Source organism: Hyla sarda, chromosome 5 (genome assembly GCF_029499605.1).
Source record: "Hyla sarda isolate aHylSar1 chromosome 5, aHylSar1.hap1, whole genome shotgun sequence".
Classification (NCBI taxonomy): Eukaryota; Metazoa; Chordata; class Amphibia; order Anura; family Hylidae; genus Hyla; species Hyla sarda.
In genome coordinates, this window is record NC_079193.1 from 182,539,725 (window position 1) to 182,646,870 (window position 107,146).

Here is a 107,146-nt window from a genome sequence, read left to right on the forward strand (position 1 = left end):
AAACTATATATCATGCTCATCTCCTTCTGCTCTATAACATGATGCAACAAACAAGTGATTGATCCAGTTCACCTTCCCTGATGTACGGTTCTCGGACCGGTGCCCGGCAAGGCATCCAATATTGAAGAAAGAAAGTACGGAGGGTCCAGCACTTCGTTGCAAGCAGCTTTATAGTAGATATATCACACCATAAAAATGACAGTCAGTCAGACCTGTTTCGAGCGCTTGCGCTCGAAACATGTCCGACTGACTGTCGTTTTTATGGTGTGATGTATCTACAATAAAGCTGCTTGCAACGAAGTTCTTCGCATGATGCCTGCAGATTGGACTGTATTTTCAATATGACAGGTTTCTTTTGAGTACAAAGCTTCAGGTAGTACTTTTCTACAGAATTTGGTATCCCATGGTTGTTTTAAATTTCTATTAAAGTGTGCAATAAACAGCTGTGTTACAAAGAATCCATATTATTAAATCACATTAAAGTTTCATTTTAGAAATACACAAATAGGCTTTTTGCAGCAATATTTAGGTTAAGTTAAAAAAAAAAAAAAAAGAATTTAAATTAAGGCAAGAAACTATCGGTCTACCTGGACCTACATAAGTAAACACAACTCAGTCCTTGGTGTGCCCTTCATAACATGTCACATTACCCTGATCCATGCAAGGACAGGTGATAGATAAAAAAGTGGCTTGACCAGAAAACCAAGGAGATTTGTTTTTTTTTTTTAGGATTTTAAAACAGATGGACATATAAATAATCAGGTTTGATTTCCCACTCTACATATACAAAGGAATATACACACACTTTCTTTTTTTCAACACCACTGTCTGGAATATCCATTTTTTTACAGTATAACCTGTATTTCATCACCCATAATCATATCAAAAATAGAAGAATAAAAACAGCCACAAAAGATCCCGGCAGAGCTCCTGATTCGTAGATCTGTGATATGTATTTGCCAGAAATATTAACTGTTTAAAACTGACAGAGAAATAATGTTCTTGCTCCTGAGACAGGGCAATCAGTAGTAACTGCACCAGTCTAATTGGGTTGGATTAGCTTCTCTCCTGGAAAAACCATTTTTGTAGATTAGAGTTTGAGCATGGTCTTAATAAAGGGGCAGGATTCCCCATGCTGGTAGTCCTCTCGGCTTGAACACACTTCTTTGTTTGCTCATGAAACAGAGTACCGTCCTGTAAATTACAATAAGTGGCATTAGTTAAAATAACAAAATTATGTTATAAATCATACTAGGTATACATAAGATGTATTGTTTACTAGTTATTAAAAGGAAACTGTCACGCGTGCTGTCTCATCTGCAGGCATAATGTTATAGAGCAGGATTAGCTGAGCAGACTGATATATAATTTATGAGAAAAGATTTATTATAACTTGTATTTTATTCATTTCTATTTCTGTTTATTCTTGGCTTAAGAGTCCAATGGGTAGGCCTACCCAGTGATTGACAGCTGTGACCATATACAGTACATCCGAATACAGGGCAGGTTGCCATCATTGGATGAGACCACTCACTGAACAGGGAATTCAATCAACAAGTTACACTGACTCTTTTCCCTCAAAACTACATAATGCCTGCAGATTAAACAGCATTTCCATAGTGACAGGTTCTATTTAAGAAAAGATAAATCCACTAATAATATTACTATACTCAAGAAGGCATCATGTCCCCTTTTATATCACAGGTATGACCATTCACTTAGATATAAAATATTGTTTACAATGTCATAACACAGAAAAATCATATTCAACAGCATAACGTAGAACATTAAAGGCAAATGCACACTACAGAATTTCTGCATGGACCTATTCCAAGCTGAGATTCCATGTGCAGCAGGCTTGAGCGGAATCGACACTAATGTTTGCGTAAACATTTAACATAGTTCCCACTAACAGCAAAGCAGTTCTAGGGTAGGGTCTAACGGACGGATACGCTGCAGATCCGCCGATGATGGACCCTACAGTGTACCCACAGCTGTATCTGAGCTCGCACATCTCAGTGTTTCTGCTCGTAGCAATGTGAGAGTTGCTGCGCGCATGTGCAATATACTTGCACACATCGCAGCTGCTCTCGACCTAGCTCAGTGAGCAGGGGGAATGGCCGTGATGTGTGCGAGTACACTGCGCGTGCTGGATAGGCCATAATTGTCTAATCAAGATGGGTTTACCAAAAAGCAGCAATACTTTCTTTGATTAATGCCAACTATGTTTATTTTTAAATAAAAATTTCACAGTTTTCCTTTATATCATAAATAAAATTGGATTTGGCAAGTCTAAACTATAAAAATTTTCCAATATTTATCTTGCATCTTGAACGCCGTAAAAAAACAAAGGCTGAACTGGAAGGTATCTTCTGACACATGTACTGTAAACCCCTTACTAAAGGAAACCTACAACAATTGACCTAATATAATAATGACACTGCTTTACAGGCTCCTGATGCTAGAGTTAAGAATGTTTCCTCATACCTCTCTGAAAATAAACTTTTGGTTCTCAGGCACACTTTGTCCATTTTCTCGACATAAAAACATTGTTAACTGGTCAGAGTCTTGCTCTACAGCTGTACAACCTTCAGGTTGTCGTGTGTTGTACCGGATCTCATTGTAAGATGTATATTCAAAGAACTAAAAAAATACAGGAGAACAATAATATATCATTTATTACACAAGTAGAAAGAGAAAAGTGCAAGTCGACACTGCAAAGGGTTAAATTAAGTAATTCCAATCTGAAGTTTAAGGAAAGACCAACAAGTACGTGAAATGGTTGTGCTGACTTTCCGTGAGCAACACAATAATAATTCATGTGAAAAAAAAAGAGGAATTCAAAAAGCACTCACTGGTACTTGAGAAGATTCAAAATTCATTTATAAGTTCAGTCCAATAAAAGCTTGTGCAGGTTGGATAGACACAAGGAGATGAGCTGTTTAACCCCTTCAGGACGGAGCCCATTTTGGCCTTAAGGACCGGAGCGTTTTTTGCACATCTGACCACTGTCACTTTAAACATTAATAACTCTGGAATGCTTTTACTTATCAATCTGATTCCGAGATTGTTTTTTCGTGACATATTCTACTTTAACATAGTGGTAAATTTTTGTCGATACTTGCATCCTTTCTTGGTGAAAAATCCGTAAATTTGATGAAAAATTTGAAAATTTAGCATTTTTCTAACTTTGAAGCTTTCTGCTTGTAAGGAAAATGGATATTACGAATACATTTTTTTTTGGTTCACATATACAATATGTCTACTTTATGTTTACATCATAAAATTGACGTGTTTTTACTTTTGGAAGACACCAGAGGGCTTCAAAGTTCAGCAGCAATTTTCCGATTTTTCACAAAATTTTCAAACTCAGTATTTTTCAGGGACCAGTTCAGGTTTGAAGTGGATTTGAAGGGTCTTCATATTAGAAATACCCCATAAATGACCCCATTATAAAAACTACACCCCCCAAAGTATTCAAAATGACATTCAGTAAGTGTTTTAACCCTTTAGGTGTTTCACACGAATAGCAGCAAAGTGAAGGAGAAAATTCACAATCTTCATTTTTTACACTCACATGTTCTTGTAGACCCAATTTTTGAATTTTTACAAGGGGTAAAAGGACAAAATTTTTACTTGTATTTGTAGCCCAATTTCTCTCGAGTAAGCACATACCTAATATGTCTATGTAAAGTGTTCGGCGGGCGCAGTAGAGGGCTCAGAAGGGAAGGAGCGACAAGGGGATTTTGGAGAGTACGTTTTTCTGAAATGGTTTTTGGGGGGCATGTTACCTTTAGGAAGCCCTTATGGTGCCAGAACAGCAAAAAAAAACCACATGGCATACCATTTTGGAAACTAGACCCCTCGGGGAATGTAACATGGGATAAAGTGAACCTTAATACCCCACAGGTGTTTCACGACTTTTGCAAATGTAAAAAAAAAAAAAAAATTTTTACCTAAAATGCTTGTTTTCCCAAAAAAATTTTATTTTTAAAAAGGGTAATAGCAGAAAATACCCCTAAAAATTTGAAGCCCAATTTCTCCCGATTCAGAAAACACCCCATATGGGGGTGAAAAGTGCTCTGCTGGCGCACTACAGGTCTCAGAAGAGAAGGAGTCACATTTGGCTTTTTGAACGCAAATTTTGCTCTGGGGGCATGCCGCATTTAGGAAGCCCCTATGGTGCCAGGATAGCAAAAAAAAACCACATGGCATACTATTTTGGAAACTAGACCCCTCGGGGAACGTAACAAGGGGTTAAGTGAACCTTTATACCCCACAGGTGTTTCACGACTTTTGCATATGTAAAAAATTTTTTTTTTTTTTACCTAAAATGCTTGTTTTCCCAAAAATTTTACATTTTTAAAAAGGGTAAAAGCAGAAAATACCCCCCAAAATTTGTAACACAATTTCTCCCGAGTACGGCGATACCCCATATGTGACCCTAAACTGTTGCCTTGAAATACGACAGGGCTCCAAAGTGAGAGCGCCATGCGCATTTGAGGCCTAAATTAGGGATTGCATAGGGGTGGACATAGGGGTATTCTACGCCAGTGATTCCCAAACAGGGTGCCTCCAGCTGTTGCAAAACTCCCAGCATGCCTGGACAGTCAACGGCTGTCCGACAATACTGGGAGTTGTTTTGCAACAGCTGGAGGCTCCGTTCTGGAAACAGTGGCGTACCAGACGTTTTTCATTTTTATTGGGGAGGGGAGGGGGGCTGTATAGGGGTATGTGTATATGTAGTGTTTTTTACTTTTTATTTTATTTTTTGTGTTAGTGTAGTGTAGTGTTTTTAGGGTACAGTCGCACGGACGGGGGGTTCACAGTAGTTTCTCGCTGGCAATTTGAGCTGCAGCAGAAAGTTTGCGGCAGCTCAAATTTGCAGCCAGATACTTACTGTAATCCTCCGCCCATGTGAGTGTACCCTGTACGTTCACATTGGGGGGGGGACATCCAGCTGTTGCAAAACTACAACTCCCAGCATGCCCGTTGGCTGTCGGTGACTGCTGAGAGTTGCAGTTTTGCAACAACTGTAGGCACACTGGTTATGTATCACTGAGTTTGTGACCTAACTCAGTGTTTCACAACCAGTGTGCCTCCAGCTGTTGCAAAACTACAACTCCCAGCATGTACGGTGCATGGTGTACGGTGACTGCTGAGAGTTGTAGTTTGCAACAGCTGGAGGCACACCGGTCGTGAAACACTGAGTTAGGTAAAAAAAAACTCTGAGTTTCACAACCAGTGTGCCTTCAGCTGTTGCAAAACTACAACTCTCAGCAGTCACCGACAGCCAACGGGCATGCTGGGAGTTGTAGTTATGCAACCAGCAGATGCACCACTACAACTCCCAGCATGCACTTTAGCTGTTTGTGCAAGCTGGGAGTTATAGTTATACAACAGCTGAAGGTACACTTTTCCATAGAAAGAATGTGCCTCCAGCTGTTGCAAAACCATAAGTCCCAGCATGCCCATAAGGGAATGCTGGGAGTTGTGGTGGTCTGCCTCCTGCTGTTGCATAACTACAGCTCCCAGCATGCCCTTTTTGCATGCTGGGAGCTGTTGCTAAGCAACAGCAGGAGGCTGTCACTCACCTCCAACGATCCAGCCGCACAGGTCAGTCCCTCGTCGTCTCCGCCGCCGCAGCTGCTCCTGGGGCCCCGATCCCAACAGGGGCGCCGGGGATCGGGGTCCCCAGCACCCGGGGTCGTCTTCCCGCACCCGCTCACGCCCTCCAGAAGAGGGGCGGAGCGGGTGCGGGAGTGACACCCGCAGCAGGCGCCCTGATTGGTCGGCCGGTAATCCGGCCGACGAATCAGGGCGATCGTGAGGTGGCACCAGTGCTACCTCACCCCTGCAGGCTCTGGCTGTTCGGGGCCGTCAGAGACGGCCCCGAACAGCCAGTAATTCCGGGTCACCGGGTCACCGGAGACCCGATTGACCCGGAATCGCCGCAGATCGCTGGACTGAATTGTCCAGCGATCTGCGGCGATCGCCGACATGGGGGGGGGGGGGGGGCATAATGACCCCCCTGGGCGATATGCCGGGATGCCTGCTGAACAATTTCAGCAGGCATCCGGCTCCGGTCCCCAACCGGCTAGCGGTGGGGGCCGGAATTCCCACGGGCGTATGGATACGCCCTCGGTCCTTAAGGACTCGGGATTCAGGGCGTATCCATACGCCCTATGTCCTGAAGAGGTTAAAGGGGTACTCCGGTGAAAACCTTTTTTATTTTTTTTATTTTAATCAACTGGTGCCAGAAAGTTAAACAGATTTGTAAATTACTTCTATTAAAAAATCTTAATCCTTCCTGTACTTATTAGCTGCTGAATACTACAGCGGAAATTCTTTTCTTTTTGAAACACAGTGCTCTCTGCTGACATCATGAGCACAGTGCTCTCTGCTGACATCTCTGTCCATTTTAGGAACTGTCCAGAACAGCATATGTTTGCTATGGGGATTTCCTTTTACTCTGGACAGTTCCTAAAATGGACAGAGATGTCAGCAGAGAGCACTGTGCTCATGATGTCAGCAAACAGCTCTGTGTTTCAAACGGAAAAGAATTTCCACTGTAATATTCAGCAGCTAATAAGCACAGGAAGGATTAAGATTTTTTGATAGAAGTAATTTACAAATCTGTTTAACTTGATTTAAAGTTGATTTAAAGTTGATTTAAAGAAATAAAAAATAAAAAAAAAGTTTTTCACCGGAGTACCCCTTTAAGTGACAACCCTTTCGCACCACTCCTTGGATTAAATAAATAATTTACTTTTAAACTTTTCATATATCACCTTTTGTAGTAATAAAACTATCATAGAACAGAATAAAACAAAATGACACAAACAAATATTACTACTTATAAATGTGTACAGTACAGTGATGCCCCCGACTTATGATGGCCCCGACATATGATCATTTCAACATATGATGGCCTCTCAGAGCCCATCGTATGTTGAAGGCAGCCTCGACATATGATGCTGCTGTGTGTCGGGGCCATTATACAAACAGCTATCTGACAGCGCTGACAACTTCAGCAACTGACAGATAGTTGTTTAATGTGCCCTGTGTGCCCCGTTCTGCCTCCTGTTACTCACATGTTGTCCTGCTAACTCACGCAGGCTTCCACTGTGAGCTCAGTGTAAGCCCCGCCCCCCCAGTGCAGCCATAGCCAATAGCCTGCAGCATCTTGCTGCAGGCATCCAATGAGCTGCTCCTCTTCCTTTCCTATAGAGCTGTAGTCGGCAGGATCGTAATGGAGGACATTCTGTCTCCCCTGAAGGTATTTAAAGAACTGTACAGTACTGTATGCGATGTCACACATCACATACAATACATAGACACACTATACACCCCATACATCAATGTTTCCCTATCAGTGTGCCTCCAGCTGTTGCAAAACTATAACTCCCAGCATGCCCAGACAGTCTATGGCTGTACATGCATGCTGGGAGTTGTAGTTGTGCAACAGCTGGAGGCACCCTGGTTTGTTAAACACTCCCCATATACTCCACATACAATGGTCATCCCAGAACCAATTAGCAGTTTCCCATAGAGATATGTATTCAACATACAATGGTTCCGAGGCCCAGAACCAATTACCATTTTTACATAGACATATGTACTCGACATATGATGGTTTCAACATATGATGGTTCTCCTGGAACCAATTAATATCATATGTTGAGGGACCACTGTATATACAAACCAAACAGCATATTGTAATAAATGTATAACCCATACCTGATTCTGCCCCATTCCATGACAGGGATAAAGAATAATCTTTTGTCCAGTGACATCATTCTCATTCGGAGGATTATAATCAAAGCAATAGTTATCCATTCCCTTATTTTTGAGCTGTAGAAAATACATTAAGAATTGTTATAACACAATTTGAAGAAGAATATAATATTAACTTAAAGAACCATTTTAACTTGGATGATACTGTCTCTTTAATAATCCAAATGGAAGTTAAGGTGTTTATACATGAATTTCTTATACTCTGTTACATAGGTTATGTTAAAAAGTTGCCACTGGGAATAAAGTGAACATGAATCTTTTCAAGTAGCTGCAATATATAGGAGCAAAATAAATCTGATCATCAGGTCTGACTTTAAATTGACATGTTATATAGAAAAGTACAAGACTTCCCAGACCCACTGTGGTGATCACTCTACCAGGATGTCTACAGGAAAGTTGTGTCTGCTCAGGGAACACGCCGTCCTCATTTTGGTCTTTACTCTGAAATTACTACCAAAGGGAGTGCTATAGGCCACTAGGAAAAAACAATAGAGCAGTGATATCACAGCAGCAAGTGGAAATATGAAAGCCACAAGAGGTCTGATGGTCATACATCAGGAGAGTGTAGACCGCAACATTCTTCTTACATCTACTACTTCACTACTACTATTAGTTTCCAATGTTTACACTTATACCTCACTACTACTGTACTACTGCTTCAGCGTCCCTTAACTGTATCACTAATGAAGGTTTAGTGATGCCCATGTATATGTCAACACAGAGCTACATCTAAGTAATTGTTAAAGAGTACCTGTCATTTGGGAAAACTTTTCACATGTTGTAGCAACATATCAAAAATTTTGATCGGCAAAGGAGTGTTTAGGCCTCCTCCAATTAGGAGTACAAGGTGGGAGAAGTCGGCCCTGCCACACTCTTCTCTCCCTGCTCTGTATCATGTGATCGAGACATGCTCCATAGACTTACATTGCGGGTATGTCTTGATCACGTGACACGGAGCCAGGAGAAGTCCGCGCTCAGCGACTCGTTCTCCTGAACCATGGAGGTCTGAACACTCAAACCCCTGCTGATCCAAACTTTTTACCTATCGCTAGGACAACAGTAACCATTTAAATTACTCAGTAATTAATGAGAAATGGTTGGAAGTAGATGGATTTATACCTCTTTTTAACTGTTACTACTATTTATCTACTCCTTCATTATAATTTATATACCACCACTCAAATGTTTAAAGGGGTACTCCGGTGTTAAACTTTTTTTTTTTTTTTTATCAACTGGTGCCAGAAAGTTAAACAGATTTGTAAATTACTTCTATTAAAAAATATTAATCCTTCCAGTACTTATTAGCTGCTGAATACTACAGAGGAAATTCTTTTCTTTTTGGAACACATTGCTCTCTGCTGACATCATGACCACAGTGCTCTCTGTTGACATCTCTGTCCATTTTAGGAACTGTCCATAGCAGCATATTTTTTCTATGGGGTTTTTCTTCTACTCTGGACAGTTCTTAAAATGGACAGAGATGTCAGCAGAGAGCACTGTGGTGATGATGTCAGACGAGAGCCCTGTGTTCCAAAAAGAAAATAATTTCCTATGTAGTATTCAGCAGCTAATAAGTACTGGAAGGGTTAATATTTTTAAGTACTGGAAGGGTTAAGATCCTATTCCTGCTATTGGTCATCCAGAAGCAAAAACCAATAGCAGATCAGGGGCGGGGGGTGTTAACTTTCGGTTTCCCTGTTCTGTCCACCCACAATAGGCGGGGCAGAATGGGGAAACCGAAGGGGACCAGCGCCAAAGGTCACTTACCCGTTGGCAGCGGCGACGATCAGGGGGGGGGGGGGGGGGGATCGGTGGCAGCAAAGGACGGCGATGCGGCTCCCTTGATCCTATGGAAGCCGGGGGGTTGCCTAGCAACATCTGGAGGGCTACAGTTTGAGATCACTATACAGTGGTCTCTAAACTGTAGCCCTCCAGATGTTGCAAAACTACAACTCACAGCATGCCCAGACAGCTGTTTGGGCATGCTGGGAGTTGTAGTTTTGCACCAGCTGGAGGGCTACAATTTGGAGCTCACTGTGCAGTGATCTCTAAACTGTGGCCCTCTAGATTTTGCAAAACTACAACTCCTAGCATGCCCACACAGCAGTTTCCTGTCTGGGCATGCTGGGATTTGTAGTTTTGCATCATCTGGAGGGCCCTAGTCTGGAGATCACTGTGCAGTGGTCTCTAAACTGTAGCTCTCCAGATGTTGCAAAACTGCAAATCCGAGCATGCCCAAACAGCTGTCTCAGCATGCTGGGAGTTGCAGTTGTGTACCTCCAGCTGTTGCATAACTACATCTCCCAGCATGCCCTTCGGCGATCAGTACATGCTGGGAGTTGTAGTTTTGCAACAGCTGGAGGCACACTCGTTGGAAAATACTGAGTTAGGTAACAGAACCTAACTGAAGGTTTTCCAACCAGTGTGCCTCCAGCTGTTGCAAAAGTACAACTCCCAGCATGCACGGTCTGTCAGTACATGCTGGGAGTTGTAGTTTTGAAACAGCTGGAGGATGCCCCCCCCCATGTGAATGTACAGGATACATTCACACGGGCGAGTTTACTGGTTCAAGTTTGAGCAAACTCCTAGCGGGAAACTCACTGCCAGTGCGAATGTACCCTAAAAACACTACACTACACTAACACATAATAAAGGGTATAACACTACATATACACCCCCTTACACTGTCCCCCCCAATAAAATTGAAAAACGTATCGTACGGCAGTGTTTCCAAAACGGAGCCTCCAGCTGTTGCAAAACAACAACTCCATGAATTTCCGGACAGCCACTGACTGTCCAGGCATGCTGGGAGTTTAGCAACAACTGGAGGCACCCTGTTTGGGAATCAATGGCGTAGAATACCTCTATGTCCACCCCTATGCAATCCCTAATTTAGTCCTCAAATGTGCATGGTGCTCTCTCACTTCGGAGCCCTGTCGTATTTCAAGGAAACAGTTTAGGGTCACATATGGGGTATTTCCGTACTCGGGAGAAATTGCATTACAAATTTTGAGAGTTTTTTTCTCCCTTTACCCCTTACGAAAAGGAAAACTTGGGGCTACACCAGCCTGTTACTGTGAAAAAATAAAAATGTTTACACTAGCATGCTGGTGTTGCCCCATACTTTTTATTTTCACAAGCGGTAAAAGGAAAAAAAGACCCCCAAAATTTGTAACGCAATTTCTCCTGAGTACGGAAATATCCCATATGTGGGCATAAAATGCTCTGCGGACGCACAACAAGGCTCAGGAGTGAGAGAGCACCATGTACATTTGACGCCTAAATTGGTGATTTGCACAGGGGTGGCTGATTTTACAGCGGTTCTGACATAAACGCAAAAAAATAAATACCCACATGTGACCCCATTTTGGAAACTACACCCCTCACGGAACGTAACAAGGGGTGTAGTGAGCCTTAACACCCCACAGGTGTTTGACAAATTTTTGTTAAAGTTGGATGGGAAAATGAAAAAAAAAAAATAATAATTTCACTAAAATTTTGGGGTTACCCTAAATTTTTCATTTTCACAAGGGAAAATAGGAAAAAAAAGCCCCCCAAATTTTGTAACCCCATTTCTTCTGAGTAAGAACATACCCCATATGTGGATGTAAAGTGTTCTGCGGGCAAACTACAATGCTCAGAAGAGAAGGAGCGACATTGGGCTTTTGGAGAGAAAATTTGTCCGGAATTGAAGGCCACGTGTGTTTACAAAGCCCCCATAGTGCCAGAACAATGGACCCCCCCACATGTGACCCCATTTTGGAAACGACACTTCTCATGTAATGTAATAAGGGGTACAGTGAGCATTTACACCCCCCAGGTGTCTGACAGATTTTTGGAAGTGGTCCGTGAAAATGAAAAATTTTATTTTTCATTTGCACAGCCCTCTGTTCCAAAGATCTGTCAAACGTCAGTGGGGTATAAATACTCACTGCACCCCTTATTAAATTCTGTGAGGGGTGTAGTCATGTGGCACTGTTCTGGCACCACGGGGGCTTTGTAAACGCACATGGCCCCAGACTTCCATTCCAAACAAATTCACTCTCCAAAAGCTCAATGGCACTCCTTCTCTTCTGAGCATTGTAGTTCGCCAGTAGAGCACTTGACGTCCACACATGGGGTATTTCCATACTCAGATGAAATGGGGTTACAAATTTTAGGGGTCATTTTCTCCTATTACCCCTTGTAAAAATGTAAAATGTGGGGGGAAAAACAGCATTTTAGTGAAAAAAATTATTTTTTTCATTTACACATCCAACTTTAACAAAAAGTCGTGAAACACCTGTGAGGTGTTAAAGCTCGCTGTACCCCTTGTTACATTCCTTGAGGGGTGTATTTTCCAAAATAGTATGCCATGTGGATTTTTTTTCTGTTATGGCACCATAGGGGCTTCCTAAATGCGACATGCCCCCCCCCCCAAAAAAAAAACCATTTCAGCAAAATTTGCTTTCCAAAAGCCAAATGTGACTCCTTCTCTTCTGTGCATTGTAGTTCGCCCACAGAGCATTGGGGGGCATTTTCTCCATTACCTTTAGTAAAAATTGTAAATTTGGGAAAAAAACAGCACTCATTTACACATCAGACTTTAACAAAAAGTCGTCAAACACCTGTGGGGTGTTAAGGCTCACTGGACCCCTTGTTACATGCCTTGAGTGGTGTAGTTTTCAAAAATAGTATGCCATGTGGGGGGATTTCTGCTGTTCTGGCACCATAGGGGCTTCCTAAATGTGACATGCCCCCCAAAAACCATTTCAGCAAAATTCACTCTCCAAAATCCCAATTTTTCTCCCTCCCTTCTGAGCCCTCTACTGCGCCCGTCGAACACTTGACATAAACATATGAGGTATTTCCTTTCTCGAGAGAAACTGCGTTACAAATTTTGGGGGACCTTTTTCTCCTATTACCCCTTGCAAAAAATTTTCTCCTTCACTTTGCTGCTATTCCTGTGAAACACCTAAAGGGTTAACACACTTACTGAATGTCATTTTGAATACGTTGAGGGGTGCAGTTTTTATAATATGGTCATTTATGGGGTATTTCTAATATGACGGCCCTTCAAATCCACTTCAAAACTGAACTGGTCAGTGAAAAATTCTGATTTTGAAAATGTTGTGGAAAATTGCTGCTGAACTTTGAAGCCCTCTGATGTCTTCCAAAAGTGAAAACATGTCAACTTTATGATGCAAACATAAAGTAGATATATTTTATATGTGAATCAATATATAATTTATTTGGAAAGTCTATTTTCCTTACAAGCAGAGAGCTTCAAAGTTAGAAAAATGCCAAATTTTAAATTTTTTCATAAAATTTGGGAATTTTTCACGAAGAAATGATGCAAGTGTCGACAAAAATTTACCACTAACATAAAGTAGAATATGTCATGAAAAAACAATCTTGGATTTAGAATGAAAGGTAAAAGCATACCAGAGTTATTAATGCTTAAAGTGACAGTGGTCAGATGGGCAAAAAATGGCCGGGTCCTACAATGAAAATTGGCTGTGTCCTTAAGGGGTTAATGGGTCGGTTGCTTGCGTGGCACTAATATATTCTTCAATGTTGTACAGATCTTGACATTCAATTTGAAAGTGACCAACATGATCTTTGCCATTATTAACGTAAGGTGTACAAACAGATTTATCTAGGATAGTGCAGATAGTCAGGTAATCTCTTTCCTCTTTAAAATAAATAATGTGTGCCAATACAAAGACTAACAGGGTACTTGAGGTTATAAATTTATTGACAATGACTATCTGAGAGCAGATAAGAGACATTAGTGCTTGGTTGAATAAACGCATACTTTCCTCTATATATTATTGGAATATTAAAACTAGAAACTAGTAGAGGATACTTGTAGTGTCTTTAGGATCTTACCATCCCAAAGTAGCCTGGCCTATCTTCAGGGACATGAAGTTCTGGGTAAATGTTTTCCAAAAACCACTTGAAAGATTTGCACTGCAGTTTCTCTCTTAGTTGTCTTCTCTCTGTGACATCTCCATACGGCTCCTGTAAAAGAAATGTAAAAACAATGAGTTAGTAAAATGGATACAAGCATTTGAAGAGGTTATCTGATCAAAGGCAAAAACTTACAAAATGGTGCCCACTTCCGACACATTAAGCAAACAACCGATTTTGATTGGACAGCCGTTTCCCCTATCCAGATAGTATATGGACAAGTCAAGTCTAACTCAATGGAACTTAAGCTGGCCCATTGGGGGGGGGGATGTCCAATCAAATAACCTAACGGGACATATGGAGATAGGTTTCTTTATGAGACAACCCCTTTAATGTCCAGCCACCATCATGGAAATTTGCTACAAATTTGTCTTTAACAGCCTGTGTTTGTTATATGTTGATAGTGGCACTTCGCTGTTCGAAAGTTGGCTTGAAATGTGATATTTTGATACCTAATAATAATAAAAATAATAACTTTATTTATAGTGCATACAGATTCTGCAGAGCTGAATCACTGTCAGGGATGTGGAAATCCTATCGCCCGACGCCCGGGACAATTCGTTCCGGGCAGGTGAATTGTTCATAGATTTAGCCCTGTATCGGGCTAGCAGGGACAGACCGACTTCCCCCTTATTTTTCTTTAATGCCGGTGTGAGGCGCAGGAGCGGATTCAAGTCTGCACCTCACACCGGCGCTCAGGGTGTATGGAGGGGGCGGCGGCGGCCCCCAGCTGATTTCAGTAGCCGGGGGCCGCTGCTCAGAGCCCCCCCCCCCCACCTCCAGCATTTCTGTGATACAGGTTGTTGCTGGGAGCAGATTTGCAGACGTGCGCTGCGCAGGCACGCACGAGTCTGCTCTTAGCCCCTGAGGTGCTGGCCGGCCGGATCTTTATGGGGGTGAAAAGAGTTTATGTGGCCTAGCTGCAAGCAGCTGAGCGCCACCCCCGACACTGTTGCACCGGGACTAAAGTTCACTGTCCACTCGTGGCCAGCTCAGGTGAGAAGGCAGAGCATGCAGGCGGCGGGAAGGGTGGTTGTATATGTATGTACTGTATGATTAGGGGAGTATCAGCGGCGGGTGTATGTATGATGTGTGCATATGTATGGTGTGTATGATGTCTGTGTATATATGATGTGTTTATGATGTCTGTGTATGTGTGTATGTGTATGATGTCTGTGTATATATGATGTGTGTATGATGTCTGTGTATATATGATGTGTGTATGATGTCTGTGTATGATGTCTGTGTATATATGATGTGTTTATGATGTCTGTGTATGTGTGTATGTGTATGATGTCTGTGTATATATGATGTGTGTATGTGTATGATGTCTGTGTATATATGATGTGTGTATGTGTATGATGTCTGTGTATGATGTCTGTGTATATATGATGTGTTTATGATGTCTGTGTATGTGTGTATGTGTATGATGTCTGTGTATTTATGATGTGTGTATGATGTCTGTGTATGTGTATGTCTGTGTATATATGATGTGTGTATGTGTATGATGTCTGTGTATGATGTCTGTGTATATATGATGTGTGTATGTGTATGATGTCTGTGTATGATGTCTGTGTATATATGATGTGTGTATGATGTCTGTGTATGTGTATGATGTCTGTGTATATATGATGTGTGTATGTGTATGATGTATGTGTGATGTGTGTATGTAATGTATGATGTAGGGGGGGGGCAGCGGCAGGTGTATGTATGATGTGTGCATATGTATGGTGTGATGTGTGTGTGGATGTATGTAATGTATGATGAGGGGGCAGCGGCGGGTGTATGTATGGTGTGTATGGAATGTATGATGTAGGGGGGCAGCGGCAGGTGTATGTATGGTGTGTGTGTGTGTATGATGTGTGTGTATGATGTCTGTGTATATATGATGTGTGTATGATGTCTGTGTATGTGTGATGTGTGTATGTAATGTATGATGAGGGGGGCAGCGGTGGGTGTATGTATGATGTGTGCATATGTATGGTGTGAGTGTATGTGTGTATGGTGTCTGTGTATGTGTGATGTGTATATATGATGTGTGATGTGTATGTGTGATGTGTATATATGATGTGTGTATGGTGTATGTGTGATGTGTGTATGGTGTATGTGTGATGTGGTGGGGCAGCGGCGGGTGTATGTATGATATGTGTATGCATGAATGTTTTGTACAGGGGGGGACTGACACGCCCCAAGGGCCCGTGTCTCATGGGGGGGGGGGGGGCGCTGCTGCCTGTTGTGCAAATTTTTTTTTTTTTTTTTTTTTAGTTGTTTCTGGCCACCCGCACTAAATTGCACCACCAGAATCCTGCCCCCTTCATACTCCAAGACCAAGAGCCCCACGGATGCACGCAAACACGCCCGAACCAAAACTACAACTTCCAGCATGTTGCACCGTAACCTAAACTGTGAAACTATAAAGTGCAACATGCTGGGAGTTGTAGTTTTGGTTCGGGTCTGCTGCAGAGCCATAGGCTGTATCAGGGCATGCTGGGTGTTGTAGTTACTAACTGCAATTCCCAGTATTCCTTGACACAGCCTATGGCTGTGCAGCTGACCCACACCAAAACTACAACTCCCAGCATGTTACACAATAACCTTAACTATACTACTATACAGTGTAACATGCTGCAACACCCACAGAACCATAGGCTGTATCAGAGCATGCTGGGAGTTGTAGTTATCTAATAATAATAATAATAATACATGTGATTGTAACAGATCACAAGAAAACCAGATAACGGCCCCTCAGACTCTCAATACTGAAAAACATATATATCAAGGCGAAAATATGATATGTGGGGCGTCTCTAAAATATAACATCTATTGAAATTTTTTATAAAAGCCACCAGATACGAATTAGTGCAACCCAAATAGTACAAAAGTTATCATGAAACCCAATGGCCCATCATAGTTGGCCAACTGGTTTCACAAAAGAGCTACTCACTGCTTAATAACAAGTAGTGATAGTATAAAGAAACCACGCGTATAATAATCATGCTGTTATTCCCAACGCGTTTCTATCCACATGCAGTTGGTAATGCATGGGGACGTCCTCAGGGGAATCTTAACAATGTAGCTCCAAAAGATATATATAAAATTGATATCACTAATGAACCATCATGTGTATCGCAAGTTTAGCATAATAGATAGGCGGCCATTATCCCCACAGGTATTCCTCAAGTAACATCAGAAGACCTGTGTATGTAAGAGGGATCCAGCCTACAGCGCCCGAATGTAAAACAAATCGCCAACCTACAATGGCAGGGAGCCGGGGAAGTAGCCCCGTGCGTAGTGTTGCTCGTGGTGGAGCCGGCGCTGGCTCCACCACGAGCAACACTGCGCACGGGGCTACTTCCCCGGCTCCCTGCCATTGTAGGTTGGCGATTTGTTTTACATTCGGGCGCTGTAGGCCGGATCCCTCTTACATACACAGGTCTTCTGATGTTACTTGAGGAATACCTGTGGGGATGATGTCCGCCTATCTATTATGCTAAACTTGCGATACACATGATTGTAGTTATCTAGTAACTAAATGCAACTTCCAGCATTTTCTGACACATAAATTAGAGTAAACAAAATGCACCACAAACTGGAGAAGCAGAACCCCCCCCCCCCCCCCCCCCCCCAGTAACACAGCGGTGTTCAGTGTTTTCCAACCAAAAGACTCCATATATAAGTCCCTATGAAGACTAAAAAATAGTGATTAAAATATTTTAAGAAGTGCGTATATATGTGAATAAGCCCCTTTCCTAATAAAAGTTCAGATAATAAATTGTTCCAATAAAAACTACAAATCACGGCACATAAGATTGCCCTCATACATCCCTGTATATGGAAAAATTGGAGTTATAGGGGTCAGATGGGGGGGGGGGGGGGGGCTTGCCTCGGGTGTAAAAGGAGCTACAGCTCTCCCGCCGCTAATAGCCTGGCATGCTGCGATCGCCGTGGCCGGCTATTAAACCATTAGATCACCGCTGTCTAAGTTGACAGCAGTGTCTAAAGGGATCTTATATCCATCCCTGGTGGTCTAGTGGGGTGGATCGTACTATTTTGGTTGAAATTAATTTATCTACCAGGACAAGTGGATTTTCTTGAGGGACAAGTAGATTGTGTTCCGCTTTAGTCCCTTGGACAAGTAGTTTTTTTTTCAAATTTCCTCACCCCTGACTGTACACTCAAATTGGTCCCTGTACCCATTGGGACTTACAATCTAAACCTATCGGTATGTTTTGAAGTGTGGGAGGAAACCTGAACCCGGAGGAAACCTACGCAAACACAGAGAGAACATACAAACTCTTTGCAGATGTTGTCCTTGGTGGTATTTCAACCCAGGACCCCAGCGCTGCAAGGCAACAGTGCTAACCACTGAGCCACCGTGCTGCATAAATATGCAGCATATTTTAGGGCGGGTGGATTTAAGTGAGGTAAATGAAGGCCTAAATATGTATATTTGCTAATCATTTAACACCATCCTAACATCAGGCATCTTACCAGACGGGCATGTGGATTTCTGTGGTAGTAAAGCTCTTTATATTCATCCATCCAAACTTCTGCTGCCCGCACACTGTTGGCCAGTGCTTTACTACGAGAGTATGGGGCTTGTTTTGGAAATACATGTCCCACATGAGAACATGGGTGTACTTCAAGTGTCCCACCACATTGCCAGATCTATAAAGAAAAAATAAAAGTATTTTATTTCCTCAAAATCAGATTCTACCATAAAGTCTAGGTTTCAGAAAAAATTTAATTCCTTACTCTGAATGAAAATTCAAGATTTTCTCCTCCCCACACTTCCATTCCGGTATCATAAGATCCTAAGTATTCAAAATACTTCTTACTGACAGAGAACAGTCCACCTGCCATAGTTGGGGAACTTAAAAAAAAAAAGGTTCATACAGATCATAAAAGGAAAACATTTGGAAAAACGATACTTTGCTTTAGTACATAAATTTGGCAAATAAATACAAGAATCTATCCATTTCAATCTTTTACCGTAACCTTTAAGCAAACTATATATCATTTACCCCTTGAGTAAATGATATATAAGAGTGTATGAAGAGGGCTCAGTATTCTTGCCCGCTCCATTGCGGATGGCCCCCGGCTGCTTTCAGCAGCAGAGGCCCCCTGTTAATAGCCTGCACTGAGTGATGTTCGCTGCCTGCTATTAACTGTTTTAATGCCACACTTAAAAGGGTATTCCGGCTTTATACATTTTATTCCCTATTCTGTGCCTGGCACCCTGCACAGAATGACGGGGGCTGCACTGAGATAGCAGGGGTTCCCAGCAGCGGGACCCCTGCGATCATACATCTTATTGTTTAAATGCCACTGTCGGAATACCCCTTTAAAACCGACAGTGGCATTTAAACAATTTTAGGGCCAAAGGCTGGATTGGCTCCCCACGATGTCATCATGGGGAGCCGATCTGTTGTCATGGTAGTCTGAGGCCTGTGCAAGGTCTCTGTGACTGCCATGAAGAATTTATTGCTACAGCCTGGCAACCTGTATCAATAAAATGCCAATCTAATGAATCAATATATTACTTTAGTATTACATTAATCTGCATTAGCAATCAAAGATTGTTCATACAAGTCCCCTAGGGAGACAAAAAAAAAAAAGTGTTGAAAAAGGTTTTTAAAAAAGATAAAGAAATCATCCCCGAAGATAAAAATGCTATAAATAAATGTAATAAAAACAAACAACATACCGTGTTTGGTATTGCTGCGTACAGAATTGGCCAAGCTATTAAAGTAAAATATCAGAATTGGAACCAATAAAAACTACAGAGCACTACGCAAGAAATTAGTTCCAACACAGCTCCACAAAGAAAAACCGTATCAAATAAAACAAGCTGAAGTAAAAAAAATAGGTAGAAAAAATGGCTAGAAATCTGTTATTCATTATAGTCTTGTCTATAATGTACACACCTGATGACATCAATGGGAGAACGTCTTTGTTTTTGTTCCCTCTCTGGCACTACATGCCAAGTAAAGACAAGTCTCCAGTCCAACCCTCCAATCTGAGGCTCTCCAGCATTGCCCAGATACTCAAAGGTATTCCAGTCAATCACATCTATTACAGGACAAACCACGGCAGTTTCCTTTTCTCGGATCCTGATGGAAGATGTTGAGATATAGAATCACAATCAGAATGCATAATAAACTATTTCCAGAACATAACCCAGTCCCACAGTGGAAAACCCCAACCCCATGTTATTAATACGTAATATGTAGCTCCTTTTATTTACTTTCCTAAACTACTTTTCTTACTTACCTCCACACAAAAAAAAAGCTGCAAATAATTTTACTTTACTTTTCCACAGTCTCTATTTCATTCAGAAATATGTATCAACACAGTAATGTTTGCATGTTTCACAACATATTCCAGATAGAACATAGAAACATAGAATGTGTCGGCAGATAAGGGCCATTTGGTTCATCTAGTCTGCCTAATATAGTACTTGTCCCTACCTTATATGAAGGATAGCCTTATGCCTATCTGATGCATGCTTAAACTACACTGTACTTGCAGCGACCACTTCTGCAGGAAGGCTATTCCATGTATCCACTACTCTCTCAGTAAAGTAATACTTCCTGATATTACTGTAGAAACCTTTTCCTCTAATTTATAACTATGTCCTCTTGTGGTAGTTTTTCTTCTTTTAAATATGCTCTCCTCCTTTATCGTGTTGATTCCCTTTATGTATTTAAAAGTCTTTATCATATCACCCCTGTCTCTTCTTTCTTCCAAGCTATACATGTTAAGGTCTTTTTAACGTTTCCTGATAAGTTTTATCCTTCAACCCATGTACTAGTTTAGTAGCTCTTATCTGAACTGACTCCAAAATATCTATATCCTTCTGGAGATATGTCCTCCAGTACTGCGCACAATATTCCATGTGAGGTCTCACCAGTGTTCTGTTTAAGGGTATGAGCACTTCTCTCTTTCTACTGCTTATACCTCTCCCTATACATCCAAGCATTCTGCTAGCGTCTCCTGCTGCTCTATTACATTTTCTTCCTACCTTTAAAGGGGTTCTCCGGTGCTTACACATGTTATCCCCTATCCAAAGGATAGGGGATAAGATGCCTGATCGCGGGAGTCCCGCAGCTGGAGATGCCCGGGATCATGCACGCGGCACCGCGTTTGTAATCAGTCCCCGGAGCGTGTTCGCTCAGGGTCTGATTATGGTCGGCCGCACGGTCGATAAGATGTGTAAGATAAAGATGTGTAAGCACCGGAGTACCCCTTTAAGTCTTCGAAAATAATTACTCCTAAATCCCTTTCCTAAGATACTGAGGTCAGGACTGTATCACATAGTCTATACTTTGCCGATGGGTTTTTATGCCCTAGGTGAATTATCTTGCACTTATCCACATTAAACTTTAGTTGCGAGAGTTCTGATCATTCCTCTAGTTTACACAAATCCTTTTCCATTTGGCCTATTCCTCCAGGAACATCAACCCTGTTACATATCTCTGTGTCATCAGTAAAAAGACGCACCTTACCATCGGGACCATCTGCAATATCACTAATGAAAATATTAAATATAATTGGTCCCAGAACAGATCCCTGAGGTCCCCACTGGTAACAAGACCTTGCTCTGAATATACTCCATTGACTACAACCCTTTGTTGTCTGTCACTCATCCACTGCCTAATCCATTCAATGATATGGGAGTCCAAGCTCAATGACTGCAGTGTATTGATAAGTCTTCTATGTGGGACAGTGTCAAAAGCCTTACTAAAATCTAGATAAGCGATGTCTACTGCCCCTCCGCCATCTATTATTTTAGTCACCCAACTCCTTTTACCAATGATTGGTTAAATAAATCTGTTAATGGCTTTGCTAGTACACCGCTAAGATTTTAACATACCTCTCCATTAATGGTTCCAACCATCCTATGTGACACTCACAGTGGCAGTCAAGAAAGGTCAGCACTTCTCCTTTTGCAATGGAAGCTCCAAGGAGACGGGCACGCACTAGACCTTCTCTCTTGTTAGCACGGATTAGTCGCACCTTCTTTAGCACTGAGATATGCCTTTCCAATGGTTCCTTTAGGTGATCTAGAAGCACGTTTGATTACTATTAATGATATTAAAGATGAAAAACAAAATACAATTTTTTACCACTGTCTCAAAATATTTGCATCCCGATACACATTTTTGCTTGTGTGTCTCTGAATTTTGGAAAGACACATTGCTGTGGCCAAATCAAAGCTAATGTTCTCAGACAGGAATGAGCAGAATCAATTAATGGATTGTATAAGAAAACAGTGTTTAATACTTAGAAGATTGCAGGTGTAGACCTGGTATCTATCCACTACATGGTATGGTGGAAATATTACCGTAGTTATAATGATCGTAAAAATATGTGCATCTGTTCCTGACTGTGTGATTGGGTTCATCATGCATTGTGTGTAGATAACTTCAAATGTGAACACAGCCTTACTTGATGGTTTTAGGGGGTTGCTTTTCTGATTTTTTTCCCTGTCAGCATAGTCCACTAAACATGTAAAAAATGCTCACATGTTTGTTATTTTCTTTTATGGCTAATGACATGTCATGGTATTACTTACTACTTACCTTTGTCACTGTAGTCATCAACAAGAATAATTTCTTCAAGAAGGATGTCTGGAGACGTTTCCAGGACACTGTGGACTGTCCGTAGAAGTGTTGACCAGGCCTCATTGTAAAAGGCAATGACAACAGATGTTCTGGGTAGTTTATAGTAGTCATATTTTACAGTTTTACACCTGTAAAAAACAAAAACAAATACAAAATCAAATAGTGATTTCTTTTTTGTGATTATATAGTCTGAGGAGTATAGTGCAAGATTCTTACTGTATTACAGGACCATACCAATAGATATTTGTATCTCAAATAACAAGAAGCTTTCATTTAAACCTTGACACTATTTGACACAATAAGCAGGAAACTGAATCACACTTGCGTAATACTATGTTTCTCTACAGACAACAGCAGCTTTTGGGTCTTTCTTGTCAGTCAAGTACAACACAGACAACATTGCAAAAGGGCAAATTCATATTCAGTTGTGGAGGACACAATGTTATCTCAGGATAAGCACTCCATGTTACCGTATGTAGAAACACTTTAACCAACCACTAACATTTATCACATCCACTATTTTGGTTATAATTTAATATTACTGTACTATCACTCCCATAGAAACTAAATGGAGTGCCAACGGGGGTCCCAAATATAAATGAAATATACAATCAGATGCTGCCCTTTCCCCACAAGCAGTGCTATTTTAACTTTATTCCTAGAGATTTACCAATATTTTACAACAACAGCAAACAATAAACACCAATGTCACTGAACTATGTTAAACTTGTGAATCATACTTTTTACATCAGTCAACATCTTCTCTATGAACTGAAGTCTTAGGGAAGGTTCAAACTCATACCACACACATTCATTTGTGGTATACTACAAATGGATGTACCAAAACAACACCAATTTGGCTTAATGTTACGTATGTTTTTGTGGTGTAACGAGTGTATCCGTTTGCATACGTTTTCAAAGTAAAAAATTTTTATGTTAAACTATGTAAAAACTGTAAAACAAGATGCACACCATTCTACACAACACATCACTAATTTTATGGGGGAAAAAGCATATACCACAGCATACAATTGTTTGTGATACAGAAAGGTAGAGCATGCAGAGCTTCTTTTCCACAAAAAAAGTGTACACAAATGTACAGGGGACAAAAACAAGTCCAAATTGACATACTTTTGACAACTTTTACATAATGGAGGTCTATGGGTATTCCACAGCCTACGCTTAGATACAGTTTAGCGTAGCATACTGCTGTGAATAGATGTAAGCAAACATTTAAGACATTTCATTTACCATATAAAGACACCAGAATTAAAATACTCTACACTATTATATACACTGCTCAAAAAAAATATTAAGGAAACACTTAAACAACACAATGTAACTCCAAGTCAATCACACTTCTGTGACATCACACTGTCCACTCAGGAAGCAACACTGATTGACAATCAATTTCACATGCTGTTGTGCAAATGGAACAGACAACAGGTGGAAATTGTAGGGAATTAGTAAGACACCCCCAATAAAGGATTGGTTCTGCAGTTGGTGACCACAGACCATGTCTCAGTTCTTATGCTTCCTGGCTGATGTTTTGGTCCCTTTTGAATGCTGGCGGTGCTTTCACTCTAGTGGTAGCATGAGACGGAGTCTACAACCCACACAAGTGGCTCAGGTAGTGCCGCTTATCCAGGATGGCACATCAATGCGAGCTGTGGCAAGAAGGTATGCTGTGTCCGTCAGAGTAGTGTCCAGAGCATGGAGGCGCTACCAGGAGACAGGCCAGAACATCAGGAGACGTGTAGGAGCCCACAGGAGGGCAAAAACCCAGTAGCAGGACCGCTACCTTGGCCTTTGTGCAAGGAGGAGCAGGAGGAGCAGGAGGAGCACTGCCAGAGCCTTGCAAAATGACCTCCAGCAGGCCACAAATGTGCATGTGTCCACTCAAACGGTCAGAAACAGACTCCATGAGGGTTGTATGAGGGCCCGACGTCCACAGGTGGGGGTTGTGCTTACAGCCCAACACCGTGATGGTTGGCATTTGCCAGAGAACACCAAGATTGGCAAATTCACCACTGGTGCCCAGTGCTCTTCACAGATGAAAGCAGGTTCAAACTGAGCACATGTGACAGATGTGACAGAGTCTGGAGACACCGTGGAGAACGTTCTGCACCTGCAACATCCTCCAGCATGACCGGTTTGGAGGTGGGTCAGTAATAGGGTGGGGTGGCATTTCTTTGGGGGGGCTGCACAGCCCTCCATGTGCTTGCCAGAGGTAGCCTGACTGCCATTAAGTACTGAGATCCTCAGACCCCTTGTGAGACCATATGCTGGTGCGGTTGGCCCTGGGTTCCTCCTAATGCAAGACAATGCTAGACCTCATGTGGCTGGAGTGTGTCAGCAGTTCCTGCAAGAGGAAGGCATTTATGCTATGGACTGGTCCCCCTTTCCCCAGACCTGTATCCGATTGAGCACATCTGGGACATCATGTCTCGCTCCATGCACCATCGCCACCTCATCAGGAACATGCCCAGGTGTTGTAGGGAGGTCATACCGACACATGGAGACCACAAACACTACTGAGCCTCATTTTGACTTGTTTTACGGACATTAGATTAAAGTTGGATCAACCTGCTTTAATTTTGAGTGTGACTCCATATCCAGACCTCCATGGATTGATAAATTTGATTTCCATTGATGATTTTTGTGTGATTTTGTTGTCAGCACATTCAACTATGTAAAGACGAAAGTATTTCATGCGATTAGTTCATTCATTCAGATCTAGGATGTGTTGTCTTAGCTTTCCCTTCATTTTTTTGATCAGTGTAGTATTAGGGCATATTCAAACACAGGAGACTTTATATATAAATTTCTGCAACTGTCCCATCCACCCATCCATCTGAATGAGGCATGCAGGTATCTTCATGCTTGCCTCCCAACACTATTCAGATTACTGGAAATGATTTTCAGTTGCAGAAATCCCTACAAAAAATCTGTCACATGTGAATATGAATATAGACTTTAGGTTAAAGGGGTACTCCGGTGCTTACACATCTTATCCATTATCCAAAGGATAGGGGATAAGATGCCTGATCGCGGGAGTCCCGCAGCTGGGGAAGCCTGTGATCATGCACGCGGCACCCCGTTTGTAATCAGCCCCCGGAGCGTGTTCTCTCCGGGTCTGATTACGGTCGACCGCAATGCCGGCGGCGTGTGACGCCACGCCTCCATCCCCGTGTGACGTCACGCTCCGCCCCTCAATGCAAGCCTCCCGTAGGCTTGCATTGAGGGGCGGAGCGTGACGTCACACGCCGCCGGCCCTGCGGTCGACCGTAATCAGACCTGGAGCGAACACGCTCCAGGGGCTGATTACAAATGGGGTGCTGCGTGCATGATCACGGGCGTCCCCAGCTGCGGAACTCCCACGATCAGGCATCTTATGATGTGTAAGCACCGGAGTACCCCTTTAAGTGCACACACAGATTTTGAGCCACATTTCACGTGTTACATTTTTTCAATTTTTCAGGATAAAAAAGCTTATTGAGGGACATTTATATCCTGAAATTAGTCCCAAATTATTTTATATATGCCCCAACAATAGCCTTCAATAAAAAAGATCCAGTAACAAAAAATGATCTATTCAATATTTCTAAACAGACTCTTAAAGTAAAGTAAAATCTAGATTTATCACAATGTTGGTAACTCCTATTAGTAAATAGTCTTGATCGTGTGCTTTAGCTGTGCAATACCTTGTTACTAAGTGCACAGGATTCCCCTGCAAACAGATTATCAGTGAAATCCTGTCCCACAACCCAGAGTAAGGAGGTTTACTGCACTAAAGTAGATTGTTGAAAGTCCTTCCACTCAAGAGCAATTAAGAGATTGGCATGTAGAGAAGTACGTCAAGTCAGAGAAACAAGGGCAGGGTGTATCCATGACGCTGTACAACAGGTGCAGCTTTAAAGACAAAAGGCAACCTAGTATTACACAAGGAATTTCTATGAGACAGTGACTGGTATAAATTATTGGATAACAAATAACTAAACAACAAAATTACAAAAGTCTTTGTGAGAATCAGTTTCTATGTTTTTCAATGAACTACCAGATCTTATACTTTCAATATACTGTAAATAATTTTTTTTTTTTTAAACAAATAGTTTAATACCTATGATTTCACATTAATATTCAGTAATGAGATATAATCTCTAATGTTTGTCTTGAATTATGCAGCATTAAAGGCTAATCTAGACGGTTATGTCAAAACTGATCAAGAAACTAAGCCAGAGTGAGTATTCATGGCAAACTCTAGATTACACACTGTCCAATCATATCATATATACTAATTCTTCAAAAATGGAAAATAAGTTATTTTCCAGACAGAAGGCCTTCCTTTATGCTCAGTCCCACTGTCAAGGAAGTTGGAATAACATTCACAGTTCATTATGGAAGGGGTTTAACCCCTTTAGGACTCAGCCCTTTTGGGCCTTTGTTTTTTCCTCCTCGCCTTCAAAAAATCATAACTCTTTTATATTTTCACACACAGACTAGTATGAGGGCTTGTTTTTTGCGCGACCAGTTGTCCGTTGTAATGCCATCACTCAGTTTACCATAAAATGTATGGCGCAACCAAAAAAAATACTATTTGTGTGGGGAAATTAAAAAGAAAACCGCAATTTTGCAAATTTTGGAAGGTTTCGTTTTCACACTTACAATTTATGGTAAAAATGACATGTTCTTTATTCTTTGGGTCAATACAATTAAAATGATACCCATGATAACATACTTTTCTATTACTGTTGCGCTTAAAAAAAATCGCAAACTGTTTAACCAAATTAGTATGTTTAAAATGCCCCTATTTTGAAGACCTATAACTTTTTCATTTTTCCGTATAAGCGGCAGTATGAGGGCTAATTTTTTGCGCCGCGATCTGTACTTTTTATTGATACCATATGAGCTTATATAAAACTTTTAATACATTTTTTATTAATTTTTTTGGGGAATAAAATGTTATAAAAAAAACCCAGCTATTTTGGACGTTTTTTTTTTTTTTTTTACTGGCGGGTCTCAGGCTGCTATCAGTAGCTGGGACCTGCGGCGCATGACGCGATCATCGCTCTGATGCTTGCGGTTATGTATAGGACGTAAATGTACGTCCTGGTTCGTTAAATACCAGCTCACCAGTGCGTACATTTACGTGCTACGTCGTTAAGGAGTTAAAGGGGTACTCCAGTGGAAAACATTTTTTTAAATCAACTGGTGCCAGAAAGTTAAACAGATTTGTAAATAACTTCTATTAAAAAATCTTAATCTTTTCAGTACTTTTCAGCTGCTGTTGTGATCCACAGGAAGTTCTTTTATTTTTGAAGTTCCTTTCTGCCTGACCACAGTGCTCTCTACTGACACCTCTGTCCATTTTAGGAACAGTTCAGAGCAGGATAGTTTTTTTTTATGGGGATTTGCTCCTAGTATGGACAGTTCCTAAAATGGACAGAGGTTTAAGCAGAGAGCACTGTGGTCAGCCAGAAAGGAAATTCAAAAATAAAATAACTTCCTGTGGATCATAACATCACCAGATACTTACTGGAAGGATTAATATTTTTTAATAGAAGTTATTTACAAATCTGTTTAACTTTCTGGCACCAGTTGATTTAAAAAATTTTTTTTCCAGTGGAGTACCCCTTTAAAGGGGTACTCTGGCGCTTAGGCATCTTATCCCCTATCCAAAGGACAGGGGATAAGATGCCTGATCGCGGGGGTCCTGCCGCTGGGGACCCCCTTGATCTTGCACGCCGCACCCCGTTAAAATCAGTCCCCGGGGCATGTTCGCTCCGGGTCTGATTACTGTCGATCACGGGGCCGGAGCGTTGTGACATCAAGGCTCCGCCCCGTGTGATGTCACGCTCCGTCCCCCTCAATGGAAGCCCATGGGAGGGGGCTCCGGAGACTGATTTTAACAGGGTGCGGCGTGCAAGATCACGGGGGTCCCCAGCGGCGGGACACCCTCGTTCAGGCATCTTATCCCTTATCCTTTGGATAGGGGATAAGATGTCTAAGCGCAGGAGTACCCCATTAAACTTATATCACCTAGGGAAAATTATGTCTCCAAAGAAATCTCAGGTACATATTAAAGGAGTTTAAAAATTAGCAGAATTCTTAGAATCTTGTAAATTAGCCACCAACTGGAATTTTACTCAGTAGCTGAGTAAACAGAGTTACAAAATTAAGTCTTAAATCTGTCTCTCATTTCAGCTTTCTGTACAAGGTAAATGACAATCATCAAATAAAAAACCATGACAACTATCAAAATAAAGGCTATATATATATATATATATATATATATATATGTAAAGGCAGAATATAATCTGATGTGCGCAGATCAGAAGTAATAATGGTAAACATGTCAGGACATGGGGAAGGGTCCTACTCAATACAGCTGGAGTCACTCCTGACTGTCATGCAGTAACACCAAACAGGTTTGTGCTGCTGATAGACATTTGATGGTTGTGCTTAGATCCCAGTTAGTTAGAAGAAGCATAGACTGCATGAGACTGGATGACTACAAATAAATCATCCGAAAAGGGGAAAGAAATGGGGTTGAAGGCATACAATTAAAATTTTTTATAGCTTGTTACTCAATTTACAGTACTATTGGAAATCTGGTCAATAAAAAGGACTTCCAACATGTCAACGTGGAAACAGGACATTAGATGAGATTACTTGTACAGGAAAGTAACCTGAATGTGACGTGTCTGAGGCAATATTTACTTTACACGAAGTCACTGAAGTAATTGTAACCATTGTAGGGTGCATTGTTTATAGAAAACTATTTCAAAAGCTTTTCTTTATACATGTCTGATCATAGAAGAAACTATTGGATCCCAAGTAGAATTTATATACTAAAAAAATGTGCAAGTATAATAAAACAATATATAGACAAGTTATCTGTATTCTTCAGATCAGAACAACTACATTGATAACTTATGTAAATGTTATCGTGCTACTTTAAAAAAAATGTAACTTAGAAATCTTATGTGCTTTTGAGCACCCTATTCTGACTTTTATACAATTTTTTCATTTTCAGTCTCCAGGGCTGTTTTAAGTGTTGGTTTTTTTTTGGCCATGATCTGTAATTTGGTTTAAATGTTATTTTTTAATTGTTTAAAGAAAAAAAAATTAGACATATGAATTCCCTATTTAAATTTTGCCATTTAGTATTTTTTTCAATTTACTCCATGAAATTATATTTTAATAGATTGGACAATTCTGCATAATTTTTTTTCCCCAGGGGAGCTATTAGTAATGTTTAAATGCTAATAGAAACAACCTGTTAAAATAGCCAGCAATGAAGATTGCTTTATGGCGCCTATTGGGGACAGCCCCCGGCTGCTGAAAAGATGACCTCATGACCTAACTGTACATCACCCAACCCCCTTGCCTTTGTAAAGAGGTTGTGCAACTTTTGTGAGTACTGTGGCCCTTTAGTTTTAAGTTTTGCAAACTTAAAGTTTTGCATTAGTGGTAGTGTAAGGTACTAAAGTATTGTCCCATTCAAGAGAATGTTTATTACAAATGCAAATTGTTTAATGCTGCAATATTTGTAGCAATGCTAAAAATTAGTACTAATAATAATAATAGTATTGCAGCCTTGCCCCATTCACCCGTATCGCATGGCCTCTTCATACAGTAGATCACCAAGGGTGTCGAACTCCATTGGCCAAACCAAAGGATAATGTAGGTGGTCAGTTTTTAAAGTTTGGATAACCCATTTATGCCACTGTTACTTTATTTAAGCAAACACTGCCCCGAGGATTCTATATGAAACTAGCATATAGTAGAATACAATGTTTGGTGCAGTTTTGTAATTGTTAATGGAAATGCAGTTTTACTAATAAGATTGCTGTTTACCTGCAAAATCTGGAGGTGAACAGCAGGATTCGCAAAACCTTTAAACCGTTAAAGGGGTACTCCACCCCTAGACATCTTATCCCCTATCCAAAGGATAGGGGATAAGATGTCTGATCATGGGGGTCGCTGCTGGAACCCCCTGCGATCCCTGGCATGGCACCCCAGTCATCCAGTGCACAGAGCAATCTCTGCTCCGTGCCGGATGACGGGCGACCACAGCCATCACACCTCTCAATTAATGTCTATGGAAGGAGGCGTGACCGTTATATGCTAGCCATCACACCCCCTCCCATAGACATGAATGGAGGGGGCGTGGCATTACATCACAAACACGGAAGCTCCATGCTCACGGAGCAGGCACGGAGAGGGCAGATGGTCTGGACGATTTGGATAGGGGATAAGATATCTAGGGGCAGAGTTCCCACTTAACAATAAATTAAAAAACACACTGAACAGCATGTCTTTGTGCTTTTGAGCAGCACTGCAAGTGTGTAGCAGCTTCTTGGCTGTTAATGAAACACAAGTGCTCTTTTGGCGGGTCTGATCACAAGTGCCCACTCTCTTCTCCTATGCCCTAGCCCCATGTCTCCCCCTTTTCAGTTTGAGCACTAACAAGTGTGTTGTTGCACTGCAAAGCAATCAGGTCAAAGAAATAGGTGCTTAGCTAGGATTGTGGAGAAGAGGATGGACACTGCACTAGAGCCTGCCCAATGAGCACCTACAGGTAATTTGCATATTGTACAAAAAAACACAAAAAGGTGCCAGACATCTTTTATAAGTTTCCCACATAGTTTTCCTTTATTACTGCACTAATTCTTTCCCCACAGTCTACTTCTCCTACCACCAATATTATTTTCCCCTATATGTTCTGCTTTCGTTATCATCCCTAGTAAGAACACTTTGCCACCCCTGTTAGATCTTTTCCCCCAAGCACAACAGATCTCCTTCCATTCAGGTTCAAATCGCATGCAAAATATAATTTGTGACCCAATGAAAAGCCAACCCCTACCTCCTTACACCAAGACTTAAAGGGGTATTTCAGGATTTTTGCCTATACTACAGGGGCTGTAAAGTCAGTGTAGTTCATAATATAGTGTCTGTACCTGGTGGTCTCACAATTCTTCTGTGATTTGTGCCCCAAGGATTATTTTTAACAGCATACAAAATATGTGTCGTCTCAGGTTTTTCCAGGTTGCAGTGCGGCTTGAGACATTATATCACTAGTCAGGACTGGAAGTCATCATGTCCATTCCTCTGTCACTGCATTGCAGCCACAGCAATTGTTGATTACAGTTTATTTTCAGCTTCTTGGTGGCATTGCAGAGCTGGGAAGAACAGCACTGGAATATTCTTCTCCTGACCATTATATACTGTAAATTCAGATGTTCAGTCCCATTACACAGGATGCGTTTCGGGCGCATGCGCACCCTTGATCACCAGCGGTGATCAAGGGTGCGCATGCACCGGAAACGCGTCCATGTTTGCAGTGTAACTTTGGCTAGGTGGTGAGTCGTGTGTGCTATGTTTGTTGCTACCTTTTAACTTTGGATACAAATAATAGCCTTTGTTTTATGGAATTGCTGGATCAGAATTTCTCTTCTTTATACTACATATCAAGCTGGGCCAAGGCTGAAGATCCGTGCAAGACCAGTGGAAGGTGAGCTGAAAATTTCCTTTTGTGTCTCATTAACTATTAAGCATTTTTCTACACCTTTGTTTTGTGTGCTGGTAATGTGTAGGAGCACCAAATGTATTCAATTTCTAAAATTTCACACTTCACATACACCAAAAAGCTAAGCTAAGTCTGGGCTGGTGTAGTTTTAGAGACTTTTTGGTGGCTTATTTGCACTTTTTCACAAAAAAGGCACAGTTCATAAATCCCTTCCATATCATGTGTATTGGCAAAATCAGTGGATTGCAACTCAAATTCTGCAGAAATGTGTAAACCAAAAAGGCGCAATTAAACCCTGCTTGCGCCTTTTTTTTTTGCGCCTTTTCTAGACACAAAAAAAAACTGTCTAAAGACAATGATAAATGTCGGCCATAATGTCAAGATTTGGACAAAATGGTGTAAAGAACACCACCACTGAACACTGTAAAAACATGTTCTGTGGAGTGACGGATTATGCTTCTCTACCCTGCACTCTGATCTATGGGTTTGAGTATAGCAAATGTGAGAAGAACGTTACCTGCCTGACTGCATTGTTATAACTTTAAAAGCAATATGTCAGCAGCATAATCCGCACCAACCCCCTGGTACTGCCTGTTAGTGTGAGTCACACTGGTCAAAATGGTGGTTAACTTTACATATTTGGATTTTTAACAATGTTTTAAGAATAGCAGCACATAGGAAGATAAGGTAACCACCATTTTGATCAGCACCACCCACATTAAGAGGCAGTAGCAGTATGTTAGTGAAGTTATTGTTAGTGATGCTGCTGACAGATTCCCTTAACCCCTTAAGGACCAAGTCCATTTTGACCTTAAGGACCAGGCCAATTTTAAAGGGGTATTCCAGAAATTAGTATTATTTGACTATGCTACAGGGGCTGTAAAGTTAGTGTAGTTCATAATATAGTATCTGTACCTGTGTGTGACGGTTTTCTCACAACTCTACTGTGTTTTTCACCCTAATAATTATTTTTACCAGCATACAAAATGACTGTTGTCTCCGATTTTTCCCAGGTTGCAATGCGGCCGAGACCTGGCTCACTAGTCAGCTGATGACAGGGAGCCTGTCTGCTTCAATGGGTGGAGCAATCGCTAAGTGGTAGAGAGATTAATCTGCAACTAATGCAACAGCTGTAGGCACCCTGAATGAAAACCACAGGTCTTTTGAATGGATGCAGCTCATTTATGTTTCAATGGGTGGGGTGGCTGATGTGTGGGAGGAAAATGGAATTAGGGGATTTGTAGTCAAAAAAAGAAAAATCAAACAGGAAATACCAGTTCACAAAGAGCTAGCCACTGTGTTATGTAATCTCACAACATAGCCATTTAGCACCAAGACAAGCGCAGACCCTTCCTAAGCATGTCCATCACTGTCTGCCAGGTACGTACTAAAATCACCTTATGGTGGAAAACCCCTTTAATATAGCATTTTTGTTTTTTCCTCCTTGCCTTCTAAAATCCATAACTCTTTTATATTTCCATCCCCATATGAGGGCTTGATTTTTGCATCATTAATTGTACTTTGTAATAGGGATCGACCGATTATCGGTATGGCCGATATTATCGGCCGATAATCACGATTTTGGGCATTATCGGTATCGGCAATTATCTTGCCGATAAGCCGATAATGCCCCGCCCCCGCACCGCCCCCACCGCACCACGACCGCCACCCCCTCGACCCGCCGCACCGCACCTCCGACCCACCGCACCACGTCGCACCCCCCACCGTGATGCTAGGCGGTATACCGGTATGGATTTTTTCCCATACCGCTATACCGGTCGGGCCCCTCCCCCACCCTCCGAGTGAATAAAAAAAATTAAACTGGGGGTGGTCCAGGCCATCCTTCCTTCATGTAGTGTCCGGGGGCGTTCCGGTTAGAGGGTGGTCCGGTCCGGTCCGGGCTGTCCTTCTTCTCCGGCGGGCCTCTTCTCCACTCCGGGCAGGCTCCGGCCTAGTATGCTGCATAGACGCCGCTACGCCGTGACGTCAGGTGCGTCGCTGCGCACGGGCGTCACTGCGCAGCGATGTCTATGCAGCGTACTAGGCCGGAGCCTGCCCGGAGTGGAGAAGAGGCCCGCCGGAGAAGAAGGACAGCCCGGACCGGACCACACTCCACCCGGAACGCCCCCGGACACTACAGGAACGATGGATGGATGGCCCGGAGCACCCTGGCAGGTAGGGGAGAGAAGCGGGTGGTGGCGGCGGCGGCCTATGGCCCCGCAAAAGCCACTGCAGATCATTGATTTAAAGCGCCCGCTTTAAATCAATGATCTGCAGCGGTGTCGCAGGGGGTTAAATAGCCGATAACTTATACCGAAATATCGGTATAAGTTATCGGCTATCGGCCCTAACCTGCACCGATTATCGGTATCGGTCTCGGCCCTAAAAAAACGATATCGGTCGATCCCTACTTTGTAATCAATCCTCTCATTTTACCATAAAATGTACCGTGAATCCCCCCCCAAAAAAACTTTGTGAGGAATTTTTAATGAGAAGCACAATTTTGCAAATTTTGGAGGGTTTCGTTTTCACACTGTACACATTATGGTAAAAATGACATGTTTTCTTTATTCTGTGGGTCAATACAATTAAAATGATACCCATTTTTCTATTATTGTACTGCTATTAAAAAATATTCAAGTTTATGTACCAAATCAGTTTGTTTAAAATCGCCCTATGTCACCACCTATAACTTTTTCACTTTTCTGTATATGGGGCAGTATGAGCGCTAATTTTTTGCGCCGTGATCTGTACTTTTTATCAATACCACATTTGCGTATTTGAAACTTTAAAATAACTTTTATAAAAAAAAAAATTATAAAATGTGCCAAAAAGCAATTTTTTTTAACTTTTTTTTATTATTGACGTTTATGCCATTCACCGTTTTTGTTTTTACCTTTTATTTTTTTCTTACATTTGTTTCCTTTTTTTTTTTTTTGTCCCCCCCCCCCCATAGGGGACTATTTATAGCAATCATTTGATTGCTAATACTGTTCAGTGCTATGTATAGGACACAGCACTGATCAGTATTATTGGCTATCTCCTGCTCTGGTCTGCTCGATCTCAGACCAGAGCAGAAGACCCCTGGAGACATCCGGAGGCAGGTGAGGGAACCTTCGGCCGCCATGCTGGATGATCGGATCCCCGCGGCAGTGCTGCAGGCGATCCGATCATCCATTTAAAATACTGCAGTGCCGCACATGCCATGATCTGTATTGATCACGGCATCTGAGGGGTTAATGGCTGACATCAGCGCGATCGCGGATGTCTGCCATTACCGGCAGGCCCCTGCTGCTATCAGCAGCCATGGACCTGCCGGTAATGGCAGACATCTGCAATCGAGGTCCGGTGCTCGCGGTCATGACGGAGCGTAAATATACGTCAAGGTGCATTAAGTACCAATGCACCATGACGTACATTTACATCAACTGCCATTAAGGGGTTAAATGTTCTGTTAGGGGAAGGATAATGGGGAGATTTATCAAAACCAGTCCAGAGGAAAAGTTGCCCATAGCAACCAATGAGAGAGCTTCTTTAATTTTTAAACAAGGCCTCTGCAAAATGAAAGAAGCGATCTGATTGGTTGCTATGGGCAACTGGGCAACTTTTCCTTTGCAAAGGTTTTCGATAAATCTTCCCCAATGTTCTGAGGTTGTTTTAAGTGAAAGAAAATCAATCAGATTGCTTCTTCCAATTTAACAAGGCCTCTGCAAAATGAAAGAAGCAACTTTTCCTTTGCACAGGTTTTGAGAAGCAGAGAGCACTGTGGACAAGACAAAAAATAAATTCAAAAAGAAAAGTATTTCCTCTGTAGCATACAGCTGCTAAAAAGTACTGGAAGGGTAAAGATTTTTTAATAGAAGTCATTTACAAATTTGTTTAACCCCTTAAGGACGCAGGACGTAAATGTACGTCCTGGTGAGGTGGTACTTAACGCACCAGGACGTACATTTACGTCCTAAGCATAACCGCGGGCATCGGAGCGATGCCCGTGTCATGCGCGGCTGATCCCGGCTGCTGATCGCAGCCAGGGACCCGCCGGCAATGGCCGACGCCCGCGATCTCGCGGGCGTCCGCCATTAACCCCTCAGGTGCCGGGATCAATACAGATCCCGGCATCTGCGGGAGTTCGCGATTAAAATGAACGATCGGATCGCCCGCAGCGCTGCTGCGGGGATCCGATCATTCATAACGCCGCACGGAGGTCCCCTCACCTTCCTCCGTGCGGCTCCCGGCGTCTCCTGCTCTGGTCTGTGATCGAGCAGACCAGAGCAGGAGATGACCGATAATACTGATCTGTTCTATGTCCTATACATAGAACAGATCAGTATTAGCAATCATGGTATTGCTATGAATAGTCCCCTATGGGGACTATTCAAGTGTAAAAAAAAATGTAAAAAAATGTAAAAGTAAAAGTAAAAAAAAAGTGAAAAATCCCCTCCCCCAATAAAAAAGTAAAACGTCCGTTTTTTCCTATTTTACCCCCAAAAAGCGTAAAAAAAATTTTTTATAGACATATTTGGTATCCCCGCGTGCGTAAATGTCCGAACTATTAAAATAAAATGTTAATGATCCCGTACGGTGAACGGCGTGAACGAAAAAAAATTAAAAAAGTCCAAAATTCCTACTTTTTTAATACATTTTATTAAAAAAAAATTATAAAAAATGTATTAAAAGTTTTTTATATACAAATGTGGTATCAAAAAAAAGTACAGATCATGGCGCAAAAAATGAGCCCCCATACCGCCGCTTATACGGAAAAATAAAAAAGTTATAGGTCATCAAAATAAAGGGATTATAAACGTACTAATTTGGTTAAAAAGTTTGTGATTTTTTTTAAGCGCAACAAGAATATAAAAGTATGTAATAATGGGTATCATTTTAATCGTATTGACCCTCAGAATAAAGAACACATGTCATTTTTACCAGAAATTGTACGGCGTGAAAACAAAACCTTCCAAAATTAGCAAAATTGCGTTTTTCGTTTTAATTTCCCCACAAAAATAGTGTTTTTTGGTTGCGCCATACATTTTATGATATAATGAGTGATGTCATTACAAAGGACAACTGGTCGCGCAAAAAACAAGCCCTCATACTAGTCTGTGGATGAAAATATAAAAGAGTTATGATTTTTAGAAGGCGAGGAGGAAAAAATGAAAACGTAAAAATTAAATTGTCTGAGTCCTTAAGGCCAAAATGGGCTGAGTCCTTAAGGGGTTAAAGGGGTACTCCGGTGGAAAACTTTTTTATTTATTTTTTTAAATCAACTGGTGCCAAAAAGTTAAATAGATTTGTAAATTACTTCTATTTAAAAATCTTAATCCTTCCAGTACTTATTAGCTGCTGAATACTACAGAGGAAATTATTTTCTTTTTGGAACACAGTGCTCTCTGCTGACATAAATACCACAGTGCTCTCTGCTGACATCTCTGTTCATTTTAGGAACTGTCCAGAGCAACATATGTTTGCTATGGGGATTTTCTCCTACTCTAGGCAATTCTTAAAATGGAAAGAGATGTCAGCAGAGAGCACTGTGCTCGTGATGTCAGCAAAGAGTTCTGTGTTCTAAAAAGAAAATAATTTACAAATCTTTTAACTTTCTGGCACCAGTTGATTTGAAAAAAAAAATGTTTTCCACCGCTTTAACTCACCTTCCGAGGCACCCCCGGTGTGCCAATATCACTCTCCTGTCTTCTGGGCCCCAGACTTCTTCCCTATTCTGGTGCCTGACACTTCACACTGCGCTGAGCTTATTGATGGCCGCAGCAATTTCCCACCTTGGCCCGTGATATGCTGAACAGCAGTATGATCAGGACAGAGCACCAGGAAGAAGGCTGAACCCGGGCCCGTTACATGACACGGCTGCTCAGCGTATCACCAGCTGAAGTGGGACATAGTTGCGGGTGGCGATAAGCTCAGTGCAGTATGATGTGTCGGGCCGCGGAATGTGGAAGAAGACTGGGGCCAAGAAGAATGGAGAGCCATGTTAGCACATTAGGAGAGTGTCGACAGTTGAGTTAAAGTTTTTTTCCTTTTTTTTGCAGCCAGGGCAAAACGGAGGGATACGAAAAAATAATTATTAGAGTACCCCTTTAAATAATAACTCCAAATAATGCCTATGGATTCAGAATAAGGTTTCATAAACGCTCCTGCAAGTGTAAATGTGTAATTGTCCTAATACTGTTGTCCATATAGTGTAACTTTAGAAATCTAAGATATGTGGAAATGATTTGGTCATTTATTCACCACAATAGCTTTAAACCACATTATTTTGTCCTGTAAATCCTTACTTTGCTAGTCAGGGAAAGAAAATGGGTGACACCAATTCTACTGGGCAAGAAAGGTTGGTTTGTGCAAAACCAAAATAGGTCTTTTGAAGAGGTGCATGAGCCCTCTACTGTAACTCTTCATTTCCTAGACCTAGAGTTTTTTTTTTACTAATAGATCCCATACAAATTGAGGCATAAGTTCTTTATGTTAGGCTGCTTTCAAACTATAAAGTTCATCCGTTAAAAGAACCGTAATAAACGTCAGAAAAGCTTTAAAAACGGATGTTAAACATCTGTTACAAAATCCCATTCAAGTCTATGGGATTTTTTGATTATCCGTTATGACCCGTTATAGCCCGTCATGAATAACGGATGTTATTTGTGACAGAAGAAAAGACGGCACATGCACAAATTTTTCTTCCGTCACAAGAAACATGTAAATTAACGGCCGTTATTTTTAACATTGAAGTCTATGGCAAACGGATGAGCTTTTATGTCATCTGTTTGCACCTGGTTTATAATATCTGTTATTACTTCTGAGCATGCTCAGAAGAGGTGACATCAGCAGACTCCTGCAGTGCTGAGGGACTACTACTACTCCCATCATGGAACAGACTGCGGGAGTCTGCGGGTGGCTGGGGAGGCTACATTAGTGTTTGTACTATTACCCCCATCATGGAACTGACTCTGTTCCATGATGGGGGTTGTAGTACAGGGGCTGAGGGATTGATCTCACCGATTAAACAGGGGAGCGGGCGGCATGCTCCGCTCCCCTGCAATGTACCATGTATGTACTTTCATTTTTAAATTCCCCGTCGGGAGCCCTGAATGGCCGGTACTGAGGAGCCATTCAGGGCTCCGGGCGGGGTTTTCAAATGGAAGCGCTGTGGTGAGGAAAGATATATAGAATTGCTGGGGGGGTATATGTCTGGTATATGTCTGGCCCCCTGCAGCGCATTTATATATGTTCCCCCGCAGCGCATTTATATATGTTCCCCCTGCAGCGCATATAATTGTTCCCCCCCGCAGCGCATATATATATTCCCCCCTTAGCGCTATCATATAGACCCCGGCAGCGCTATGAATGCAAAGTATTCTACAGCAGGCATCGCCGGCGCGATGTGCTGCTGAAAGAATACTTGTCATTAGTATTTGCGCTGTGGCGGTATTTATTTATAAAAGCACTGTGGGGGCCAGACATATGGATATATGTCTGACCCCTGCAGGGCATTTATATACAGATGCCACTACAGCGCAAATGACAAGTATTCTTTCAGCAGCACATTGTGCCGGCCAGATGCACTGCAGAAGAATACTTTTCATTCATAGCGCTGTCGGGGGCTTATGATAGTGCTGCGGGGAGAACATATATATGCGTTTCGGGGGGAACATATATATGCGCTGTGTGGGGAATATATAAATGCGTTGCGGAGGGGAACATATATAAATGCGCTGCGGGGGGGAAAGATATATAGAACCGCTGTGGGGGCAAGATTTATACCCCCTCCGTACATCGTAGGGGAGTGGACCATGCCGCCCGCTCCCCTGATTAATAACTTCTAATCGCATCTGGTCTCAGAAGTGAGATCCAGTGCGATCAATCCCTCTGCCCCTGTACTACAACCCCCACCATGGAACAAAGTCTGTTCCATGATGGGGGTTGTAGTACAAACACTAATGTAGCCTCCCCAGCCACGGGCAGACTCCCGCAGCCAGGGAACTACTACTCTCATCATGAAAAGAAGTCTGTTCCATGATGGGAGTAGTAGTAGTCCTGGCTGTTGAAGTCTGTAGGCAGAGGTGTTAAAATGGACGTACATGAGGGATGTTATAACGGGTCTTAACGGATGAATATTTATTAGCACCCGTTATTTAATCCGTTATTATACATCCATTTTTACACATAAAACAGATGCTTAATAACAGATGAATGCTCATAGTGTGAAAGCAGCCTTAGACAGAACAAATGGAGAAGTGAAATGATTTTAGTCAATGTCAGGAGTCGCTTCTTCGCCACCCAGCTTCCCCTAAATGAGACCCTAGACTTCATCTTTTATCCCTAACAATTGGGACATGTCGCTTGGATAACCAGATAATTTAAAGCAGTGATATGTTACTAACAGAGAAATTATTTTCTGAATATATCAAGCATGTTCCAGAATATGGTAAAAGGTGTATTTACACATAGAAATCTTTGCTACAATCTGACAGATTAATATGGAGAACATTTTGGATGTGTAAATGTACATGCTGACAAATGGAAAAAATGTCTGCATTCATTGTATTATTTATCTGAACTGTTTAAAAACCATCCAGTGATTATATATATATTATACTCTATTCACGAGGTAGCAGCGTTTTATGGTTTGCATTGTTAAAAAATCTTGCAAAAAAAAAAAAAAAAGAAATTGTATGTATAAATGCAGAAAACTGAAAATAAAGGTTAAAATGAGCCCTACAGTCCATACGCAAGGATCCTACATCACCGCGAATAGGGAAATTATTATTGGCATGTAAGTAGGCCTCACCAGCAACATTTCGAAGGTTAATTCGGACTTACATTGGGTTCCATCTCTCTTCTAGATAGCGATGTAGTGAGATCTTCTCACTGAGGTAGATGTTGATCTGATGTTTGTTGATACTTTCCTCTTCCAGCTTTTTTTCTTCCCCTTGAAGATCGAGTCTCACCGGACGACCGAACTCTCCCAACGAGTGCAAGTCCAATGGTGGTTTTTCGTAGACTGGCCTCTTCAGCTCCTCATATTCTAGTTCCTTTTGGTTAACAGGTACTTCTCTACCTACATGATGCTCCTCAGCTTTCAGACCCTCCACATTTTGCCTATCATTGTCTTCTGCATCTTTACTGAACAACAGAAAACTAAAGAACAATATGCAGGCAACAGCGGCCAACAAACAAAGACCCTTCCTTCTTCTCAGTGGTTGCCAAGCAGTTGCCAGTCGTCTCCTCTTATTCATGGTATAATTCCAGTCACTCCCTGGTCTGGCAGGAAATTATCTAGTATTATCTATGTGTGCCAACTACTCCCTATGGCGAGTCTAGTATGTGTTAGAAGTAGAAGCGAATACATACAAATGAAACCTACAGAGGAACCAGCCTCTTGTGAGACCTACAGATAATACAAAAAGTAATCTGTACTAAGACATGTAGCCCAAGTGCAAATCTCACTTAACCCACTACTGACCAGGTTTCTAACGATTTTAGGACCTTTCTATATAACAGCTAGTATGACACTGCACCAGTCAATGCCATGCAATCTCTAAAGTGCCAGTTCAGTGCCAACACAAATGCTGCTGCAGATTGAAAGTTTTTCTAAGCAGTGTACCCACTCCATAGGCACGCACGAATGTTACATCAAGTTACTAACTATGAGCTGAACTACTGGATCCTACAGAAGCGCTGCACTCAGTGCCACCTCTCTGCCAGGCTCTCCAGCACAGTGGCGGGCACGGTCCCTCACAAGTCACCAGCGTCTTGTCTTGGGCTCAGACGTAACTCTCCTGCCCGGGATAGTAGAGGTGCCAGCACTCCCCTCCCTCGAACTCTGAGGCAGCACCTCTCCACGTCTTCCTGTTCCTTGTGTCACCTAACTCTTCTCCTCCAGCAGGCCCCACCCACACCCTGCCCGCCCCCACAAGACTGTCCTCTGCCCTCCTGAACTTCTGCGTACAACTTCTTGGGACAGGCGACAAGTGAGGACTTCATTTCAGTCAGTAATGCCGGTCAGAAGACTGTGTTATTTAATACACAGTGCCTATGTATATGTTATATATATATATATATACAGATTAGTGGCTTTACCTCAGAAACTTCATAGTCTGCCTAACACATAAGGTAGTGTTCCCCAAACAGTGTATCTCCAGCTGTTACAAAGCTGCAACTCCCTGCATGCCCAGACAGCCATAATACATAGTGCCTACATATATGTTAGTGGCTTTACCTCAGAAACTTCATAGTCTGCCTAACACATAAAGTATAGTTTCCCAAACAGTGTATCTCCAGCTGTTGCAAAACTACAACTCCCAGCATACCTGGACAGCCATAATACTTGGTGTCTACATATATGTTAGTGGCTTTACCTTAGTAACTGCATAGTCTGCCTAAGGGTGCATTCACACTGCGGAATCTCCGCTCGCTGCATACCGCGAGCATAGATTCCGCCTGACGGCCGCCGCCATGGTTTCTTCGGCGCTAGGTCCGCGGGGCACTGAGCCGTCACCATTGACGGCTATGCAGTGCTCGCGGAATCCGGGTAAAGAATGAACATGTTCTTTCTTTGCGCGGAACAATTTCAGCGGCGAAATTCCGCAGTGTGAACAGGTCTCGCGGAGACCCATTCACACTAATGTTAAGTTCACACCGCGGAATTCCACTCGCGGAGTTCCGCTCGTGGAATTCAGCGGGAATTCCGTAGTGTGAACGCACCCTAACACATAAGGTAGTGTTTCCCAAACAGTGTATCTCCAGCTGTTGCAAAACTATAACTCCCAGCATGCTGGGAGTTGTAGTTTTGCAACAGCTGCAGACACACTGTTTGGAAAACACTGACATAAGGACTTTGGCTGTCCGGGCATGCTGGGAGTTGTTCTAATCCTTGTTGGGGAGGAAAATAAACAAAGGAGGAAGCTTTTGACTTCATATCCCGTCCTCATATATTGTTGTCATGTCCCGACCTCCTATTCTGACCTCCTATCCCGTCCTATCCCCACCTCCTATTCTGTCCTCCAATCTAGAGCTCCTATCCCAACCTCCTATCCCGTTCTCCTATCCCGTCCTCCTTTCCCATCCTCCTTTCCCATCCTCCTATCTCGACCTCCTGTCCCGACCTTCTATCCCGTCCTCCTATCTTGACCTCCTGTCCCGACCTCCTATCCCCACCTCCTATCCTGTCTTCCAATCTCGAGCTCCTATGCCGACCTCCAATCCCGTCCTCCTTTCTCGACCTCCTATCTCGACCTCTTATCCCAACCTCCTATCCCGTCCTCCTATCCAGTCCTCCTATCCCGTCCTCCTATCCCATCCTCCTATCCCGTCCTCCTATCCCGTCCTCCTATCCCGTCCTCCTATCCCGTCCTCCTATCCCGACCTCCTATCCCGACCTCCTATCCCGTCCTCATATCCCGACCCGTAATATGTGTAAAAAGCATTGAAATAGCTACAGCCGTACGGAAATTATATGGGAAAATACATTTCCCATTGATTTGCATGGGACTTTAAACAAAGACCCTGACCCTCACAAATGGGGGTAGTTAAGGGTTAAATTAACTATCTTATATTTTAAGTGGACATATAAGTAACATGTGACCAAGTATTATGGAAATATCTCCAGCTGTTTGGAAGTTATGCTGTAAGATATATTTCCCATTGACTTGCATGGGACTTTAAACATAAGCCCCCCCCCCTGGCAAATGGAGGTGAGTAAGGGTTAAATCACCTTTCCTATGTTTGTTGTTGACATATAAGTAACATATGTACCAAGTTTCATGTTAATATATATACAGGGGTCAAGTTCTGGGGGAAAAAAGTGCAGGAACTCACCCAAGATTTCCACTGAAGGGCCGGTCCTGCAGAACTACTGCTAATGGGAATGGTGTTCCTGCTGTGGAAAAAGAGCAGGAACTTAGTTCCCACGCGTTCTTGCAGGACTTAAGCCCTGTGTGTGTGTGTGTATATATATATATATATATCACAGTATTGGGCAAATCCGTTCTGAAATGTCAGTTTTTGTCACCTAAAATGTCATTCTAAGGCTCCTTTCACACTTCCGTTGTGACACAGCAGTGTGACGCACATCAGGGGAGCTGAGGAGAATAGCTGGAGAAAAAAAAATACTGCTTACGCTGTCTTTTGCTCCCGCTATTCCTGTCAAAAAACAACAGTACCCGACGGACTCCATAATAGTAAATGGGAGCCGTCATTAGAACGGCCGTTAAAGGCACAAAAAAAAAAAAAAAAAAGACTTTAACGGCCATTCTTGACGGAGCGCAACGGCAGTGTGTAAGGGGCCTGAAACTGATGTTAACGAAAGTCAATGGTCCGTTATATTTTACAAATAAGATTTTTGTGAAATTTAAATAGAAAATATCAAGCCGTTATTATCCATCATTACCTCCGTTTATGTCCGTAATTTTTTAACCATTTCCATTACGTTTTATGTCCAGTATTGACACACAAAGGAGGTCACTCTTAATGGATATGAAACTGATGTTAACAGAATTACAACGGTAAAATATTTTGTAAAAAATTGCATATAAAATGACGGACCGTTAATATCCGTTATTTTCTGTTAAAACATCCGTTAATGTTATTTTATAACCATTTAAATTTTTTTTCTTCTGAGCATGCTAGCAGCAATAACAGATGAAATAACAGTATAACAGAGTTACTTGCGTCACCATAGACTTCAGTGTTAAATGACTACGTCCGTTATTACATCCGTTATTTATGAAGGGAAAAAATATCCTGCATGCTCGTCTTTTCTCTGTTAAAAAAATAAAGCAAATTCAACGCAATGGACAATAACAGAGTGCAGCAGAGAGTACAGAGTACACCCTATTAACATGAATGGAATCCGTTACCTTCTTTTTTTATTTTTTTATTATGTTGCTCATTTCTATAGCATTGATGAGCAATGGAGATGAAAAACACTTGTGTGAACTCAGCCTAATGTCAGTAATTTTTTTTTTTTAACCATTTTCATACAGTTTTTTTTCTGAGCATGCTCAGTACCAACAACAGAGGCTAACGAAGATTACTTCCGTCACCATAGACATCAGTTACGTACAGCGGAGATTTTAAAAAGCCCATAGAAATAAATGGGATCCCATACCTTCATTTACATTTCCGTTTCTCAAATCTATATATATATATATATATATATATATACATATATATATATATATATATATATATATATATATATATATATACACTAGCTGAGTACCTGGCGTTGCCTGGTTTTTCCTTCCTAATCCTTGTTGGGGAGGAAAATAAAAAAAGGAGGAAGCTTTTGACTTCATATCCCATTCTCATATATTGTTGTCATATCCCAACCCCATATCCCGTCCTCATATCCCGACCTTCTATCCCGACCTCCTATCCCGTCATCATATCTCAACCTCATATCCCGTCCTCCTATCCCGTCCTCCTATCCCGAACTATCCCGTCCTCCTATTCCGTCCTCCTATCCAGTCCATCTAACCCAACCTCCTATCCCGTCCTCCTATCACGACCTCCTATCCTGACCTCCTATCCCGTCCTCATATCCCGTCCTCCTATCTCGACCTCCTATCCCGACCTCCTATCCCGTCCTCCTATCCCGTCCTCCTATCCCGTCCTCCTATCTCGACCTCCTATCCCGACCTCCTATCCCGAACTCCTATCCTGTCCTCCTAGCCTGTCCTCCTATCTCGACCTCCTATCCCGACCTCCTATCCCGTCCTCCTATCAAGTCCTCCTATCCAGTCCATCTAACCCAACCTCCTATCCCGTACTCCTATCACAACCTCCTATCCTGACCTCCTATCCCGTCCTCATATCCCGTCCTCCTATCTCGACATCCTATCCTGTCCTCCTATCCTGTCCTCCTATCCCGTCCTCCTATTCCGTCCTCCTATCTCGACCTCCTATCTCGACCTCCTATCCCGACCTCCTATCCCGACCTCCTATCCCGTCCTCCTATCCCGTCCATCTATCCTGACCTCCTATCCCGTCCCCCTTTTGCGTCCTCCTATCCCATCCTCCTATCCCGTCCTCCTATCCGACCTCTTATCCCGACCTCCTATTCCGTCCTCCTATCCCCACCTCCTATGTCGACCACCTATGTCGACCTCCTATCCCAACCCGTAATATGTGTACCAGGTATTGAAATATCTCCAGCCGTACAGAAGTTATGTGAACACATACATTTCCCATTGATTTGCATGGGACTTTAAACAAAAACTCCGACCCTCACAAATGGGGGTAGTTAAGGGTTAAATTAACTATCCTATATTTTAAGTGGACATATAAGTAACATGTGACCAAGCATTATCAAAATATCTCCAGCCGTTTGGAAGTTATGCAGCAACATATATTTCCCATTGACTTGTAAGGGACTTTAAACATAAACCCCACCCCTGGCAAATAGGGGTGAGTAAGGGTTAAATCACCAAGCCTATGTTTGTTGTTGACATATAAGTAACATGTGTGCCAAGTTTCATGTTAATATCTTTAGCCGTTTGGACGTGATGCTGGAACATACACACACACATATATACATACACACACACACACGTTGAGTTTTACATACATATATATATATATATATATATATATATATATATATATATATATATAGATAGATAGATAAAACTCAATAGCCCTGATTTACTAAGAGTGTTATTTTTTTCCCCCGATATTTTTTCTCACACGTATTTATCAATGTTTCGCACATGTTGGGAAAATTCTGTCGCATGATATAACATTCTGTCGCACGGAGAAAGAAAAGTGTCTCACAGGAAAAATAAAGCATAAAGCAAATAAATAGAGAAAATTAACTCTGCACCAGGACGTAACTTTACATTCATGGTAGTTAATGAGTAAACAAACAAAAAGTAAAAAAAAAAAATAATAATTATTAAAAAATGAAAAATGTAATATAAAAAAAAAGTTACAGGATTTTCAAAAAATACACACTTTTGAACAGATTCCCTACACCTCAATGCAGTTGGGTTTTCAAGTTCCGAAATGCACTATTTTTCTGGTGGGTCTTTAAATACAACTGTCGGGTTTTCAGGAAAATGTCGGGAACACACCTTAATTATGCAAACCACGCCCCTTTAGTTGGGTTAAAAAAATACTCAGAGTAATTGGAAAACCGTTGGATTTTTACCAGTAAAATTTTTACCGATAAAAAGACTCGGGATCACGTTAGTAAATCAGGGCTAATGTGTGTATATGTGTGTATGTTCCAGCATCAACTCCAAACGGCTAAAGATATTAACATGAAACTTGGCACACATGTTACTTATATGTCATCAACAAACATAGGATAGGTGATTTAACCCTTATCAACTCCATTTGCCAGGGTCGGGGTTTTGTTTAAAGTCCCATGCAAATCTATGGGAAATGTATGTTCCCACATAACTTCCGAACGGCTGGAGATATTTCAATAATACCTGGTACACATGTTACTTATATGTCAAATAAAAACATATAATAGTTAAATTAACCCCTTGAGGACACAGCTCATTTTCACCTTAAGGACGCAGCCCTTTTTTGCAAATCTGACCACTGTCACTTTAAGCATTAGCCTCTTAAGGACACAGGGCGTACCTGTACGCCCTGCGCCCGGTCCCGGTATTTATCGCCGCGTCCAAAACTAAAGTAAAAGCTTCCCGGCAGCTCAGTCGGGCTGACCGGGACTATCGCGATAAAATCGCGATGTCCTGATTAGCTAGGACGCGAGCGGAGGCCCCCTTACCTTGCTCCACCGTGTCCGATTGGCGTTTGATTGCTCCAAGCCTGAGCTACAGGCTTGAGCAATCGAGCCTCTAGAACGCTGATCCATGCAAAGCTATGGCTTTACAGGGATCATGGTAAAAGATCAGTGTGTGCAGTGTTATAGCCCCCTATGGGAGCTATAACACTGCAAAAAATAAAGTGAAAAAAAAGTTAATAAAAGTCCCTAATAAAAGTCACCCCCCTTTTCAAAAAAAAAAAAAAAAAACTATGTAAATAAAAAAAAATAAACATATGTGGTATCGCTGCGTGCATAAATGTCCAAACTACAAAAATATATTGTTAATTAAACTGCACGGTCAATGGCGTACGCGCAAAAAAAATTCCAAAGTCCAAAATAGCGTATTTTTGTTCACTTTTTATATAATGAAAAAATGAATAAAAAGCGATCAAAAAGTCAGATCAATACAAAAATGGTACCGATAAAAACTTCAGATAACGGTGAAAAAAATGAGCCCTCATACCGGCCCATACATGAATAAATTAAAAAAGTTATAGGGGTCAGAAAATGAGAATTTTATGTTATGATTTTATGATCATAGTTATGATTTTTTTTTCAGAAGTACGATTAAATCCAACCTATATAAATAGGATATCATTTTAACCGTATGGACGTACAGAATAAAGGTAAGGTGTCATTTTTACTGAAAAATGCACTGCGTAGAAACGGAAGCCCCCAAAATTACAAAATTACATTTTTTCTTCAATTTTGTTGCGCAATGAATTTCTTTCCATTTCGCCATGGATTTTTTTGTAAAATGACTAATGTCACTGCAAAGTAGAATTGGTGGCACAAACAATAAGCCATAATATGGAATTTTAGGTGCAAAATTGAAAGCATTATGATTTTTAGAAGGTGATGAGGAAAAAATGAAAATGCAAAAACGGAAAAACGGAAACGGAAAAACGGAGTCCTTAAGAGGTTAATAACTCTGGGATGCTTTTACCTTTCATTCTGATTCCGAGATTATTTTTTCGTGACATATTCTACTTTAATATAGTGGTAAATTTTCTGTCGTTATTTGCTTCCTTTTTTGGTGAAAAATCCGCAAATTTCATGAAAATTTAGCATTTTTCTAACTTTGAAACTCTCTGCTTGTAAGGAAAATGGATATTCCAAATAAATTATATATTGATTCACAAATACAATATGTCTACTTTATGTTGACATCGTAAAGTTCACATGTTTTTACTTTTTAAAGACATTAGAGGGCTTCAAAGTATAGCAGCAGTTTTCAAAATTTTCACAAATATTTCAAAATCTGAATTTTATATGGACCAGTTAAGTTTGAAGTGGATTTGAGGGGCCTTTCTGTGAGAAATACCCCATAAATGACCCCATTATAGAAACTGCACCCCTCAAAGTATTCAAAATGACATTCAGAAAGTTTGTTAACCCTTTTAGGTATTTCACAAGAATAGCAGCAATCTAAATCTGCATTTTTTAAACTAACATGTTCTTGTAGACTCATTTTTTTCTTTTTACAAGGGGTAAAAGGAGAGAAATCCCCCGAAATTTGTAACCCAATTTCTCTCGAGTAAGGAAATACCTCATATGTGGATGTAAAGTGTTTTGTGGGCGCACTAGAGTGCTCAGAAGAGAAGGAGCGACAATGGGATTTTAAATGGAGTTGAGCGCGAATATTCGCATTTCGAATTTCTCTATCGGCTCCATTGGGGGACACAGACCGTGTATCTTGCTGTCTCTAGGAGGTGTGACACTATGGTAATAAAAAAAAAGTCAGCTCCTCCCAGCAGGATATACCTGCCTTCAGGCTCCGAGCTAGTCAGTTTAAGCTTAGTGTCTGAAGGAGGTGGACATGGGCTGGATTCTCCAGTCCAGGTCTTCTGTTTTTTATTTTCCTAGTATAGGGACGTGTTAGTTTTTTATTCCCTTTCTTTTCCGTTTTCAGGTGGGGACTCAGGAACTGCGGTTCACTATTTCCCCATTGCGAGTAAGGGGGCACAGACATTGCGTATATGCGCTGTTAACCCCCCCTCGCCAACGGTCAGCGCCTGGGTGGTACCTCATGGGTCCGGGTCCCCCTATTTTTCCTGCTAGCCTCGCTCGCGCATAGCAGCCAGGCGTGATGCAGGTAACTAAAGCTGACTGAAGACTTCACTGAAGACTTCTTTAGGTATGTTCTTCTGACTGAGGTAAGTACTTTCCCTCTTTCTCCTCAGGTAAGCGGACTTGCAACTGCTGGAGACCCCCCCTGTTTTTGGCCCACCTTTTCAGGTTGGGCTGGCTTACTGGGCTTTTATTGGGGACTTTATTCTGGGGGAGCAGTGGCACTTTGAGGAGGCATGTATGGTATGTTTGGCACTGTGTGTGTGTGGTGTGTTACGTTGAACAGCGCCTTATATGCGGCGCTAGTACGGGCCTGGCTTACTTTCGTTTTTGCCGGCAGCGCCTTATATGCGGCCTTACAGCCGCGGCGCTGGTTCGAGCCGGGCGCTCTCAGCGCCGGCTTACTTTCGTTTTCTCCGGCAGTCTCTGCCGGCGTATTTATCGCCCACTCTGTTCCCCCGAGCGCATATGCGAATGACATGTGCGCTCGGGACAAGGAGCGGGCACCATTACAGCTTCTTCTCAGCCTGGTTTTAGCTCCGCCCACAGGGCTGTCGGAGCTCTTCTGAGGCGCGCATCAGCCTCCAATCAGCGCCGTGGGAGCAAATTTCAGTCAGAGGGGGGCCAACTAGTTAGTGCCTCTGCTGCAGGCACGCCCCCCTCTACCATTGGCCGTCCCTTTCTCACTCTAGCTGCATGGAGCTGTTTTCCTCTCTGCAGCTGCCAGGATACATAGTCTTATTTGGTCTGTAAACACTGTAGTACCAAAATGCCTGACTCTGCCGAGCCCACTTGCCCTGCCTGCTCCACTGCTCCCCCCAGACCCCCTGGTACCCCCTGATACCCTTTCGGTCCCGGTGGGTTCAGCCGCTCCACCACCCTGGGTTTCTTCCTGACCCAGTGTATGGCTGACTTGACCCAAGTCTCCCGTTCTGTGGCTGAGGCCTCCCGGGTAGTGGTGTCCGCCCTGAAGGGGTCTTCCCTGTGCAGGACCTCTGAGAGGGCCCGCTCCTCGTCTCCTCATGCTTCATGCTCTCAGCAAGAATACTAGGGGTTTCTCGTCTGACTCTTCCATTGAGTCTTCAGATAGACGTGGGCGTTCCCCTCATGGGTCCCGCCCCCTGTCATCTGGGCACAAACGTTGCTCCTCCAGAGGATGTTCTCGGAATCGCCGCTCTGCCACGCCAGAGCTGCGTACCCGGTCAGGGTCGCCCCCCTCCAGGACTGCCTCTACTCTTCACTTTCCCTGGTGAACTAGTGGACGAGACTTCCGAGCCGGCATCTGACTCAGAGGACCGCTCAGACTCAATTGCAACGGTGAACTCATTGGCGATAGCCATAAGAGACACCTTTCACCTAGAGGACCCAGGATCTTCGGATGTCTATCCAGAAGTATCCTTTCATCGTGCTAAGCCAGCACCTCAAACGTTCAGCTCTCACGCTGACTTTGACGACATTCTGGAATCTGCATAGAAACATCCAGACAAGAGGTTCATGGGAATCAAGACAATCCAAGAACCTTATCCATTTGTCAAGGACTTTGTCACTAAGGTGGTTTCCCCTCCCTCAGTGGATACACCAATCTCCTGGATCTCTAGGGTGACTACACTGCCTCTGGCAGTTGCCGCTGCCTTCAAGGATCCCACGGACAAGTAGGTGGAATACTTAGCGACGTTTGCTTCTGAAGCAGCTGGCTCTTCTCTTCTCCCCATCTTCACCTCAACATGGGTGTCCAAGGCCCTGTCGGAGTGGTGCCAAAAGCTCCATCAGGATATCTTAGCGGGGTCCCCCCCCCCAGAGGATCTATCTGCTCTGGCTCTCCAATGCTCTAAAGCCGGGGACTTTCTGTGCGCAGCTTCCACGTGGTCAGCCGTTCTGCCTTTGCTGGGGATCACCTAGCGGCTCTCCGCCGCTTTATGTGGCTTAAAGCTTGGAATGTGGATGCCGCTTCCAAAAGGTCTCTCACTGAGCTTCCCTTTACGGGTGGCCGTCTTTTTGCCGATCGCCTCGATGAGATTATCTCTGAGGCAACGGGAGGTAAGAGTTCCTTCTTACCTCAGAATAAGGCTCGCCCTTCTTCCCAATGGAAGTCCTTTTTCCTTTCGGTCATTCGGACCTCTGGTTCCAGCTAAGGGTCCGGGCAGGCGGACTTCAACCGGTCCGGACGTTTTGCGGCCATATCGGGCAACCGCAAGCCCACTTCTGCATGAAGTGAGGCCCCCACCGGCGGTTTCTTTCGGGTGGGAGGTTGTCTCTTGTTTTCCGAGACATCTGGACTTCACACATTCAGGACTCTGGGGTCAGGGATGTGGTGTCCAACGGTTACTGGATCGAATTCGTCTCCCTTCCGAGGGATCGCGTTTTTCGATCCCGGGCCCCCGGTCTCCTCCTCTGGCGAAGCAATTTCGAGCGGCTCTCCAGTCTCTGCTTCTCCAGGGGGTTATCGTCCCTGTTCCTCCAGGGGAACGTTTTCGGGGTTTCTATTTAAATTTTTTTTTTTTTTGTGGTCCCCAAGATGGACGCTTCTGTGCGACCAATCCAACTGTCACCTTCTCATCCACCACTTCAGAATGGAGTCTCTCCGTTCGGTGGTGGCGTCCCTGGAACAAGGGGAGTTCCCTTCATCGGTGGACATCAAGGATGCCTACCTCCATGTGCCAATATTTCCGGACCATCATCGGTACCTCCACTTGCGGCTCCGGAGGGGCATTTTCAATTGGTAGCCCTCCCCCTTGGTTTGGCCTCGGGTCCTTACAAAGATCCTTGTGCCAGTGTTGGGCCTGTTTGGTCGAGGGGAATCTCGGTGATATCCTATCTGGACGACCCTCTCATCAAGGCCCCGACCAGAGCCCAGACTCTGGAGAATCTGGACGTCACTCTCCACTCTCTGACTCGCTTTGGGTGGATCTCTAACCTTCCTGGGACTTCGATTTGCGGCCTCTGCCCGCATTTGTCTTCCACTGGACAACATCTGGCGCTCTGGTTGGGGGTCCGCTCCCTTCGGACCCAGCTATCAGTCTCCATCTGCACTTGTATGCAAGTCCTGGGTCGGGTGGTGGCAACTATGGAGGCCTTACCCTTTGCCCAGTTTCATTATCGTCCCCTTCAACTGGAGATTCTCTCTCGATGGAACAGGTCTCCTCTGTCCCTCGATCGTCAGATTGTTCTCCCTCCCAGGGTCCGTCAGTCTCTGCTCTGGTGGCTCCGCTCCCCCCTTTCTTCTCCAAGGGCGGTCATTTCTTCCCCTTCTCTGGCAGGTTGTTACAACAGTTGCCAGCCTGTCGGGCTGGGGCGGTGTGTTCAGGGATTGGACGGTCCAGGGACTCTGGTCTCCCCTGGAGACCCCTTTTTTCCGATAAACATATTGGAATTACGGGCGATTCTTCTTCGTCGTCTTCATTGGGAATCCCGTCTTCAGTCTCGTTCTGTCCGCATTCAGTCGGACAACGCCACGGCCGTGGCGTACATAATCAGGGTGGCGCTCGCAGCTCGGCAGCCATGGCCGAGGTGACCAAGATTCCCACCTGGGCGGAAAGCAAGGTTCCGGCCATTTCGGCGATTCACATTCCGGGAGTGCTCAACTGGGAAGCGGACTTCCTCAGTCGGTCCTCACCCGACCCCGGTGTGTGGTCTCTACATCCAGAGGTCTTCGCGCAACTCTGCGACTTCTGGGGCATTCCGGACGTGGACCTCTTCGCGTCCCGGCACAATCGGAAGATCCTTCCTTTTGTGTCCAAGTCCCGGGACCCTCAGGCTCTAGCCGTGGACACCCTAGTGATTCCTTGGGCGGGATTTGCCCTACCCTATCTGTTCCCTCCCCTTCCGCTCCTTCCCAGGGTGCTGAGGAAGCTCAAAACAGAGGACGTCCCCGCCATTCTGGTAGCGCCAGATTGGCCCCGAAGGTCGTGGTACGCCGACGTAGTCAGGCTCCTGGACGACGCTCCTCTGCTCCTTCCGCTCCGCCCGGACATACTCTCTCAGGGTCCTCTTGCCACCCCAATTTACAGTCGCTGCATTTTTTGGCGTGGTGGTTGAGACTGCGGTTTTGAGGGCCTGCGGGTTCTCTTCCTAAGTCATTCACACCATGCTCTAGGCTCGTAAGACCTCCTCCGCACAAATTTACCACCGTACTTGGCGGTTTTGTTTTCGTGGTGTGAAGCTCAGGACTTCTCCCCGGTGACCCTCTCGGTTCCCCATCTTCTCTACTTTTTCTTTGCAGTCGGGGTTGGAACTGGGGTTGTCTCTCAGTTCCCTTAAAGGTCAGGTTTCGGCCCCTGGTTTCTCTTTCTCATGTCCGGACCTTCCTGCAAGGAGTGGCGCACGCTGTTCCTCCATATCGGTCACCTTCTCCCCCTTGGGACTTGAACTTGGTTCTGAGTGCCCTCCAGGGTGAACCCTTTGAGCCCCTTAGAGAGGTGTCTCTCCGCCTCCTTTCTTGGAAAGTGGCGTTTCTTGTTGCTATCACCTCCATCCGGAGGGTGTCTGAACTGGCAGTTCTTCCTGCCATTCTCCGTTTCTGGTGATCCACCAGGACAGGTCGTTTTCTGGCCAGTTCCTTCCTTTTTGCCTAAGGTGGTCTCGGCCTTTCATCTCAATGAGGACATTGTCCTCCCGTCCTTTTATCCGTCTCCTTCTCATCCTAAGGAGCGATTACTACGCTTACTACACAAGCTGGATGTTTATCGGCGTATAACACGCACTTTTTAGGCTAAAATTTTTAGCCTAAAGTCTGTGTGCGTGTTATACGCCGATACCCCCCCAGGAAAGGCAGGGGGAGAGAGGCCGTCGCTGGCCGCTTCTCTCCCCCTGCCTTTCCTGGGGTCTAGAGCGCTGCTGTCGGCCCTTTTCACCCCCTGGTTATCGGCGCCGCTGCCCGTTCTGTCCCCCTGACTATCGGTGCCGGCGCCGATAGCCAGGGGGAGAGAAGCGGCGCCGACAGCCAGGGGGAGAGAAGGGGCAGCGGCACCGATTGCCGGCGCCGCTGCCCCGTTGCCTCCCCCCATCCCCGGTGGCATAATTACCTGAGTCGGGTCCGCGCTGCTCCAGGCCTCCGTCGTGCGTCCCCAGCGTCATTGCTATGCACTGAACGGCGCGGCGCATGACGTCAGAGCGCCACGCCGTGCATAGCAACGACGCTGGGGACGCACGACGGAGGTCTGGAGCAGCGCGGACCCAACTCAGGTAATTATGCCACCGGGGATGGGGGGAGGCAACGGGGCAGCGGCGCCGGAAATGGGTGCCGCTGCCCCTTCTCTCCCCCTGGCTGTCAGCGCCGCTTCTCTCCCCCTGGCTATCGGCGCCGGCACCGATAGTCAGGGGGACAGAACGGGCAGCGGCGCCGATAACCAGGGGGTGAAAAGGGCCGACAGCAGCGCTATAGACCCCAGGAAAGGCAGGGGGAGAGAAGCGGGCAGCGACGGCCTCTCTCCCCCTGCCTTTCCTGGGGGTGTATCGGGGTATACACGCACACACACGCACCCTCATTTTATCATGGATATTTGGGTAAAAAACTTTTTTTTACCCAAATATCCTTAGTAAAATGAGGGTGCATGTTATAGGCCGGTGCGTGGTATACCCCGATAAATACGGTATTTTTGGGCTGTTCGTTCTTATCTCTCCATCACTTCTTCGTTTCGTCAGTGTGATTCCTTTTTCGTCCTTACGGAAGGTCGTCGCAGGGGACAGCCTGCTTCCAAGGCCACCATTTCTCGGTGGATTCGGTCCACCATTGCGGAAGCCTATCACTGTAAGGGGAAGATTCCTCCTTTCAGGGTTGTGGCTCATTCCACACGTTCTGTTGGGCTTCCTGGGCTCTCCAGACTAGAGCCTCGGCCTCGCAGATTTGCAAGACGGCTACCTGGTCGTTTTTGCACACTTCTCGAGATTTTCCGAGTTCATACTTTCGCATCGGCTGATGCTAGTCTGGGTCGTTAAGTGTTGCAGGCGGCAGTGGATTGGCCGTCTGCCTGATTACTTATCTGCCCACCCAAGGGACGGCTTTGGTACGTCCCACGGTCTGTGTCCCCCAATGGAGCCGATAGAGAAAAGGAAGGATCCATTGGGGGACACAGCTCCCGCCCTTTTTGGGTTTTTCCTTTGGTTCTCTGTCCGAGGGTGTGTTCAGTTGTGTTTTTTCTTCTGGTTCTCGGACAGTTTGGGGTTTTTATTTGCCCTATTGGTCTCCTCCTATTGCTCTGGAACTTAAACTGACTAGCTCAGAGCCCGAAGGCGGGTATATCCTGCTGGGAGGAGCTGACTTTTTTTTTTTTTATTACCATAGTGTCACACTTCCTAGAGACAGCAAGATACACCCACGGCCTGTGTGCCCCAATGGATCCTTCGAGAAAGAGATTTTACGGTAAGTGTTAAAAAATCTCCTTTTTTATCGCAAATATCGCAAATTCGCGAATATTGCGAATATATTTGCTATATACCCGAAATTGCAAATATTCACTTTTTTCCGCATATGCGCATATTCACATATGTGAATATTCACATGTGCGCAAAATTGGCATATGTGAATATTCGCATATTCCTCCTTTTCACTTGTGGGCCAATTAGAATGATGCAGGTTATCAACAACATCCCTAGCAACCAATAGTAAAGTTGCCCACCCCCTCACTGTTTTCTTCCTCGAATACACGAATATGCAAAATTCATGAATATAGGACGAATATTCGTCTATATATTCGCAAAATATCGCAAATTCGAATTTGGGCAATGCCCAAATCACTAATTTTAAAGACCGAATTTTGCTGAAATGGTATAGGGGTAATAGGTGAAAATGTCCCCCAAAATTTGAAACCCCATTTCTCTCGAGTAAGGAAATACCTCATATGTGGATGTAAAGTGCTCTGTGGGTGCACTAGAGGGCTCAGAAGGGAAGGAGCGACATTGGGCTTTTTTGAAAGCGAATTTTACTGAAATGGTTTTTTGGGGGCATGTCTCATTTAGGAAGCCCCCATGGTGCCAGGACAGCGGAAAAAAAAAACACATGGCAAACTATTTGGGAAACTACATCCCTCAAGGAACGTAACAAGGGGTGCAGTGAGCATTTACACCCCACTGGTGTTTGACAGATCTTTGTAACAATGGGCTGTCCAAATGAAAAAATAAAATTTTTCATTTTCACTGACCACTGTTCCAAAAATCTGTCAGACAACACCTGTGGGGTGTAAATGTTCACTGTACCCCTTGTTACGTTCCGTGTGGGGGGTAGTTTCTGAAATGGGGTCACATGTGGGTGTTTATTTTTTTGTGTTTATGTCAGAACCGCTGTAACCAGCAGCCACCCCTGTGCAAATCACCAGTTTAGGCCTCAAATGTACATAGTGTGCTCTCACTCCTGAGCCATGTTGTGCGCCGCACAGAGCATTTTACGCCCACATATGGGGTATTTCCGTACTTGGGAGAAATAGTGTTACAAATTTTGGGGGTCTTTTCTTCCTTTTACCTCTTATGAAAATGAAAAGTATGAGGAAACACCAGCATGTTAGTGTAAAAAATAAAAAAAATTTACGCTAACATGCTGGTGTTGACCCCAACTTTACCTTTTCATAAGGGGTAAATGGAGAAAAAGCCACCAAAAATTTGTAGCGCAATTTCTCCCGAGTATGGAAATACCCCATATGTGGCCCTAAACTGTTGTCTTGAAATACGACAGGGCTCTGAAGTGAGAGAGCGCCATGCGCATTTGAGGCTTACATTTGGGATTTTTTATAGGGGTGTACCCGGATGCAAGCATTACACTTGCCTCCTCCACCAAAAATACTGTACGTTAGTTTTCCCCAAAGAGGGTGCCTCCAGCTGTTGCAAAACTCCCAACATGCCACTGGAGGCTCAGTTTTGGAAAAACTGACGTACAAGACGTTTTTTTATTTTTATTGGAGGGGGGGGCACAGTGTAAGGGTTTTACACTTTATTATGTGTTATTGTAGTGTAGTGTAGTATTTTTAGGGTACATTCACATGGCGGGGGTTTACAGAGTGTTTCCCGCTGCAGCAAAAAATTTGCCGCATCTCAAACTTGAAGCAGGAAACTTGCTGTAAACCCCCACCCGTGTGAATGTACCCAGTACATTCACATGGTAGTGGGGGGGGGGGGGGGGGTGGACGCAAAACTGCAACTCCCAGCCTGCACTGACAGACCGTGCATGCTGGGAGTTGTAGTTATCCAACAGCTGGAGGCACACTGGTTGGGATTGGGAAACACTGAGTTAGGTAACAGACTACCGCAGTATTTCCGCACCACTGTCTGTTTCCCAACTCAGTGTTTCCCAACCCATGTGCCTCCAGCTGTTGCAAAACTACAACTCCCAGCATGCATGGTCTGTCAGGGCATGCTGGGAGTTATAGTTTTGCAACAACAGGAGACACACGGGTTGGGAAACACTAAGTTAGGCAAAAGACAATGTTTCCCGACCAGTGTGCCTCCAGTTGTTGCAATACTACAACTCCTAGCATGCCCAGACAGCCGTAGGACATGTTGGGAGTTGTAGTTTTGCAACAACTGGAGGAGAACAGTTTGGAGACCACTGTGTAGTGGTCTCCAAAAACTGTAGCCCTCCAGATGTTGCAAAACTTCAACTCCAAGCATGCCCAGACTGCCCAGGCATGCTGGGAGCTGTAGTTCCCCAACATCTGAAGGGCCAGATGTGGCTGAACTACAACTCCCAGCATGCCTGGACAGTCTCAGCATGCTTTGAATTGACATCTGGAGCGCTACAGTTTGGACACCACTGTATATACATGCTGGGAGTTGTAGTTTTGAAACTCCTAGAAGCTGCAGTGAAGATCACTTTACGGCGATCTTCACTGCAGCATCTGACACCGGCGCCGCACCACTTGCCTGCCGCCGGTTCCTGCGTGATCGGAGGTAACTGTCACCGGTCTCCGCCACATCCACGGCCCCCGCACCTCACCGCCATCTTCCCCCGGTCTGCCCCAACATCCAGGGGCGGGCAGAGCAGGGAAATTAACTTTCATCCTCACCCCTGCCCCGCAATTCGCCAATCAGTCCTGATCGGCCAATCGCAGTTTATAGGAGATGGTGTCACCCCTGCTACCTCACTCCTATCCTTCAGGATGGTCGGAGCTGTCTCCGATCATCCCTATTTTCCGGGCTATCCGGTCATCAGGGACCCGAACAGCCCGGAATTGGCGCAAGTCACCGATTTGAATTGTTCGGCTATTTGCGGCGACCGCAGACATGGGGGGGGGGGGTCTCAGGACCCCCCCAGGCATTTGCACGGGATGCCTGCTGAATGATTTTCCGAACCGAAATTCCCACGGGCATATAGGTACGCCCTTGGTCCTTAAGTACCAGGGAGCAAGGGCGTACAGGTACGCCCTTCGTCTCCAAGAGGTTAACCCTTACCTACACCCTTAAATAAAAGATGGGTTTTTGTTTCAAGTCCCATGCAAGTATATGGGACTTCCAATACCTTACTCCAAATATGAGCATGAAAACTGTATAGGAGATGTGCCTACACGTATAGGGCCGTTAGGCTTTTTGCCTACCGAATTTACTAATATAGATGTTGAATGTACCAAAATGCTGGCTACAGACTTTGAAGATAGCCATGCAGGTTATGACTATGAAGAGGGAGTATTAGATGATAGATTTAAAAGAGGAAATAGGTCGAGATTTTCTCCCCCTTTGCCCCCGGCAGGACATCTCGACTTGTTTCAAAAAGCAGTTCTCAGGGACGTTAAATCAATTTTATACCCACAAGTTATGTCTAATTTACCTTCTGCAGAAATTACAGCTATGAATAAATTGAAGTTGAGGAAAGATATACTAGTCACTAGAGCAGATAAATGGGGGAGTGTGGTCATTATGACTCAGGAAATGTATAAGGAAGAGGCCGAAAGGCAACTGTCTGACACTACCACTTATACCCCCTTAAGAGTGACCCAACATTTAAAATATTAACCAACCTCAAATTATTACTCCATAGACATGTTGCAGAAGGGACTTTGTCCAGAAAGACTGCAGAGAAATTAATTCCCAAATGCCCTAAACCTGCCTGCTGGTACCATCTCCCTAAAGTGTATAAGTCACTGAGCCAACCTCCTGACCTCCCTATTGTGACAGGAATCGGCTCAGTGACCGAGCACATCTCCCATTACCTCGACTGGCTCCTCCGCCCTTTATTGCCAGCTGTAGCCGCTTAAATCCAGGATACGGGCCACCTATTACAGGTACTTGGCAAGATACACTGGGAGGAAGGATGAAGCCTATGCTCCATTGATGTCGTCAGCCTGTACACCCGTATACCCCATGACGCTGGTGTACAGGCTGTCGTCGACATCTTGAGGAGAACGGACAGTTCAGAAAGATATATCAGTTTTGTCATTGAAGCCCTGAGATTTAAGTTCGAAGAGCAGTGGTATAGGCAGGACACCGGGACCCCGGTGTCCTGTACCTATGCTAACCTCTTTTTAGCCCTTTTTGAAAATTATTACATGTACACTGTCCATAATCCTTTTCTCAGGCATGTCAAGTCTTATTTACTCTTCGTGGATGACATTTTGCTAGGCTGGTCTGGTTCTCAGAAGCAATTTGAAGAATTTTTACAGTACCTAAATGACACTAATACGCTTACTATGTCGTTCACCCAGCAATTTGGGGGTGACATGCTTGAGTTTCTGGATGTCAAATTTAAAATAATTGATAATGCACTTACTAGTGAAGGTTACCGTAAAGAAGTTGCCAAAAATACCCTTTTACACTTAAAAAGCTCACATCCATTTACGGTTAAAAAGGTATCCCGTACGGACAGTTTGTCCAGTTGAAACTTAACAACAGCACAATAGAGCAATACAATATTCAGGCTGATGAGCTGGAAGTCAGATTGAAAGAAAGAGGGTATCCAGAATCCTTAATACGAGCAGGTAGACTCAAAGCAAACTCTAGGGAAAGATCCTCTTTGTTCAGACAAGATAATAGTAACAACACTAAAGAACATGACAACAGAAGGTTCACATTTACTTTTAATAACTCACCAATGAACAAGATTATCGAACAGTCTATTAGACGGAACTGGTACATCTTGGAGGCGGATGACAACGTTAAACAGATAGCCAATAGGAAGCCCTTAATAGTGGATCGTAAAAATCGCACCATAGCTGATGCTTTGAAAAGTAATGTGAACAAACCCCTAAATAAACAAGAAACGTGGATGAGTAATTTAGTCCCCTCAGGGAACTATCCCTGTAGGATTTGTAATTTCTGCAAATATAATACAGGTGCAAAACTTCTAAGACTAGGTGCGGTAACGCATGTGGGGAAAGATTTCATTACATGGAAAACGAAAAATGTAGTGTATGTAATTTATTGCCCTTGCGGGTTCTTCTATATAGGTGAGACAATAAGACAACTTTGTGTCCGCATTAGGGAGCACTTCTATTCTTTCTGGTCTGGAAAGGGTGCTCCACGTCTTATTGCCCATGTGAACAAGTCCCACGCCGGCAATGACATATTGCGTTTTGCTGGAATAGAGAGAGTCGAGGCAGTCCCCGGTATATGGGCAGACAGATATCTATTTCTTTATAACATGAAGGGTTAACTAACTGAATGTACTTACCTGTATCCTCCCACTGGTTACGTTTTAATGACGTTTTAATCACATGGGGGGAGATTTATCAAAACCTGTGCAGAGGAAAAGGAAAAGTTGACCAGTTGCCCATAGCAACCAATCAGCTCGCTTCTTTCATTTTTAACAAGGCCTCTGCAAAATGAAAGAATCGATCTGATTGGTTGCTATGGGCAACTGGGCAACTTTTCCTCTGCACGGGTTTTGATAAATATCCCCCATGGTGTTTAAGGTCTTTAAGGTGATTGGTAGCATTGTTCCTACACGCCTGTATTTTAACCACCCTGTAATACTATGAAGTTAGGCCAGACAAAGCACGTAACCCATGCGAAACAAAGGCTGCTGTCGCCTTCTACTTACCCCCCCCATATGTGTCCCTCCCTACTGCCATTATGTGTTACGTGAGTATTTCTAAATAAAGAAGATAGAGAAGAAGCGGTGAGTTGCATCTTTTGTTCTTTTTACACTGCCTTACTCCACAAGCTCTGCTATGCATTTCCTGGTGAACGCATCAGTCCAGCTTGCAAGCCACACCCCATTCACAAAGACACATGCCTTTTTGTGCATCAGTCTGGCTTGCAAATCAATCCCAGTCCCACAAAGCCAAGTCCCCTTCTATTTTCAGCTTGCAATATCTTCATCACAAATCAGTCCCACCTGAGGACAGGATATGAGGATGGGACATAAGGACGGCATATGAGGTCGGGATATGAGAACGTGATATGAGGTCAAGATAGGAGGATGGAATGACGACGGGATAGGAGGTCGGAATATGAGGATAGGATATGAGGTCGGGAAATGAGGATGGGATATGAGGTCAGGATATGAGGATGGGATATGAGGTCGGGATATTAGGACGGGATATGAGGACAGCATATGAGGTTGGGATATGAGGTTGAGATATGAAGACGGGATATAGGGTTGGGATATGACAACAATATATGAGTTGCCAGAAGTGGTAGACACAGCTCACCCTTTCGCCCTCACCACGACACGGACAGGACCAAACCCCGGTCCGAGGAAATAGTAACCAATAAAGAGAAATCCAGCGTGGTAATTCAAGCAATACTTGGACGTATAGCAGCTGCAATCCACAATCAAAAGTGCCTATGACAGCGATACTGACAAGTTTACAAACTAGTGATGTAAATATACAGCATCAATGTAAATACTGAGCACAATGGAGCCAGGTGAAAACCAACTTACGTGTCACTTATTGGCTTTGTTCAAGGTTACTTATCTCCTCCATATGTGCTATGTATACACTTTAGTAAAAAAAAATAAGTGGTGTCCAGGCAGTATCAGAGGTTTGGGAAGAATTCAGGTGAACCTGTATAACAAAGTAAGAGACATGTAGCAGGGCTCAAAAATGGCAGAAACAACTTCACTATGCATAGAAAAGGAGGGATTTTAAACATGTGGATGTGAATAGCTTCCTATCCTTCGATAGTTGCCGTTTTCCTAAATGGGGTAAAAATATCCCTTACGGGCAATATCGAAGAATACGAAAAAACTGTTCACTGGACACTGATTTTATTGATCAGGCAAAAATTTAAAAAAATTGTTTTTTAGAAAAGGGGTATTCCAAAGGTCCTTTGAAAACAGCATTTAACAAGACAAAGGCTTTTAAACAGGACAATAGGCTTTTAATAATAGCGAACAGTTAAAAAGTACAGGACAAGAATATGAATGAAAAAATAAAATATAACTATCACTAATTTTAATGGCTCTATAACCCAGATTTTTAATATTTTGAAAAAACATTGGGGGATATTGCGAAGTGACCCTATATTAAAACATAAGATTCCAATGAAACCTTCGATTACATACCGTAGCGCCCGGACATGGAGGAGTCACCTAGCCCCGGGTCGTCTAAAAACTGTTCCATCTGTGACCAAATTTAACACAGTGGCGATCTGTCCGGGCACCATTAGATGCGGACACCCTTGCTGTTTCTGTTGCGGGTGGATTTCTGATGGTTAAAATTCATCATTTAAATCATTCTCCACTGGAGAGATTTTTTCTACCAAAGGTCATTTTGACTGTTCTTCGATGTTTGTTGTATATTTACTCACCTGCAGGTGTGGAATACAATACATTGGCCGGACAGTACAAACACTCAGAGCGAGAATGAATAAACACCGTCATAATATCCACATCAAATTTATAGTGTTTCAAGACACATTTGTTACGCTATGCACTCCGGCCTCACACACTGGCTGTGAGCGCATGGTCCCCTTACCTCCTGCTGCCGACAGGGCTTGGACTCGTATTGCGGGACGCACCCGCATGCGAGCCCCAGTCCATCACTCTCTGAGTGTCTCTCCTGCCTCTACCTCCGCCTCCTTGCTCCGGTGCACGTGTCCCAATCCCTTAGGGCGTGCGTGTCGGAACTTTAAGATTTAAAGGGCCAGTACGCTAATTAGTGTCTCCACCAGTGTCTTGTTTATAAATTCCTCCACCCTCCTCAGTTCTCTGCCGGATCTTTGTTGCCCTTGTGCCAAGTGAAAGCGTTCCTTAGTATTGACTTGCCGTGTACCAGATCTCCTGCTCTTGTTACTTGACTTTGCTTCTCTGCCACTTGCCTACTGATCTTCTGCTACGTCCCGACTTCGCTACTTTGCCGCCTGCCCTGACCTTCAGCTATTCAGACTACGAGTTGTCTCATCCCTCCTGTGCCTCGCATCTACTCAGCCGCCTGTGTGGTCGAGCCATTGCCGGGGGAAGCGACCTGGGTGTCGCCTGCAGCAGCAAGCCCATCCTGCTTTGCGGCTGGCTCTGGTGAAAACCAGTGGTACCTTAGACTCCGCTCCCTGGTACGGTCCAAGTCATCTGCCACACAGGTCCAGCGGATCCACATCCACAGGAGTTCCTGTCTACCGAAATGTGAGTGTTACAATATTACTATGGTTCATGCGGGCGACCCTCATTGCCTGTCAGTTTCTATTATTGAGTCTATCCCAGAAGGGATGCACAACAGGTATCAGAGACTCATTAACAGGGAATCTTTTTGGATTTTCAACATTAATTCTTTATGGCCTTTTGGGCTAAATGAAATGATTGAAAAAACTTATTTTTAAATCCTGTCTGTCCCTGATATGTAGGTTTTCTCTAATCCCCTTTTAGAATTTATATTTGTATTTATCTTTATATTCAGTACTTGGTATTATTGTTATTTATGTATTTATTACCATCTAGTAGTATGATCCGGTATTCCAGGTTTTATCAGGATTTTCCATGTTTTGCGGATCTTAATACGTCACATCCGTGAGTGACGTCCACATGTTTGATAGTATAAATTCTGCCTATTGTTTGGTTCTATTATGCCTGATGAAAAAAACTGGATGGTTTTGAAACGCATTGCATTTTTGAAGACTAAAGAATCTTACCTACACATGTCCTGGCTTACCTCATCTGTGACAGCGCGATCCAGCTTCCATTTCCAGTCTGTATCTTCATTATTCATCCACTTCACGTCTGCTAGTCAGAGTGGGAAGCTGCTGCAGTCTCCTTCACCTTCATGCCCTTCAAAATGTTGTGCCTTCTCTACACAACCACACCAGGTGAGCGAGTTAATCACTAGTTCACATTATTCTGGGACCACCACTGATACCGCACAGGGAGCGCTCCGTTTCTTCCTTAATTAGAAAAGGAGGAAGGAATTAAAGGAAAACTGTCACTAAACTCCTCTGCACTAACCAGAGGTACTGGCTGGTAGTGCGGGGGATGCTGATCAATATGCTGCCTACCATGCCTGGATCCATCCCACCATTCGCCCGTTATCTTCATTATTCTTAAAGGGGTAATCTGGGCAAAAATATTTTATCCCCTTTCCAAAGGATAGGGGATAAGATGTCTGATTGCGGGGGGTCCGCTGCGTCATGCCCCCTCCCATAGACATGAATGAAGGTGGCGTGGCGTGGAGTCACGTCCCCAGTCCTGGAAACCCGGAGGTTTCCGAAACTGGAGATTCAGCATCCGCATTTAATGCAGGTGCTGCAGGGTGATCGCGGGGGGGTCTCAGCAGCGGGCCCCCCACGATCAGACATCTTATCCCCTATCCTTTGGATAGGGGATAAAATGTTTTTGCCCGGAATACCCCTTTAATATGCAAATGGTCTTCTAACTGGCACTGTGACGTCAGCGCCGCTCGTCCGCAGCACCGCCCGCTTATGAATATTCATGCCCTCCCTCCACTTCTCCCTCTCCTCCCCGCTCTGTACAGGACTCCACTGCACATGTGCCGCTTCCTATGTACAGCCAGAAGCAACCTCAGCGCAGTGGAGTCCTGTACAGAGCGGGGAAAAGAGGGAGAGGCGGAGGAGGGCATGAATATTCATAAGCCAGGCGGTGCTGCGGGTGAGCGGCGCTGACGTCACAGTGCCAGATGGAGCCTTGTAACTCCGCCCGTGTCAGTTAGATGATCATTTGCATATGGAGAATAGTGAAGATAACGGACGAACGGCGGGATGGATCCAGACATGATAGGCAGCATATTGATCAGCATACCCCAGTTTTCTTTTAAGGTGAACAATGTACACCAAATCTAGAAGTAAAAGCAACATACAGCAGTAAAAGGGGTTAAAAGGTGTGGAGTAAAGACAGCCTAGCACTGACAGCAAACACATGGGGAGATTAAGCATTTGTTTAACCCCTTAAAGACACAGCCCATTTTGGCCTTAAAGGAGTATTCCGGCCATACACATCTTATCTCCTATCCAAAGAATAGGGGATAAGATGTCTGATAGTGGGGGCCCCGCAGCTGTGGCCCCCCCGTGATCTCCGTGCAGCACTCGCATTCTATGCCAGGCTGCTGCTTCAGTCTTGGAAACCTCTGTGTTTCCGGGCCTGGAGACATGACGTCACGGCATGCTCCCTAGTGACGATACGCCCCCTCCATGTGTCCCAGCGGTGGTCCCCCGCGCTAAGATATTAAATCCCCTATACTTTGGATAGGGGGTAAGATGTCTATGGCTGGAATAATTAAGGGTCACAGCCAATTTTATTTTTAGCGTTTTCGTTTTTTCCTCCTTGCCTTCTAAAATCCATAACTTTTAAATTTTCATTTACAGACCCATATGAGGGCTTGTTTTTTGCGTGACCAATTGTACTTTGTAATTACATCATTTTACCCTAAAATGTATGGTAAACCCCAAAAAAGATTTTCTATGTAAGGAAATTTAAGCGAAAATCACAATTTAGCAAATTTGGGGGGTTTCGTTTTCCCACTGTACACTTTACGGTAAAATAACATGTTTTCTTTATTTTGTGGGTCAATCGATTAAAATGATACCCTTGGTTACATACTTTTCTATTATTGTACTGCTTTTAAAAAATCTCAAACTTTTTTTTTTTTTTTTTTTTTACAAAATCAGTACGTTTAAAATTGCACAATTTTGACCAACTCTGACTTTCTAATTTTTCTGTAGATGGGGATGTGTGAGGGCTAATTTTTTGCACCATGATCCGTAGTATTCTTTAGTACCACTTTGCATATATGCGACTTTTTGATCGCTTTTTATTCATTTTTTTGCAGTGTGATGTAACCAAAAAGCAGAAATTTAGTTTTTTCCTCCTCACTTTTTAAAAATCATCACCCTTTCAATTTTGCACCTACAGACCCAAATGATGGGTTATTGTTTGCGCCACCAATTCTACTTTGTAATGACATCAGTCATTATACCCAAAAATCTATATAAAAACCACAAAAAAAAATCCTTGTGCGACAAAATTGAAGAAAAAACGCCATTTTGTAAATTTTGGGGGCTTCCGTTTCTACGCAATACATTTTATTCGGTAAAAATGACACTTAATCTTTATTCTGTATGTCCGTATGATCAAAAATGATACCCTACTTATATAGGTTTGATTTTGTATTACTTCTGAAAAAAATCATAAATACATGCAGGAAAATGTATACGTTTAAAATTGTAATCTTCTGACCCCTATAACTTTAAAATTTTTCTGCGTTTTCTGGTATGAGGGCTCATTTTTTGCACCATGATCTGAAGTTTTTATTAATTTTTTTTATTGTCTAAAAAGTGACCCTATTTTAGACTTTGGAATATTTTGCGCGTACACCATTGACCGTGCGGTTTAATTAACAATATATTTTTATAGTTCAGACATTTACGCACGTGGCGATACCACATATGTTTATGTTTTTTTTATGGGAAAAGGGACGTGATTTGAACTTTTATTAGGGAAGGGGTTAAATCACATTTAACTTTTTTTTACACTTTTTTTTGCAATGTTCAATACAATGCCTTAGCATTGCATTGATCAGTGTTTTCAGCAGTCGATTGCTCAAGCCTGGTTCTCAATCGCCGTTTGGACACGCCGGAGGCATGTAACGAACCCTCCGCTAACGTTCTAGCTGATCGGGACACCGCGGTTTCACTGCGGTGGTCTCAATCAGCCTGACTGAGCTGCCGGGAATGCTTTTTTTTTTACAGTTTAGACACGACGATCAACTTTGAACGCCGTGTCTAAAGGGTTAATAGCTTATAGCTATTAGCCCCGGGTCCCAGCTACCGTTAGACGCCAGGACCGACCCGATATGACGCTGGGTTGCCGGGACCAGGACGTACAGGTACGCCCTGAGTCCTCAAGAGGTTAAAATGGGGATAAAGGGCTTTTCAAATCTTTATTGAGGGAGGGGCTTTTTTACTTCTTTTTTTTCTTTCCTTTTTTACATTTATTTTACACTTTTTTAGTCCACATAGGGGACAATTTATAGCAATCATCAGATTACTAATACTGTTCAGCACTATGCATAGCATAGCTCTGATCAGTATTATCGGCTATCTCCTGCTCTGGTCTGCTGAAAGGCAGATCAGAGCAAAAAACCTCGGGAGAGCGGCGGAGGCAGGTGAGATGACCTCCGTCCGCCATCTTGGCTGATATGATCTCTGCAGCGGTGTCGCAGTCGAACAGATCAGCCATTTAAAGTGTTGCACTGCCGCTGATGACGTTGTCTGTATTGATCAGGGCATCTGAGGGGTTAATGGCAGACATCAGCGCGATGGCTGATGTCCGCCATTGCTGGCAGGTCCACGGCTGCTGACAGCCCTCGGGACCCACCGTGCATGAAGTGAGCGCAGCTCCTGCACTCGCTTCATAGCCGTGCCATAAAGGTAAGGCGCTGTTTACAAAGTTGCTCACTGCATCGCCGTACATTTATGGCACATGTCCTTAAGGGGTTAATGTACAAGCCCAGTTTTTGCACATAAAGGGTAGGGTCACATGTGTCATATTTTGCTGCATGCATGTTTATGGGATGGGGCGTAGCGGCCGTCACGCCCCCTCAAATAGACTTGCATTGAGGGGGTGGGGCATGACGTCACAATCCTCCGGTCCCTGCATCGAGAGGCTCTGTCTGTGCACCAGATGACAGTGGTTCTGCAGGAGAGATCGCGGGGGTTCCCAGCGGCGGGACCCCCGCGATCAGACATCTTGTCCCCTATCTTTTGGATAGGGGATAAAATGTCTATGGGCGGAGTACCCCTTTAAGGGGTTGTCCAGGATTAGAAAATTGCTGCTTCTTTCTTGCAAAAACAGCACCACTCCTGTCTGCAGGTTTGTTATTGCAGCTTGGCTCCATTGCAGTACTACACACAACCTGTGGACAGCAGTGGTGCTGTTTAATAAAAAATAAATAAAAAAAAGAAGCAGCATTTTTCTAATCCTGGACAACCCCACAGAGAAATGGGGGTCAGAGGCAATATGGATTAGCAGCAAGCAGTATAATTCAGCAAGTAGTATAATTCACTTTGAATGTGGTGAAAGACATAGCCAAAGGCTTTATTAACCAATAGGCATACAACAGGATGCAAGTGGCATCGGGAACCTGCAACTGCTGAAGTGTGACCACCTGTCACCAGAATGCCAATGCTCCCAGGCAGGACCACGACATATCGTACATTCACCCTTCTACTGAACAACCCATTGGGGGACATGTATCATTATTTGTGTATGGTAGAAGCATTTTACCCCTTTTCCCGAATTCAAAATTATGTGCAGAAGCGCTAAATTTATCAATCAAGTGCAATGAGCTTCATAAATTGCGGGTAAATATAGTAATCTCCTAAATCCACTCTTTGCAAAATAGAATCAATGATTTAGAGCATCTTGCTACGTTAAGTCCAAGATGGCTTATATTTGCGCAAAAAAAAACAGCTCTTGCAGCAAAATTTTTGGTGTAAAAAAAAAGTATGCAGTTAATAAATCCATGTGTACTATAGATTTCACTCCAAGGTACCCTGATTCAGCCACATCTGGAGGACATGCTCTACCAAAACGTGCGCAAAAAAATTGCGCAAAAAAAGGGCTTGCGCAAAATTTTGCGCAAAAAAATACACACAAAACAGGGGTAAAATCTTTGATACATGTCCCCCACTGAGCACTAAGGGATATCTTGGTATACAATTTGTGTAACCCAGGGACTGCTCAAAAAATTACTGCTTGATACACTGCTCAAAAAATTAAGGGAACACATAAACAACACAATGTAACTCCAATTCAATCACACCTCTGTGAAATCACACTGTCCACTCAGGAAGCAACATTGATTTACAATCAATTTCACATGCTGTTGTGCAAATGGAACAGACAACAGGTGGAAATTATAGGCAATTAGCAAGACACCCCCAATAAAGGAGTGGTTCAGTAGGTGGTGACCACAGACCACTTCTCAGTTCCTATGCTTCCTGGCTGATATTTTGGTCACTTTTGAATGCTGGCATTGCTTTCACTCTAGTGGTAGCATGAAACGGAGTCTACAACCCACACAAGTGACTCAGGTAGTGCAGCTCATCCAGGATGGCGCATCAATACGAGCTGTGGCAAGAAGGTTTGCTGAGTCAGTCAGCGTAGTGTCCAGAGTATGGAGGCGCTACCAGGAGACAGGCCAGTACATCAGGAGATTTGGACAAGGCCGTAAGAGGGCAACAACCCAGCAGTAGGACCGCTACCTCCGCCTTTGTGCAAGGAGGAGCACTGCCAGAGCCCTGCAAAATGACCTCCAGCAGGCCACAAATGTGCATATGTCCACTCAAACGGTCAGAAACAGGCTCCATGAGGTTGGTATGAGGGCCCGACGTCCACAGGTGGGGGTTGTGCTTTCAGCCCAACACCGTGCAGGACAGTTGGCATTTGCCAGAGAACACCAAGATTGGCAAATTCACCATTGGCAAAGAGCCCTGTGCTCTTCACAGATGAAGGCTGGAATTCCACTGAGGTTTTATATAGCAAAATTTTCCCACACAGCGTTTTTTCAGCGAAAAAACGCCAAGTCCAGATGTTAGCTGCAAGTCAATAGTAAACTGCAAAATGCCAGATTCACTTGGCATTTTTCAGTTTGGTGTTTTTTTTATCCTTTTGGTGTTTTCCAGCAATTTCGGGCTCAGAGGCTGGATTTTCAAAACGCCCGACAAAACCTAGTTTGCCGTTTTTTGCCCTGAAATCGTGGCGTTTTCCTCCCATAGAAGTCTATGGGAGAGCAAAAACGCCCAAGAAAACGCCATGTTGGTTTTAAATTTTGCATTTTTGCAGGCATTTTTTATTTTTTTGTTGGACTTTAGCGATCCAAAAAACTGATGGACATATACCATTAAAAAAAAATAATAAAAAAGATACAGTAGTGATGGAAAAAATTGAACAAAATGTATCTTTTTTATTACGAAATGTTTATTAATTTTTAAACAGGGATCAATTGATGTGGGCGGGTAAACCACTAAAAATGTAGCTGACAATAATAAAAATGTAGTGTGTGTGTGTTTTTCACTTTAAAAAAATTTTTTTTTAGGTAGTACTACTACTCCCAGCATGGAACACACTGTTCCATGATGGGAGTAGTAGTACCTGTACTAATAGACAGATCGCCTGTTGTGATCCTTCTGTATAATGTATAGATGCGGCCGGCCGCTCTTCTATGGTCCCCTGCACTGACGTATATATACACATATTCATATTTCCCGCAGAGAGCTGTGATTGGCCAGATGGTTCCAGCCAATCACAGCTCTCTGTGTGAAATAGGAACATGTGTATATATACGGCAGTGCAGGGGACCATAGAAGAGCGGCCGCGTCTATATATTATACAGGAGGATCTTAGTGGGTGTCAGGAGTGATACCCGCTGTGATCTTTCCTTAACTACAAGTACTACAGCTCCCAACATGGAGGACACTCTGCTCAATGCTGGAAGCTGTAGTACCTGCATTAATAGACAGATCGCATCATGTGTCAGAAATTACACTCGCTGCGATCTGTCTATTAATGCAGGCACTACAGCTCCCAGCATGGAGCAGAGTGTGCTCCATGTTGGGAGTAGTAGTACTTGCAGTTTAGAACAGATTGTCCTGTCTATAGCAGAGATGGAGCGACTGTATACAGCGCTCACATCCCTGCTCTGTACTCCGGCCACTCACTCATATTTTCCTCAGAACTGTGATTGGCTGCAACCATCCGGCCAATCACAGCTCTGGGCGGAAAATATGAATGATGTTCTATTCACATCACTGGCCGGAGTACAGAGCAGAGATGTGAGCGCTGTATAGAGCCGCTCCATCTCTGCTATATAATGGACGATCGCATTGGGTGTCAGACTAACACCCGGGGCGATATGTCTATAGTACAGGTACTACTACTCCCATCATGGAACAGTGTGTTCCATGCTGGGAGTAGTAGTACCACATAACAAAAGTAAAAAAAAAAAAAAAGAGAGAAAAAAATGTTAAACACACACACACTTTATAAGAAAAATTTATTAAAATTTTGTTATAAAAAAAATAAACATTTAAATACATTTTTACATTCCTACTTTTTTTTTTTTTTTCTTTTTCTTTGGTACCTATTTTGTAAAAAAAAAACGCCAAAGGGGCCAAAAAAGGCAAATTCCACACAAAGGTAAAAACGCAAGAAAAAATTCCAGAAAAAACACCAAAACGCAGGGAAAATCTGTGGCAGTTTTTCTGGCGTTTTTTCTGGCGTTTTTATGCCCAAAAAATCGCAGGGCAAAAATCTCTGTGGAATCCTAGCCGAAAGCCGATTCACAATGAACACATGTGACAGACGTGACAGAGTCAGGAGATGCCGTGGAGACCGTCCTGTTGCCTGCAAAATCCCCCAGCATGACCGGTTTGGTGGTGGCTCCGTAATGGTGTGGGGTGGCATTTCTTTGGGGGCCAAACAGCCCTTCATGTGCTTGCCAGAGGTAGCCTGACTGCCATTAAGTACTGAGATGAGATCCTCAGACCGCTTGTGAGACCATATACTGGTGCGGTGGGCCCTGGGTTCCTCCTAATGCAAGACAATGCTAGACCTCATGTGGCTGGAGTGTGTCAGCAGTTCCTGCAAGAGGAAGGCATTGATGCTATGGTCTGGCCCGCCCATTCTCCAGACCTGAGTCCGATTGAGCACATCTGAGACCTCATGTCTCACTCCATCCACCAACGCCACGTTGCACCACAGACTGTTCAGGAGTTGGCGGATGCTTTAGTCCAGGTCTGGGAGGACATTCCTCAGGAGACCATCCGCCACCTCATCAGGAGAATTCCCAGGTGTTGTAGGGAGGTCATACGGGCACGTGGAGGCCACACACACTACTGAGCCTCATTTTGACTTGTTTTAAGGACATTACATCAAAGTTGGATCAGCCTGTAGTGTGGTTTTCCACTTTGATTTTGAGTGTGACTCCATGTCCAGACCTCCATGGGTTGATAAATTTGATTTCCATTGATCATTTTTGTGTGATTTTGTTGTCAGTACATTCAACTATGTAAAGACGAAAGTATTTCATATGATTAGTTCATTCATTCCGATCTAGGATGTGTTATTTTAGTGCATGTTCTATGTAATATTTTGAGAGCAGTCTCCACTAGGGAGACTCACCTGCTTTAAACTAAAAGTTTAATAAAAGTTTACCCCTTGAGGACTGAGCCCTTTTTCACCTTAAGGACTCAGCCCTTTTTTGCAATTCTGACCACTGTCACTTTATGCATTAATAACTCAGGGATGCTTTTACTGATTATTCTGATTCCGAGATTTTTTCGTGACATATTCTACTTTAACAAAGCGGTAAATTGTTGTCGCTACTTGCATCCTTTCTTGGTGAAAAATCACAAAATTTCATGAAAATATAGAAAATTTATCATTTTTCTAACTTTGAAACTCTCTGCTTGTAAGGAAAATGGATATTCCAAATAAATTATATATTGATTCACAAATACAATATGTCTACTTTATGTTGGCATCGTAAAATTGACCTATTTTTACTTTTTGAAGACATTAGATGGCTTCAAAGTATAGCAGCAATTTTCATAATTTACATGAAAATTTCAAAATCTGAATTTTTCAGGGACCAGTTAAGTTTGAACTGGATTTGAGGGGCCTTTCAGTGAGAAATACTCCATAAATGTCCGCATCGAAACTACACCCCTCAAAGTTTTCCCTTTAGGTGTTTCACAAGAATTGCAGCAAAGTGAAGGAGAAAAATCAAAATCTGCGTTATGTTCTTGTAGCCCCATTTTTTCATTTTTGAAAGTGGTAAAAGGAGAAAAAGCCCACCAAAATTTGTAGCCCAATTTAATTTCTCTCAAGTACGTAAATACCTTATATGTTGACATAAAGTGCTCTGCGGGCTCACAACATGGCTCAAGAGGGAAAGAGCAACTGTAGGATTTTTTTAAAACAAATTTTGCGGTCATGGTTTTTGGGGGCCATGTTCCATTTAGGAAGCCCCCATGGTGCCAGAACAGCAAAAAAAAAACACAGCATACTATTTTGGAAACTACACCCCCCCAAGGAACGTAACAAGGGGTATAAGTGAGCCTTTACACCCCACAGGTGTTTGACGACTTTGCGTTGAAGTTGGACGTGAAAATGGAAAATTAGAATTTTAACACTAAAATGATGGTGTTACCCCAAATTTTTCTTTTTCACAGGGGATAATAGGAGAAAATGGACCCCAAAATTTGGAGCACAATTTCTCCTGATTAAGAAAACGCCCCATATGTGGACATTAAGTGCTCTGCTGGCGCACTACAATGCTTAGAAGCGAAGGAGCAAAATTTGGCTTTTTGAAAGAGAATTTTGCTGAAAGGGTTTTTGGGGGCATGTTGCATTTAGAAAGTCCCCAGGGTGCCAGAACAGCAAAAATCCCCCCACATGGCATACTATTTTGGAAACTACACCCCTCAGGGGACATAACAATGGGTATAGTGAACCCTAACACCTCACAGGTGTTTGACAACTGCATTGAAGTTGGATGTGAAAATGGAAAATTAGATTTTTAACACTAAAATGATGATGTTACTCCAAATTTTTCATTTTCACACGGTGTAATAGGAGAAAATGGACCCCACAATTTGAAGCCCAATTTCTCCCGGTTAAGAAAACACCCCATATGTCTCAGAACAGAAGGAGCGCCATTGGACTTTTGGAGATAGAATTTTGGTGGAATTGAAGTCGGGGGCCATGTACATTTACAAACCTCCCATGATGCCAGAACAGTGGACCCCCCCCCCCACGTGACCCCATTTTGGAAACGACACCCCTCACAGAATGTAATAAGGGTTGCAGTGAGCATTTACACCCCACTGGCGTTTGACAGATCTTTGGAATAGTGGGCTGTGCAATTAAAAAAATTTCATTTTTCATTTTCACGGACCACTGTTCAAAAAATCTGTCAGACACCTGTGGGGTGTAAATGATCACTGTACCCTTTATTACAATCCGTGAGGGGTCACAAAATGGGATAACATGTGGGGGGGTTCCACTGTTCTGGCACTATGGGGGCTTTGTAAACACACATGGCCTTCAATTCCAGACACATTCTCTCTTCAAAAGCCCAATGGCGCTCCTTCTCTTCTGAGCATTGTAGTTTGCCCGCAGAACACTTTACATCCACACATGGGGTATTTATATACTCAGAAACAATGGGGATACTTTTTTCCTATTACCCCTTGTGAAAATTAAAAATTTGGGATAACACCAGCATTTTAGTGAAGAAAATAAAATTTTTCATTTTCACGTCCAACTTTAACAAAAATTCCTCAAACACCTGTGGGGTGTTCAGGCTCACTATACCCCTTGTTACGTTCCGTGAGGGGTGTAGTTTCCAAAATGGGGTCATATGTGGGTATTTCTTTTTTTTGCGTTTATGTCAGAACGGCTGTAAAATCAGCCACCCCTGTGCAAATCACCAATTTAGGCCTCAAATGTACATAGTTCGCTCTCACTTCTGAGCCATGTTGTGCGTCCGCAGAGCATTTTACATCCACATATGGGGTATTTCCGTACTCAGGAGAAATTGCGTTACAAATTTTGGGGGTCTTTTTTTCCTTTTCCTTCTTGTGAAAATGAAAAGTATGGGCCAACACAAGCATGCAAGTGTAAATAATTTTTTTTTTTTTACATTAACAGGCTGGTGTAGACCCCAACTTTACCTTTTCATAAGGGGTAAAAGGAGAAAAAGACCCCCAAAATTTGTTGGGCAATTTTTCTCCCGAGTACGGAAATACCCCATATGTGGCCCTATACAGTTGCCTTAAAATACGACATGGCTCCGAAGTGAGAGAGTGCCATGCGCATTTGAGGCCAAAATTAGATATTTGCATAGGGACAGACCCGGATGCAAGAGTTAAGGCTGGTTCACATCACGTTTTCTCCTATACGGGAGCGCATACGGCAGGGGGGAGCTAAAACCTCGCGCTCCCATGTGCCTTTGTATGCGCTCCAGTATGTAATTCATTTCAATGAGCCGGCCGGAGTGAAACGTTCGGTCCGGTCGGCTCAATTTTGCGCCGTATGCGCTTTTACAACCGGACCTAAAACCGTGGTTGACCACAGTTTTAGGTCTGGGGAAAAAGCACATACAGCGCAAAAATGAGCTGACCGGAGCAAACGTTTCACTCCGGCCAGCTCATTGAAATGAATTACATACGGGAGCGCATACGAAGGCATACAGGAGCACAAGGTTTTAGCTCCCCCCTGCCGTATGCGTTCCCGTATGGGAGAAAACGTGATGTGAACCCAGCCTTAGACTTGCCTCGGATACCAAAATTACCCTACGGCAGTGTTTCCCAAACAGGGCGCCTCCAGCTGTTGCAGAACTCCCAGCATGCCTGGACAGTCAATGGCTGTCCGGCAATACTGGAAGTTGTTTTTTTGCAAACCATTTAGAAACCGTGCCGTACCAGAGGTTTCTAATTTTGATTGGGGAAGGGGGGGGGGGGTTTAACTATGTAGGGGTATGTGTATATGTAGTGTTTTACCCTTTATTTTGTGTAGTGTAGTGTAGTGTTTTTTTTTTTAAAACAAATTTTATTGAATTTTCATTGTTATAAACAGACATCACACATTGATGGTTAAGTGCGGAATATCGTCGAATAAGAGCCATAAGAACATTCAATAAATTACAAACCAGAAACTGTAAACTCCACACAGCTAATGGAGAACCCAAGTGGAAATGCGCGGCAGTATCACAATATTCATTCGCCTCGCTCAAATTAGGCGTGCCATGCTCGTAGTATGCTAGAAGTCAAGGTCAAGAGGTAAGTCGCAATGGCCCCAGTGAATCACTCAAAACCCCAAGACAGTACCAGTCTGTCGAGCTAAAGGGCTTAACTATGTCCTCGATTTCAGCTGATGTGTAGTGTGCAACAATAAAATCTTGCCATTTGGCGAAATATTTTGCTGTGTTTGTGCTCATGTGTCGTTCAGTATCAAGCCTATCTATCCCACATAACAGTTTAAGTTGCGATATGACCATGGAGATGGTGGGAACAGAAGGGGAGAGCCAGGCTGCGAAGATACACCTAAGTGCCACTAAGAGGACAATGTGAACTAGTTGGGGCGTTTTGGTGGGGCCTTGGTCGGTCAAGTCAGGTGGTCTAAACTGATGAAACAATAGGGCTCTTGGTGTATGTGGTAGTGACATTTCCCATTTCTCTCTGATATATGATATAATCATTTGCCAATATCTTTCTGTATGGGGGCACGTCCAAACTCCATGCCACATATTCGTCAAAGGGGTAGCACATTTAGGGCAGGCCGTGATACGATCGGGGAAATCCGGGGAAGGCAGTATGTTAAACCCATATAAGGCTTTGTGAGCCATTTTGTAGTAGGTTTCACGCCATCTCTCATTGATAATACATTTACGGATGATATTCCACCCATTCAAGATACATTCTGAAATATCATCTCCTGGTACCCATGAGGTCCACGCTGAAAAAATAGAAGAGGGTGTAAATTTCAGTAGTACTTTCCTAAGGGATGTGTATATCATGGAGATGGACAATTTACGGGGTTCCGAACCAATAAGATAGTCTAGTTCGTTCTTTGTGGCCTCTTTGGACAGGTTACGCAATCGACTAAAGAAGAAGGAGCATATCTGTTGTATAGGGAATGCATGAGACGGGGGAAGGTTGTGTAGGGAGAGCAGTGTGGTTGGTCGGAGCCATCGTTTCTGAGTAACGTCCATAAAGTGCTTGGCCTTCGTGAGGCCTTTGTCCGACCAAAGGCCAAGCACCCCAGGAGGAAGTCTTGGGGGAAACTCTGGATGTTTCGCCAGTGGTAGATGTTTGGATAAGAGGTAAGGCAGTCCATATAACTTCCTGACCTCTTTCCAAGACGCCACCGTATCCCTCAGCAGTACAGAGCGTTTCACTATGGAGGGGAGTTTAGAGTATGTAGTATGTAAGAGGACTGCTAGGTTCCATGGGGCCGCCAATTCACTCTCTAGATCGTAAAGAGCATGGTAAGAGGATCCATGTATCCAGTCATTAACAAATCGAAAAAGACATGATAGATTGTATCCTCTTACATTGGGAAAATTCAGTCCCCCTAGTGTAGTGTTTTTAGGGTACATTCAGACTGCCGGGGTATTACAGCGAGTTTCCCGCTAGGAGTTTGAGCTGCAGTGGAAAATTTCCTGAATCTCTAACTTGCAGCGAGAGACTAACTGTAAACCCCCGCCCGTGTGTACATTCACATGGGGGGGGGGGGGGGGGCAAACCTTCAGCTGTTGAAAAACTACAGCTCCCAGCATGCCCTTTGGCTGTCTGTGCATGCTTAGGGTTGTGGTTATGCAACAGCTGGAGGCACACTGGTTGCAAAACACTGAGTTAGGTTGGGAAACATTGTCTATTTCCTAACTCAGTGTTTCCCAACCAGTGTTCCTCCAGCTGTTGCAAAACTACAACTCCCAGCATGCATGGTCTGTCAGTCAGTCAGCCAGTTTTACAACAGCTGGAGGCACACTGGCTGGGAAACACTGAGGTAGGAAATAGACAATGTTTCCCAACCAGTGTGCCTCCAGTTGTTTGAAAACTACAGCTCCCAGCATGCCCAGACTACTCACGGGCATGCTTGGAGTTGTAGTTTTGCAAAATCTGGAAGAGCACAGTTTGGAGACCACTATACAGTGGTGCCCAAACGGTAGTGCTCCAGATGTTGCAAAACTACAACTCCAAGCATGCTCAGACATGCTCAGTCTGTCAATAATGTCCAACATGCGTGTCCAGGAAACATCTTGACAAAGGGGCAAAACCTGCAAAACAGAATGAAGAGGAGAAAGAGAAAAAACGGGGGGGGGGGGGGGGGGGGGCGGAGGGCAGAGGGTAATAAGGGAGGGGGAGAGTGTAAAAAGGGAAGGGGAGAGGAGAGGAGAGGAGAGGGGGGGGGGGAGATGAAGGAGGCACTGAAAGGAAAAGGGAGCCAGAACAAACCAGGAGAAGGAGTGGGAAGGAGAGGCATGGAGACTAAGGAGAGCAGGGGTAGGGGGGCTGCAGGGAGAAAAACAGAAGGAAGAGTAAAGAATCAAGAGATGGCAGCCATCACTAGCAAGGCACGGGAGGATATCCAGCAGGGAAAGTGCCAGTCATCAGTGGGGTGAAGGTAATCTCTGTTGCCTCACCCACTTATCAGCTTCAACAGGAGAGTTGAAAAACACAGCTGTCGCCATCCACAACACGCAAGTGGGCAGTGTACGCCATTGAGTAAGCAATATTAAAGGTCTCCCAACTTCGCTTTAACAGCCATGAAAGTCGTTCTGTGTTTCTGCAGGTCAGCCGAAAAATCCGGAAACAGGGAGACCTTGGCATTATCATATGAGATGTCACGGAGCTGTCTGGCTAGTCGCAGAATCAAGTCCCAATCATTTAAATTGAGAATCCGGGCTAAGAGGGGTCTTGGAGGTGGTGGCTCAGACAGGAACCTCTTGAGCTCGCTCAACAATGAACGCCACAGATAATGGTGCATTAGGAAATAAGTTGCGGAAACCACTTCTCCACAAATGCAGCTGGCGACTGACCCTCTGCCCTCTCCGGCAGTCCAATAATCGGGACGTTATTTCACCTCAGCCTATTTTCCAAATCATGATTTTTCTGGTGGCATAGCTAACTGTGACTCGAGGGCAGATACAGCATTAGGTAGTGGGGCCACGGTGTCCTCCAAGGTCGACACCCGGTCCTCCTCTGCCTCCATTATGTGTCCTCTCAAAGTCTGCATGTCCTGCTGCAACAGGCCCACATCTATTTTCCCCTCCTCCAGCTTACCGGTCAGCGTGGTCTGGCAAGAAGTTATGGCTTGCAAAAACTGGGCCGTGAGTTGCTCCAGTGTAAGATCGGGAGCAGGTTCCGGCTCTATCGCCTCCTGTGAGCAGGATTCTGCGGCATCCATTTCAAGTTCTCCTCGCCTCTCTGGGCCGCAGGCGCCATCTTGGCTAGCATCTCTGGCAAATTCCCAGAGCTGCTTAATGGCAGAACGGTCACGATTTCGAGACTGCTCGGTCCTACTGGTTCTACCCATCTTCAGGTAAGAGATGCAGGTAAGCAGGGCTTCAGGAGACTGTGCAGGAGGATGAAATTACAGGTTCAGAGCGGGAGCTACTCTGACATGGGACCACTCTGCTCGCTGGTCAGGCCACGCCCCCCACAAGTACTTTTTTTAAGTCAGTGTAGAGGGGTGGATAAATATTCAAGAGGAGGCATTGTTACAGGAGCAGGAAGTAGGGCTTGTAGTGTTAAAGGGGTTGGGCACCTTTAACATGTTTTTAATAAAAGGCTGCTGTTATTATGACAAATGATAAACAAATATTATAAGCCTTCTCTGCAGCCCTCTCTCATCAGAAGCAGGAGCTTAGGGCACACATGCCCAACTCCATGACCTTTCAGTCCTGTCTTCTCTTTTTTTATAGTCATGACCGTAAATGTTGGCACCCTGAAATTTTTCAAGAAAATTACGTATTTCTCACAGAAAAGGATTGCAGTAACACATGTTTTGCTATACACATGTTTATTCCCTTTTGTGTATTGGAACTAAACCAAAAAAATTGAGGAAAAACAGCAAAGTGGACATAATGTCACACTGAACTCCAAAAATGGGCTGGACAAAATTATTGGCACCCTTTAAAAATTGTGGAAAAATAAGTGTTTCAAGCATGTGATGCTCCTTTAAACTCACCTGGGGCAAGTAACAGGTGTGGGCAATATAAAAATTTTCCAATAGATTCCCTTTGTGGAAATCCAGAAATATACCTATTTAATTATTCCCATAAGCTTTATTAATTTCCACACGGTTAAAAACTGGAAGTGCTGTACACCCTTTTATTGTGCTTTCATTGATTTATCAATATAAAAGCTCTGCCGCTGTGCTCTATCTTGTTAACAAGTAGTAGCTGGATGTGTCTGCAGATCACATCCAATTGCTTCCTTAGGTAACAGCACTATCCCTAATTAAAATTCCCTACTCTGCCCCCCTAAACATGTTTCGCTACAAAGTAGCTTTGTAGCGAAACATGTTGAGGCGGGCAGAGCAGGGAATTTTAAGTAGGGATAATGCTGTTACCTAAGGAAGCAATTGGATGTTAAAGAATGGTGAGTGCAGGGCTTCTGATCAGCGTCACAGTTAAGGGACATCTGTAATAATGATTGTGACATATTCCTGTGCCCGGGGCTGCAAAAACAAACAAAATAACCTTTGACTCACCTTCCTACGTTGCTACAGGTAACGGCTTTGCGGTCCTCTGCTGAGAGCCGTCATTGAATCACCGGCCATAGCGATGTCCGCCTCGGACGATGATAGGCTGAGCGCACTGCCATGTAAGGACATTGCACATGACAGTGCGCTCAGCCTATCACCGGCAGAGGCGGGACATCACTGCCTCAGCTGGTGATAGGCTGAGCCGGCCAACTCTTTACATGACAGTGCGCTCAGCCTATCAACAGCCGATGCAGCAATGTCCCGCCTCTGCCGGTGATAGGCTGAGCGCACTGTCATGCACACTTTCATCCTTACATGGCAGTGCACTCAGCCTATCACTGACAAAGACGGGACATCGCTGCAGCCGGTGATTCGCTGACGGCTTTCAGCAGAGGACCGCAAAGCCGTTACCTGTAGCAATGGGGGAACGTAGGAAGGTAAGTCAAAGTTTATTTTTGCAGCCCCGGGCACAGGAATATGTCACAATCATTATTACAGATGTCCCTTAACTGTGACACTTATCAGAAGCCCTGCGCAAGCGCTCACAATTCCTTCATTCCCCAACGTGGGGAGAATTTACAGGGCTGCTGCGGCTCACTGTTAACCCCTGCAGGGACATTGCTTGGGGGGGGGGGGGGGGGGGTTAGCAGGAAGCAGAAAAGCGCCCGCGGGTCACATATGACTAGTTCCCTGATGTGGGGACAGCGCTGCGGCTGGAAATTCATTCATTCCCAGTTAACCCTTGCAGGCACTTTGCTTGGGGGCGGGGGGTTTATCAGAAAGGAGAGCAGCGCCCGCGGGTCACGTGATTAGCTCCCTGATTGGGGAGGGGGGGGGGGGGGTTGACACAGCGCTGCAAATCATTCTGCAATTCATTAATTCCCAGTAAACCCTTGCGGGAACTTCGCTTGGTGTGGTGGGGGTTCAGGAAGCAGAGCAGCCCCCACGTGTCACATTGTGGGGACAGCACGCTGCGGCAGGAAATTCATTCATGCCCTGATGTGGGGACTATGGGGTAAGAAGCTGACAGTGAGGGTGGGAGGACTATACTAATGAGCAGGGCGGGGAAAGGGAGTGCTAAAGGTCAAAGAAAAAAAACGCCCACAAACAGGGCTGGGCGCAAAGCAAAACAAGTTGGGTAGGGCACTGAAAGAGGAGACAGGCTACAAGGCATGCTGGGAGCTGTAGTTTCTGAAGCAAAGGAAAAACTGAAATAGATGCTACACTACATGGACACACTGCAAAGAAAGGAAAAGAAAGAAAAACAGAGCAAGTATGAGACCAGAGATAACAAGAAAACTCACCTGCAAGGGTAAGCAGAAACTGTAAAAACACATTGGCCACCGCTTTGTAAATTGTTGTCCTACAGATCTTTAATTTATTTTCACTGTTCATCATTCTGGATAGTGTCTCTGTTCTTATGTTTATTATTTGTTAGGTTATAGAAATGAAAGTAAAAAAAGAAAAAAAAAAAAAAGAGACTTGCAGAAGTATAGCATAGTATAGTATAGTATAGGCTTATAGATCTCTACATGTGCCATATTCAGGTTCTGTTATTCAGCACAAGTGTGCGGGAGGCTTTAGACTCACTTCACGTTGCTTGGCCACATTTTATTTTCCCTTCTATATGCTAAATTGTATTCGTCTCAATGAGATTTTCTGCATGCCATTTTGTTCTTGACAACAGGCAAAAAGCTGCGAAAGTGTCAGTATTCACTGTTTAAAAACCAAAACAAAACATGTCAGTTTGTTGCTAAGGAGCAACTGAAAGAATTTGATATGCTGTATAACAAATCCTAGTGAGACAACCTATGGAACAACAGGAAAATGAGAAATGTTATTTAAAGCTTATTTATGTTGTGTTATCCTCCTTTTTCTCAAAAATCTGAATTTCTTTTCTTCATTTCTGCGGGGATAAATTTACTTTTTGGCAAACAAAAGAAATACATATGTAAGAAAGCATAGGTATCATAGGAAAGGTAGACTTTCAGTCTTAATTCAAGGGGTTTAACAAAAATACTGCATTGACCATTTAGGAATTATAGCCAGTTTTTACACAGACCCTCCAATTTTGTTAGGCTCAAAAGGTGTGTGTCCGGATATAAAAAAAAATCATAAATAATTAAGGAAATAAAAATTCTAACTGATTTAGTTGTTCATGAGAACGATCAATAGGTGGCCTAAAGAAGTGGTGTCTATGCAAGAGAAGGAGGCCATCATTAGAATGAAAGGATAACACTGACAAGCTCAACAACTCTAAAAGAACTAGAAAATACTGGAAGACAACTAAAACGGATGACCTTACAATCTTCCTGGTTTCTTGGTAAAGAAAACCTCTTCTCAACATCTAGCCATCATTATTCTCAAAGAGGCTTTTTTTTTTTTTGCACAGTATTATGGGGGCTACCATCTTCCCTGCGCTATTTTTAACAGTGATAAGGTTTACGGCAGGACCCATGGACATAGACAACATGAAGTACAACAAGATGAATTGCACACATTATTGAGCACTCACAGCATTTCACAGGTACTTTTACAGGGAGAGGGATGCTGAACTCTGCTGTGAATGGTAGTGGAGCCAGTGCTCTCTCTCTCTACTGGTGTCAACCTATACTGTACTCCTTGTCTTTGGTGTGAAGAAAAGCAATTAAAGGGGTACTTTGCCACTAGAGATGTTATCCCCTATCCAAAGGATAGGGAACAACATGTCTGATAGCTGGGGGTACAGCCACTGGGACCCCCGAGATCTCCAGGCCGGTGCTGCGGCGTTACGGACCCAGGCTTCTGTGATTGTGACGTCACACCACGCCCCCTCAATTCATGTCTATGGGAGGGGGGCGTGATGGCTATGGACTTGGGAAACACTAGCCTATGCTATACCTTAAAGGGAACCTGTCACCAGCATCATGCTGCACAAAAGGCTGTTTCTGCATGATTAAGGTTTTGGAACACTGCCTTCAAATTGGTATTAACCAGCAACCATGAATATTACTGTAAGCCTTTAGAGGGATATGCCAATAAACCCCTTGATAATGTGGGATATAACCAGCAATACCATTACAAACTCCTACACCATCTAAGGTAAAATCAGAAATAAATAGAGAGATAATGTGGTTGTCCAACCATTAAAGCGTTACTGTCACTAGTAAGAAAAATGCTTACGTTAGTGTAGTAATGTGCCCTAAGGCCTGTATGCATAAAAACAGGCATTCATTTTATGTACAATAACCTTTGATCTATGTATTACCATGCTCACTTTTTTTTGGTTTCTTCAAAACCACGACAAACTGGCTCCTTTTCTCCCCTCTCCCTCGTTATGAGGTCTGTGCAAACATTTTTACATTGGCAAAGCTGTGTGCATAAAGTGCATGATTCTTATAACTCTAATGCAGCCATGTGAACCTAATGTTGCAAGTACACAAGAAAAACTACCATTTTATGCCAAAAAATATAAATGTTTACATTTGCAAAGCTTTAGGCTCAAAGTGCATGCTTTTTATAACCCTAGAGCAGCCATGTGGAACCAATATGGAGTAAATACACAAGAAATAAGTTTATAAAATGACCAAAGAGAAATCATTTTGCAATAAATAATAATTTAGCCCCTTGTATTGTTTGTCAGTATGCATGGAAATGCTCCAGACAAGCAATGTAAAGGGTTCAGCTCATACTGATGAAAGCTGAAATACACACTGAACTGAGGCACAGCAAGGAGATAACCACACCCCCAGGTCCAAATTTCTTGTTGCTAGGACCAAAAGGACTTGATTACTAGGGTCTGTTTGCTAAATTAAAGATAGAGACCCCTTGTGGATGTTATTTTTTTAAATAAATTTAGTATATTAGTAAATGCTTTAAAGGAGAACTGTAGTGAAAAAATGTCCTTTAGCCCTGTGCTCGGACTGCAAAAAAAAAAAAAAAAACTTTAACTTACCTTGTTGCGCCAATATCGGTTTTGTGACTGGACTTAAAACCGTGGTATACTATGGTTTAAAGTCCGGTCACGAAACCGGATACAGGGCAAAAATGAGCCGACTGGAATCACTTTCTGACTCTGATCGGCTCCTTCAAATGAATGAGAAACTGTGCGGGTCTGGCGGGCATACGGGAGCGCCCAGTTTTGAAGTTTCCCGGGCAGATCCGGCAGCCGCAGGGTTACAACGTGGTGTGAATGCACCCCAAGTCTGTATGCATAAATCTACGCTTTTTGATATGTGTTTGAGATTTTAGATAATAAGCAGAAAGCAATGTAAACAAAAAATATTTTGCAAAGAATCAGAACACACCTCAACTTGATGGAAAAAATAGTTTTATTTCCCAGCAAATATTTTATATGAAATTTAAATTAATCTCTGCATGTAAGTAATAACATTGATACAATTACATCATTTATAAATCAGTAGTTTAAAACCCAGACAATTCTATATTTTACAATTCTTAGGGCTCATAATAGCTAGCTTTTAATATGCAGCACTGTCTGTAAATTGAATGCAGCTTAAAAATATATAGGGTTTAGTTATACCTCTAGTAAACATTGCATCAGCTTGCATTCAAGACTCACAAAAGAACAAACCACTTATATTTTTGATCTGTCCTTTAGTTGTATGGAAGACATCTTTGCAGTAAGGATCAATGAAATGCATGTAAAAGCCAGAGTATTTAGAGCTCTACTACCATCCATACCAAAAGAATCATTAAAAAGTAAATCCTTTCGCATCAGATTTTCCAGAAACCTGTGCATAATATATACCTGCATTCACACACATCTGGTTGCATAGAAAGTTGGTACATTTATGTAAACCATATGGATACATGATGATAAGTAGTGCTGCAACTAACAATTAATTTTATCGATTAGTAATTGTTTAATCGATTCGTTGGTTCAGCCCTGATACCTGTCTCCGTACCATCGTCCGCTTTACCCGTTACTTCTGTTTGGGCACTGGGCAGAGCTTCATGGTCTCACTGCTGGTGTTTCCCCAGGGCTGCTTGCAGTAAGGCCCAGCAGAGAAGCAGCAGCGGTGACGTCAGGAAGCTCCATCCAGCGCTCGAATGTAGGAAGTAACAGGTGAACCGGACCACGGATTGGAGAAATATATTGTAGGGAAGAAACAACAAATCGATTAATTGATTACTAATCAATAAATAATTGTTAGTTGCAGCCCTAAATGGTAAGAGAAATTGATCATAAATGGTAGGTTTTGTTAAATTTCAACACAGAAAAAGGAAAGAAAAATTATTTAGAAGTACCGATTAAAACCGCTTTTATAGCCAAAATCCCAATTCTCAGACTAACAATATTAAAAACCCTGGAGAAAAAAAAAAAGAAGTAAACTTTGAGTTGTATGAGTTTATGGCAAATTTTGACAAACATGGAGGGTGTTGTATTATAGATATTTTATGATTACTTGCCTAGATTTACTGTATTTGCAAAGTGGTTTCACTTGCAGTGCCACCTTTAGCAATGGGAAGATATTCTCTTATTCTCTCCTTTATGGGAGTCATTACTCCAGTAAGTCAGTAATTTTTATCTATGTTCACAAGGCAGAATTCCCTTGAAATTTACTGCACATTGGGGTTTATTTACTTAGAGTGGAGTGTAGTTTTCTTTGTGGGTTTTGATTCCCCACAGGTATTTACTAATGTTTCCCTACATTTTGCACTTTCCCTACATTTTTTAAAACGGACGGGGACATGCCTCTTGTCTGGACAATGCCCCCTTCCCCCATGACCACGCCCCCATTTTAAGTTTTTCTTGTAAAATGGAGGGTAATGCTTTTTTTGGTCCCAAATGTTGTCAATTTGGGCACAAAACTAGAGAAAAAAAAAAAAAGTCGGATCACATTAGTAAATAAACCCCATTATGTTCAATGAGATTCCACTGTCCCATTTAGACAGTGAGGTTTCCATGGCGGAAACTCTGTATTTCACAAAAATATAAGGCTTGTCTTTAATATGCGGAATTCCATGGCGGAATGCCATTGAAGTCAATGGAGCTTTGAATTTCAGCAGAATTCTTTGTTTTGAGAAGAAATTCTGGCGGAATTTAGTCTAAGTTACACAAAACTGCATAATATCCGCAGTCTGCTTTCTGTGCGGAATTTTTGTGGAATAGCAGAAATTCCATGGTGTGAACATAGCCTTAGGGTTCTTTCCCATGAGCAGACCCACAGCGTATTTTACGCTGCACATCTGCCGCTGAAGGACCCCTGCATTGTGGTTTATATGTGCCTGCTCAGAGCGGCAATACGCCACTACGAGCAAACACACTTTATTGTGCGAGTCGCAGCACGCATGCGGAGTATACTCGCACATCGTGGCAGCTCTCGGCCTAGCTCATGGACCAGGGGGAGTGGCTGCGATGTGTGGGGGTACACCGCGCATCCGCGGCAACTCGCACATAGCAGTGTGTCTACTCGTAGCAGCATATTGCTGCTCCAAGCAGGCACATGTAAAGCCACCATGCAGCGGTCCTTCAGCGGTGGATCTGCAACGTGAAATATGCTGTGGGTCCGCTTTTGTGCACGTACCCTTATACTTGCTTGCACTCCTCTGCAGATAGAGAAATATGCAAAGCAGCTCCTTAATATGCTGCCGATCCTGGTGCAGGAAGCCAGGGACAGCCTGTACACTGCACGCTACTGCATTCCTGTGACTCTACAAAATACTATTTACAACTGCTTTGCTGCTATGCAGTGCACAGAATGACAGATTTGGAATTAGTGTTCTTTCAATCATATATCTATCTGATACAGTAATTTTTAGAACTGGCTTTCCAACAGATATACAGGTCTAAATCTAGTCCATTCCCTAGATAAGACTGCATCTAAGCTCAATATATTTATCTATAAAATATATAGTTATGATGAACAATTTTTGTGTGTACATCCACTGTTTGTGTGTGTGTATATGTAATAGATCTCCCCCCAAAAAATTTGCAGCACACCAAATAATAGGATGTCGGTGTGCAGTCTGTATAAGGATCTAGGTGAGGGATCCCAAACTTCACACAGCATACTTAGGACAGCAGCACTCCCAGGTAGTGAAAAAAATCTGGTCTTTATTCACAAATGTGCAGGCGTCGCCTGCACATTTGTGAATAAAGACCAAATTTTTTTTCACTACCTGGGAGTGTTGCTGTCCTATGTATGATTATATATATATATATATATATATATATATATATACACACACACATATATATACATACACACACACAATTAATATGACTGGAAATTGTACACTTTTTGGATTTCGACTAGGAATTGTAGTCCTATAGGAGATTTCTATATAACGTATGATACCTGCTGTCAAGAATATGATACTTTATTCTATACAGTGGGTAATCTCATGAAATTTATCTATAGGCCACTATCCAGGCATACAAATAGTGCATGTGCACTTTGAATTACAATATAACAATATAAACTATATTTCATTGCAAACATATGAATCATAACCAAAAGGCTTGATGTGGAAAAGATAAAATTCTAGTAGTAAATTATCCACAGGAAATGTTGTCCTCGGCTGGACCCCATGGTACTATTTAGGGCTGGTCTTTGTTAGAGCCTTGTGGATTCTCTGATTCTCTATACCTCTGATCGGTTAACAGAAATACTTGCAGGCACCTGCATATTTTTTTTGTTCCTTCACAAAAGCAATGTACAAACTTTAAACAAAATGGTTTTCTACAGGAAATGCAAATAGTTTTTTTGTCATTGTTTCGGTCACACATTGTGCACTATTTAAGTGCCTGGCAAGGACACAGAGCAAGCTAATGTACTGTTGCACATTTTCATATGATATAAAGAAGTGGCACTGAAGAAAACCTTCTTTTACACCAAAATAAGTTCTAAAATTCAACATTACTCACAAATCACATACAAATAAATAAACATATCAACAGCCATAAACAATTGTGTTATGTACCATCATGTACAAAAAGGCACTTAAGAAAATGGAGAGTATTGTTAAATGCTGGCAAGGCTTTCTGCTGAAATGCAGTCAGGCAAATATTAGGTCAGTCAAGTTAACCTGCCTTTGTGAAATTATATCTTCTGGGCTTGGAGCTTTTTATGTAAACTGAAGACATTTCTATTCCGCCCCTTGTGCATATTTGTGGATTCCAGCCATTTTCTTCTACCTTTCAAACTTCCAAAGCTGATTCTTATCCAAGGAGTTACAAGGCTGCATCTGCACATCTGCACGACCCTCTGATGTACGATACGAGCTAAGGCATTTGTCTGAATTAGGATGATATATTGTTCCATCCTGTACAGAAATACAAAAGCTGTTGTTATGTATCGTTTCAGTATTCAAGTACCAATATGCTGCATGACACATTTAAATGGTCACTGTCATTTTAAACAACTTACCTTCATTTGATCGTGTATGTGATTTCTAAAATATTTGTAAATCACTAATTTACCCAAAATGACTCTTTACTCCACAAATCAGCTCTGAAGTCTTGGCCACTAGGCGTCTCACTTCTCTGCAATCTGCTATTCACTGCCTGTTAGACACAGTCCAGCTTACACCTCACTCCTTAATTGTAAATGCATTTAACCCCTTGGGGACAGAGCCCATTATAACCCTAAGGACGGGAGCATTTTTTGCAAATCTGACCTCTATTGCTTTATGCATTAATAACTCTGGGATGCTTTTACTTATAAATTTGATTCAGAGTTTGTTTTTGCGTGACATATTCTACTTTATAATAGTGGTAAATTTACATCTATACTTGCATCATTTCTTGGTGGAAAATTCAAACATTTCTGGAAAATTTTGAAAATGTTGCATTTCTCTAACTTTGAATTTCTCTGCTTGTAATGAAAAGGGATATGTCAAATAAATTACATATTAATTCACATATACAATATGTCTACTTTATGTTTGCATCATAAAGTTGACATGCTTTTACTTTTTGAAGACATTAGAGGGCTTCAAAGTATAGCAGCAATTTTCCAATTTTTCCAGAAAAGTTTAGAAGTGAATTTGAGGGTCTTTATGTTTGAAATCACCTATAATGGACCCCATTATGAAAACTGCACCCCTCAAAGTATTGAAAATTACATTCAAAAAGGTTGTTAACCCTTCAGGTGTTTCACAGGAATAGCAGAAAAATGGAAAAAAAAATAAAAAATTCATAGATATCAGCAGTCATCCCAGTCCGGTCCCCACCCGCCCCGTGGCGGGGACCGAAATCCCCACGGCCGTACAGGTACGCCCTCTGTCCTTAAGTACCAGGATGCGAGGGCATACCTGTACGCCCTCTGTCCCCAACGAGTTTAAAAAAAAAAGTGTCCTGGCTTATGGTTACCTAAGCTTATGGATTACCCATAAACAAAAAAAGATACCAATTTCCAGAATTGCTTATTTGTCAGAATGTGCTGATCACATACCAGAAAAAAATGGAATAAAAAGCTATCAAAAAGTTACATCGACCTTAAAAAGGTACCAATCACATGGCAAAAAATCTATCCCTCACACAGCTCTGCTGACAAAAAAAAATATAGAGTAATAGGGGTCAGAATATTACAACTGTTTTATGTGATTGTATTATGAAAAAAATTTAAAAAGATTGTGAAATAGTTTTTTGTGGGATTTTTTATTTTACCCCACAAATTTTCTGGTTTCACAATACCTTATATGGTAAAATGAAGGGTGGCAATAAAAAGTAGAACTTGTCCCACTAGAAGTAAGCCCTTATTCAAATCTCGTGGTGGAAAATATGGGTTTGGAAGAGGTTACAGATTTAGCTAATTTTGGCTCACAATACTTCAAGACCTGAGCATCTGGAAAATCATATTTTTTTTTTCTCTCCAAATTAGACACCTGATCTGGGTCTGCTTAAAAACATTAATTGCCTTCTTTATTAGGAGTAAAAGTAGAAAAAACAAGAACCGGGAGGCAGCGCCTCGTGTATTATACCCTCTTGAGGTAAAGAAAACTGAGAATATTAAACATAGAACACACTTACCTGCATTTGGTACAGCATATAAAGAGCTGCTGGTGACTATAGTAATTCAGACAATCTGAGGAACGGGTAGGTGACCCCGAAATGCCTAATTGTCCTTATCATCATAATTTTTTTTATGTATTGTCTTTAAAAAAAAAATCTCAAAATCCTGCATTCCTTGGATTTCTGGTGACTGAAGCATCGCCTAAATACAGTGTTTTTTTTCTTCTCTACACTTGTATTCTTTATTACGAGTATGGCTATAGGTCCTCTCACCTATCGCACATCACCACATCTACTTGTAGCTGCAGACTCTGCAGCACTGAATGCTAAAGACCGAATGTAGAGTAAACTGCATGATTCCACGGATTCAATCTGAATCGGCTGGTGTCTTTTTTGCTTCATATTAGGCCTTTTGTTACCAACTAAGTCATGTTTAGTATTGTTGCCGATTTTGCCATCTTCAAATACTTAACTTAAAGGGGTACTCCAGTGGAAAACATTTTTTTTAAATCAACTGGTGCCAGAAAGTTAAACAAATTTGAAAGTAAATTTTATTAAAAAATCTTAATCCTTACAATACTTATCAGCTGCTGTATACTACAGAGGAAGTTCTTTTCTTTTTTAATTTCTTTTCTGTCGGACCACAGTGCTCTCTGCTGACACCTCTGTCCATGTCAGGAACTGTCCAGAGCAGGAGAGATTTGCTATGGGGATTTGCTCCTGCTCTAGACAGTTCCTGGCATGGACAGAGGTGTCAGCAGAGAGCACTGTGGTCAGACAGAAAAATGCAAAAATAAAAGAACTTCCTGTGGTGAAATGCAAGTTACTGCAACTTTTCTCTATTTTTATTGTTTTATTTAGTACAAGCAATGATTGTGCTTTATAAAGATTATAACACAACTATAATGATGTTTTGCACACGACTAAAACCAGTGAAGAAGATTTTAAAATGTAGATAAAATAATTGAATTAAAGGGGTATTCCAGAACAAAACTTTTTTTTTATATATCAACTGGCTCCGGAAAGTTAAACAGATTTGTAAATTACTTCTATTAACAAATCTTAATCCTTCCAATAGTTATTAGCTTCTGAAGTTTTATGTCTAACTGCTCAATGATGATGTCACGTCCCGGGAGCTGTGCATGATTGGAGAATATCCCCATAGGAACTGCACAGCTCCCGGGACGTGAGTCATCAGAGAGCAGTTAGACAGAAAACAACTCAACTTCAGAAGCTAATAACTATTGGAAGGATTAAGATTTTTTTAATAGAAGTAATTTACAAATCTGTTTAACTTTCCAGAGCCAGTTGATTTATAAAAAAAAGTTTTGGCCTGGAATACCCCTTTAAGCATTATTGAAATGTTAGACTGAAGTTACATAACTTTACACAAAAACAGTATACAGTAAAATAAAAAGTAAATCTATGATAATACTTACAAGTCGAAACTCCCAAATAATGTTATGAGGCGCAGGACTACCATCTTTAGGACAATTTCTCATCCCTACATACGTTTCATGTTCTGGGACTTCTGCACACAATTCAGTGACCGAATTAAAACGAATCTCACGTTTGGTTGTATATTCGAAAAACTGAAAGAGATCAAATGTATACACACAGTCATGGTCAACATGAACAGTTGTACTACAATGTAATTTAAAAAAATATATAATATTTATACAGCGAAAACATTTTTTGCTAAACTGCTTGATCATTTTTTCCTATAGCCACATATCTATATATATATATATATATATAAAACTCAACGTGTGTATGTGTGTGTGTGTGTGTGTATGCATGTATGTATGTGTATATGTTCCAGCATCACGTCCAAACGGCTAAAGATATTAACATAAAACTTGGCACACACGTTACTTATATGTCAACAACAAACATAGGATAGGTGATTTAACCCTTAATCACCCCCATTTGCCAGGGGCGGGGTTTATGTTTAAAGTCCCATACAAGTCAATGGGAAATATATGTTACTGCATAACTTCCAAACGGCTGGAGATATTTCCATAATACTTGGTCACATGTTACTTATATATCCACTTAAAATATAGGATAGTTAATTTAACCCTTAACTACCCCCATTTGTGAGGGTCGGGGTTTTTGTTTAAAGTCCCATGCAAATCAATGGGAAATGTATGTTCCCACATAACTTCCGTACGGCTGGAGATATTTCAATAACTGGTACACATATTACGGGTCGGGATAGGAGGTAGACATAGGAGGTCGGGATAGGAGATAGACATAGGAGGTCGGGATAGGAGGTCGGGATATGACAACAATATATGAGGACGGGATATGAAGTCAAAAGCTTCCTCCTTTGTTTATTTTCCTCCCCAACAAGGATTAGGAAGGAAAAACCGGACAACGCCGGGTACTCAGCTAGTCTATATATATATATATATATATATATATATATATATATATATATATATATATATATAAAACTCAACGTGTGTGTGTGTGTGTGTGTGTGTGTGTGTGTGTGTGTGTGTGTGTGTGTATGTATGTATGTGTGTATGTTCCACAAAAACTTTCAAACGGCTAAAGATATTAACATGAAACTTGGCACACGTTATTTATATGTCAACAACAAACATAGGATAGGTGATTTAACCCTTACTCACCCCCATTTTCCAGGGGCGGGGCTTATGTTTAAAGTCCTATGCAAGTCAATGGGAAATATATGTTACTGCATAACTTCCAAACGGCTGGAGATATTTCGATAATACTTGGTCACATATTACTTATATGTCCACTTAAAATATAGGATAGTTAATTTAACCCTTAACTACCCCCATTTGTGAGGGACGGGGTTTTTGTTTAAAGTCCAATGCAAATCAATGGGAAATGTATTTTCCCATATAATTTCTGTACGGCTGTAGCCATTTCAATGCTTGTTACACATATTACGGGTCGGGATTTGAGGACAGGAGGTCGGGACAGGAGGTCGGGACAGGAGGACGGGACAGGAGGACGGGACAGGAGGACGGGACAGGAGGTCGGGACAGGAGGTCGGGACAGGAGGTCGGGACAGGAGGTCGGGACAGGAGGTCGGGACAGGAGGTCGGGACAGGAGGTCGGGACAGGAGGTCGGGACAGGAGGTCGGGACAGGAGGTCGGGACAGGAGGTCGAGATGTGGGGTTGGGATATAACAACAATATATGAGGACTGCATATGAAGTCAAAAGCTTCCTCCTTTGTTTATTTTCCTCCCCAACAAGGATTAGGAAGGAAAAACGGGGCAACGCCGGGTACTATATATATATATAAAACTCAATTGGGGAGATTTATCAAAGGATTTAGACTGGTTTTTCCTGTCTAAATTTGTCGCACAGAAAGTTACAGTCTAAATATGTGCGACTTTTCTGCGACTTTTGCTGTAGAGGATTTTTAGAACATGATGCATGCAAGTCTATTTTAGACGGAAATGCATTGGAAAATGCATTGGTGCTGAATTTATCAAGTGCGACAATTCGCATCTGCCCAAAATACGCTGAAATGTCAGACCATGTTGGAGCAGGTCTAAATGCAGTTTCAGCTGTAGACCCTGAAGTCTGAGCACAGAATTTATCAAGGGCTGTGAGACCTTTGATAAATTAGGAGCACAATAGACAGGAGACTACCACATACGCTGGTCTATAAGCATACACAGAATAGACTAGATTAGGAAATGTCCCCCAATGTGTGTATGTGTATGTTCCAGCATCACGTCCAAACGTGATGTCAACAACAAACATAGGATAGGTAATTTAACCCTTACTCACCCCCATTTGCCAGGGTCGGGGTTTTTGTTTAAAGTCCCATGCAAATCAATGGGAAATGTATGTTCCCACATAACTTTTGTACGGCTGGAGATATTTCAATACCTGGTACACATATTACAGGTCGGGATAGGAGGTCGGGATAGGAGGACGGATATGAGAAAGGGATATGGCAACAATATAGGGAGGACGGGATATGAAGTCAAAAGCTTCCTCCTTTGTTTATTTTCCTCCTCTGCAAGGATTAGGAAGGAAAAAATGGGCAACGCCGGGTACTCAGCTAGTATGCTTTATAAAAGTCATTTCAAAATAATATTTATGCAAACAGAGGTCCTAATTCACTGTAGTCCTTACTATACAATGTTGAAAATTCCTTGGTACACACACATGATCCCCTATACTCATTGGGGGACATGTATCATTTCCAGTGTATAATAGAAGTTTTTTACCCCCTCTGCCTGTTGTCTAAATTTGGTGCAGCTGCGTTAAATTTATCATTCTTGTGCAGCTACTTTCTTGAATTGCGTTTAAATTTAGAATTCTCCTCAGAGCATAAATTTACACTGCAGCTCTATTTAGTAGGAGCTTTGTCTGCAGCGTATCTGCACCTAAACAGTAAGTGTGTCCTCGTTATTAGTTTTAGAATTTTTTTTCTTCATTATGTAGAGTTTTAATCTCACAATAATACCACTTTTTGCACCCAATTATAACACATCAATTATACCAATGTCCTTATTCTTCATTTAACATATGTGACACCCCTGTGCAAATCACCTCAAATGTACATGGTGCACTCTACCTTATGGGCCTTGTTGTGCGCCCGCAGAGCACTTTGCGCCCACATATGTGGTATCTCCGTACTCTGGCTAAATTGTGTCCCAAAAAATGGGGATCTTTTTTCCCCATTTACCTCTTGTGAAAATGTAAAGTATGTGGCAATACCTGCATGTCAGTGTAAATAATTTTATTTTTATACACTAACATACTGGTGTAGACTCCAACTGTTCCTTTTCATAATGGGTAAAAGGAGAAAAAGTCCCCCAAAATCTGTAAGGCAATTTCTCCCGAGTACGGCGATATGTGACCCTAAAATGTTGCCTTGAAATACGACAGGGCTCCAAAGTGAGAGAGCGCCATGCACATTTGAGGCCTAAATTAGGGTTTTGCATAGGGGTGGACATTGGGAAACACTGGCATAGAATACCCCTAACAGGGTGCCTCCAGCTGTGGCAAAACTCCCAACATGCCTGGACAGTCAATGTCTGTCCGGCAATACTGGGAGTTGTTGTTTTGCAACAGCTGGAGGCTCCATTTTGGAAACAGTGCGTTACCAGACGTTGTTCATATTTATTGGGGAGGGGAGGGGGGCTGTGTAGCGGTATGTGTATATATAGTGTTTTTTACTTATTTTATTTAAGTGTAGTGTAGTGTTTTTAGGGTACAGTCACACGGGCGGGGGTTGACAGCGAGTTTGCTGCATCTCAATCTTGCAGCACTCCCTGTAAACCTCCGCCCATGTGAGTGTACCCTGTCCATTCACATTGGGGGGGGGGGGGAGGGGGAACATCCAGCTGTTGCAAAACTACAACTCAGAGCATGCCCTTTGGCTGTCCGTGCATGCTGGGAGTTGTAGTTTTGCAACAGCTGGAGGCACACTGGTTGCTAAACACGGAAACGGACTCAGTGTTTCGCAACCAGTGTGCCTTTAGCTGTTGTAAAAACTTCAAATCTCAGCATGCAGTGACAGCAGAAGGACATGCTGGAACATGTAGTTATGCAACAGCTGGAGGCATACTGCTACAACTCCCAGCATGCCCTTTGGCAGTCCGTGCATGCTGAGGGTTGTAGTTATGCAACAGCTGAAGGCACACTGGTTGCAAAACACTTGAAAGTTTTTTACTTAACTTAGTGTTTCCAAACCAGTCTGCCTCCAGCTGTTGCACAACTTCAATTCCCAGCATGAATGGTCTGTCAGTGCATGCTGGGCGTTATAGTTTGGAGGCACAGCTGGAGGCACACGGGTTGGGAAAAAGTTAGGAAACGAACAATGTTTCCCAACTAGTGTGCCTCCAGCTGTTGCAAAACTATGCTGGAAGTTGTATTTCGGCAATATCTGAAGGGTCAGATGTTGACAAACTACAACTCCCAGGATACATTGGCAGTCTGGGCATGCTGGGAGTTGTAGTTTTGCAACAGCTGGAGGTCCACAGTTTGTAGACCACTGTATAATGGTCTCCAATCTGTGGTCTTCCAGATGTTACAGAACTACAACTCCCAGCATGCCTCGACAGAGTGGGCATGCTGAGATTTGTAATTTTGGAACATCTGGAAGAGCACAGATTGGAGACCATTATACAGTGGTCTCCAAACTGTGGCCCTCCAGATGTTGCAAAACTACAACTCCCAGCATGCCCAGATGGTCAAATGGTTAGATGGCTGGTTATCAGTGATAGCCACCATCTTACCGGGCGCTGGGGAAAAGTATAACGGAAAGCAGTAAATTTTAAAAATAAAAGGAGAATGATCTACAGTGTTAAGTGGATTACAAAGCTATTTTAATGTGACGGAACTTGTTCAATGATAAGTTATCAAACATTTCCTATGTAAATGTATTAAATTGTTGGATCATAAAATAACAAAACCAATATACAAGTGATCTAATGAATAACTGAACTGGAAACAAATATTCTATATGCAAATTATTTTAAAAGTGCTTTGGAATAACCAAGGAGTAAAAAGCAATATAAAGCAAACCAAATGAGGAATTGAGATAGGAAAGTAAAAACATTCTGGTGGTTCCTTAGTAGAACTTTCCTTCAGAAATAGAAAGGATTGCTACGTGCAGTTAAAGTTGGCTTATATTTATGGGGGAAAAGACGCACGTGCGTCAAAATTTTTGGTGCAAAGGAAAAGAACGCAGGTAATAAATCCATGTGTACTATAGATGTCACTCCAAGGTACCGTGATTAGGCCACATCTGGAGGACATGCTCTACCAAAACGTGCGCAAAAAAATGGGAAAAAACAAGCGCTTGCGCAAAATTTTGCGCAAAAAAATACACACAAAACAGGGGTAAAATCTTTGATACATGTCCCCCATTGTCCCAAGTAAAAATTATATACACTCATTGAGGGAGATTTACGAAAACTTGATCAGAGAAAAGGTTAACCAGTTGCCCATAGAAACCAACCAGGCCTTTTTAAAAATTAAATAAGTCATCTGATTGGTTACTGTGAGAAACTGGGCAACTATTCCTCCATACAGGTTTTGATAAATCTCAGCATGCAAAACCTGGAATGTTATGGACTGGAAACATATAGGCCCAGATTTATCAAACTGTGTGAGAGAAAAAGTGGAGTGATTTTCTCACAGCAACCAATCACAGCTCAGCTTTCACTTTACCAGAGCTTGTTAGCTGAGTTGTGAATGGTTGTTGTGGGAAAATCACTCTATTTTTTCTCTCACAGAGTTTGATAAATCTCCCCCATATGCTTAAAGGGGTACTCCACACCCCTAGACATCTTAACCCCTATCCAAAGGATAGGGTATAAGATGTCAGACCGCCTGGGTCCCGTTGCTGGGGACACAGTGGATCTCGTCTGCAGCACCCACCTGGATGGCTTCCACCTCACACCATCAACACTGGAGGCTTCGGATCCCAACCACAATGGCGGACGAGCGTGCCCCCTCAATGCAAGTCTATGGGAGGTCCGTCACGCCTCCTCCCATAGACTTGCATTGAGGGGCGGGGCGTGACGTCACGCTCGTCCGCCATTGTGGTCGGCATCCGAAGCCTCCAGCGTTGCCGGTGTGAGGTGGAAGCCATCCAGGTGGGTGCTGCAGCCGAGATCACGGGGGTCCCCAGCAGCGGGAACCCGGCGATCTGACATCTTATCCCTATCCTTTAAGATGTCTAGGGGTGCAGAGTACCCATTTAAAAGGGGTTATCCATCTTTTAACAGGAAAGGTGAAGACACCTTTTTTCTTTTTTTGCAGCCCCCCCCAATGCATTAAACTAAACTGTTGCTTACCTCCTCTTCGTTCCCACACTGATCGCCTGTTATGCCCCCACTCAACACGCCTTGTTTTAGGAGCGGAGGTCATGTGGCCAGCATAGCTAATCAGCGCCCTCAGCCGTCCCACTTTGTACTCCTGGCATCATGGCTCCCACCACTGAGCAGTGATGACAGGAATATAGAGCCTGACTGCTGAGGCCATTGATTTGCTGCAGTGGTCACCTCTACTCCTAAAGCTAGACTAGAGCGATGGAATGGGTGGAGGTAAATAACAGTTTGTTATTTTAGTGCATTTGGGCATTTGAAAAAAATTAATTAAAAAAAGGTGGACAACCCCTTTAGGGTATGTTCAAACTAGTGTGTGAACGGAATCTCCGCTCGCTGAATTCAGCGAGCGGAGATTCAGCCTGAACATGTTCATTCTCTGTGCGGAACAATTTCAGCGGCGGAATTGTCTGCCGCTGAAATTCCGCAGTGTGAACGGGTCTCACGGAGACCCATTCACACTAATGTTAAAGTTCACACCGCGTAATTCCGCAGGGAATTCCGTAGTCTGAAAATACCCTTACACTTTCATTTTTTCCTCCTCCACTTCTAAAAATAATAATGATTTCATGTGAGTGCTGTACATATGAGTGCTTGTTTTATGTGCTACCAATTTTCCTTTTAATGACATCAATCATTTCACCACAAAATCTACGATGAAACCAAACAAAAATGATTTGTGGGGCAAAATGCATGGTGAAGTAAAAAAAATAAAAATAAAATCTTTGTGGGGAAAAATTGTAAAAAAAAAAAATATATATATATATATATATATATATATATATTATGCAAATTTTAGGGGGTTGCGTTTTTACGTAGTCCACTTTTCAGTAAAAATGACACATTATCTTTATTCTGTAGGTCCATATGATTCCTACGATACCCAATTTATATAGATTGTTTTATTTTCCTAGTGAAAAAAAATTATAATTTTTAGTGAGAAAATTAGTAGGCTTACAGGGGTTATTTTTATATATGAACTGGCTCCAGAAAGTTAAACAGATTTGTAAATTACTTCTGTTAAAAAATCTTAATCCTTTCAGTACTTATGAGCTGCTGAAGTTGAGTTGTTCTTTTCTGTCTAAGTGCTCTCTGATGACACCTGTCTCGGGAACCGCCTAGTTTAGAAGATAATCCCCATAGCAAACTTCTACTATTCTGTGCAGTTCCCAAGACAAGCAGAGATTTCAGCAGAGAGCACTGTTGCCAGCTATATGAAGTGACCAAAAATGCACAATTAAGGACTTTGGTATTTATTTATTTTTTTATGTTTACACCATTTACTGTGCAGTTTAATTAACATAATATTTTGATAATTCAGACATTTACACACGCGGTGATATCACGTTTATTTTTTATTACATTATTTTATTTAAAAATGGGAAAAGGGGGACTTTTATTAGGGGGAGGGTTTATGCACAGTTCTTTCATAGGGGGCTATAACATGAAATCTTTTGATTCCTGACACTGATCAATGCTGGGCTATTGCACAGCATTGATCAGTGTTATCTGCGCTCTGCCAAAGCAGGCTAGAGCAACATAAATAAGATCAGATGGCACAGAGGAAGGTAGGGACCCTCCGGCAGCCAATTAAGGTGATCGGGACTGCGCGATTGCCCCGCAGTGATCCCAATCACACATAGCAACCAGCTTTAGGTCCCGCCATCAGCTTTGATCGCCGGATCTAAAGGTTTAATAGCCTGGCAGCGGCGATTATTGCTGCAGGCTATTAGCTGTGGCCACTGGCTGTTGATTCCAGATGGGGGCCACGTGATACGGAGAGAAATGACGTCACAATCCCACTCCGTAGCTGCTCCCCCCTTCCCAGGATGTACCCAATGGGTTAAGCAACAAATCCAGGGTCTGTTTGGGATCCGATGGAGGTCAGTTTGAGTATGGAGGCCTTATGGTGAGCACTTCAATCCTATCTTTGCTGTGGAGCAATACATTACCCCAACAGTTGGTGTGATGATCTGTCGAGTCAGACAGTCTTTTACCCCTAGTAGTGGTATGAGGGACACTAACTGCTCCTATGTACAGGACATGTGTTGCCTCTTATGGCAGGGCTTTAAACTGGCATTTTGCACAACAATAAAACTCACCAACACACAGCAAAGGTTTGCCAGGAATGTCTGTCTACATGGTCAACAGATTTATCACCAAAAACAGAATTTACGGGACCAGTTGGAATACCAGCTTCAGCAACTTACGAGTGTTCAGGATCTACAGGCCCAGCTGGAACACCTGTGGGCAAATGTGCTTTAGGATACCAGACAGAACCTGTATACCTTTATGCCCAACCATATCTCATCTTGTATCCAGTATAAAGGTAGCCCAACGGGGTACTAAAGTAGCCTTTAACTGTACAGTGTTCCCCAATAAACTTATCCTTTTGCTTGTAATCTTTAAGTATATCATCATTACATTTACACATATAAAGAGAAAGGGAGCACTGTCGCAAAAAAGATGGAGATGAGTGGAGCAAAAATACCACACATGCAGTATTTTTTTTTGTCCGCTCAAGTCCAAAACTTTTTGCAACCTTTCTCAACTCCCCTAAATAATAGACACCTGACAGACTCCATTCAAGTCAATAGGATCTGTCGGGACCTGGTGGTGTCTGTTGTGCAATGGGTCGGTTTAGCTTCCCTAAGCGGGACAAAGCTCAGCAGTGATGTGAACTTGTATGTATGTATAGCAAAAGTTAGAACCCATAAAACATTTTTTTTCATTTGGGATGTTTACTATGTGCCAGAATATAGCTGTATTTTGGCAAGTAAATGGCTAAAAGGAAAAAAAAAAATTAAAAAAAAAAATTAAAAAGGTTCAACACAGCCTCACCGTGAACCATAGTTCGTTGTACTAAGGTCTGTTGCTAGTTTCATGCTTCCTGTTTGGGTCACATAAAGCACCTGACAGGTTCCGTTTAAAGATGCACAAGCTTATTCATTTACTCATTAGGGGAAAGTTGACCAGTTGCTTATAGCAACCAACCAGATTGCTTCTTTAACTTTCCAGAGGCCTTTTTAAAGCGGACCTGTGCACAACCCTCCAGAAAACAAGATTGCATTAAATAGTTGGGGGTACCTTGAGAACACACCCTTTTACATTTTCTTGATACACTCTACAAAGATGTGTGGGTTTACAGTTTGTCAGACAAATAAGGGTATATCAGTCAGATGAGTGTGGACTTAATTTAAATAATAGGAGTGATGGGTGGGATTATACAGTTGGGGGTGTTAATCTTGTACATTGTGGGGAATGTCTGCTTAATACACACTGACTGTATAATCTCGCCCATCACCTGAAAGTCACTCCTATTTTTAATGTTAAGGTCATGCCCATCTAAATGATTCCCTGATAATTGATAGTAAAATGTAAATTTATAGTAAACTTTGAAGATGACTTGTGGCCAACACCAAAAATTTAGAGATTACATGCACATAATTGGTTGCTATGGGCAACTGGTCAACTTTATCTCTGTACAGATATTGATAAATTCCCCGTATATGTTCACAAGTTAATGTAGAAACATTACAATATTAAACATAATGCAAATATACCTGATTGCCTCCTTGTCCATGACATCCAAACAGAGAAATATGAGCCCCTGTAGGGTTATGATCTGGTGCATTATAATCTAGACACTCCGAAGTTATGCCGATACTGCGGATCTGAACAACAAAAGAAATATTACCAAGTTTAATGTTTAACTCCTCAATAATCTGGTCTGAAAAGGCCCTAATGACCAGATCATTTCTTCTTTTTTTGGCTCTCATTTAAGGCAAAAAATTTTTTTTTCTAATTGACATTGCTGTATGAGGCTGTGTTTTATGCGTCAAATACTACACTTTCTGGTTTGCCTAGTTTGGCAGTACATATAAATTAATATGGAATTTATACACCTTTTTTGTGGTGTAAAAACTGAAAAAAAAAAAGTGTTTGGGGCATTTCTATATGTCTATTTTTTTATATGTTGCAGGTGTCACCTTAAAGGGGTACTCCGACCCTAAACATCTTATCCCCTATCCGAAGGATAGGGGATAAGATGTTAGATCGCCGCGGTCCCGCTGCTGGGGACCCCGGGGATCGCCGCTGCGGCACCCTGCCATCGTTACTGCACAGAGCGAGTTCGCTCTGTGCGTAATGACGGGCGATACAGGGGCCGGAGCAGCGTGAAGTCATGGCTCCGCCCCTCATGACATCACGGCCCATCCCCTTAATGCAAGTCTATGGCAGGGGGCGTGACGACCGCCATGCCCCCTCCCATAGACTTGTATTGACGGGGGCGGGCTGTGACGTCACGAGGGGCGGAGCCGTGACGTAACTATGCTCCGGCCCCTGTATTGCCCCTCATTACGTGCAGAGCGATCTCGCTCTGTGCAGTAATGATAGCGGGGTGCTGCAGGAGCGATCCCCGGGTCCCCAGCAGCGGGACCCCGGCGATCTGACGTCTTATCCCCTATCCTTTGGATAGGGGATAAGATGTCTAGGGGTGGAGTACCCCTTTAAGTATCCTGTTAAACTAATTATTTAGGGTTTTTCAGATGTGTGGATGCCAATATGTCTAGGGTTTCTATTTAAATGTAATGTATGCACTAAAAAAATTCAGACAATCATTTTTTAAATTTATTTTTAGTTAATATTTTAGACTTTCTTTTAAACTGTACCTGTCGTTAGCAAAAGCTTTTTCTATAATAACATTATATGAATATAATATAATTGGTTAAAAAAATTGTATATTTTTTGGTGAAAAAATGCTGTCCCTGCAGCTATCGCATGTGTGAGACCAAATACAGGAAGTGAGGGCAGGACGAGCAGGGCTCTGTGCAGGCTTCTGGTCTGTCAATCAAACACAGGCATATAAAAGGTTTTGCTAATTACATGTACACTTTAATTTTTCCTTATCCCAATAAGGAATTATTATTTTAGAACTTAACTTCATGCTAATAATGTATTGGCCTACTCTACTATACTGCATTACACCCTGTGTCTCCATGACACAGGCGGCAGCCAGGACTACACCTACCGTACCCCTAGCAGTTAGAGGGCAGAACACACAGCACTGGGGTACTTTCTAGGTCCCTAGGTCTAAGTGCAGAGCATTTCCCCCAGAATATCCTGATGACCCACTCTGAGCGGGTAATTTCCTTTGATAATGCAGCGTTCACAGACTGTTTTTCCACGGAAGCTAGCTGTAAGTGACAGCGCTGCAGCTGCAAACCCCTCTCAACTGCAACAAAGGCAAAAGACATTGCTGCCAACTGAGGACCCGCACTGCCCACAGGTAAAAGGTTAATGAATGAGAGAATTTTTTTTTATTACTGTATGTATTAAATAGTAAAGTGAAACTGGCACTGAAAGAGACTTGTAGTATAATTAAATCTAGCAACAAGTGGGATGCAGAAAAATAAGCTTAAATATGAAAAGAACATAGTTTATACAAATCAATAGTGAGATCACACATGGAATATTGTGTACAGGAGGGTGACCGAGGTAGGTAAGAGAATAAGTAGGTTCCAGTACTAAGATAAATTATTTGCTTTGCATCACCATGCTCTGACCTTTTAACTTTTTTATTTTTCCATCTATGGAGATGTGTGAGGGCTTGTTTTGTGTATGTAGTTTTTCTGATACATTGGGCTCTTTAATTTTATTTCATTTTTTGGGCATGTGATCATAGAAAAAAAAATTATATCAGCTATTTTGGTATTGTGTATTTTTTTTACTTGACCCATGCATGATTCATCAGCAACATAACATTATAATAGCTCTGACATTTCCACATAGGGGAGCTACCAAATATGTTAATGTTTGTTTTTTATTTAGTTTTTTTATAGGTGAAAAATTAAAAAGGGGGGGGGTGATTTTTATTAGAGGAAGAGATTTTTTTTTTTTTTTTTAAATCACCTTTAAAAAAAATCCTCTAAATGGCACAGACTACATTATTATAGAATCAATGAGTATACTTGCCGCCCCATGCCAGCCAGGACGATCTTCTGGCACATGTAGATCTGGAAAAACATTTCTCAAGTACCAATCAAAACTCTTGCACTGCAGTCTGTCTCGGACTATTTTTCGATCAGAAATATCTCCATATTTTTCCTAGTATAAAGGAAGCATTAAAATGTAGGAACATTTTAAGTTTAAGCTAAAAACAAGAGACAAAACAAACAGAGGAAAAGGGGGGCTTAGGTGTGGGAGGGAGGGACAGGATGGGAAAGAAGGCTGTCTAGGGACACCTTCACAATCTCCTCAGGTCCTTATATTCAGTAGACTTTTTAAAGACTGATATAAATACCTTTCTAGCAGGTGGGTTTCTGTTGTAGAAATGCTCCTTATAATCATCCATCCACACTTCAGCAGCACGGGCAGTATTCTGTAAAAAGTTTGGTCTAGCATACGGGGCCTTCTTGGGAAAAACATGTCCGACATGAGAACAAGGATGGATCTCTAGAGTCCCACCACACTGCCAAACCTGTAAAGGATTAAATATATATCAGACAAATCTTATGTGATCAGGCTGAAAATGATTCAATGCAAATGGAGTGATGAGAGTCCACTCCCTCTGTTTGTGCAAAGCCAGAGGAATCATGGGAAATTTAGGCTGCTTTAGGAAACCATATCAGAAGGAAAATTCAAGATGGCAGAGAGGCTATGCATCAACTAACACAGACATGCAGAAGAGCCTCTACATTATTAATAGCCTATGCTGTATTTTTAATAAAAAGTTCCTGGAGTGCTTCTTCAAGGTAGTCACAACCCTGAGACGATGATGAGAATGAGATGTACAATTTTTCACAATCAATCTAGGTTTATATGGATACATACTCTGAATGAAAGTTCCAGGTTTTCTCCTCCCCACACTTCCATGCCTGTGTCATAAGTTCCAAGGTATTCAAAATATTTCTTGCTTACAGCAAACAGTCCACCCGCCATAGTGGGAGACCTGAAAACATACAACATAAAATGTTACATCTACTTAGAATCCAGAGAAAGAAAATTTACAAAAATGTTTTTTTTTTTTTTAAAGAGTAATATGTAAACTAAGAAAGATCTTTCCTTACAGAGGAAAACCATCACTCTGATCCAAATACCGAAGACTGTATAGTAAAACTTGAATGCTTTATTTAGTCCATTAAAAACATATCCAAAAATAGGGGGGGGGGGGGGGGGGGGGGGGGATTAAAATAGTGCAAAAAAAAAACAACGATGTGTTTTGGGGAAAACCCTTTATCAAGGCATGCCTTGATAAAAGGGGTTTTCCTCGAGACACGTCTGTTTTTTGCACTATTTTAGTCTTTCTCAGTCTCATCGTACTATGGCAGCTACACACCATGCACCTGGCCTACCCGGTAACTGGAGCTACAATGTGTGAAGGGTGAGCAGACATTTATTTTCTTTTTGACTATCTTCAATATGTAAACTATATTGTCCAGCTGAAAATATTGCCTCCAAAGTGCAACAAATCCCTGGACAGCCTAAAATGGCTGCTTACAATGACCCATGAACTGCATTCACATGCAAGTAGTGAGAAGATAGATTTTAAGGTTTAGTGACTTAACATGGTTATCCAGTGTTTAAAAAAAATCATATGGTGGCAGGGGGAGGGGTAGGCGCAGGAAAAAACAAAAAAACACACACTTATCAAGTCACGCACCTCACCCTCCCAGTTTCGGTTTGCCTCTGTCTGGTCCCCTGGTTTCTTCAACTTCCAAGACAAGTGTCCCATCTCAGCCAGTGATTGGCTGACCTAGCAAGTCCTGCACCCAGCACTTGTCTCGAAAGCCTTACATTCAATTACGGTAAGTGTAAATTTATGATCCAGGTTATGTGGAAAAACGTTCACACTGTTCGAGAGCCTTTTTGTATAGCCTACAGTTTAATAAAAGCGGCAAAAGGATATCTACTATGGTAAAGGTCAAAGTAAGCAATCAGGCTGGGGCTACCAGCCACACTAATAGGGTTACAATAGAGAACTCTCTTCAATTGCAGCAAGTG

General features: G+C 42.8%; 2 protein-coding genes across 3 annotated transcripts in view; both read right to left on the reverse strand.

Moving 5' to 3' along the window:
- Positions 1 to 236: 236 nt before the first annotated feature.
- Positions 237 to 64,835, reverse strand: GALNT12 (polypeptide N-acetylgalactosaminyltransferase 12). 2 transcript variants are annotated; one of them, XM_056518449.1, is made up of 10 exons: positions 64,774 to 64,835; positions 22,335 to 22,504; positions 21,626 to 21,815; positions 19,677 to 19,862; positions 18,505 to 18,622; positions 18,241 to 18,417; positions 13,669 to 13,800; positions 7,741 to 7,854; positions 2,488 to 2,643; positions 237 to 1,194 (listed from the first exon to the last, which is right to left on the reverse strand). In XM_056518449.1, exons 1-10 carry the CDS (start codon positions 64,821 to 64,823, stop codon positions 1,057 to 1,059), a joined length of 1,431 nt encoding a protein of 476 aa, XP_056374424.1. In that variant the 5' UTR covers positions 64,824 to 64,835; the 3' UTR covers positions 237 to 1,056. The 2 variants fall into 2 exon arrangements, with proteins under 2 accessions (XP_056374424.1, XP_056374423.1); XM_056518448.1 differs by lacking the exon at positions 64,774 to 64,835 and adding an exon at positions 40,738 to 41,780.
- Positions 64,836 to 88,521: 23,686 nt separating this feature from the next.
- Positions 88,522 to 107,146, reverse strand: part of GALNT4 (polypeptide N-acetylgalactosaminyltransferase 4) — a 54,390-nt gene continuing 35,765 nt past the window's right edge. Inside the window, exons 6-11 of the mRNA XM_056520823.1 lie at positions 105,977 to 106,094; positions 105,447 to 105,623; positions 105,119 to 105,250; positions 102,709 to 102,819; positions 92,748 to 92,900; positions 88,522 to 89,618 (exon numbers count right to left, since the gene is read on the reverse strand). Of these exons, the coding sequence (XP_056376798.1) occupies positions 89,487 to 89,618; positions 92,748 to 92,900; positions 102,709 to 102,819; positions 105,119 to 105,250; positions 105,447 to 105,623; positions 105,977 to 106,094 (823 nt within the window). The 3' untranslated portion in view covers positions 88,522 to 89,486. The remainder of the gene's footprint in view (positions 89,619 to 92,747; positions 92,901 to 102,708; positions 102,820 to 105,118; positions 105,251 to 105,446; positions 105,624 to 105,976; positions 106,095 to 107,146) is intronic.

Coding starts and splice junctions, on each gene's coding strand:
- GALNT12 (XM_056518448.1), bottom strand. CDS start 41,153: ATGAATAAGAGGAGACGACTGGCAACTGCTTGGCAACCACTGAGAAGA. Junction 22,505..40,737: donor GAAGAGAGATGGAACCCAAT/GTAAGTCCGAAT, acceptor TGTTTTTTACAG/GTGTAAAACTGTAAAATATG. Junction 7,855..13,668: donor GGCCAGGCTACTTTGGGATG/GTAAGATCCTAA, acceptor TATTTTCTACAG/CTCAAAAATAAGGGAATGGA.